At 39.0% G+C, this 117210-nt stretch overlaps 2 protein-coding genes, 2 long non-coding RNA genes and 1 pseudogene across 4 annotated transcripts; all 5 read right to left on the bottom strand.

Moving 5' to 3' along the window:
• Positions 1-8887: 8887 nt before the first annotated feature.
• On the bottom strand, positions 8888-14873 carry LOC122658112 (protein phosphatase 2C 51-like). The gene is given in 4 exon segments (XM_043853009.1): positions 8888-9078; positions 9081-9215; positions 10254-10359; positions 13985-14873. Coding segments are annotated over 4 exon segments (1209 nt in total). The 5' UTR covers position 14873; the 3' UTR covers positions 8888-8998.
• A 12505-nt stretch (positions 14874-27378) lies between these two features.
• LOC122649191 lies at positions 27379-28836 on the bottom strand. Its single transcript, XR_006331178.1, has 3 exons — positions 28747-28836; positions 27556-27684; positions 27379-27427 (listed from the first exon to the last, which is right to left on the bottom strand). It is a non-coding gene; the product is annotated as an uncharacterized LOC122649191 (long non-coding RNA).
• Positions 28837-52412: 23576 nt separating this feature from the next.
• On the bottom strand, positions 52413-53597 carry LOC122648675. Its single transcript, XR_006331117.1, has 3 exons — positions 53473-53597; positions 53002-53107; positions 52413-52524 (listed from the first exon to the last, which is right to left on the bottom strand). It is a non-coding gene; the product is annotated as an uncharacterized LOC122648675 (long non-coding RNA).
• Positions 53598-53766: 169 nt separating this feature from the next.
• On the bottom strand, positions 53767-100874 carry LOC122655825 (annotated as a pseudogene).
• An 810-nt stretch (positions 100875-101684) lies between these two features.
• On the bottom strand, positions 101685-113450 carry LOC122655818 (long chain acyl-CoA synthetase 4-like). The gene is made up of 15 exons (XM_043850173.1): positions 112471-113450; positions 107733-107762; positions 107580-107643; positions 106930-107019; positions 105296-105347; positions 104970-105023; positions 104696-104772; positions 104367-104406; positions 104190-104284; positions 103669-103836; positions 103438-103548; positions 103203-103290; positions 102912-102978; positions 101941-102016; positions 101685-101834 (listed from the first exon to the last, which is right to left on the bottom strand). Exons 1-15 carry the CDS (start codon positions 113448-113450, stop codon positions 101685-101687), a joined length of 2142 nt encoding a protein of 713 aa, XP_043706108.1.
• Positions 113451-117210: the final 3760 nt, after the last annotated feature.

Below are 117210 nucleotides of genomic sequence, written 5' to 3'. Positions count from 1 at the left end.
TTGGGAATCCCGTCCCAGAACCGTCCCGTCCCATTTATCATTCGGTACCAAAATCAGATACCAGTACCGTCCCATTTACTAATGGGACGGTACGGTACCGGGTTTTAGCGGGACGGTATTGGGACGGTTCCCGATTCCGGTCCCAAATTGACACCCTTACCCACGACCAAGTAATGTTCTTTTTTCATTTTTTAATTATTTTCTCTCATCTATTATGGAAATGTGAGCTCCATATGGACGATACATTTTTTCAAGACATCCATTGATATGACGTTTAGATTCCTTCCCACACTGGCAGCATGGGGTACCCTCTCCGCTAAAGTATAAATTAAAAGACAAAAACCAAAGAGGAAGATACTATCAACTATAAGGGGAAACTTCCCCACAATGTCAAATTGCAATTTTACTTTTATATGACTTTTTTTTTATCCCCTCTCTGATGCTGAATACGTGGATTGCATACGAATGATATTTTTTTGAGAATAACTATTGATGTAATGTACAGATTCCTTCCTATGCTAGCATTTTGGGAAACACGCTCCCAAACCCAAACTATACACTATAAACAAGTAAAAGGGAGAAGAAATCATATGGTCATTCAATGGCGCTTAGCCGCTTACCATCATAATCGACTATAAATTTGTTTGGAGTTTATTTATTCATTAAAGAATGTTAATCATGGGCAAGGATTCGCAAAGAGCTCAAGGATGCTTCAAACGACACCTTTGAAAATGATTTGGGTTATCTTACCAAAAAACAAAAAAGATTTGGGTTATCTGTATTCTTATTCTAATTCCTTTTCCATGGAAAAGATTGTTTGCGGGAAAGCTTTTGACAACTTACCTAATTTGCGCCACATGGAAACGATTTTACAATTAAATTGAGTTAAGAAATGGTTTAGACTATTCGATCATTCTTCCCATGTTTCTCCACACACCTCTATGTGTTTTGTTATTTGATAAACTTTATTTTAAATTGAAACTTGACATGCCAATAGTGATCAAAACCCTCCATAACCTAAATAGGAAATTTATTGAGAAGATGGAGTAGGAGGAGAAGAATGCCATTACTGAGACGGTTAGGTTAATAGGGGGAGGGATCACGAATATGAGTTAAAAATTGTTCTGCATCAGTAGGCTCAATCTGAACTGGTTGAACGCAAGATCGGTTCGATCAATTACTAAATATGTCAAGCTTGAGTACCAACCGATTAATAATCAGGCGTTCTCGATGCAAGGTAGTGGTCCGATGGTTGCCCGACAAAGATCGACAAGATATTGTGACTGACTGATAATTGACCGTTTTATAGTTTGTTTATGGCCTTATTAAGGACAATTTATAGCATGAAATTTTTTTTTGGTGATAAAAAACAGATTTACTATTGATTAAACATAATAGTTACATTGTCCTCCAAACAATCTGAAGTTACCGAATTAAGTCTAGAAAATATGGCAAGCCTATCTATAGGTTCAAGCTAATATCTAAGTTGTTTAAGAATTATTACAGACCCAAGTGTTGTAATGAGCTGAGAAATGTCATATAACCAAGTATAAAACTGATAAGGCCAAGGATGCTCCTCCGGACATGTGAGCCATTCCGCGATCTCCTGCGAATCCGTCCACACAGTCATTTGTTGTCTTGCCAATGGAAGTGCCTTTTGGAGCCCTTCTTGGATTCCTCGCAATTCTGCTTCTTGTACTAATCCTACATAGCCATAGTTCATAGAGGAAGCAACAAATTTTTGGTTATTCATAATGAGGCACCCCCATCCCCCATGATTAGTTAATGGGCAATAGCTTCCATCCGAAACTATAAGACATGCATGCCTCAGGTTTAGCCAAGCTCAGATAAGAAGATTGAGTAAGTGACAGGGAAGATATAACAGTTTGGTCATTAGAGATATGGGTAGGATCTGAAATCCCAAAATTACAAAGGTTTAGATCACGAATCCATCTCAAAATAATCTGTAGAACCAACAACGGATTGACTTGTTACCCTTGAAAAATCACTTGGTTCCGATGGGTCCAAATGAAGTACAAAGTGATGACCCCCATACTTAGGATAATAGTACTATGGGATTTTGAAGTACCCCCCACCTGTACAAGGTTTGTCAAAGCCTCAAAAAAATTATTGCCCATAAGATTTTCGGTCTTAATGCCAAGTGGAATGGCAGACCAAATTCTCTTGGAAAACACACAGGAGAAAAACAGATGCCAGGGGGTCTCCAGTGCAAATCGACAAAGTGGGCACAGCATACATGCATCATTTGTTAAAAACAATTTGGATTTGGTGGGTACCCCCTCATTGAGTACTCTCCATAAGAAGTGTGGGAACCTGGGTGGTGTTTTCAATTTCCAAATCTGATTCCACAGGCAGCAGGTGGGTGGAGACACATTAGATGAGAAAGTATACTTGAGAGCAGAGGCAATATGTTTAGTTGTGAGTTTCCCTGTTTTAGTAATGGGTGAAAAAATGTGATCAATGAAGGGGTTAACAGAGATTGGGATGGATGTGATATTTTGCACAATGGAGGATGGGAAAATCGAATTTAGCAAGGGTACATTCCATGATCTGTTGTACAAAAGCTCATTAACCGTACTAAAGAGAGGATTCCTTGGAACAACTTGGTTTAGGGTAGTAAAGGAAGGTGAAGGGATCCATGGGTCATCCCAGATATTGATTGAAGATCCAGTACCAATTTGCCAGTGGACCATGTTCCTAAGGGTTGGGAGAACATTACATATACTGTTCCAAGTCCAAGTTCCTGGTCGAGAAGGTGTCCTAGGGTTGAGAAGAGAATGATTGGGGAAATATTTACCTTTAAGAATTTGGGCCCAAAGAGAGTGAGGTTCATTCAGTAGCCGCCAAGATAACTTTAAAATAAGAACCCGATCATGGTCCCAATGAGATCGAAGCCCCAACCCACCTTTACTTTTCTGGTGGCAAATAGAGTCCCAAGATATAAGTGATAGACCTTTGCCTGGCAATGATTTACCCTTCCAAAAGGTAGAGCTTACAGAATCAAGCTTTGAGCAAAAAGTTTTTGGAAAAAGAAGGTAAGACATATGGAAGGTGGGTATTGAATGGAGAACTAATTTGATGAGAGTAAGGCGGCCAGCTTGGGACAGAAACTTGGTTTTCCAATCCGCCAATTTTGATTCTACCCAGTTTAAAATGGGTACCAAACATCGGGTTTTGGACCTTGTAGGGAATAAAGTAGTGCATAGGTATTTAGAGTCCTCCCCCATCACTTTCATGTCCAAGGCCTTGCAGATCTCCTTTCGGACCCGTGGGGATGTATTTTTGCTGAAAAAAATACTATTTTTTTTGCAAGTTAAGTTGTTGGCCTGACAGAGATTCAAAAAGGTTAATGATAGCTTTAAGAGTGTGGACATCCTCTAAGCTGGCCCGACAAAAAAGAAGGGAATCATTAGCAAAAAAGAGATGGGTAATTTCCGGTCCATGTCTTGAGATTTTGATACCCTTAAATAAGTCCAGTTGTCTGTAAGTATGCAACAACCGAGATAGGCATTCCATAGTAAGGAGGAATAGATAAGGACTAAGTGGGCATCCTTGTCTAAGACCCCTTGTCTGTTGGAAATAATCAAATGAACTGCCATTAAGTTTGATGGAAAATGAAAATTGTAGCAAGGTGGAAAGAAGACGGGTCCAATGGGTGTCAAAACCCAAGAAGTGAAACAGCTGAAGTAGAAAACTCCATTCAACTCTATCATAAGCCTTAGACATGTCAAGTTTGAGTGCAAGAAAGCCGGTATTACCCTTTTTCTTATTTCGCATAAAATGAAAAATCTCATGGGCAATAATAATATTGTCAGTGATCTGTCGGCCTTTAACGAAAGCAGATTGGTTGGGGGAAATAAAAAAGGGAAGGATAGGCCTTAGACTAATTGGTCTATAGTCTTCAACCTTCAAAGATGAGTTGGTCTTGGGAATCAAAGCAAGAAGGGTATGGTTAACCCCCATAGGCAGGTGGTAATGGGAAAAGAAATCCTGAACAAAACAATAAATGTCTAATGCAATAAAATCCCAGTAGTGATGGTAGAACCCAGCCGATAAACCATCAAACCCTGGAGCCTTAAAAGCACCAATATTTAACAATACAGACTTAATTTTCTCAATAGTCGGAACCATGCCCAAAGAGGTGAGTGAAGTGGTTAGAGGTAGGGGTGTGAAAAGACATTCCACAAAGGAGGGATCTAGTGGATTAGATATTATGACTCAATTTGCCCGATTATGGATCAGAAACTGACTGACCGATTAAAAATGTGCCCATGCCTTAGCCTAAGAGGCTCGATTAACTTAACAAGTAGAAATGGTGCAAACCTTAAATTGATGGGGTTCGATCGGGCCAAACCAATTGACAACCCTCAACGTGAATTTCACAGTCGAGATTGAAGCCCTAATGACCATCTATCTCTCTCTCTCTCTCACCCTTCTTTTGCTCCACCCTCTCTCTCTCTCCACACTCTCCCTTTCTCATATAGAACTCACCTTTAAAAAGCTAATCGCTAAATAGTAGGTACTCAAGTCCTTGTAAACCTTAACATTCAATCAAGTCCTTATGAGACTTTATATTCAAGGTACTCACGTATAATGTGGGATCATTGATTTCGCATTAAACCTCAACAATTTATTCATCTCCTTTAAAAAATAATAAAAAATGGATAAGAGATCTTTGTCAGGTTGTGTAGCGTCTGCACCGTTGCAGAGACCAATGAGAGCATATGTAGGGGCATCATCATAGATGCAATTTTTTATTTTATGGGTGCAGAACGGTACTTTCACGTATTGCTCTATTTAGACATAAGAGCTACGTGATCGAATAACATTCTTTTCCCCCAAAAAGGACAATTTATTAGATCTACTAGATAAAAACGGAAATTACAAGATAAGTAGGTTTCAAATTTGTTTTACATCCACTCATTTCCATTTTGAAAAGATTTACTCAATCCCCAAAGTTGGTTATTACTCATGCCATGTAAGAATAATACTCAACAAACCTCCAAAATTGCCCAAAAAATCTGTTCTAAAATCTAAACCACGATGGGGAAATAGGAGGGAAGGGGCGCATATCTTTCTCTACATGTTTTTTTTTATATATTGTTTCTTGTTAGAAATCTGAACAAAAAGGAGAGGACAGAAAGAAGGCCTAAGTCGAACGTGCAAAGTGCAAAGTGCAAAGTGCGCCATCAAAGCGCCACATTGCGCCTCACGCACGCGCACACGCACGCGTACGCGCTCGGACGGGTACCGTCCTCGCTCGCAAGTGCACCGTACAATCTCTTCTAGCATTACATGTGATAATAATAACTACTTACTACTAACACATATAAACCCAATGAGCTTTCCTTTCATAGCCGATGTGGGACTAAAAGTCCACATCAATATTTTGAAAAATTCCAACAATTTCTCCCAATTTTTAAAATAATTGAGCCTCAGTTAATAAACTCTCTGTACTTCTAAATCATACTTACATAAAGGTGTCTTTCGACTTGAACCTTTATGTTGTCAAAATACATTAGTACTTGTCAAAAACGAAGTAGCCGTAGCCTTGAACTTAGAATTTTATAGCGACAAATCTAATATACTAGACATATGACTTACTTGAACATAGTTTCAATAACACCCGCACATTTATGGCCTTGTGCTTTCATCTTAGGTTTTCATAAGTGCCTTAGAGATAAGCTTTGAATCTCGCAGAAGCGGCCCCACTTCCTGCACTTATATAGGTGAATCTAATAAAATGCAATTGTATGACTTGCATTTCCTATAAGGCATAGACTCATTGAAGGACTGATCCTACCCTCTGTCGGTTTCTCCATACAAACATGCACTACCTTGAGATGTCAAGAGATCTTATCTCTACTAGTTGAGTGTATAACCGGTTATTACTACAAGTGTTTTTTCATTGAACTAGTTGACTAGATGTTGGTCTAGTGTCTACTTGGTTTCCACTTGTAGGTTACCTCTCATTTAAAAACTTTAAACACATCTCCCTGGAAGTCTTCCATACCACATCCCTATCCAGGCCTTTTGTAAAGGGATCAGCCAAATTTTCCTTTGACTTTACATAACTAATAGTCACAACTCCTTTGATGAGTTGTTCTCTTACATAACTATGTCTTAAACTGATATGCCTTGACTTTCCATTGTAGACTTTATTATAAGCCCTTGATAATGTTGCTTCATTATCACAATATATTGATATAGCATGTATTTCTCTTACTCTTGTTTTTTGTTTTTTAATTTTATTTTTATTGAGTTTCCTTCCACCCACGGTGAATGGGATCAGGAGGGTATTTTGGAATATACAAAACTCTAGGAGGGGTTTGTGAGCCCTAGGATGGTTGGTGAACCTTCCTTTTTTTTTTTTAGTAAAATCTTCAATTGGTTTTTATTATGTGTATTTCCCTTTGCACTCGAGGCTATAGCTTTGTTTTCATATTCTCTTTAGATAAAGATCCTCTCCAATTCTTTAATTTGCCAATTCGTGGCAATACCCCCTTTCCTGCACGACAACTAGATTTTTATAAACCAATGGGTTGCAAGAAAATTGCCCTATATTTGAGATGAAAACCCATTTTTTGATCGGGTAGGACAAGAATCCTCCCTAGCCCCTCTTTTATATCTCCAGTGATAAGAGACTGAATCAACCAAGGCACCAAGCTCTCATGCGCCCTTCTGTGCTCTGCGATTTGTTCTTGGCTGAAGGCCAACTATCTTCTCCGGTGGTTCTTTTACTACTATTTCCACTTTTCCAAACAATTGGAACCAACCTCTCATATCTTTATTTTTCCTGAGAAAAGTTCTGGAGTCTTAAAGAGTCATCCTAAATTTCAGATTTTTCTGTGGAAACTCAGATCTTGAATGCTTCCTATAAAATCTGTTTTATTCAGACTTTTCCATGTAAATGGCAGCTTTGCATTCTGCTCCAGGAAGTTTGAGTCTCAGTGGCACTTCAATTATTTTTCTCATGTGAATTCTCTACAAAGAATTTGAGAAGCTAGTCCTCCTGGATTTAGATCGAAACTGCCTTCAGCTTCTTTCGTAATGGATTTTGTGAGCTAAATCCCAAACAATTTTCAGTTTACCATCTGTAGAAGTAGGGATGTAAATGAATAGCCGAAATCTATTTCCGTATCCGTGTGCGTATTTGTTTAGCACTATCCGAATCCGTCCGAAAGCTAAACAGATACAGATACAGATACGGATATGCTATAGCTATCTGAAAAGCTATATTTACATGTAAACGGTTAAAATATCGGATCCGTATCCATGTCTGTATCCGTTTAGCACTATCCGAATCCGTCAAAAAACTAATTGGATGCGGATGCAGATATAGCACTATCCGAGCTGAATCCGATCCGTTTACATCCCTATGTGGAAGACAATCAATCATTAGAATCTTTGGAATCAAATCTTATTTCATTTGGGCATAGCAAGAAAAAGCTGTACCTTCAATTGAGAGAAACTCAGCCCCATCATTTTCATGTCCAGTATCGATAAGTGGGCAAATGAGTTGGGTTTTGATTGAGAAATCCATGCGCCCCTCTTAACTTGATTCTTGCATCCTTCTCACATGAGAAACTCAGTCCCATCAACGCAACTATTGCACATGGAATGGTCTCAAAAAAGCTATTGAAGGAGACGACGATCATCTCTACTGGGTATTTCTGCCTATAGTAAAAATCCAAGATTGGGTATCATTACCCACCCATAAGATTAAGATGAAAGTTTGTATTCCTTAATAAATTTTCAGTATTAGAGTTGCAGCTGTGTTTTTTTATTTTCATTCTTACTTTCTGTGTTTTAGGTTTAGAAATAAGGGTTGGGGCGGGTTCTTGTCCTACTCAAATCAAAAAATGGATTTTCATCTCAAATGTGGAGCAACATTCTTACAACCGATGGATTATAAAAATTCACTTGTCGTGCAGGGCAAGATGGTATTGCCAGAAATTTCCAGATTGAAGAATTGGAGAGGATCTTTATCCACCCCTATTTGGACCCGAAAGAACCTCTCCCAAAATATATAACACTTCTGTAGGGATCGAGTTCCATCCCTCTGCAGCGGGCTGCGCTGGAAATATCAGGTGCACCCCACAGCTCGACATGTGGCCAAGGTGCTGTTGTTAGGATAAATCCACACATCTGAGCATGATGTACAACCATGCAATCGAGATCTTCTACGATACGCTGCCCAGAGCAATCTGCACAGCGCAGACTGTTCCGCACGTGCAATGGCCGCCTTACCCCCTGCCCAGTGCCTTACCCAAGTGGGGGTAAGGCGATCATTACACATGCGACACAATCTGTGCTGTGCAGGCCGCTCCAGGCAGCGTGCAGTAAAAGATCAGGGTCCACAACCATTGGAAGAATGGATTTCCAACTGGATGAAGCGCATTTATCCTCACCGTCCGAACATCACCTCGATCACGTGTCCAGCTGACAAAATTAGATAATCCACATTTTATTAACCCTAAAAAACCTTTAGATCAGCATAAATATACCTGCAATATGACGAGTCCAAGTTTAAAGCCCTCAAAGAGCTACTGGAGATTGTTAGATTCATCACTTATTCCCCAACAAACACAACCCCGGCAGTTTCTTGTAACCCCTCTTCTCTGTGGTGGAAGTATATATATATATATATATATATATATATTAAAAAGTCATCTTCGACTCATCCATCCCAAATCAGCCTTTTTGGGTGACCCAATCTCTCTCATCCTCGCCATGCAAAAGCTTGATTGATGGAATTGCAGTTCCAGCACCGTATCATCATCTCTCTATTTCAAATTTTCTAATGCAACTTCCCAAATTAAACAGGAGAAAGGAATTTAAAAAAAAAAAAAAATCTTAATAATAATTTCAAGAGAAGCCATTCTTCTTGCTTAATTTCCTCAGTTCTACTACTACGACACTAATGTTATCTCTGCTTCCCCTGGCCATTGCAAGCTCGGCGAGCACGGCTGCTGCCTCACCAGCACAACCTCCCTTCAATCCCTTTCCCATCTTTGAGAATCTCTTCATCATTTGGCCATCGAAGCATCTTCTTACAACCTTGCACGCAACTTCATTCGACATAACATCCCATAATCCATCACTGGCTAATATCAGGAATTCATCGGCCTCGGTTCGCTTGCGTACTGTAACCTCTGGCTCTGAAATCACGTATGGTTTGAGGTAGTGATCCCCTGAATTTCATAAAAGCACATAAAAGTATTTGTTAGATATTGACGTTCTCTTCTAGGCTGTGTTTGATATGCATTGTCAGAAACGAAAAAATAGAGAAGAATCGGAATTAAGAATGAAAATGCATAGCAAACAAATTGGATTTCAAGAGAAATTGGACACTAACATTTTTCTCAAATGTTGTCTATGTTATTGTCACAGAGGATCAAGTTCAAGTGTTTGAGCTCATCTCATCATGAGTTATGTTTTTGTCCAATCAAGACACTTTGAAAATGATTTGAAATGGTTATAGATAATTAGAGACAAATTGAGGAAGAAATCCAGAGGTAGATATGGTGAGCCTCATATTTGAGACATGACACCAAATTTGACATGTAAACTGCGGCCGAGCTTGCAATGGCCAGGGGAAGCAAAGATACCCGTATCATTCATTTCTTAGTTTAATCACTAATAATTAACCACCAATTGAGTTTTAATAATTCTGTTCACATGCTTAGATGGAACAACTACTGCAAAAATTACCATGGAAATTCTACTATTAGCACTAGAAAGAACGAATTCTGGCAGGTGGGTGATATTGATCATCTATTGGTTGGACGAGGCTCAGCAAAGTTTGTTCACGTTAATACGTGGTGGGGGTTGGAATCGAACTGAGCTTAAAACCAACAGTTCAATACTCGAGAAAACCATGCCCAGGTCAACAATTGAAAATGAAATTTTGAATTAACAATTTTTATAAAAGTTAAATCACGATATCGATATCAGCCGGATCCAGACTTGATACTGATACAGCACCGAAACGGTCAAAAAGTGATTGTTTGATGTGGAATCGGACGGACAAATAAGGACCAATTGAACCGATATGTATCAGTATTGATATCGTCAGCCAGCGACTGATACGGTTCCAATGCGATGTTTTATTTCCCTGGTCATCAGACCACCTTGTACTAGTAGCTAGTATCGTTGTTACTAATACTATTTTTTTTTTTTCGGATAAAATTGTTACTATTACTATTTACCTTATAGAAAAGTTCACATACCTATTGATCTAGAAGTAGCAAGTACTCCTAGGACACGGTAACCGTTCCAGTTTATTACTCTTCCACCCGCAGCTTCTACTCTCTCCATCTCGTCAGGTCTATCAGGCTGTGAAAAGGAAGGAGGCCTCAATCAATCAATAGAACAAAAAGCTAAAAACAAAAATGCAATCAATGTTTCACATATACTTGACTTCAAAGGCTACATAAACCATACATGTGTTCTGACGTACCAATGACTTGGCATGTTTTGGTTTTTTTGTATATCTGCAATCTTTCATGCGAGATCCATATATCTATTCAATTTGATCTGCCATTAATGGAAACATGCCAAGTTTTTATTTATTTATAAAAAGATCACATCTTTATCCATCTAAATCCAACCCAATATTATTATTATTGGGAAGAGATTTGCTGCCAGGGTGTGTGGCTTTGCATCATGGGATCACGCACAAGCATCAAAGGGGAGAGGAGGGGGTAGTCATTTCACCGCCTCATCAGGGCACAAGGTCGGTAACATTTTTTTTTTCCACTAGTAATAATAGTAATAATAATAAGCGAGAAAATTCTCTGTATAGGAATGCGGCCTATGCCAATACTCCCATGAGTCTATCTCTCTTCTCTCCATATGAAAAGACACCTATGGAGAAGAGAGAGATAGACTCATGGGAGTGCTGATGTAGCCCGCACTCCCGTATCTACTATTATTCCCTGATCTACAATGAAAGGCTGATGAAAGGCTACAAACCCTCAAATTAGGCTTGTCAACCGGTACGATTTCGGTAATATGGTACGGTACCAAAAATAGGTACCCAACACCGATACCGTACCATACCGTTTAGGAGTTCTATTTTCAATCCCACAACCGTACCGCTATGGTACGGTTTTGGTACGGTATGAAAACAATATATAAAATGGTATACATATGGTATGGTGTGAAAACGGTATGCATATGGTACAAAAACGGTATAAATTCAGTTTTAAAAAAAAAAAACGATATAAAAATAGTATAAATTCAGAAAAAGAAAAAAATTAAAATGGTAAGGGAATACTCCATTGTCGATCAACAACTAAATCCTTCATTGGTCTGTTTAAAAATAGTATAAATGCTGCACAAGCTTGACCTGCTTCACTACCCTTTTTTTCATTATTTTTTTTTTCTTACTCTGAAAAAGAAAAAAAAGGAAAAAGTATGAAACAGAACAGTGAAGAACACACAGGAGCAGAGGAGGGAGGAGGGTTCTTGTTAAGTAAATATGAAGAATCCAAGCAGATTTGATATGGGAAATTGGGAATTAATTGAATGCAGTATTTGGATTCTGTAAATTTGGAAAGTTTTGAAGTACCCAGAAAAGAAAAAAATTAAAATGATAAGGGAATACTCCATTGTCCATCAACAACTAAATCCTCCGTAGTCCATACCTTCCTCCCTCATGGAAGATCTTTTCTTTTGGGTAGAATTGCTTTGATTGATTCTCTTAGGGATTTTAGAATCTAGACTTTACAGATATAACCCTTGACCTCCCTAAACCAGTGATGAACTTCCCATGTTTGGAACATTTATAACGAAAGAGGGAAGGAAAGAGAATCAACTGGGAATGTGGTGGCAGTGATTGGGAGGTAACTGAGAAACTGTTGTGAACACGTCTTTTCATTCAAAGTTTCAAACCCTTAACTACAAAATCTTTAGAACTGATGAATGATAAGAAATGGGTTATTAGAGAATCAAGATTTACAGTAATACGAAGACAGAGAGAGCGAGAGATGAAGATTTAAACAAGAAAAAAAACCCAGATCCAGTAAGACGAAGCCAGAGAGAGCGAGAGAGAGAGACAGAGGAAGATAGAGAGAGCGAGACAGCGAGAGATCGAGACAGAGAGAGCGAGAGAGATTCATTGTGTACCTGATAAATCTCCGCCGTTAGGATTTTCGCTGAACTGAAGAAGACGACCTTTGTGAGAGGAGTTGTGTTTGAACTTTGAAGAGGTTAAGGTTACTCCATTACTCCATTATTGTGAGACTGAAACTATGAAAGTCGAAAGCGTGAATTCCTCCATTACTGTGAGACTCAAACTCTGAAAGTCGAAAGCGTGAGAGGTTAAGCCGTTAAGGAATTAGGGATTTAGGGGTTATGAATTGATTTTACAAATATACCCCCCAAAACGGTACGATTTCGGTAGGATTTCGGTATAACGATATAGTAACGGTACATATTGACAGTATTGTATCCAATACTGATACCGTACCATATCGTGATCAATGCCGTTTAACTGTATCGTACCGTACCATTTTTGCAACGGTGCGATTTGATACGGTTTTACACGGGCGGTTTCGATTTTGATACACGATTTCGATTCCAAATTGACACCCTTGCCTCAAATGAGGGTGGGAAAGAGTGTCATCTCTATTTGTGAATATAGTGAATGGTAAGAAGTCGAAACCCATGCAGCATGCACCGCTATTCCACCAAGCCAAAAAGAAAGACGGAAAGAAAAAGTGCAGCTCAAAGCAGGCCACACCAGACACCATGCATGGACAGTAGTACAAAGTAGGAACACCACAGCCATCAATGGTAGAACCCAATTGAAATGAGCCCCATCACAGTCATATGGATTTAAAATTAGAATCATCAGAGTCGTATAGATTTAAAAATAGAATCGAAATTGATGGAATCATCCAATTCCAAAAGAAATTGACCAACCCGATTCCGATTCCTCAAACCATGAATTAAATAGGCTGATCTGATCCGGATCAGCCCGATTCACCCATGCAACCTTAAGAAACTTGTAAAACTAACCCCCAGATCTCATTTTCTTTGTGATTTCTCACTCATCTGGCCATCACAAAGCTTAAACCTAGTAACCCATAGCCTCTAAATCGATCAAAAACACCAGATTAGGGAGATCTATTAAGGAATTTTTTGGGATTCGAGATACATGTAATCTAAGGTAAAACTTGATTTCCCTTATTAATATTATTTTTTTTGGTGTTAATTTAAGTATAAATTTGATGTATCTGATGGATAGATTTTAGATCTACGGTTGGCAGTTTCTAATTTTATGAAAATATAAAGATATTTTATTAATTTTTTGTTAAATCGATTTAAAGAATCGGTCAATCCTGACCGATTAAGAATTTTAAACTTTGAATTCACATCTTTATCCTTTCCCATCTCCCACCCTCTTGCATTGAGCTCCTCTCTAAGGAGGCATCCAACGTACATGGCTGGGCTGCTAGGAGTGCAGGGATGAGGAGATGCGCACAGCACCATTGGATGCCCCCTGGGAGGGTCCTGCCGTCCTGGGCTCCCTGAAGAGGCGTCGGATCCCTCACCCTTTCTTATTTTTTCCCGGGTCTTCCTCAGCACCGAAAGGCACATCCTAACAGTGAGTCAGATCGTACTTGGAAAGACACCTATGAAGCTAAGCTTAATTAGTACCAAATTAGTCACCCATCACGAGCACTTCACTTTAAAATCCTCATATTTAAATCTCCATTTTAGATTTCTTTTTGGCAAAATCCAAGGTCCAAAGCAAAAAGACCAAAAAAATAAACCCAAAAAAAACACCATTTTATGTTTCTTTTGGCTAATTCCATGTTTCTTTCCTCTTCCTCATTAGTTTGCAATATTGCATTCGAGCATCTCTTCTTAAAGATTAATTAGATCAAATTATAAAGTAATAGACAAGAAAACAATTTTCAACGTACTACAATATTCTACTACGAAAAATTACCTTGTGATCACGAGAGAGTGGAACTGCAACCCCTCCGCGAGAAAGAACTGCTCTGGAGTCGCCGCAATTAGCAACCACAAGATCTTCAGTTCCAACAATCGCCACCACCGCCGTTGATCCGATGGTTCTCTCCGATGCCGAATCATCTTCCACTCCACTTCCTTTGAATTCGTCGTCCATCTTAGCAAAACAACTCTCCATCACTTCCTTCCAATCAAACTCATCATTTCCCTGCCTCCAAGCCGTCCCATCTAACGCCTCCCGGCCTTCAATCTCCTTCACCAGCACTCGATGTAACCTGTCTCGACACGCATTCGCTACCAACGAACCACCATGCCCGTCGTACACCCCAAAGAAGTCGTACCGTATAAAGCCTCCGGACAGAAGCCCCGGAACCACCATTACCGCATCTTCCATCTCTCTTCTCCTGCCACATACAGAAGCGGAACCATGCGAGAGGCACGGAAATCTCCGTATCACCTCTTCACGTCCGAATACTTCGCTTCTCGCCACTAGTATCCCCACCGGTACACCTTCGGTCTCCGACGACTGATCTGACGACGATGATGATGAGGACGAAAACGATTGCGACGACGATGATTCTTCAGAACCTGACTTGTTAAAACTTTCTTCATTTTTCAGTTCCGGTGATCTATCCGACGCCGCCGGTGATAATTTCTTCCTTAAATGCTTCCTCTTCCTAGACTTTACACATTCATCTTCGTCCTTGTTATCGCAGAGAGATTTCACCATTCGACCTTCCAATCCTTTCCGTTGAACCTGAACCGATTTCTTCACTCCAAAAGGAGAAGAACCGTCGTCGTTACCGGTTTCCGGCGAAGTCATCGCTTTCTGTTGATTCTTAACAACGACAAGCATGAGAGACATGAAACAAACACTCGACCGCATTCAAATACTGGAAATTAAACACGGAAAAGGAGGGAATATCAGCCGTCGGATCATGAGATACATTGGATATCTGCCACATGTGGCTTGGTACGGTGGTCTGACACATAAAGACGTGGATCACTGCTGCAGAGACGTGGACGGTTGAAAATCGATAATAGAACACGTGGAATGGGGGATTGCGGTTGAGGACTTGAGGTGATTTGCTTCGGCGGGAGATATTCGTCGGGGGAGATGGGTCCCACTAGGGGAAATTTTAAAACATTTCTAAAATTGAGAACGTGGCAATTCGCTTTTTGTTGTAGCGTGGGGAAAGGATCCCCTGCTTTTCTCTGACAAAGAATGTTGATCCGTCAGATTCTTCGGAGACCTACCATACAACACACGTGTCTTCTGTGTCGGGTTCTCGCTTTTGGTCCGGGACTCCGGATCTCGTACAAAGTATCTTTCACGAGATTTTAAGTTTTACGTGTCGTGAATTTGCGATACGTTACGTAAACAAAGGCGCAAGAAGAAAGCAATCCCTCTATGATTCTAGCAAAGAAATATCAGAAACGAAGTCCATCTCTGAGATCTTATTTGTCTATCATCCAACATCTTATACCGTCAGATCATGGATCCTATGATAATTTACCATAGAGTGGTGAATTGGACGGTGAGATCTCCATTATAACACATCTGATGAATAAGGTCAATCCACGGAATTGACCAATTTTTCTCGGAATCGATGGCGGTGATTATCAATTGTTCCTGGATCCGACCTGCTTGAATCGGTAACCGACTCATCCATTATTAATTGAGAGCTGATTTTGGAACCGACTACCGAGTGGGATATGACAATTATGGGATGGGTTGTGTAACGTTGTGAACCGGGTCAGGACTCACATGACCGATTTAGATGCATATTTAATTCTAAGAGCAAGAGAACGCTACTTCGATGTTATAAAAAAAATGCTACCTTGTCGTGTAGTCCCTACAACATTACACTAGTGTGAGGCCAATGACAGCATGTAAGGGCATCAACATGAATGGATTTTTTTTTTCGTTCACTAGGATGGGGTGGGATAGTGATTTTCTGCACTCCTGCGTTTGGGCATAAAGGCCATACAACCAAGCATTGATCTTTTTCTTTACTTAATAATTATAACTTAGGGAGGGTTCTTCGCGAATCCAGATCAGCTACCCACATGGGGACGGGTGGGGATTGATCTGACCCCTCGATGGGGCATGGGTCCCACACCCTAGAGGCGGGTCCCCCACCCCCATGGTGGGTTCAGATCTGTCCCCACCCGTCCCCATGTGGGTAGCAGATCTAAACTCGTTCTTCTCTTGGGGCAAGGGGGCAATCACAGCAAGCACGACAACATCAACAGTGGAGGGACTTTTGTGCATTCATGAGGCATGAGCTTAGTTAGTAAGTTTGGGAATGGCAATTGAACGGGAACGGATACGTACGGCAATTAAACAGACTAGACGGCAATAATACTTTTCAAAAATCTGGCTTAATAAAACGCATATGACAATAATATGATACGTGTTTAATACAGCCTAGACGACAATAATACTTCAAAAAAAACATGCATATATTTATTATGTAACATACATTCACCACCTAATAAAACAAAATAATTTGATAGGAGTTAGTCACATCAAGTTTTCTAGTATGTCTCTCTTCCCCATCTGTCCTAATTTGCTGTCACTAATAAAGGACTTGACCACCACCCTTCCCCGGCTTCTTCCCATTAAACTTCCAATGGAGAAGATGCTCCATGATCTTTAGTGGGGTCTGTAATCAGAATCCTTTCATCATCTTACTCTGCAACAGTTTGGCAGAGTTTAATTTACCAAATGGGTTTTGCGATAATAGTTTCATGAACCCAACAGATTGGTTCTAGTACATACTTCATGCTACCCATCTGCTCATCATTTAAGTCATACAAAAGCTTTAATCAAAATTCATGAAATAACTGCAACAATGGTCACTATCAATTTCAGCATGAATCACATGCATACATTAACATAATTCAAATATGTGAATATCAAAGTAGGAAGAACAACAAACTGCAGATAAGACCGTGAATCTTCCCATCTTCTCCCTCTCTTTTTTTTAAGGTTAAATCGATTCACAAAGAAGAAAAAAAAATAAATGAAATTAAGAAGAACAATTTTCTTTGCAAGATAAATCGGAAGATCAAACAAAGGAAAAATACAAACTTCTTGTGTATCTCTCTTGTTTTTGAAGATTGAGAAGAGAAGAGAACCGTGAGGCCTTCAAGATTGAGAAGAGAAGCCATCACCGTTGCCGCTGCCGTCGAGGATTTGATGATTGCCGGTGGCTGTTGAACGGAGATGGTGAGGATGATTGGAGATTGGGGGGGGGGGGTAGCTATTAGGGTTTGAGAGGCAATTTGTAAATCGCAGAGAATGGAGAAAGGGAAAGTGAAACGATAAATATTTCTGTTTGGGTTTTTATTTATTTATTTATTTTTAACATTAGGTTTAAAAAGTATAAAAACCATATAATACGCTAATTATACACGTTTAATACTTGAACGTTTAAAAAACACATTTTTTTGTAAAAATACAGAAAAAATGCGGGGACGGAAGTTTTTTTGATCTAAACGTTCGGATACGCGTATTATATGTATACTTACTAACTAAGGGCATGAGAGTCATTTTCACCTCCCTTTGTGTTTGTGTATAGAAACCATGCAGCTAGAGAGAGATCTTTTTCCCTTATAACTTATAGAGCTTGGGCCATGGAAAGTTTGGGCCACTAATAATTGCTTGTGTTCTATGAAAATTGCTCCAATCCAAGGTTTAAGTAATCAATATTGATGTCCGTATGGGTCTAGGTCGATACCGATATGAATCAGAAGCTACTAATGGTGTTAATTTAGAAACAGAATCGAAACTAATCTATTAAAACTGAACATAACGAGTCGATTTAATTTTGGTTTTAAAAAAAAATGAAATTTTATTTGGAACAGTTTGGTTTCAATCTTAGACTAAAAACTGCTATTTTTAATCAAACCGAACTTAACCTAAACCATACTAAACCCTAATCATGTGTTTTTGTTGGGTTGCGTGAAATTGCCTACTGCCAGTTTCTTTATTTAGTTGTGTAAAAAAGGTGAAAATATACCAGATTTGACATTTTGGGACTCTTATCTTCATTAATTATATAATTTGTTGGACTCTCTTTATGAGGATGTAATTTACTTGATAGCTTTATTTGTTTCGGTAGATTACTTCGATTTAAATCGAATTGAATAAAACCGAGTACGAATCAAACCGATTCGACTCTGTTTCTGTTTCGAGGTTATGAAAATATTCAATTTCGATTTGTATATATTGTATCATTAATCGAACAGAAAAATTAGAATTGAACCGATTGATGGCCTTCGGTGGTTCTAGGCCGTATTAGGCCAATCCACTACCATTTCAGCTGCGCCAATCCACTTCTTGGCCGATGCACCTGTTCCATATCAGAATCGAGCTTTAGCGGCCGATACACGAGAACGAAACCTAGAACCATGCTCCAATCATCTGTTCTGGTTCATTCCATTGTTAATAATTCCGTATTTTATTTGTAACGTAAAGGTTTGGGAGGATTACTTGACAAGGAAGCGTAAAGTGTTGACAGAGAGATTATCAATCAAGACAACTAAACTTTATCACATACATAAGAATAGATTAAATACATGTAAGGAGTTCAAAATAGATACAGAAGAATAAAGTCTTGTAGGATAATATGCTCTCCTTTAAATCAACAAAGCTTCTTTTTTTAAAAAGTGATAGCTTTAAGGATTCTGATGGATTTTCTCGTACATTCTTAAAAATTAGGAAGGAGAGAATTCATATGAAGCAATATCTATAAACTATTGCTGCAAACATAACCATTCTTTGATCCAGTTGATGAATCAAGGATTAGCTTTCTCAAAATTGGGATGGAGTTGTGTCTCCAAGGATCTTTTTAGACGGAAATAACCGTCGCATAAGAGCTTATTTTGGGATCGGCCTCCTTTCCAGGACTTGGCTCTCACGTTGGGATGTGTGCCTGCACGCATCCAGCCAGCCCAATCGTTGGATGCTCACTGAAAAACACATCACCCCTGTGGTTTCTTTTTTTTTTTTTTTTTTTGGTAGAAATCATCCTTGTAGTTACATTGATGCAATATCTTTCTTAGAAAATAAAAACCAACTACACAAAAATTATAACGAATCATAGACGAGTTAATTAAGAAATGGGAAAAAAATAACCTATCTGGGAGCGTGGCTCTTATGCCCAAACATAGGCCACAGTGAAATGACCGCCCGATCCCATGAAAGGCAGAAATCCTGCCCTTGTTGATGCTCCTGTACACGTTCCCAACGGCCTTCATGTTGGCACAGGGGTCATGCTCCCGGACAAAAAACTTTCCTCCTTGAAAAATATAAGCAAATTTGTTAGTGGAAAAGGTCAAAGTTAAAGACAATGAGAAAAGCTGCAGGCATAATTCACTGGTCACGAGTAAGAGATCAATCAACACCAGAACTTTGATGAACAACGAGGTGACATACCATAGGCACAGCTCAACCACAAACAGTTCAAAGGAACAACACACCCAACTTGACTTCAACAGATCCTATTTATACAATGAGACATTGTCCCAATCAATAACACAATATTCCAAGCCATCACTCAGATTCTAAACCACCATTTTCACCAAATGGGCATACATGTCAAAGGAGTTGGAAGTCACACTAGATGAACATAATATCACTGTCCAAAACCACAAGCTTCATCCAACAAAAAAGCATAGAGAGAGAAGGGAACTAGTTTGAATCTATTCAAGATTGGAGGTAGCAATTGATACTATAACACATGGATTTCCTGAAATGTAAAACTTCAGCACCCAAAAAGAAAAGAATTAAGGGCTTGTGGGGCACCAAATAGAGAAAAAAAAAACAAAAAATTTTAATCGAAAGAAGGGTAAAACCTGTGCTTATTGTGACAGACTCAGACTGATCTAACAAGAAGAGAACAAATTTCAAAAAAAAATTCAAGAATTTAAAATGGAAACTAAAGCAGAAGAGGACACTTAACTTAAATAGCACAATCGTATTGACTCTATGCATTGCAGAAGATGTTCCCCCTCACACCAAGATAAGGCAAATCAACAGTGGAAGGTCCAAAATGAAGGGTTCTTCTATCTTCACTTGAGTAATCATTGCATGTGGAATTTTCCAGTATGGCAGATTCTTGTCCATGTCCAGCTTCCTCCTTAATCACTTTTATTCTCTCCTCATTTATTTTAAAAACACATTACTAAATTCATCATAGCCTTACAGTCAGTCTGTTAGGATCCAACAGATAATTAGACCATGAACAGCAAGCCAGAAACAACTCAGCCTCTAGATTGATTTTAGAACATTGGAATGAAGTCAAGATTGTACACATCGGAGAAGTTGTTGATAATATGCCTTGCATTAGAGAAAGTAGAGAAAGACTTCTTTTGCATGGCAAGGATGATGAGGTATATCCACTATAATACTGCAAGAGAATTTGAATGCATTAAAGAAAGTAGAGAAAGATTTTCATTCGCATGGCAAGGATGATGAGGTATATCCACTGTAACACTGCAAGAGAATTTGAATTTGTTTTCCTAAGCAAGGGAACAGCAGCTACAACTGTCACTCAGAGGCAAAATCCTTATATGAACCACAATTAATATGCACATGCTTTACATTCTTTCTCATACTTCACTTCTTCTTTTCTTACTCTCTCATAGCATTTACATTTCTTTCTTTTACATGCATAATAATCATGCCATCATTCTAACCATCACATTATACATTCCATATATCGTTCCACATTCATTAACTATATACTTCATCACATTTCATACATTCACTTCATATCACTTAACAATCATTATCCAAGTACTGATGTATTAAGCATTAAAATTAATAAAAACTTGATCATAATTAATCATTTTTACTACATCCATACACTGCCAACATATTGCATGCACACACACACACACTATATATCATAAAACCAATTCATGATTCCCTCACCAATTCTAAATAAAGTACGTGTCCGTATTTAACATCACGTGTTTAGAAGCTCTCCTATAATCATACAAATCTCATTAGATACAAAACAATAGGTATAATCCAAGGTAATATGGTTTTAAGTCCCAAAACCCCTAACTGTCAAATCTGTCTGTCTGAGGACATAGTTTTTCCTCTATTCACTAGGGTTTTCAATGGGAATTGATACCTGTTCCATCAACTCATTTAATTGGGTATTAAACCCCATTCCAGAATCCTCACTAATAGTTCATTTCAAGTCCCAATTGAACCCAACAATCCATATTTTGAATTAAATAACTCACCTTAAAAAGATTCCAGACCAAACTCTAAAATCCCCTCAATAGTCAACTGTTCTTTCAATTCCTCCTTCAAATCAGAATTCCAGCAATCAAATCCTTTAATCCCCTATGTAAAATAGGGAATAACTCAATCAAATATCCTATCAAAGGCTCATCTTACATCAAGGATCATAAACCAAAAAGGCTAAACTAGACTTACCTTTGTCAAACCATTTCTAGAAGTTGTAGTAGAGCTATGTATGTCTAATTTGCTGTTTTTCTTTTATGAAAGAAGAAGATAAGTTCTAGATAAGAGAATGCAAGTGAGGAGAAATTAAATTAACCATGACAAATCTTTGGTTAAATGTATGGATATAACAAGTCTCAAATTGTTTTTGGGGTCATTTTCTCTCATTCCACCGACACTAACTCTCTTTCCATTCTTTGTTTTGGATTGCTCATCAGTTTCTACTGATTAACTTTGAATCAAACTTTTTTAATTATAGCTTTATAAAGGAAGCTCGAGAAAGCAATCCTGTGCTTTCTTTTCTTCATGGACCCATCTCTTATTTATTGTTCTCCAGAGGACCCATGGCTTTAATATCTCTCTCTCTCTCTCTCTCTCTATGTGTGGCCATGGCCCAGCTGAGCTGGATAAAATTAATTCCTCAACATTTAGAGACTAAATAAGTTCTCTTACATACTTTATACGAAAGGAAGAAACAGTACTTACATACTCATGGACCCACCTCTTATTTATTGACCCACACGAGAGAGATCTAAGTGGGATCTGTTTTATTGGATGTGGCAAAAAAGTGTGATCCAGTAGTAGTCGACAGAAATGGTCTTTGAGTTGAATGGTTAGAATCAACTTGATCCAACCAACTCAACTCAACTCATGAGATGAGTACTTAAGAAGCACAATTCAACTCAACTCATGAGGCTTTTTATCAACTACTTATGACTGGCTCACAGAAAGTGGAAAAAACATCAACTTTGAGAAAACAGAAATGAAAAATAAAAGCAACCTGGACTCACAAAAAGGCAAAACTGGGTACAACAGAAAATTGAGAGAAGACAAGAATGTGTGATCTCATTTGTTACTTGTTAGCATCTTTGACTGTTGAACAATGTGTTAAATTGGGTGTGAGTTGATGTTTATGGGAATGAGTAGTTTTGTTGATTATCTTTTGAAATTTCAAAGTGAGGCTTCTAATAATTGTAGTTGCAAAAATGAATGAATAGGATTTGATTGTAATATTAGTTATTCTCTTCCCAACTTCATGAATGTCAAGGTTTTGTAATAATATCTCATGGTTATTTGTAAATTCCAAGCTCCACTTGATGGGTCTTTAGCTCAAATTGGTAGAGCACTTGGAACATGGGCATGCTCCAGGGATGGTGGTTCAAATCCACCAAGGCCCTTTTTATTCAACTGTTTATAGCATAGTCAGTTATGACACTAATCCACACAAGAACCCAAATTTAATGGCATCTTTGAAATTTGACAAAAATTTTATATGTATGTACTTAAATTAAATGGATATGGATTTTTTTACCATATGTAGAGATCTCTGTTGTTTGAAAATGCCCGTATTATGAGTTTTGCTTTGTTGAAGTAACATAATACCACTTAGTGCTAATTTTATAATTTTTATGGACACATGAAAAATTAGGAAAGACTTTCTTTTGAGAATTTTAATCCAATTTTTTGATTATCTTATTTTTTGTAAAGTCATATTAAATGTATATATATGTTGTATAACAAAACAAGGTTAAAATATTTTTTCAGACAAAATTCAAGTAGAATCCAACTGACAGACTCAAGGTAACCAAACAGTCTTACAAATGGATTCAGAAGGATTCCACCTGATAGACCCGGGGCAACCAAACAGTTTTTCAGCTGGATTCTACCTGACAGACCCAGGGTAACCAAACAGGATTTTTATCCGAATCCAAATCCACATGAACCAGATTCTTAAGAAGCTGATCCAATTTAAGAATCCGACTCGTCCGACACCTTCAACCAAACACGCCCTAAAGGCTCCAAGATCAGGTATGGAATCAAAGCCCTAAGATGAAATCTTCCAATTTCCTCTTCTTCTTCTCTTTTCTCCTTCTCTTCTATCTCTTTTCTATGCTCTCCTAAGGCTGAATCGATTTCTTCTCTTTGGTTTTCATGAATTGTGAATAGTATAAATGGGTTGTTATTATATATAGTGGATTAGTTAAATAGTGTTTGTTTTAATAATTAAAAATCTGTTTTTATAACTTAATTCTAAAATCTGTTTTTAAGTAGAATTAGTTACTATTTAGCTTATTCTAATTATATCATGATGTCATATGACATCAGGGGTAATCTGGGTACGGGTAATTACTGGAAACAGGATTCCCCACTAGGGATAAATTACTAAACTACCCCTATAAACTCTAATTGGTCACACAATACATTATAAAGTACAAATAAATCATACTTACAATGGGTTTAATTGATGGAGAGGTTCTGCATGCTATCCAGGCAGCAGATCAGACACAGATAGCTTAGGTGCGGGGTTCCATCGAGGTCCTTTGACTCCAGAAGGGCAAGTTGGGAAGAATCCCTAGAATCCTCCATAGGTGTGTCGAGTGATTGATCCACATCCTCGACCAATGCAACCCATAGCATCGAAGTAACCATGGACTCAGAACTGGAACCTGAAATTACACAAGTTCCAAAGTTTAAATTTATTGCGGTTTTCACAGTCAGGGTTTTTGAAAACCCTGACTCCAATCGATTTTAGGGTTTCCCTTTTCAGATGAAACTGATTTTTTGGGGGTGATTCCCTACTACTAGAAACCCTACTCGACCTAAGTTTGGACCATGGCTGGATTTGTTTCTACAGCAAAACTCTCTTAACCTGCTAATTTGATTATCTGCTAAAACCCTGACTCCAATCGAAATTAGGGTTACAAGTTTCAGCTTTTACTGATTTTTGGAGGGCTGATTACTCCCACTTCAAGGACCAATCGACCTCAATATTGCACCTATCCAAGCTATTTTGAAGGCCCTACCCCAATCGATCTTAGCTTTTCAGGGTTTTCCAAAACCCTGATAAAATTCGATTTGGGATAAGGTTGCTCGCTGCTGCTGAAGTTTTTTGGAGGTGTTTCTACCATCAAGAGGGACATTCTGCTTTAACTATTCATGGCTTGAAGAAGTTCTATTACACAAGATAGCTGTTGCCCTATTTTTTCTGCAATTTTTGGTGTTTCTCCCTCTTGAAGATTAAGTCTCAAACACAAATTGAGATTGGTTATTCGTATTAGAGATCCATTCAAGCCCTAGAGGATAGCATCTATTCAAATACATCATCAATCTTTGACAAGTCATCATCATTTTTTTTTAAACCCCCTTCCCTACAATCGATCTTAACTTTCAGGGTTTTTTACAAAACCCTAACTTTAATCGATCTTAGGGGAAGGGATGTCCTATCTTGCTATTTTTTTAGGGGACTTTTATCACCATCAGAGGAGTATTCGACCCAAGTTTCAGCATCAATCATGGATTTATTATTGAAAAAAATCCAGGTTCATCTTATGGCTCGATTTTTTCAATTATCAACCTATTTTACTGATTCCTATGTGACTGGCTGCTTCAACTACCTATTGGATCTGCTGAGTTATTATCTTATACTTGCTAGTTCTATTGAGCTTTACTACATGCCTTGTTGGTTCCATTGATTCGCTTCTGTAAGCATAACTGGTTAACCTGTTGATGCAACTCCAAGAAGGAAGAAGAAGAAGAAGAAACCCTGAAGGAAGAAGAAGAGCAGCCTTGACTAGGCTGAATTTCGTTGGAGCCTTTTAGAGTTTTTTTAGGAAGGGCAAAACAGTCTTTTTATTATGTTTTATTTCTCTTAGTTCCCCTCCACGGTTTTAGAGGGATAGGTATTTTAATTGTTTGTTGTTTTAACTTATACTCCCATTCAGAGTATAAGTCTATTTCTGTTTTATGCTTTATTATTAGGACTCAGATTAGGACTGCCCACTCCTAGTCTGCCTAGGACTTGCTTTAGATTGATTATTTGTAAGGCCTTTGGCCCCCCTTTATTATTATAAATAGTAGAATCGTGGGAGGCTCCCCCAGAACAGATTTGAATTAAAAAAAAGAGATTTTTGTGGCTGCTTGCTGCTCCTTGCTCTCCAAGAGTGTGTGCATCCTTGTGGGCTTATCAAGGTGGAAGGGTGGGTGGAATCCTGCGACTCCTTACGCCGTGACGGCTGGGAGGCTCTTTGTGAAGGTGGTTCTATCCTTCAATGCTAGATTTACTGCCGTGGATATCTGCTGTAAGTCTACCTATTAATTTCTGTTTTATCCTTCTTTCCCCTTCCCCATTCGATCCTCTTTTTATTTCTATTTGTATTCCATAAACCCTAGCCAGTCTTAACTCTGCCCAGACCTGTTCCCTCATTAGATTACCATCAAAATCAGGCTACAACCCCCTTCCTATGTCCCCTTCACTCGATCCAGCTTTGGATCCCATCCATCCATCACAAACCCTAAATTCTTCTTCCCCATTAAAACCCTAATTGGCCCAAATTCTGTCTAGACTGTCTCAGCCGACAGATTACCTTCATAATTGGATCGAACCTTCCCAGTTCCCCCAAGTCCCCCTAACACTCGACCTAAACCCCAGCCCCTGAATCCTACTGTTAACCCTAGTTCTAGTTGTTTTCTTGATTACAAAACCCGAAACCCTAACCCTAATTTCTGCAGGAAATTAAAACTGATCCAAATTCAGATATTTTTATACCATAATGACCCTCTAAACCTGCAGATTAAAACCCTATAAACCCCATTCCCAAATTCCCATCCTAAACCCTAATTTTGCCCTAAAACAGCCCCTAATCAGCCCTAAACAGCAGGCTTAATCAGAGCTAGATTCTACCTGGCTCCTAGTAGGATTATTTCCTATTCTAGGACTACATTACCTGTTATTGCTGCCTTTATGTGGAATACTGTTGCCCTATTCTTGAGACTGAGTATCCTACAATTGGAAATCGAATTTCTTTCACATTGTTGAAGAGTCGGATCTACTACCCTGGAGATTGGTTTCTATTTGGGATTACAACAGTGTGTTCCATGCTTATTGATTGCGATTATGAATCTATTCAGTTGTGTGAAGCTTTTCTACAAGTTTATATTCAGTTTACTTTGAGAGCTTGATCCTAGCATTGTTCACTAATTCAGATCTGATCCAAGTTTTTTTTAAAGATTATTACATCAATTCTGCCCAGATATCTTCGCCAGTTATATTTAGCATGTGGGAGTTTACAAATTGGAGTTTTGCACACTTGTTCTTCCTTGTGTGAAGATCGATCAAGTTTTGAAGAATGGTGCCTCCTCCTTATAACAAATCAGACCTGTTTTTTTATTTAATTCAGATCTGATCATTGGAGATTGGTGTTTCAGAGTAGTTTGATCGATTGAAGAAGGTTGAAGATTACTGTGTGTTGTTTTTGTCCATGGTTCTTTATCCCACTGCCTTTTTCCTTACCCATCTCCCATACCATACCTTTGGCATTTACCAATAACTCCTTTGGAAGATTATGGTATAAACTACTTTGCCATTACTTCCTCTTTTCCATTACCCATAGCACCTTTGGAAAACTCTTAAAGGTTATCCTTTTGCACTATCTCATTCATTATCTCTATTATGTCCACGTGTACTACCACACGTGAGGGGGAGATTATGTACAGTACACCTGCAGACATTGTAGAAGCAGAACTTGCAGGAACACTTGGGGCAAAACATAGAAGTTCAGAGTTTCCACCATTGCCATTGGGTATCTCCATTGTCAAAAATCTAACAAGAGTGTGAAGTCATGGAATGCCAGCCCTAGACACAAGATATGAGCTACACCTAAAGTTATTTCAGAAGAAACTACTCTCGTTGTGGAAAGTACCTACCACAGCCCCTAATCATTCCTCTATTAAAATATTTCCACATTGTTGCTTATAACTTTAACCTGTTTTCCTTGTGCAGCTACTAGCTCCAAAGCTTAATTTCTTCATATTATGCCAGGAAACAAGTCAGAAAACACTGGGTCCAATTGCCAACACATACTAAAGCGTTAGACAACCTCTCACCTCATCAAAACCATCAAGAACATGTGAAAAATCTGCCATAAACCACACCTGAAATGTGAAAAATCAATTTGACTCAATGAGGAATTAGATGGAGGTAAATTTCAAAAATGATTGTGCTCATGTTGCGCTAACAAGAAAACATTACAACCAAAAAAAAAAAAAAATCCACCAACTACCATGGCTGAAAGGCATTGCAAACTTGATGCCCTCAAACAGCACTTGCTATATTCCTCCCCAGGCTCACGTGCAAGCATGCATACTCTAGGAACCAATTTCTTAATATTTTGAGCATAACTTCCATCTACCTGTTCATGCACAAAGGTAAGAACAGAACCAGCATAAAACATATAGAGAAGTAACCGTAAAAGTAAAGATGAGAGTAAAATCATAAAAGAAGCCAGTTCATTGTTCATTTATTAGAAAAAAGTAAGCATGAAAGGAGGAATCAACACTCAAAAAATGAGACATAAAATACTAAAATAAAGTTCATTGTTGGGGAAAAAAAGAGGAAAGCAATGCCAAATACACATCAAATGAGAGATGTAAAACAAAATTCAGAAACTTTGTTAAGGACAAAAACCAAATCCATAACTTGATGGCATATTGTCCAAGTTAGTAAGCACTTCACAAACTGTTGGCACAAATCCATAATCCAAGCATCATCCCAAATCTAATCAGATTCTCAAATGAATGCTCCACTTTCAGATCAAGTGATTGAAGATAATCCCTTTAGTAAACCAATCCAACCCACCCCCCCCCCCCCCCAAAAAAAAAAAAAAACAAATATACAAATATAGGGATCAAGAGCCTCCTTTTCCATTCAGGTTACGTTGTCCATGACAAGGAAAAACCTATCGCTAGTTCCAATATTTTGGAGGATAAGCTCAATAACCTTTCAACCTTTACACTTTTGCCTTAAATTTTTGATTAAGTTTCCAGTTACAAAATTTCAAAGAATGGAAGAAAAAGAAAAACAAATATGTGCATCTATAAGTGCAGAATGCCTATCAAGCTGTTAAATGTTCAAAGTTTATATCTTTTTCTTCCAATTGCTTGATCTTTGCACTTCCCTTCAATAGGAGGAAACTCTATGTTTTCCACCACAACCAATAAGAACAAGAAAAAAGTCAACACAGTCTACCAACAATGGGGGAAAAATGTAATTTAAGATCAGTTTCTCCACTGAATGGATGTTTCACCAAGCAAAAAAATCTCCTGATTTCTCAACAACAGATTGTTAAGAACAAACACAACACTTACATTGAAGCCTTGAAGGGATTAACCAGTTTGTATAATGCAAAGAAAAAGTAGCAATATATATATAAGTAACTTATTAGAAAACGATGCCAATTACATCCCAAAATCACCTGACTATGAATGAATCTGGTCAAGATTTTGCATCCTAGAATACGAACAGTGTCTTGCTTTGTGGAGTACCAAAGTCAAAGAGTTCAATTACAACAATCAGTAGACTGAGAGCGAAGTATGCCCTATAGAACAAAATGCATACATGAGAAATATATTTGAGATATTGCAAAAGAACTACCACCTATGGTCTAGCAGCAAAAGAATGCAAACAGGCCCACCTTCCGGCTACTAAAATAGATACAGTACCAAGAATTTATGGACAAAATTCCCCAAATAAAGTAGTAAGAACAAAAAGGAAAAAAAATATTAGAAACAACTCCATAATTCCAAATGAGGGGAATATTTAAATGACAACAAATCCGGGTCAAGCAAATGAAACTGAATTCCCTTCTTGAGTTGTCTTGAGCCAGAAACGGAACTAACAGTAGTTGGAAGTTCTAAGCAAATAGGAAATGAGACTAGTTTCATTAGAACATTAAGTCCTAAATAAACTTATTTTCTTTTTCTTTTTTTAATTAAAAAAAAAACTGTATTCCACAACTAAAATTAAAGTAAAAAATCAAGAAAGATAAGAGGGGAAAAGAAAACCATTACACTTACATCTGCTCCTTGCATATGCAAAGCAGTTTATGGTATGCCTCTGTGATAATACTAATATATTTGATATGCTCAGACCTCAATTCTTTTAAGCACCTTTGTTCAAGATACTTGGCAATCTACAGCAAAGAAAAGGAGACCAAAATAACCTCCAAGTAGAAGCCATTGTTACGCAAATAACAAAAGGAGGTCAAATTATGTTGAAAGAAGGGACTACCATTGGAATTCGTAGGGGATTCTTGGCAGCATATTCACACAATTTAACAATTTTCCGTTCATTTGTGTTGTAATATAGGTTCAGGGGTAATATTATCCTTGTACTTATAGTGTCTAGGTTCATTATGCACATGTTAAATGTGTTAGGTGTGTTAGGAGTGGTAGGTGTGGTAGGTAAGGATTGAGTAAATCATTCCATATTTGTAATATTCTGAAGTTATAAATGAAGGCTTGGCCTCTGTCTCATAGACAAGCCAGATTCACGGATTTCTACAATTTGGATCACCCTTCAACAAAATTACACAGCAAGACATCATTATCCTAGATGTTAAAAAGATAAGTAGGACTACTCTGTTTTTATAACACCATGCAACAAGAAGATAGATGCGTCTACCTCAAACAAGGGTACAAGACATCCAACATGACAACCCTACAAATTAGATAGGAAAACACATCTGTATATGTACTTTCTCTCTCTCTCCCTCTCTCTCTCTCTTATCTGGGAAAGTCAGTGTTTCTATCACAAAATCATGTGGTACCTTTCAATTCAGAAGAACTAAGAAGGAACCTTCCTCAGCCACTTACCTGCAGATATTTCAACATTGCCTCAGCTACCTCATCAGTTGGATTAATCATCCTACATCAAAGGAAAAGGAAAGTAAAAATACAAGAGGAAACAGAGATTCTTTTGTCTTTTGTAAAAGAATGTCAGAATCACTTTTATGTCTTGTATTAGTTCAGATTCTTGGTCCATTTGGCCAAACAAACATGAAGTCCTACAGAAGGTTCAACTCAGTTACTTGATTCACAATATGATCTACCTGGCTTCAAGCTCTGAAATTTTTACAAGCGATAACTGCTCCTTTTCAGACGTAGCTGTTTCAATCTGTCAATTGAGAAAATATAGACCAATTTGCACTTAACTTGCCCTCAAATGAGACATACATAAAGAGAACTATAACACAAAATTAATATTAGAAAGAAAGAATTGATCAGTTCCATCATGCTTCCAAGCTTATAAAGAGCATTATAAAATTTCACATGGAGCTGCTATTGAGACCTAATATAATAGGCAAACATAATAATAATATGTTGAAATAGGCTACTTACCCGATTGGGGTAATTAGTCCTAGTCATATTATGTTTCTCTTTCTTTTGTTTTTCTCTTTTTTATTGTTTTTCCCTCAGCCGAGTTCTATTTTGGTATTCCTAGTTGTATTAGGAATTCCTAATAGGATTAGGGCAGAGGCAGCATTCCTATTTTTACTTTGATTAGTTGTAATTCAATTTAATATAAATAAAGGGCCTGGGTGATCGATTTTGATCATTCAAGCATTTAGTTCTGTTGAAATTATTTATCCACCCATGTCCCCCTTTGGATAGTCCGCCGTGTTAGAGCTCCTGTTTGATATACATATTGTTTCCTCCCTTTCTTACAAGGTCGGCCTTTTAGAGGAAGCGGTTCCAACATGGTATCAAAGCAGGTTCGATCTAGGTTAGAAAAAGAGAAAAAACCCTACTCCATCTCTTCAATCGCGATCTCTCCCTTCTTCTCTCTTTCTCGGCTTCTCCTTCTTCTGTTTTTTTTTCTTCTCATCATTATAAGGGGGCAGCACTAAAGAGGTAAATACAATATCCAATGATTTAGTTGCTACCGTCCTGCATTATATCTATTTTTTTTCTATTAAAAACTGCTGGAACCATCTCTGCAATTTGGAGTTTCCCAGAATTCTTTGGAGATCAGAACCTTATCATCATAGAAGGCTGACCTTCCACCATTGGAGCTCCCCTTGCTATCTTTTCTAGCATCTTACTACCCCATTCCAATGTCCTACTTCCCTTTTTTCTTTTTCTCCATCTCTCATTAACCATTCTAGCCCCTACCCTAATCGATCTCAACTTGTCAGGGTTTTAAAAAACCCTAACTCCAATCGATTTTAAGGTTTCCCTTTTCCGATGCAGCTGAATTTTTGGGGGTGATTCCCTACTACTACAAGCCCTACTCGACCTAAGTTTGGACCCTTTCTGATGGGTGGATTTGTTTCTACAACAAAACTTCCTTAACCTGCTAATTTGGTTACCTACTAAAAACCATGACTTTCAGATTTCAGTTTTTGCTAATTTTTGGAGGGCTGATTACTCCAACTACAAGGACCACTCGACCTCAGTATTAGCCTCTTCCAAAGTGTTTGAAGACCCCTAACCCCAATCGATCCTCCTTTTCAGGGTTTTACAAAATCCTGACACATTGATTTTAGGGTTAGGGTTGCTTGCTGCTGCTGGAGTTTTTTGGACGTGTTTCTACCATTAAGAGGGACATTCTATTCCAACTATACATGGCTTGAAGAAGTTCTATTACACAAGATAGCTGCTGCCCTATTTTTTCTGCAATTTTTGATGTTTCTCCCTTTTGAAGATCAAGTCTCAAACACAAATAGAGATTGGTTATTCGTATTAGAGATCCATTCAAGCCGCAGAGGACAGCATCTATTCAAATACATCATCAATTTTTTTTGAAGCCCCCTTTCCTACAATCGATCTCAACTTTCAAGGTTTTTTACAAAACCCTGACTTTAATCGATTTTAGGGGAAGGGATGTCCTATCTTTTTAGGGGACTTTTATCACCATCGGAGGAGTATTCAACCCAAGTTTCAGCATCAATCATGGATTTATTACTGATAAAAATTCAGGTTCATCTTATGGCACGATTTTTCCAATTATCAACCTATTTTACTGATTCCTATGTGGCTGGCTGCTTCAACTACCTATTGGATCTGCTGAGTTATTATCTTATATTTGTTGGTTCTATTGATTGGCTTCCGTAAGCATGACTGGTTGACATGATATTGCTACCTTTATGTGGACTACTGCTGCCCTATTATTGAGACTGAGTATCCTTCTATTAGAGATCGAATTTCTTTCATTCTCGAAGACTCGAATCTACTGCCCTAGAGATCAGCTTATTTGGGATTACAACAGTGTGTTCCAAGGTTATTGGTTGCAACTAGCCAACTACGAACCTATTCAGTTCTGTGAAGCTCTTCTATTGGTTCATATCCAACTTACTTTTGGAGCTTGATCCTAGCATTATTCACTAATTCAGATCTGATCCAAGTTTTTGTTGAAGCTTATTACATCAATTCTATCCAGATATCTTCGTCAGTTCCATTTAGCATGTGAGAGTTTATAAATTGGAGTTTTGCACACTTGTTCTTCCTTGTTTGAAGATTGATCAAGCCTTGAAGATTGGAGCCTTTCCTTACTCCAAATCAGATCTGTATACTTATCAGATTTGACTATTGGAGTTAGGTGTTTCTCCCCTGCAGGAGTTTCCATCAAAAGTGTTTGTTTGATCGTTTGAAGATGGTAGACAATTTCTATGTTGCATTATTTTTCTCCATAATTCATTATCCCACTGCTTCTTTTCACTTCACCACCTCCCATATCATACCTTTGGCATATTCCCATAACCACCTTAGAAGTTTATGGTATTCTCTAAATTGCCATTTCTTCTCTTTCCATTACCCTTAGCACCTTTTGGAAAATTCTGGATTATTATACTTTTGCATTGTTTCTTACATCATCTCCATTTTCTGTCCATGTGTACTATTACACGTGAGTTGGGGGGGATTATGTATAGTATACCTGCAACCATTGCAGAACTTGTAGGAATACTTGGTACAAAACATAGAAGATCGGTGTTTGCACCATTGCTATTTGGTGCAAAACATAGAAGATCAGTATTTCCACCATTGCTATTGGGTATCCTTCATTATTGGGTTGAGTTTGCCGTAAGGGGGAGATTGGTATTAAAGTATTGAAGATGTTTGGTTATTGCCTGCCTATATGAGGTTCTACAGCTGGGTTGATTTTTTCCGTTGCTTGATCTTTTCTGCTGCTTGATTCATCTGCTCGCTACCCTAGTTACTTATCTTCAAATTATCATTCAGAGATTCATCACTGGACAACAATAGAAGATTGGTGAAAGCTGCCTTTTTTGGAAGACCTTCCAGTCTTGGTCTGCTGATCAAGTCTACCCAAGTTTTGAAGATCCATTCTTCAAGTTCTTGAAGGTTTATTTGGGAGCTGCATTCATCTGCCAAGCTGGATTCTATTGCAACTTAGTTTTTTCCCATTTTGTTTAAGTTGGGCATTAGTACCTTGTATGCGCCAACTTGAGGGGGAGTGTTAGCATTATTAGGAATTCTTTTTTCTATAGTTCAAGCTGGATCTTCTTTCTTTACTTATTTGTATAATCCAGCTTGAGGGGGAGTGTTGGAATATGTAATCCAGAATACCGTGGGGGTATTCTGGTCCTTTTGGGGTAATTTTATTCTTATGTTATTAAGTTTAAGTCGCCTATACGGGTTTTAGTCCCACATCGCCTATTTCAGTCCCTTTGTATATCCCCCTCTATTATAAATAGAGGGGCTTACCTATCAATGAAGACAAGTAGTAATTTTCTCTCATTCTCTCCTTTCTAATCCATGATGGTGTTGAAATTATTTATCCACCCGTGTCCCCCTTTGGATAGTCCGCCGTGTTAGAGCTCCTGTTTGATGTACATATTATTTCCTCCCTTTCCTACAAGGTCGGCCTTTTAGAGGAAGCGGTTCCAACAAGTTCATAGGGCTGTTAACATGGTATTAGAGCCAACTCTGATCTAAGAGCAGCCTTTTCTGGTTTTCTGGTTCTTTCCCCTCTCTCTTTTCTCAGGTTTTCTGATTTTCTGGTTCTTCCCCCTCTCGGTTTCAGTTTTTTTTCTTCTCCATCACTCTCGGCCTCTTTCTCTCCATCAGGGCAGCAACTATAAGGTGATCTAATGCAAGTTTAGCTGCTGCCCTCAATGTCACCTCATTGAAGATCGAAGAACAATGGTGTGACCTAAATCTGCCGGCAGGTTTCCTCCATCCTTGGAGATCGAGCTATCCTTTCAACTGAAGTTTGATTTCTGCTTTTGTGCAGATTGGTTCCTGCTCTTATTGGAACACCATTCCCTGTTTGAAGACTGCAGATCTTGATCAAAACCAAATTCTGTTCAACCCTGCGATTTTTCTGCAATCAGTTTTTTTTTCCTAAATTTTGACAAATTTAGGGCTTTTTATTGGCTCATCAGAAAGAGCTAATTTTTGGAGGATATCTTCCCTACTATTAGAGGGAAACTCGACCTAAGTTTCAGCCCATTCTGACGGTTGAAAATTCTGCAATCTCAAAACCCATCTTTCACACTCGATCAAGTTTTTTGAAGAACTGATTTTTTTTCTGCCTGGCTGAATTCTGGGTGACTCAGAGATGACTACTGCTACTTTTGGAGGAGATGGTCATACTAGGAATGACTTTCTTCCCTATGCTGCTGCCATTAAACTTGATGGTACGAATTACTTAATTTGGGCCAGATCATTATCCTTGACCGTGGCTGGTAGGGGACTTACTGGCCATCTTACTGGCACCACCAAACAACCTACTGAAGATGGTGCAGCCCGTACTAAATGGGCTGCCAATGATGCTATGGTGATGTCGTTTGTTTTGAATTCTATAACCACTGACCTTTCCAGTCAATATCTCCTCCTTGACACTGCTACTCAGATATAGACTGTTGTCAAGGGAACTTATGGTCGATCAGGAAGTGGTGCTCAGGTTTATGAAATCAGGAAGACACTCCAAAATACTACTCAGAAGGAGATGTCCGTCACTAAATACTATGCTGCTCTCAAGTGTTTATGGCAGCAATTGGATCATTATGCTCAGTTTCAACCTACTACTACTACTGACATTATTGCTTATCATTCTTATGTTGATCAGTTTCGGGTCTATGATTTCCTGGCTGGCCTCAATGATGATTATGACCCTATTCGGGTACAAGTCCTTGGTAGGGTTCCTTTTCCCATTATAGAGGAGACTTTTTCTTATGTTCACAGTGAAGAGACACGAAGGGCTGCCATGATGATTACTCCCAAAGTTGAGAGATCAGCCTTACAGACTGCTGGCTCCACTCCAATTACTTCTTCTGATAGTGTTGCTCCTACTACTACTACCAAAGAGCCTGTGAAGTATGAGCATTGTCACAAACCATATCACACTAAGGCTCACTGTTGGAAATTACATGGGAAGCCTGCTGATTTTGAGGCCAAACGTGGTCGTGCTAAGTCTAAAAACAAAGTCAATCACACTGAAAGTGTAGCTCCAACTCCCACTGTGGACATCGGTTTCTCCCAGGAAGAACTCCAAGCTATACGTCGTATGTTGAACACATCCGCTGCCTTTACTACGTCTGCTGCCAATTCAAGTTCCTTCTTTGCCCGTATAGGTATTTCCTTTGCTGGTCATTGTGCATCAGTAGTTTCCACTCTATGGATCATAGACTCCGAGGCTACTGATCGCATGACAGGTTCTTCCAGCCTTTTTAATACATATTCTCCTGCTTCTGGTAAGGATAAAGTCAAAGTTGTTGACGGGTCCCTCTCCTCTATCTCAGGGAAAGGATCCATTGGTTGTTCTCCTTCCCTTACACTGTCGTCTGTGTTGCATATTCTGAAATTTACAACTAACCTCCTTTCCATTAGCAGTATCACCAAATCCCTGAATTGTAAAGTGACTTTTTTTTCCACTCACTGTGTTTTTTAGGAACTGGACTCAGGAAAGACGATTGGATCGGGTAAAATGCATGGCGGACTGTACCTGCTTGATGGAGATCCTACACCTACCCAGGCTTTACCTTCTACATCTTTCTCTTCTGAATTACACAAATGGCACTCTAGGCTAAGCCATCCCCCTTTAGGTACTTTATCAACTTTATTTCCAACATTAGTCAAAGATTGTACTAAGGAAGACTTTTTTTGTGAGCCTTGTGTCTTGGCTAAATAGACACGCTCAAATTACCCTATTTCTAATAAAAGATCCTCTTCCTTATTTCATGTTGTTCATACTGATGTATGGGGTCCTAGGAGGAAAACTTCCCTTTCTGGACATCGATGGTATGTCACTTTTATTGACTGCTATTCTAGGTTCACTTGGGTCTACCTTATGCACACAAAAAATGAAGTTTTTTCATGTTTTCAACACTTTCATCAATTGGTTAAGACCCAATTTAATGCCACTCTTCAAATTTTGAGGAGTGACAATGGGACAGAGTATATGGAAGGTCAGTTCCAAAATACCTTGCTACCCATGGAATCCTCCATCAGACCAGCTGTGTCGACACTCCAGCCCAAAATGGTGTGGCTGAGAGAAAAAACCGCCACCTCTTGGAGGTGGCTAGAGGTGGCTAGAGCTCTTCTATTTACTCGCAATGTCCCTTCCCTGTATTGGGGGGATGCTATCCTTACTGCAGCCTATTTAATTAATAGGCTGCCCAGTCGGGCTTTTAATTCTAAAGCCCCTATTGAGCTATTACTTGGCTCTTCTTCCTTTATAGTCCCACCTAAGGTATTTGGCTGCGTTTATTATGCCAGGGATACAAGGTCCGCTGGTAAACTTGAACCCCGTAGTCTCCGCTGCATTTTCTTGGGTTACTCTGCTACACAGAAAGGGTACAAATGTTATTACCCTCCATCCCGCCGGACATTTGTCAGCATGGATGTTGTCTTTCATGAAAGTGTTCCATATTATGTGTCCCCACCTCTTCAGGGGGAGAGTGTTAGTGAAGATGTGCTAACTATTGATTCTCCACCTCCACTACAGTCTGCTTACCACGAGTCTGAACCAATTCAACCTGCCCCTAGTACTCCCCCTGAGTCAGGGGGAGACTATCTCTATTCAGGGGGAGCAATCTACCCCGGTTCAGACTCCTATCTAGAGGATTATTAGTGAATTTCAGCGGAGGATTGATGACAATACTGTGAAGACCTATGCAAGGAAACATAAGCAAGTTCAATCAACTGTTGCTCCAGTACCCATCCAATTGCCAAACCCGGATCCAGAACCTGCCTCTCCATCTGGTAATGTTCCTTCTCCTGAATTACCTATTGCTCTTCGCAAAGGTGTCAGGACTTGCAATCAGCATCCTACATCTCATGTTGTTTCTTATGACTCCCTTTCCCCATCCTTTCATGTGTTTGTTTCCTCTTTTTCTTCTATTCGTATTCCTAACAATTGGCAGGAAGCTCTATTAGATGGAAAATGGAAAGCAGTTATGATGGAAGAAATGGAAGCCTTGAAGAAAAATAACACATGGGAGCTTGTGGTTCTTCCTCCTGGGAAGAAAACCCTTGGATGTAAATGGGTGTTTGTGGTAAAGTAGAAGGTGGATGGCACTGTGGATAGGTATAAGGCAAGACTCGTGGCCAAGGGGTTCACTCAGACATACGGCATTGATTACCAAGAAACTTTTGCACCTGTTGCAAAGTTAAATACTATTCGTGTGTTATTATCTTGTGTAGTCAACCTTGGATGGGATTTGCAGCAGCTAGATGTAAAAAATGCCTTCCTAAATGGAGCACTGGATGAGGAGGTGTATATGGACATTCCACCAGGGTTCTCTTGCGACAAAAACCAAGGATAATTGTATAGGCTGAGGCGTGCACTATATGGGCTGAAGCAGTCACCGCGAGCATGGTTTGGCCGGTTCCACAAGGCCATGATTTATGTGGGCTATAAGCAGAGTAATGCAGATCACACACTCTTTATAAAGAGGACTGGTGAAAAACTCACTGTTCTTATAGTCTACGTTGATGACATAGTGGTTACTGGCAATGATGGTGATGAGATCAGAAGGTTGAAGACCTTCCTTGGACAAAAATTTGAGATTAAAGATCTAGGGAAACTACGGTACTTTCTTGGGATTGAAGTGGCCAGATCTGCTAAAGGCATTTTTCTCTCCCAAAGGAAGTATGTCCTAGACTTATTAGCTGAAACAGGGTTGTTAGGCTGCCATCCTTCAGATACTCTTATGGACCCTACTATTCGACTCAAGGAAAAAGAGGGTGAGCCTGTCGATAAAGGCCGGTACCAAAGACTTGTGGGGAAGCTGATTTATCTCTCACGCACTCGTCCTGACATTGCTGTCGCCGTGAGTACTGTGAGCCAGTTTATGCATGATCCCTACTCTTCTCATATGGAGGCTGTCCTTCGTATCTTGCACTATTTGAAGTCCGCTCCTGGAAAAGGAATTCTTCTGTCCGCACATGGTCACCTACGGATAGAAGCATACACTGATGCTGATTGGGCTGGTTTTGCGGATCGCAAGTCTATTTCTGGGTATTGCTTCTTTGTAGGTGGAAATATTGTTACATGGCGTAGCAAGAAGCAAAATGTGGTTGCTCGTTCTAGTGCTGAGGCTGAGTTTCAGGCTATGGCATAAGGTATTTGTGAGTTACTCTGGCTTAAAGGTTTGCTACAAGATCTTGGTGTTCCTATTCATCTTCTTATGATGTTGTACTGCGACAATAAGGCTGCGATCAGCATAGCACACTACCCAGTACAGCATGATCGTACCAAGCATGTTGAGGTGGATAGGCATTTCATCAAAGAAAAGTTAGAAGATGGGCTGATTTGTATTCCCTTTGTGACATCTGCTGATCAACTTGCTGATATCTTCACAAAGGGATTGTCTGGGAAATTGTTTCATCTCAATCTAGTCAAGTTGGGCATGATCGACATCTTTGCTCCAACTTGAGGGGGAGTGTTGAAATAGGCTACTTACCCGATTGGGGTAATTAGTCCTAGTCATATTATGTTTCTCTTTCTTTTGTTTTTCTCTTTTTTATTGTTTTTCCCTCAGCCGAGTTCTATTTTGGTATTCCTAGTTGTATTAGGAATTCCTAATAGGATTAGGGCTGAGGCAGCATTCCTATTTTTACTTTGATTAGTTGTAATTCAATTTAATATAAATAAAGGGCCTGGGTGATCGATTTTGATCATTCAAGCATTCAGTTCATAGGGTTGTTAACATAATAAAACCCATCCTTGCCTAGGGAGCCTTCCGAATCATTAGTGGAAGTTGGGAAACCCAAGAATGATGCACTTGATGCAGCCGTCTACCCCCCTGGTTTCTCTAAAATGTCACATATTGTCAAGGAATATCTTACCCATGACCTCCAGCCTAAAACATTGTTAGAATCACCCTAGCTTACCACATGAATAGAATTAAGCTTCTTCATTATTCTAGCTAAATAGATGTTAATCATTGTTATACGGAAACAGCTCCAGCCTTATTTTGGTCACATTTGCCTTGGAAAAGAGTAATGGAAATAAAGAACTCTCATCTTTTTTCAGCCCTTTCTACACCTTCAAAAATTCTATTTCAAAAATCTGATCCTTCCTATATTGCTTCTGATGAACAAAGAAAAAGAGGGAGAAGAGAAAATAGAGTTGATTTGAAAGAGAGCAAACAAAAAAGGGTCAATGGAAAATATTTATATAGAGGAGGTGACATCAGAGATACAAGCCAACTGTAGTTAAGTACGACTCGTGTACGTAAGCTGCTTAATCACCACGCACAATTTTACATACATCTTGCCATGCCAACTAAGGATTTTAAACTTGAATTGGTTCTAAACACCCTATCAAGTTTCACACATATAACGAAATGCGTATAGATTAGATTACGATGTTCACTTCAAAATAGCGCAAACTAGAATGTGCATTGCGAGGGAATGACAAAAAAATAAAGAAGAGAAAAGAGGAAGAAGGAAGAAGGAAGAAATTCAATTGTGGAGGCAAAAAAAAAACCTGATTGTCCCACCCACCAAAGGGGGGGGGGGGAACAAAACTGCAAACCCAATTGGAAGTGGATACCTGTCAATCCAAAGCAAAAGTTCTCAATTAGAACGTTTTCCACGTGGGTTAACAAGAGAATTGAGAATGATTTCTATATCGCTTCTAATAATACTCTGTTTTCCAAGTAAAACAGGTGAACTTACAGGGACATGGGAGTCTCTGGCACTTCTCTTGGGATCAATTGCAGAGAAAACAGTGTAGACAAGGACGAAGGTGCCAATAATTTGAGCTGCCAAACCCACACCTTTTCTGTAGCCATCGGCGATCTTGTTCGCCCCACCACCATACTGCACAAAGTAAGACTTTTGGAAGGCCTTTACTAGCTCTACATCATACATTGCACCCAAGCATTCTGCCACGATTTACATCACAACACGGATTAGTGACACTTTACGGGCTAAGAAAAGCCCAACGTCACTGCTGGGTTAATATGCCCTCCTGTAAACACAAACACACACAATTGTTTATAATCAAATTGTAAACAGTAGAAAACAGAGAAAGAAGGAAAAAAATGGATAACCCACCAGAGATGGCGGTGCAGTAAACAAGGATGAAGATCATGAAACAAAACCAGATATCATAGTTATGTCCTATATGAAAAGAGAAAATTTGAGCAGCGGTTATGAGGTGTCAAGTGTCAAAAAGGAAAGAATACCAAAAAATTAAAAACAAATAAGAAAATAGTGATGAGTTCGAGTTACAGTAAAGCAGTCTTGAATGAAATGAAAATGGCGGTGGCTACTGATGCAGGTCCGAGTGAAGTAGAGAACCTCAACAAGAGATCCTCAGTGTTTCGATGACGACGATGATGGCTTCTTCATCTCAAAAAAATTTTGCAGTGCAGGGCTGCAGGTTTGAGCTTTGATTGGTTGGATAAGGTGAAGTGCACTAGCTGGAGCCAGACGTTTAGGGTTGGGCATAGGCCTGTTAAAAATTTAACAAAAAAAATCAGAAAACAACCTCAACATGTAAGCAACGAAGAGAAAAGAGGAAGAAGGAAGAAATTCAACTGAGACGGTGATAAAAAAACCCAGTTGTCGCAAGAAGTAGTGACGAAGCAATTTCCCTCGGGACTGAAACAAGAACTTTGAACTCTGCGCCATAGGAAAGAACAAAGATTATTAAATTGCAAGCAGTTAAACAAAGAAGAAACCACTGTGATTGCTGCTATAGTAAAAGAGGGAGTGGGGGTAGAAGAAGATGCGCAGGACAGGCCTGCTTTCCGGAATCAATTTCTTCTACCTTCGGTTATGATGTTCTCGAAATTGAGCGGAACTTCTTTCTTCTTCTCTGGTTGGGTTAACTTGGTCTCGGAAACAGGAGGGCTTTCGTTGGTGGATGAGAAGAACCACCTTCTCAGCTTCGAAGGAGGAGTTGAAGTGATATTGAGGATGGAAGCAGAAAAAGGGTTTAGTCTTCTGCAATTCGGAGGGGAGAGCAGGTTGCGGCGTTCAGAATTTGTACAGGCGTGGAGTGCTTACCTGCGACTGAGAGAGGGATAAATAGAAATCATTTAGAATTGATTTTAAAGAGAGGGAACGAAATAATGGTAGAGACTGGTGCGTATCTTTGGCGCCACACCTTCTCTATTTAATAATAAATATCTCCCATAAATTTCTTCCTTGGAATATCCATTTCTCCACTATTTTGTGTCATCCATTCAACAAAACGAAGGTTAGGCCGATGCAATGAACAAAAGCATGCCAAATTAACATACTAAAAAAGATACTTGCTATGCCCTTCTAACAAGTACAAGACAATCGAGAAAGGGAAAAGGGATGATGCAAGCATGCCCCCCCCCCCCCCAACACACGCAGAAATTCTCTCTTATAGCATATATTTAAGAAGAAAATCCCCAAAATTTGATGAGTTATAGAATACAATAATTTATTGGTTGCAAAAGATGCAACCAACTTGGTTCCTCAAAATATCATTAGATCAAAGTGATAATTTGCTTATAGAATATTGCTCATAAGGACTCTTGTATGTAGCAAAATTCTATCCCTTCTACAAAATTACACAACAAGACATCATTATCCTAGATGTTAAATAGATAAGTAGGACTACTCTGATTTTATAACATTATATAACAAGAAGATAGATGCGTCTATCTCAAAGAAGGATACAAGACACCCAGATTGACAACCCTACAAAATATATAGGAAAACGCATATACTCTCTCTCTCTCTCTCTCTCTATTATCTGGTAAAATCAGTGTTTCTATCACAAAATCATGTGGTACCTTTCAATTCAGAAGAGCTCAGAAGGAACCTTACTCAGGCACTTACCTGCAGATATTTCAACCTTGCCTCGGCTACCTCATCAATTGGATTAATCATCCTACATCAAAGGAAAAAGAAAGTAAAAATATAATTCAGATTCTTGGTCCATTTGGCCAAGCAAACACGAAGTCCTACAGAAGGTTCAATCCAGTAACTTAATTCACAATATGATCTACCTGGCTTCAAGCTCTGAAATTTTCACAAGCAATAACTGCTCCCTTTAGAACACAGCTGTTTCAACCTGTCAATTGCGAAAATATACAACAATTTGAACTTAACTTGCTCTCAAATCATACACAAAGAGAACGACAACACAAAATTAATATTACAAAGAAAGAATTGAACAGTTCCATCACGCTTCAGAGCATATAGAGAGCATTGGAAAATAAAATTCACATAAAGCTGCTACTGAGACCTAATATAATAGGCACACGTATGGCATAAAATTCTTTTAATAAGAAAAAGAATACTGAGTGAACCAGTGATCGGCTGTTACTTTAAAGTACAAGTAAGTTTATTAAAGAAGAGGAAACAGACTGATAACAACAATTTTTCTGATAGGAATAACAATGAAAACTCGGACCAAAATAATAATAATAACAATTATAAAATCCATAGATCGCTCTATTTCTAGGTCAAGGGAAGTCAGGTTGTGGTGCAAAGAATGCCGACCATGCATAAAACACAACACAAGTTGAACGTGCTAATTAAATAGAAATTAAAACGTAATAACTCAATTAAAAAAAAAAAAGTAAAAATCAGAACTAAAAAGTAAACAATTAACTAATTTCAAACCAACAAAAATACTTACCTGGTGTTGGCGGTTGCGCAATTCCACGTGCAGCCCCCAATGAACGGTTACAGATGATCTTAAGGGGCTGGGGGAATTAAAATTAAACCTAAACACCCAATCTAATGCTGGAATAAAAAAAACATTACATAAAATAACCCTAATTACATAAAGTCTAGGAATTAGAAGTAAACCAAACGGACAGCTTGTCTTGCTCGATCTACTCGGCTTCCTGCATAAACAAAGAGAACGTTAGGTATACTCAAATTAACCTAATAAAGTACTTAAAAATAAAAATTCTGCAATTACGAAATTAAAGCTAAAACAAAGTAACACAAAACAACTCAATCAATCTTAGCAACCGTGCTTCGGTTCCCCGGAACAGCACCAAAATTTAAGAGAGGGATTTTTAAAAGAGATGAGATTTAGGAAGGATTAGAAACCGTAGTGGGATGAGAGAGGAAGAGAGGAAGAGAGAAAGAAAGAGAATTTAATCTAAATACCAAATTTGATCCAAATTCTCGTTTTAAACATATCTCTCCATCCTGGACCCGGATGGACCCAATCTGAGAATTAAAGTTGCTCCAATTAATATTCCGGATAATATGAGCCCAATATCAGATATCTTTCAAAAATTTACCAATTTTCTGAAATTACAGTTATGCCCTAGGATCTTCAGTGAAACTTCTTCCCATATGCCAAAAATACCCCTGTACCCTGAAAAATACAGAAAATTACCCGAATAGCTCAATTCTAAGCAGATAAAAATGCATAATTAAATGGGATAATTTCACATATAAATGTGCTCATCAAATACCCCCACACTTAGATTTTGCTATTCTTGAGCAAAAAGAAAATAAAGAAAACAAAAATCCTAACTCACTTTCGTAGGAATCATGATTGCAGACTTGCAGTTAGCATGTGCAACAAGCTTTTAAACCCTTAGGTTACCCCTAGTGGACGAGTTTTGTCTCGTGAGTGTTTGCAGGGAATATACACACAAAATTCATGATTATAAGTTTAAATTTTGACAATGGGTAAGAAGCACACACCAAACCCGAAACTAAGATGTTCTACTTAAGATCAAGAAGACAAAGGTACCCCCACACTTAAGCTCTTAGTACCCAACATTGATTCTAGCAATAGGTATACATCCTAATTAGGGAATCTCCCCATATCTTCCAAACACCACCTTACTTAAGGTAAGACCACTCATGACGTCGAGGGCACCACTTACTTTCGGCTTCGGAGCATTTTTTACCATACAATTGTACTAAGGCAATGACATTTCTTCCTCTCTTTTTTTTTTTTTTTTTTCAAAACAATGAACTCCATTTGTTACTCCACTACTGTTCCTCAAATGCCATGCAGGGTAACTTCACAAGACACCCGAGCTACTTGGTAGCTTTGTTTCTTACATATATCCACATGGATAGTGATGCTAGAGCTCTTTTTCAGAGGTTTCACCCCAAGGAGTGTCGATCAAGTCACCTCGCTTCCTGAGGCGGAGTGCCCTGTCTAGCCCCAAGGAATTCAACTCTTTACTTTTTTTTTTTTTTTTCCAGAAGTTTCACAACAAGGAGTGTCGATCAAGTCACCTCGCTTCCTGGGGCGGAGTGCCCTGTCGAGCTCCAAGGAATTCAACTCTTACTTTTATTTTTCAAAACAATGAACTCCATTTGTTACTCCACTACTGTTCCTCAAATGCCATGCAGGGTCATTACATAAGACACCTGAGCTACTTGGTAGCTTTGTTTCTTACATATATCCACATGGATAGTGATGCTAGAGCTCTTTTTCAGAGGTTTCACCCCAAGGAGTATCGATCAAGTCACCTCGCTTCCTGAGGCGGAGTGCCCTGTCTAGCTCCAAGGAATTCAACTCTTATTTATTTATTTTTTTATGTCACGCCAAAACTAAACTTGGTCTCAGCACCTAACCAAAAGCTCAAAGAAACACAAGACAGCCAAGTGGTCTGTCCCTTTGACAAGATGGGGCTCTTATTGTCTGAGTCAAAACCCACCTTAGGATGCATACTAGCTACTGTCCTCACAACAGGGTTTTCATTACTTCAGATTAAGGTTCCTAAGTCTCTTTCTCCCGTGTTTCGCATCAAAGTAACAGACAAACACGTAACACTTACTAAAAGCCAAAAAATAAAAATCTGTCAATCAGTCTTACACCCCCCCCCCCCACAGATACACTTAACGTATGCAGTGTCCTTAATGCATGCAAAAGAATAAAAACAGGGATAAGGGAAGGAGTGTACCAGAAATCAGCAATATACGGCAAAACAGTGCATCCAGCAATCAGTAGCAACTACCTAAAGACGCAAAAACAAACAAACACAAAAACAAAAGAAATAATTTCATGAAGCAAGGAAGGGGGCGGTTACAATCATCTTCTATGGTTAGAGTCGTGCCGTCGTTCTTCGTTGAAAGTTCTGCTCAGAATTATAAAGAGAACTATAACAGTTAGATTGGGTATCATCCTTGAGCAGCAAACTTTCACCAATCTTTATTTATGGACATACATAAAGAGAACTATAACACAGAATTAATATTAGAAAGAAAGAATTGAAAAGTTCCATCATGCTTCAGAGCTTATAGAGAGCATTGGAAAATAAAATTTCACATACAGCTGCTATTGAGACCTAATATAATAGGCAAACATATGGCATATAATTCTTTTAAAAAGAAAAAGAATACTGAGTAAACCAGTGATCGGCAGTTGCTTTAAAGTACTAGTGAGTTTATTAAAGAAGAGGAAACAGACTGATAACAACAGTTTTTCTGATAGGAATAACGATGAAAACACGAACCATAATAACAATAGTAATTAAAAAAAAAAACATCCATCCTTGCCTAATGAGTCCACCGAATCATTAGTGGAAGTTGGGAATCCCAAGAATGATACACTTGATGCAGCCGTCTACCCCATGGTTTCTCAAAAATGTTACACATTGTCAAGGAATCTCTTACCCATGACCTCCAGCCTAAAACATTGTTAGAAGCACCCTAAGCTTACCACATTAATAGAATTAAGCTTCTTCATTATTGTAGCTTAATAGATGTTACATATTGGCAGCATATTCACACAATTTAACAATTTTCGGTTCATTTGGAGCACCCTTCTACATAATTACACAGCAAGACATCATTATCCTGGATGTTAAATAGATAAGTAGGACTACTCTGATTTTATAACATCATGTAACAAGAAGATAGATGCGTCTATCCCAAAGAAGGATACAGGACACTTAAATTGACAACCCTACAAAATAGATACGAAAACGCATATACTCTCTCTCTCTCTCTCTCTATTATCTGGTAAAGTCAGTGTTTCTATCACAAAAGCATGTGGTACCTTTCAATTGAGAAAAGCTCAGAAGGAACCTTACTCAGGCACTTACCTGCAGATATTTTTAACTTTGCCTCGGCTACCTCATCAGTTGGATTAATCATCCTACATCAAAGGAAAAGGAAAGTAAAAATATAATTTAGATTCTTGGTCCATTTGGCCAAGCAAACACGAAGTCCTACAAAAGGTTCAACCCAGTTACTTAATTCACAATATGATCTACCTGGGTTCAAGCTCTGAAATTTTCACAAGCAATAACTGCTCCCTTTAGAACACAGCTGTTTCAACCTGTCAATTACGAAAATATACAATAATTTGCACTTAACTTGCTCTCAAATCTTACACAAAGAGAACTACAACACAAAATTAATATTACAAAGAAAGAATTGAACAGTTCCATCATGCTTCAGAGCTTATAGAGAGCATTGGAAAATAAGATTTCACATAAAGCTGCTATTGAGACCTAATATAATTGGCAAACGTATGGCATAAAATTCTTTTAATAAGAAAAAGAATACTAAGTAAACCAGTAATCGGCTGTTACTTTAAAGTACTAGTAAGTTTATTAAACAAGAGGAAACAGACTGATAACAACAGTTTTTCTGATAGGAATAACAATGAAAACTCATATCATAATAATAATAATAACAATTATAAAATCCACAGATCGCTCTATTTCTAGGCCAAGGGAAGTCAGGTTGGGGTGCAAAGAACGCCGACCATGCATAAAACACAACACAAGTTGAACGTGCTAATTAAACAGAAATTAAAACGTAACAACTCAATAAAAACAAAGTAAAAATCAAAACTAAAAAGTAAACAATTAACTAATTTCAAACTAACGAAAATACTTACCTGGTGTTGGCGGTTGCGCAATTCCACGTGCTGCCCCCGATGAACGGTTAAACATATGATCTTAAGGGGCTGGGGGAATTAAAATTAAACCTAAACACCCAATCTAATACTGGAATAAAAAAAATTACATAAAATAACCCTAATTACATAAAGTCTAGGAATTAGAAGTAAACCAAACAGACAGCTTGTCCTGCTTGATCTACTCGACTTCCTGCACAGACAAAGAGAACGTTAGGTATACTCAAATTTACCTAATAAAATACTTAAAAATAAAAATTCTGCAATTATGAAATTAACGCTAAAACAAAGTAACACAAAACAACTCAATCAATCTTAGCAGCCGTGCTTCGGTTCCCCGGAACGGACCAAAATTTAAGAGAGGGATAGTTAAAAGAGATGGGATTTAGGAAGGATTAGAAACCGTAGTGGGATGAGAGAGGAAGAGAGAAAGAAAGAGAATTTAATCTAAATACCAAATTTGATCCAAATTCTTGTTTTAAACATATCTCTCCATCCTGGCCCCGGATGGACCCAATCTTTGAATTAAAGTTGCTCCAATTAATATTCCGGATAATATGAGCCCAATATCGGATATCTTTCGAAAATTTATCACTTTTCAGAAATTACAGTTATGCCCTTGGGTCTTCAATGAAACTTCTTCCCATATGCCGAAAATACCCTTGTATCCTGAAAATACAGAAAAGTGCTCGAATAGCTCCATTCTAAGCAAATAAAAATGCAGAATTAAATGGGATAATTTCACATATAAATGTACTCATCAAATACCCCCCCACTTAGATTTTGCTAGTCCTCGAGTAAAAAGAAAACAAAGAAAACAAAAATCCTAACTCACTTTCGTAGGAATCACGGTTGCACTTAGCATGTGGAACAAGCTTTTAAACCCTTAGGTTACCCCTAGTGGACGAGTTTTGTCTCCTGAGCGTTTGCAAGGAATATACACAGCAAATTCATGATTGCAAGTTTAAACTTTGACAATGGGTAAGAAGCACACACCAAACCCGAAACTAAGATGTTCTACTTAGGATCAAGAAGACAAAGGTACCCCCACACTTAAGCTCTTAGTACCCAACATTGATTCTAGCAACAGGTATACATCCTAATTAGGGAATCTCCCCATATCTTCCAAATACCACCTTACTTAAGGTAAGACCACTCATGACGTCGAGGGCACCAAGGACTTTCTGCTTAGGAGCATTTTTTACCATACAATTGTACCAAGGCAATGACATTTCTTCCTCTTTTTTTTTTTTTTTTTCAAAACAATGAACTCCATTTGTTACTCCATTACTGTTCCTCAAATGCCATGCAGGGTCACTACACAAGACACCCGAGCTACTTGGTAGCTTTGTTTCTTACATATATCCACATGGATAGTGATGCTAGAGCTCTTTTTCGGAGGTTTCACACCAAGCAGTGTCGATCAAGTCACCTTGCTTCCTGAGGCGGAGTGCCCTGTCTAGCTCCAAGGAATTCAACTCTTACTTTTATTTTTCAAAACAATTAACTCCATTTGTTACTCCACTACTGTTCCTCAAATGCCATGCAGGGTCACTACACAAGACACCCGAGCTACTTGGTAGCTTTGTTTCTTACATATATCCACATGGATAGGATCTAGAGTCTTTTGCACCCAGGCGTAGAGCTCTCTTTTTAATTTTTTCGAGGTTTCACCCCAAGGAGTGTCGATCAAGTCACCTCGCTTCCGAGGCGGAGTGCCTGTCTCGGTCCTCTACTTTAATTTTTGAGTTTCAGTGCGCAGTCCTGCTCAGCGGAGTGCCTGCCTAGCTCCAAGGAATTCAACTCTTACTTTTATTTTTTTTTCGGAGGTTTCACCCCAAAGAGTGTCGATCAAGTCACCTCGCTTCCTGAGGCGGAGTGCCCTGTCTAGCTCTAAGGAATTCAACTCTTACTTTTATTTTATTTTTATTATTATTATTTTTTTTTTATGTCACGCCAAAACTAAAACTTGGTTTCAGCTCCTAACCAAAAGCTCAAAGAAACACAAGATAGCCAAGTGGTCTATCCCTTCGACAAGATGGGGCTCTTATTGTCTGAGTTAAAACCCACCTTAGGATAAATACTAGCTACTGTCCTCTCAATAGGGTTTTCATTACTTCAGATTAGGGTTCCTAAGTCTCTTTTTCCCGCATTTCGCATCAAAGTAACAGAGAGATATGTAACACTTACCAAAAGCCAAAAAATAAAAATCTGTCAATCGGTCTCACCCCCCCCCCCACACTTAAAGTATGCAATGTCCTCAATGCATGCAAAAGAATAAAAACAGGGATAAGGGAAGGAGTGTACCAGAAATCAGCAATATACGGCAGAACAATGCATCCAACAATCTGTAGCAGCTACCTAAAAAGATAAAAACAAACAAACACAAAAACCAAAGAAATAATTTCATGAAGCAAGGAAGGGGGCGGTCACGATCATCTTCTATAGTTGGAGTCGTGCCGTCGTTCTTCGTTGAGAGTTCTGCTCAGAATTTTAAAGAGAACTATAAAGAGAACTATAACAGTTAGATTGGGTATCATCCTTGAGCAGCAAACTTTCACCAATCTTTATTTATGGACATACATAAAGAGAACTATAACACAGAATTAATATTAGAAAAAAAGAATTGAAAAGTTCCATCATGCTTTAGAGCTTATAGAGAGCATTGGTAAATAAAATTTCACATAGAGCTGCTATTGAGACCTAATATAATAGGCAAACATATGGCATATAATTCTTTTAATAAGAAAAACCAGTGATCGGCTGTTGATTTAAAGCACTAGTGAGTTTATTAAAGAAGAGGAAACAGACTGATAACAACAGTTTTTCTGATAGGAATAACGATGAAAACTTGGATCATAATAACAATAATAATAAATAAATAAATAAATCCATCCTTGCCTAGGGAGTCCACCGAATCATTAGTGGAAGTTGGGAATCCCAAGAATGATACACTTGATGGAGCCGTCTACCCCCCTGGTTTCTCTAAAATGTTACATATTGTCAAGGAATCTCTTACCCATGACCTCCAGCCTAAAACATTGTTAGAAGCACCCTAGCTTACCACATTAATAGAATTAAGCTTCTTCATTATTCTAGCTAAATAGATGTTAATCATTGTTATACGGACACAGCTCCAGCCTTATTTTGGTCACAACATGCAATGAATATGCATAGCACTTATTCCTTTAGCAATTTCCAATAGGCGGTCTTCAATGAAGGTCGGGAGTGAAATGTTCGAGTTTGACTCTTGCTGTCCTACCAATTCAACTATTACACGAATAGGAATTTTTATCACCTCAATTCCTGCCCCCTCAATTCCCTCAATCCCTCACATAGGAGCAGAAATGACCACCCTACCCCACCTTGGGCAGTGTGTTCGGGCAGTGGGTAAGGTGGTCATTATTGCTCCTATGTGAGGGATTGGAGGGAATTGGAGCGGGCAGGAATTGGAGGTGATAACGATTCCCTGAATAGACTTCCTCAAATGCCTGCATAGATCACTGATAGTCCCAATTTCAGAGACTACGGCTCATGTTCTGAGTTGTCGAGCCAAAGCGTTAGCAATCTGAACAATATCAGATTTAATTTGGGGATCATGTGCAACTTTTTTGTGATCCAGATGTCGAATGACAGCAGCTAGAATCAACCAAAATTGGAGTAAAAATAAACAAATATTATAAGATTCAAATAAGGAAGAAATATTTGGAGGGGGAATAAATCGGTTACAGAGATCTATAAACATGAAATGTGAGAATTGCAAATGAGAATAAAGATGTGGTTAAACCTAAAATTCAACTTCGAAGGCTTCGAAGTATTAACAGTGGTTGGGTTAACCTGGTCTCGGGAACAGGATGAGGGCTTTTGTTGATGGATGAGAAGAACCACCTCCTCAGCTTTGAAGAAGGAGTTGAAGTGACATTGATGATGGAAGCAGAAAAAGGGTTTGGTCTTCTGCAATTCGGAGGGGAGAGCAGATTGCGCGAGTATAGAGGGGAGCGAATCTTAAGGATTTTTTCCAGTCAGGGTTTTAGCAGTACAGAATTTGAAGACGATGCTTCTTCCTCCTCCTCCTCAACGGCTTCTTCTTCTTCCACGCCCGCTTCCTCCCTTATGTTTTTTTTTCATCTCATAACGTTGAGCTCCGAAAAGCAGTGCTGGTCTTAAATCCATAAAAGTTCACCTTCAGCTTGAACGGAATACAGCCATCAAATAATACTCCCAAAGTTCCTCCTCTGCACCTGCCCAGTTCAAATTCCAATTGAGAACACCATCACCCATCTCTGTCTCTCTCTCTCATGTTGTTTATTGACTGATGAACCAATACAGAAAAAGGGTATTAAGTCCAGCAATACACTTTATATGGGGAAGTCAGCGTTTCTCCCTCCCTCCCTCTCAAGTTATAAGTTATGACTGAATCAGAATAGCAAAATGGGTATTCAATCAAATTATTTCCTCACTGTTTCAATAATTATTAGTTCCTCACTGTTTTCATGATGGGGAAGATTTTGGATGTCAACACCGAAGAACTTACAAGGAATAAATATTGTAATGAAAAGGAAAAATATCACCACCTACCAAGGGGTTAATCTTGCTAGAATCACTGCCAAGCTTGTTCATAGCGTCCCTCATGCAAGCAAGGTCAACCACAGCTGGTAAACCAGTAAAATCCTAACCAACAAATGTAGGTCATAAAATTTGGCAGAAATGTAACAAATTAAAACTACTATGCAATTACATCTTCAAAAACCAAAACTACTACGTAATTAGCATAACGATAAACACCTACAGGAGAACACGGGCAGGCTTGAAAGGAATCTCGACTTGTTTGGGAGAAGTATTCTCCCAATAATCTTCTCAACATCTTCCTTGGTGACTTGGAAGTTGTCACAGTTACGGATTGCCGATTCAAGAAGGATCCAGATGGAGTATGGCAACTTATCTGTGACGCACACAATGTAAAGATGAGTGGATTTCTAAGAGATTGTGATTTTGGAAACCTGATAACAATATAAAAATTCAGAGTATTTCAAACTTCAAATCCGAGATAGCCTCATAACATCTTCCTTGGTGACTTGGAAGTTGTCACAGTTACGGATTGCCGATTCAAGAAGGATCCAGATGGAGTACGACAACTTATCTGTGACGCACACAATGTAAAGATGAGTGGATTTCTAAGAGATTGTGATTTTGGGAACCTGATAACAATATAAAAATTCAGAGTATTTCAAACTTCAAATCCGAGATAGCCTCATAACATAGAAGGTATCCTTCAATGCTGAAGAGAAACGGGAACTCATGAGGGGAAAGAAGAAAAAAGGAACATCAAGAAGTCCAAGACCAACCTAAAGGATGACAAAATATATAATTTGCACAAAAGAGCAGAAGTACAAAGGGGAGCAGCAATAATGCCACTTACCGATCCTTGGATCATTCAGAGCAGGTAGGCTATAGTACTTTCTAAACTCGCCACCCCCAGGCTTGGGAAGACTGATTAAGATTTCCCTTGAAAGCATTCTCAGAAGCTAATCCAACACATATTCACAAACAGAACTCAATCAATTATGTCGATCCCTGGAACAGTATTAACTCGAGAATCTAATCATCTATACAAATCGTCTTTCTCTAGATATACGCTGAGTTGGATTAATTAATCCAATAATTTAAGTTGTTCGCTCAATACATAAAAAGCATAAATCAGTGATGAATATTCATAAGGACTCTCATCAACCAAGGCACATTTTTAATCCATCTGGTCCGATTTCAACATACTATTCAGAAATTAAAGCAAATATCCTCCAGCAAGAACGAAACAGCGTAGCCAAAAGATAAAATTCATCAAATGAATGAAATTATAAGTTGCAAAACCGGTCTGCGTCAAAATTCGTACCCATAGTAGCGATCTTGCGCTGAAAGCGTTCAATCACAGGAGCAGCAGTCCTGGTCTGAGCCCTAAGACTAGCTGGAGATCTCCAATCGACACCATGGCTCCAGCGAGGAACCGAGTATCGGATGAAATGGATAGCAGTGGAGAAGCAAAGTGATCAGGCTTTGATGAGAGCAGGAGAGGAGGAGCGAGGAAGAGGAGAAGTTAGGGTTCTAGAGATGGAAGGCAAGGATAAGGATGATAAGAAACGAACCCCAGAAACTCGGAGCAGCGCCGCTGATGAAGAAGACCGTGACATTAGAGGTAATTCAGGTAATACCTCAACATTTGAGTTACAGTTAAAACTAAGTCAGTGGCTGTGACTCCATCTAGGAACTTTCCAGTCAACTTGATCCCAACAACACCAGGTAATACCATGCTCATGGGCTGACATATTGGGGAAGTGAAGCATTAGAGGTAATATTGAAACAGAACTTAGATGCACATAGATGCCCAAGAATCATGCACCTATGTATATCCAATTCATGGGTGTATTAGAAAAAGATTAGTCCTAAAATAGCAGTGTAATGTAAAAGCCCGGTGGTCCAAAAATACACTTGAATATGTAAGACTAAAAGAGGTTTAGATTTCATGTGCTTGAATGATTACAGAGGTTAAATTCATAAGTAAATCCACGACAATAAAATGCATATGTGAAAACAACCATATCCATAACCCTGAAATATATGTAGTTCAAAAAAAAAATAAGGGTAAAGGCTGGGCACGCCGGCACTTTGCCCAGCATGAGTCTGTGTCACTCCCACCCCCTAAGGAAATGACCCCCCTACCATCCCATCCCACCCTCTCCATTGGGCACAGCCGCTAGCTCCAGGAAAGCCAGCGGCGTGCCCAACCCTCTCCCTAAAAATAAAATATGATTATAAGGCAAATATTAGGTAGAAAAGAGAATGCACAGGAAGTACGATAAGATATAAAAGAATCTAGATGGCTCTCTGAGTTTCCATATTGACTGAAAATTTCAAGCTCATTATTGTATGTTCTTTTTACATGCAACAAGTGTACATTTCACTTGGACAGGAAAGCGTCAAGCTCTCAGCAGATAACATTACTAACTTTTTTTGCCCTCTCTTTTTTTGACGAGTCAGATACCATTACTAGTTAGTAGGAACTGCCATGGTAATTGAAACCGATGCAATCGAATAGCACATAAAAAATAGGGGAGAATGGGTTTCAACAACATAAGTTCTCAAAATACCACGTACCATATCCTTGCAAGACATGGGTACATGACACCACACGTAGATAAGCTTCAACATGATTTGCAAGAGGAGCAGCCCCAAATAAAATGAGACATACATTCCCTCCTAAACCTTGCTATACCTGCCGAAGTCATGAAAATCATCAAGAGTTCTAAGTAAATTTTGGAAAGCTCTCTAGCAAAAGTAAGCAGGAAATTAGAAAAAATACAATTTTCCACTTCCAATACCTTGCTAAAAACAATTTTGTCACTAAGTAGGGAGGCCTCTTCATGTGCAAGCCCCTTCTTCATGTTATTTAGTTTGCTGCAACATTAGTATGTTGTAGGTTAAAAACTAGACATGAAAAGTTAATGCACTAACATTCACTTCCCAGGAGAAATCAAAAGAAACACAATAAAATTTAACATTAGTTTCATATTAGCACAGAAACATTATGGAGTAAATAAAAATGAACTGCAAACAACTGGTTATAAACAGAACCATGAGTGACATTGGTGGTATTATTTTTGTAGGAACATCTTCAAGACTTGAACTGCTCCTACAATATATTTCTACGAAGTTCAAAGGCATTCAACAAAGACCACCCAACCCAAAACTGAACTGAACTAAGCCTTATCACAACTACTTCAGGACGGCTATAGAAATCCTGCTCCAATAGAATTGCGCGGGCTTCAATTTGAGAAGTTAAGACAGAACAAATGCAGATAAAAGGTAGGATGCATAAACATTGGTCCCTAACCAGAAAATCTGGACATGTGTCAAATATGTTGTTGATAAGGAAATATTAATGAATGGGCAACAATAATCAGCTATCTTTGACCATCTAATCTGCCGACTTTTCTGGAACACATATGTGGGTGTTTTCTACTGTAAATGGAAGACTAAAATTGGATGATGGAGACCATCTGATTGATTGCTTCTAGGCCAAGTAGATCTCCTCGGCAGGACCAATTAAATGTTGGTCCGGAATTGCTTGCCTATCATGTGTCCACTTATTTGCAAGTGTTTGTGCTCAGGAGCAGTCTCAGTGCTGAAGACACTGGTTATCCTCTTTGAAAAAGCTTTCTTATGCAGTGGTAAAATTACCGTTTACACACACAGGCAAAAAACTTGGGAGTCAATGGGCAGCCAACTATGTCGCGACATAACAGAGAGTTACAGTATTGAACATTTGAAACAATGAGTAGAAACTTACAATGAGTATGCAAAGTTAAACAATTTGCCCTTTAAGAAACCCCCAGAAGATACCTTCTCTCTCAGACCTGTCAAAATTATAGAAAAAGAGCTAAGAATGTGAATATGTATTTATCTCATCTTCTGTAACCAATGGACCATCAGCAAAGAGAAACAGGACCAAGGAATTTGAATTACAATGCCAGCACATAAGAGTTTCTAGCATTCCTCCAGCAAATAATCGGCAGATACTTTCTGTGCATATCTACTAGAAAAGCAGAGAAGGCATAATTTTTCTTCCAAATTTCACCTGAATAGATCCTATCCAGTACACGTGGAACAGAGCAGAATAGAGTTGGTTTTAGCTCCCCAAGGTCTTCAATCATTAATTTGACATCCTGAAGATGAAAAACAATCAATTATAAGTAGGAATCTTTCTAGGTAAATGATAAATCTATTTTCTTTTTCCTCAAAAAAAAAAGTTAATCTTTATAGGAAATTGAATTCTGACTAGGTAATATAGTATACTGTAATCAACTTACCCCACGCCAAAATCCTATTGAACCACCCTTATGAATAAACAGCTCCTCAACTACCCGATCAAAGATATGAGCCAGAGGAAGGTAAGACATAAAAACATCATCTGGAGTCAACTGCAACACTTTCAAAAATGAAAGTTCATGAGAAACTGATAAAGTTGCAAAAGTGTTTCCATTTCTGTTCTCCCACATGACACAAAGGAAAGGAAAAGAATAAATTGATTATGACTTCACCTTTTCATTCACACTCTGTAACATTTGTCCTATACCCGCTAAAAGAGTAGCAATTGCATTCTTGGAGATCAGTACTCCCTTGGGGTCACCAGTTGTTCCACTCGTATACATAATTGTACAAATGTCAGACAGCTTTTTCGTTGGAAGATCAAATTCCTTACCATCTCCCTGTTGATAAAACATAGTAAAAATTGAAATCAAAATCAGTTCTATGCATAAGAAATCCGAAAGAAGAAGTGGCAACATAGAACTTTTGTATTAAGTCAAGAAACATCACCCAAGCTTAACTCGAAACTACCCATTTAACTAGCAATTTTAAAACTGACTCTTCCTTGATCCTCTGGATTAAATAAGTTGAAAATTAACAAGAAATTAATGGAGATGAAATAGCTATTACAAAATACTGCTACAAAGAAAGCATTCAAAAAGCATACAAAGAAAGATCTCCTGTGAGGAAATTCACTATGATTACATAAAATGATTGCAAATCATAAGATTTATAATTTGAACCAATCAGCAAACCAGTTGCAAAAATTCATCCCATGAATATATTGCTAAACCAAACTTCTCAACCTCCTCTTTGTTCAGGTGTAACCTTGCCAAAACTCACAATTGCTACAAAAGAGAAACAAAAATACCAATAGCTTTAACACAAAAAGCATCAAATATGGGATAGAAATGAACGAATTTGACTTACTCTTCAACTTTTCTGTTGTCATCGGAAATGTTTTCAATACCTGAAAAGAGGGAAATATGAATTTACAATTGCAAAGTGCATTGATATCATGTGTTATCACTTCTCAAATCTAAAAAAAGTAAATATTTATTACACAAAAAAACCATGGTAAGAATGATACTCCTGTAAATGGTCAATGGATCGTTTTGAATTTAAATAGAACCAAATTCCTATAGCCACATAAGCTCTCAATTTGGCTAAAATTTTCAGCTTTTGTAATACATACGAACAAATAGCTACACAAGCAAAAACATTCCCCACAAACCTTTTCAAACCAACTTATTCCAGAACTGAAATGCTAAAATAGAATATCATCTACCTCTGGGATTTTCTTTTCTTCTGCGAACACAATTGAAACCTCGGCATGGCATATAATATATTCCACAGCACCAGCACCTAAATCACAAAATAAAATAATCAAATTTTAATCAACTACAGTTTTTAGCAGACCCAAACTTCACAATTTGTACCACAACATAAGCAACTTTATGGGTAAATGGACATGTATAAACAAATCTATAGAAAACGTGCAAAATGAATACCGACGGTATCATATAAGTTGAGCCAGTTCCAAAATTTCAATCCCATCTGACCTGCCATGTGGAAGAACTACGTGCCCATTAAGGAGATTCCATCCTAAACAGCCGTTTAGGAAATCTCGGTCCATAAGAAAAGTAACAGATATATTTTATTGGAGAAGTGAAGAATATGTGAGGAGGGCAGGAGCAGCAGTCAATAATCCACAATAAAGATATACCTTCCCATCCACTATCTCTCGACAACCAAGCATTTGATTTCCTGGATATTTTTCAACGGATAACCTGTCACAGGATTACAAATACATTAACGATTACCAGGATGACAATAGAACGAGAACATGTTCCTAGATATTCGAAGCATTCAATTTAACCTTTTTGGTTGTAGTGACTCTTTGCGGAGCCTTCAGAAAACAGTATCCAACAGAATCACATATTAACAGGTTTATGCACCAGCACTCTTGAATTTGAATGTCAAAAAAACACCATGTCATAACAAGATTGGACTCAGGTAACTGGAATTATTGTAGCTAGGAGCCACATTTTTTATAATTAAAAGGCACAAAAATATGCATACCATGCCTTTAAGTCGTACCCATAGTAGCGATCTTGCGCTGAAAGCGCTCAATCACAGGAGCAGCAATCCTGGTCTGAGCCCTAAGACTAGCTGGAGATCTCCAATCGGCACCGTGGCTCCAGCGAGGAACCGAGGATCGGATGGAACTGATAGCAGTGGAGAAGCAAAGTGATCGGGCTTTGATGAGAGAAGGAGATGAGGAGCGAGGAAGAGGAGAAGTTCGGATTCTAGAGATGGAAGGCAAGAATAAGGATGGTAAGAAACGAACCCTAGAAGCTCTGAGCAGCGCCGCTGACGAAGAAGCGGTTATATACAGGCGCTGAATGCTTACCTGTGAGTGATCGTGTGAGAGAAAGCGAAAGAAAGAGGAGGGAAAAGAGAAAAAGGAAAGTTGATTTGAAACAGAGAAGAAAAGACCGTTGAGGAGGGAAAAGAGAAAAAGGAAAGTTAATTTGGAACAGAGAAGAAAAAACCGTTGAGATAAAATATCTAGAGGTGGTTTTATTATTTTTTTGGGTAGAAATATCTAGAGATTGTTGCGTCAAAGACACGCAATCTGTAGTTCCGGACTCGTGCGAATTCGTGTCAATTAAGGTAAGGAGGTATTTACCAACAAAAACAGTAAGGCGGTGTGTGTGTTTTTGCTTGTTTTCGGGTAATAGGAATCTGGGTAATCACCACGCGGTATTTTACAGAATTCTTGTCGAACCAAAAGGATTTTAAATTGGAAATCGATATCATGGAATGAGTCCTAGAATTTATATTTTTTCTACCTAAAAAAAAAATTCCTAAAAATTCTTAGAATCGATATTCAATAAGCCAATAATTTATAGGGAAATTTTCATTGACACCACCCCCTCCGATAGCCCGTTAAATTAATGTCACCTTATTAAAGGTCAAAATATCAATTTTTGCCAAAAAATACTAACAGGGTTAACTGAGTTAAATAAAAATGACTAAACTACCCTTTACACTAAAAACATAAAAAACCCAACCCCATTCTATTTTTCACCAAAAATAAAACCCTTCAAATAAAGCTGTAAAACGAATTATTTGGAGCAGAGGCTGAACCCCTTAGATCGACGCCGCTGTAAGTCTGATAATAGTCCGCTATAAAACGAATTGTTCGTAGCTTTCGGAAACTGATTCTGGTGTTGGCCTTGGATGTAATGGATTAGGGTTTCAAACCCAGATGAACAATGGCTTCCAGTGTGAAATTGGATCTGAAGAAGATGATTGAAGAGCTGGATTTGTCCGATGTGGGGCGGGGGAGACTGGAGAGGGTGGTGGCGGGTAGGGGTGTCAACCGATCGGGCTCGATCGGTCTCAGTCGGGCCTAGCCGGGCGTCACCAATTTTATAGGTTGCATCGTGTCCGACCGTTTAGGCATTCGGGCTTGCCTTGGGCGGGCATAGTACGGTTTCATTTCGGTCGATCGGTGTTCGGTCTTTAACCGGGGCAACCTTATTCGGGATAAACGTGCCTAAACCGGGTCCAAAACTGGCTAATGAGCCGTTTAACTCTAAACGGTCTCTAAACGATGTGGGCTTACTAATTGACATGCAATCAGAATTTTAAGTTCAAGCCATCACACTGTTGGGCACTCACTGTACACCTCAACTCAAAATCAAATAAAACTTATCCCAACTAAAATAGTAGCAGAACACTGAATAGAAGCACATCTAACAAAGTAAGTAGAGGAAAAAATAATAGCAGCACAATACCGAATAGAAACACTTCTAACAAACTAAGTAGAGGGTAATAAAAAAATAGGAACTCAACACCAAATAGAAACACATCTAACAAAGTAAGATCTAAAAACTAAAACTAAGTCTCATCTCACCTACGTTAAGTGTATCTAATCTAACCAACAAATGTCAAAGACCAACAAAAAACAAATAAAAAAAAGGAAATTTGGAGGGAAGGGGAGGGGAAGTTTATAAGTTAAAGGGTCGGGCTGGGTCGGGCTGCAACAAGGCGGTCTAGGTCGGGCCTGGAATCGGTCGGTCCGGTCTGGCACCCGATGGGCTAGGACCCCAGACCGGGACCCCCCGATTACTAAACATGTCGGGCTTAAGCCCGATACGTTTAGTAATTGGGCCGGGCTTTAACCGGGCGGGCTCAATCGGGCCTAGAATTGACACCCCTAGTGGCGGGGTTGCAGCGGAGCGAGAGAAGTAACCGGCATTCTTTTGTTGCTTCACTGCTCTCATCTCACCTCTTCTCGGTGTAGGCAGTATCAGGGGCTTCTCTGGCGAGGCCATCGGGCCCGATTTCAGGAAGAAGAGAAAGATTCATGGCCTTTGAATGGAACTAGGGAAGCAAATCAGACGTCTGATCTGGTCGATCTCTACTCCATTGCGTCAAATTGCCGGCAGACGTCTGAGATCTTCATCTTTTCCTCCTTTGTCTTTTTATTTCTTTTTTCAAATTTAGGGCTTGGATCGCACAAAGGTGTGACACCCTTGTCCCAACTTTGAAAGAGAATGGATAAGAGATTGGGGTTTTTCAAACCTACTCTGTTGCAGGTCTACCCAGTGCCATAACAGCCAAAAAGATAAGAATGAGATGTTAATTAAACTTAAAATTGGAAACCCAGTTTGGATTTTGGTTTATGATGGTGGGTTTTGGTTGGATCTTCGGGATTCAGTTATTTGCTTTCAAAAATTATGAAAAAATTATACTTCTCGGTTCAATGTCTTAAAAATAAACCCACCTTTTTATGGGAGAGGTTTCAAGGTATGCGAAAGGGAGAAGAAGAAGAAGAAGCAAGGAGAAAATAGAGAAAAGGGAAAGGGAAAGTGCACCTGTGTATGGGGTTGAATTGTGAGAGCATGGTGGGGCGGGGGAGACTAGAGAGGGTGGTGGGGGGTTGCAGGGGAGGGAGAGTAAGAGAGAGAGATGGAGGCCTGAGATGGTGGTGGTGCTGGTGGTGGCGGCGGCGACGACAAAAAACAGCAGAAGGAGAAGAAGAAGGAAAGAAAAAGAAATAAAAACAATGGCTAGAAAAATCATTTACTATGTACACTTAAGTGAACTACTTTAATGGTTTACATTGTATTAAATAGAGGATGATATGAAAATATACCTTTACTCAAAAAGTGGAAAATGCAAAATTACAGTTGCCTCCCGGCTCAGGTGGAGACGGACGATCGATTTGCCTCTCTCTTGTCAGACAGAGTAATGGCTAGAAAAAAGGAATTTCGCTAGACTTCGAGCAGAGTAACGACTGTATATAGGATCTTCGTTACTTGGACTCAGACAGAGTAACAACTATGAATGAGACCTTTATTATCTATAGGCGGACAGAATAACAGCTGTAATGAAGGCTTCTTCGTTATCTGTGTGCGGACAGAATAATAATTGTAATGAAGGCTTCTTCATTATCTGTATGCGGACAGAGTAACAACTAAAAGGGGGTTGATAGAGACCACTCTTTAGGCGGGGGAATCGACGGATCTACCCACCGCTATCGTCAGGGTGGCTCCCACACTAGAAAAGGGACAAAATGGGAGAAGGGCTGTCAAAAGGCTCAGAAATCGGGGCGGAGGGGGTCTCTCCTCCCTCTTTTCTTCCTTATTTGAGGGTGGGGGACCTCCTATTTATAGGGATACCCCATAACGGTGGCATTGTGGAGCAGAATCACACGGTGCCGTCGATGACATCATCTGCATGATGTGAGTCTACAGATTCGTCCTTTTCCACGGCGCTACCGTGGTCGGGGAAAGTGAGCAGTACCTCCTTCAGCATTTAGTAAAAGGGTCTTACAAATCATTTCTAGGGTTGTGAGGCTGATATGGCTTGGGTGTAGGGGTAAGAGTCCTTCTTGAGAGAGATACCGATATATGTTCGTGTCCTGTTGTCATCATCACTGGGGGGTGACAAAATTCAGTGTCTACAACATGATAGACAGGGCCTTTCAAGCCAGGGCATCTACTACAACATTCAGAGCCTGTGGAATACACTAAAACAAAATCAAAACAAAAGAAGTAGAGAGGCACTTCACATCATCAATAATAGCTACTACATTTAGCAGTGGGATCCGGTGCGGTTCAAGAATGTAGGAGACGATCTCCTTGCTATCCGATTCAACTTAAAGTTGGTTGTACCCAGACTCGAGGGCCTAAAATAACGCAAGTGAATAGCTAAGGCTTCTCCTTGAGCAACCGAGGTAAGGCAATAGGGAACTGAAATGGCCTTCTGTTTCCACCCTCTATAATCCCAAAAGATATATCCAATACCACCTTTTGAACCTCCATGCAACATGGCTGCATCACAATTAACCTTTGTGTAACCCAAAGGAGGTGGACTCCACTTCTTGATACCCAAATCCTGATCAGATATGGCGAAAGAATTGGTCCTCGGAGGGGCAGACATTGGCAAAAGATACTCAGAATATGCTTTCTCAACCATAGATATAACTTCATCGGGAGTCCATGACTTGGTATTGAATACAAGGTCATTCCTTAGCCGCCAAATATACAAGCATATGAAAGTAGCACAAGAAAGAGAATCCCACGTTAACCTCTTATCACGATGAAATAAAGAGGTCTAGCTATCCAACCAAACTGATATTTTTTGGGTTCAGATCAGATGGTGGAGAGTACAATAATGCACTTCCAAACCAAACGGCCCTGGCAAAAGGGCAATCATGCTAATTCACTCTTTATTTTTTGTTTGTAAAAAACAAAATCTGGAGAAGTGATGGTTTGTTGGTATGTCACAGGATCATTGCCAATTAAATATGTGAACATGCCACCACCCGTATTGGGTTTTGTTCTTGCTTCTTACCCCTCTCTGGTTCAATTTCACCATTAGATGCTCCATGTTTTGATCTCGTATTTTTATCATTCACTTTTTCAACTGAGATAGATTCATTTGGCTTTTTCAACTGAGATAGATTCATTTGGCATAGATGTATAATTACTAGGTAGATCTTTTTCGCAATGAAAATAAATTTTCAAAGAAAATAGCATTTCTAGATTCAATTATAGTATTAGCATAAGTAATACCATCCAAAGTTTTAATTACAACAAAAACTTAAATGCTACACTATAATGTGCATATCCAATGAAAACACAATCATGAGTCTTTGGTCCAAGTTCCTTTTTCTTAGGTTTTGGAATTTCCACATTAGCCAAACAGTCTCACACCTTTAAATGTTTAAAGTTAGGCTTCCTACCATGTCATTGTTCAAATGGTATAAAACCAGTCTTTCTATGTGGTATTCTGTTTAGGACAAAGCATGCAGGCAGAATTACTTCACCCCACAAGTTCATGGGTAAACCTAAACTAATGAACATGGAGTTCATTGTCTCTTTTGGAGAACGATTCTTCCTTTCAGCAACTCCATTAGATTAAGGTTGATAAGGGGCAGTAGTTTCATATATTGTTCCATTTTCTTCACAATATTGAGATATATCGTATTCTGTCCTTCCATCAGTTCTTAGTCTTTTGATTTTCTTTCCCAACTAATTTCCAACCTCAGTCTTATAAGATATAAATGCATTATTAGCTTCATCTTTAGTCCAAAGAAGATATGCCTTATTATATCTAGAAAAGTCATCAATAAAGGTAACAAAGTACATTTTTACTTCCTCTTGATTCACGTGACTTAAGTCACCCAAGTCATTATGGACTAATTCCAAGAGTTCATTTTTCTTTTCTACGGACATGTGAGGTTTTTTAGTAAATTTAACCTCCGCACAAGTAAAACATTTAGCCAGTGAAGAATCTATATCATCTTCAATCAAACCATGCTTACAAAGAATATTTTTAATGTAAGAAGCATTACAATGTCGTAACCATACCATATATCATAAGACTCAACCAAATAAGAATAACTACTAGGAATTTCATTAATTACAGAATCCACATTTAGTACAAAGAGACCATTTGAAGTATATCACTTCCGAACAAATACATTGTTCTTGGTGATGATTGCCTTGTATGTTCAAATGACACCCCAAATCCTGCCTTATTTAGGAGATCATTAGAATGAGATTTCACCTTATGTCCGGCACATCCAGTCCATCTTTGAGGATTAGGTCCTTTTTCTGAAGTTAACTTCGATCAACTGGACTTGTCCCTTTCTTCGGACTTGAGATGTTTGGACATTACTAATAAAAACCTATTCTCTTGTATCAACTGTTGAATAGTTGATAAAAGCATTTCAATCCCAACTGATGTGCTTGGTAGCACCACTATCGATGATCCATTATTTTGTTTTTTCAACCAAAAGTACCTTAGTCACCACAACTTCAAGAGAAGTCTGCTTCCGTTAAGTTGACGTTAGCTTTGTTGAAATCTTTCTTCTTTCTATTTCTGCAATTTCTCTTGAAGTGCTTCATATTAATTTTGAACTTACCCCATGATGATGATGGCACTTCTCTATTAATGAGTCAACGATAAAATCATCTAGTAAAACCAATCTTACCTTGGCTAGTTTCACCACTAGGATTTGGTATTCATCTATTTAACAGATATACTCTTGTCATCCTTTATTGCAAATTCAAGAAAATTTGCCACAATGTACTTCTTCTTGCTTGCATCCTCTAATGGATATTTTTTGTCTAATGCATTCCAAATAGTTGAGGCATAATCATAGAAAGCGTAGACTCCATAGAGTTCATTAGAGAGGGAATTGAGAATCCGGTTCTTACATTGATAATCTGTAAATTACACGTCATCCCCGGGTTTTCAAACGAAACTCAAATCATCCCCTGGTTTTTGAAAATACTCAAATCACCCCCTGTATTAGACCCCAATATGATAAATTAGTCCCTACCGTTAGTTGTATGTTGTTAAGTGATGATGTCAGCCAGTAAAATAAATTTAAATCCCTAAACTATCCTTAACATCCAAATATAGATTTTGAAGGGTAGTATTGTAAATTTAATTCTAATGTTTTAGTACAAAGGTAAAATACTCCTTTCACTCCAATAACTAACATCAGACTAACAACGTTACTGTAGAGGGGGACGGATGAGTATTTTAAAAAACCAAGGGGTGATTTGAGTTTCATTTGAAAACCAGGGGTGACGTGTAATTTACTCTTCTTTGTCATCCACTTCTAATGTGGGACTAAACATTTTACGATAGAAGTGCATTCCCAAAAAACAAAACACAAGAAAATAAAAAGTTCAAATTATGTGGGAAGGAAAGAACAATTTCAAAAGAAAGATATGGTTGAAACTTATTAAATAAAACCATTTAAAACAACATGTTCTTTTGACTTATTTATTTTAAGGGATAATGTTTCTTGTCTGGCTACGTAGCATACGCTAGCGCCTCCCTATGTCTATCTATTCCTCCCTCATATGAAATGACATATCTAGCCCCTATTGTGTGAGGACTGAGGAGAGATATCGACATAGGGATACGCTAGCATACGATACGCAGTCGGACAATGAACTCAATCCCTTTTTAGTGCAACTAATTGTAATCAAAATAGTGAACTCATAAGTTCCATCTGGTCATTTCACATGTATATATTCAAAATTCTCTAATAAGGATAAGAAGTTACGTCAAGTCATTTCACATGTATATTCTCAAAAGTTCTTTAAAATCAGGGATAGAAAAAGAGTTGGAAAATAATTCGAAAGCGACGTATATGTCATTCTGAAGAGTCATTATTGTGTAGCACGTTTGTAAGTATTTTTTTTAGGATAAATTACACTGCCACCCCCTGAGGTTTGTATTAAATATTGAATAACCCCCTACGTTTTTAAATTATACAGCCACACCCCCTAAGGTTTGGTTAGTTGTTACAGACAGCCCCATTCCATTATATCATTCCCGTTAAGTGTACGGTGTTGGTAATTCATGGCTTAAAATGACTAAAATACCCCTAATTGTTCAATTTTGTTCTTTTTCCTAATTTTACCTTTGAAATAGACTTAATGGGGCCCACCCCATCACCATCCTTCTCCTTCTCCTTCTTTTCTGCAACCCCACTGGCCCCACCACCTGTTGCAACCCAACCCACCCGCCCCTACCCCCTGCAACCTAACACCAACACCACCACCACCACCACCACCACCACACCCCACCCTCCCCTCCCCGATCCAAGGGCATCGAAACCTTCCCCAAGAGTCTCCTAGAGTTAACACCGCAGGTAGTACCTCTACGACCAGTGTAGATAGAAATCTTAAGACAAGGCTTCGCAACAAAAATGGACTTGGCAGTAAGCTTCTCCAGATCTGCTTTGCTCAAGTCGAAATTGGCAGCAAGGGTTTGAGTTTGACAATCAGGAAACCGGGATCTTCAGAGCAAGATTTCCGATGAGAAGTTGCACAAAAGGACAGGGATCCATGTGTCCTTCCGACGAGTGTTTGCTAAATAGACTTAAAAAAAAAGAGCGATCTTCTCTTCTTCACTGTGGTGAGTCTTCTTGTTTAGCCGGTGAGAACAGAGGAGTGAAGAAGACAGGAGTAGTCGTAATGGCAAATTCCCACTTACAAATGTACACCAAATCTCACAATGTGGCAGTTGAATATGTTTGAAAAAGTAAGTTTTTTCTTCAAACCATAGTTGTGAAGGCAACCCAAGGTGGAGGGACACCTAGGCAACAAGGCGCTCTACAGAGGGGAAAGATCTCATTCACTTTTATTAAATGCGGATTCTTAGCAAGCTCTGGACACGAATCCATGTGCTTCTTCAAATCCAGATCTAGATATTCAAAAATAAGATACAATCGTTTCTCACTGTTTTCTACATCCTATAACCTATTATCCAGAATCATTTAACAACTTGCAATGAAAAAAGTCAATTGACAGGAGTAGTCGTTTTTATGGGAAAGGAGAAGAGGGTTCCGTGCAGTAGGGTCGCTAAGATGTCTGTGCTGCAACAGCCTGGAATAGCTGGGAACTCGAATCCATATTCCACCTTTAGAGAATTCCTCCCTTGCAGATTGCCAGAGAGGACAGTGGAGTTTCTGGAGAAGATAGAGGGTTTTGTGCACAAACCTCAGGGGGTGGCAGTGTAATTTTCCTTTTTTTTTTTTATTATATCTCAATTATAAGAAATTTATTATATCAAAGGGATAACAAATCTTCTCGTTGAAATAAATTCCAACAAGTTTTTTTTAAAAATGATCGGAATTTATTAAATCCAGCTGACGATAAGAGTGGTTAGACATGAAACCTGAAAGGAAATAGATTCATCAACATCAGTGTTGCACACTCATACAACCACCTTTCTATGGAATACAAGTATTACTACCATTTTTACCACGATTTTAGGATTTGGTATCAGATTGGTCGTATCAGCCAATTCTTTTCTTATTACTACCATCTTCGTATCAGCCAATTCTTTTCTTGATACTACCATCCGGCCTCCCCATTGATATTTTCCCTACATTACTTGACTTAGGAAGAGAGTTAGAGCTTCTTAATTTTCAAATTTAATACAAAAATAGATACAAATTTTGTTAAATTGGAAATGATTTTTCATTTTCCCATATTCTAGTATTTTAAAATAGATATTGGTTTCCAATTTTTGTCTTGTAGTTCAGTAAAATAGTTTTTTTTTTCTTACTCATTTTTAAATTTAGTATTTATTTTCAACAAATCTCATAAAAATCAGAAATAAATGCAGTCTTAAAATTAAAAAGGAAAAAAAATGGAAGAACTAGGTAGGTTTTGTTTTGCACGTTAAATAAATGGGGGGAATTTCCTAGATCTACTAGATTAAAAAAAGATTTACAAAATCAGTAGCAGTAAATTATATTTTACATTCATAAGTTACTTGAGTTTAAAAGATTTACCAAACCCCCATGTAAGTAAAAAAGGTTAAATGAATAACCCAAAATGCCCCAACATCCTTCTCTCTCCTTCTTCTTCTCCCGACGGAACCAACCACTCCCTTGATCCGCCTCCCCTGCAATCCCGCCTCACCCTTCTCAGTCTGTTTCTTTCGAAGAGAATTAAGATCTCCATCGGGACAGTAATCCATGGCCAAACCAATAATCTTATCTGTTTCCACATATCCTTTCAGTCTCGGAAGCAATGGATGCTGAAACGACTTCAACACATCTTGTTCGAACCAGATTCGTTTGTAAACAGAAGAAGATCCATCTTCTTTATCTCCATTTTCTTTATTCTTCTTCTCGATCAAAGCCTTCAAGATTACCTTCAAAGCTAGATTTTCCCCTGTATCTTCATTTCTAACAAGAAAAGCTACACCTTTCGCTCCTCTATCGATAACAGAAATCACTTTCAGGGTTTTCAGATCTAACAACCTTGGTTCTTGTTCTTGTTCTTTTCGATTATCTTTTGTGCCCATATCGAGATTGTCGCTTGCATACGATGAGGATTAGTAGCTTTCTAGACAATTTATAGAGTGGGGCGGGATTGCAGGGGAGGGGGATCAAGAGAGTGGTTGCAGGAGAGAGTGGTTGGTTCCGTCGGGAAGAAGAAGGAGAGAGAAGGATGTTGGGGCATTTTGGGTTATTCATATAACTTTTTTTACTCACATGGGGGTTTGGTAAATTTTTTTAACACAAGTAACTTATGAATGTAAAACATAATTTACTCCTATTGGTTTTGTAAATGTTTTTTTAATCTAGTAGATCTAGGAAATTCCCCCTAAATAAATCTAAGGTAGCAATGGATAGTGTCATGTTAAAAGACACGTGTAATACAAAAAAATGACAAGTTAAAACATGACCCATTTTCTTACCAAAAAAACAAAACAATTAATAATAAAATCAAACAACTAAACACATCCATAACATCAAATGACATAATGCAAAATCGATCAATCTTGCTTTAGGAAATTCAAGACGTTTTTCTAAACCCAAATGATCCAAGAATACGAAATCGACCCAGAATGCATTTCAAGAATACACACCAAACACAACCTTAATCTGTTTTTTGTTTTTTTTTTCTCAAATATAATATTACACTAAAGAAGAAACTAGTACACCCCAAACTAGACCAACTTACAAAATGATTTTTTTTCCTGTCCTGTTCCCTGCCTAGTACAGTGATCCAGTTCCACTCATAGGGAGATGGAAATGACGTTTTAACCTCCCTCGGGCAGGGGGTTAGATTGTCATTTCCGGCCCATATGAGTGGAACTGGACCACTATACCGGGCAGGGAGCAGGAGACGATAATAAAATAGTCACATGCACCATTGTACCATATGTGTACAGTGTATATCCTCTACCTTGGTTGTATATATGTAAGATTCCAGTCGGGCTTGTGGTGTATTTGCCCTTTCTAAGATGATATCTTGCTTGGATCTTCATCCTCTCAAGTGTGGTGCACTACCAGTATACCTTTAAAGACAAGAAAAGAACAGAGACAGCTTGAGAATACTTCACCCTAATATTCTCCAAGAGGTATCATCAATCATAAACAAGTTCAAAAACTTCACAAAGGCTGTATACTCAACAATAAGTCCAAGAAAAACAGAGCTCAGACATTCTCGGCTGTACCTGGGTAGAAAACAGAGCTCCACAAAAAAAGAGTTGTGCTCACATAGAGCCTTCAAACAGCAAGAAGGGACACATGGACCTTGACAAGCACCCTTGGGCAATTCTAGTGCTCCATTCCAAGCCTCAAACCCATGCCGAGAGAGACAGAGCTACAAAAACTTCAAGCTAGAGCTGGCGGTAACTCTAGCAGTCGATAGACAGGCTTCAAATCATCAAGAGAGCTTCATCTGAGCTCAAACAGCAATTGCAAACACAAGGATAGGTTATATTAAACCTATTTCATGCTCCTTTCAACAGATTTCTTACATAGGGAGCTTCTCCTTGAAACCCTTTGTTCCTAGGGTTTCAAAGAGAAGGAAAGAATGGAAGCAAGAAGATAGATTCGACTCTCAAACCTTAAGGCTTTGATACCAAGTTAGATTTTAGGTTAAGAAGGTAAGTAAGAGAGAAAGAAGAAGTTGGAGGAAGAAGATGGCAAGAGAAGAGAGAAGAGAGAAGAGAATGTTTTGGGTTGTAATTGGTTGTGTTTTTTTTGGGTGAATAAGAATATTATTACCAAAAGGAAGAAAACACAAGGGGCCCCGAGGGGAAGAAGAAAAAAATAAAAGCACAACCCAAGCTTAGCTAAGGCCAGCTGTAGCAACTAAAGAAACATTAGATAAACCCTAGGAATCAACGATGAGCTTGTTCTTTGGGGTGTCCGAACAACAAGAGGGAGGAGCTAGCATTAACACTTTGCTTTGATTTCGAAGGAAATGGAATCCCAAATCTTCTGGTAGGAGCGAGAGTTGGAGGTCCATTTCCTGATATTGCGCTCCATCCAAATGTGGTTGAGAGTTGCACAAAAAGCTAATCTGCCTATTGTGTCACAAATAGAATGGCCCGCAAAGGTCATGTCAATCTAGATCCATTCCCTTGAGAAAGGGAGAATTCTTCTGCGAGAAGGCAACCACTTGGACAAGATACCTTTCCAGATGACAGAAGCAGTAGGCAGTCAAAGAAGAGGTGATCCAAGTCTTCAGTATTGTTCCAGCAAAAGCAGCAAGCAGGAGAGACTGAGATCTGCCTAGAGCGAAGAAAAGCTTGAGTTGGGAGGCATTTGGTGAAGATTCTCCAAGCAGTGAAGCAATGACGGGGAATGTGAAACTTAAACCAGAGCAGCTTGCGCCAAGGCACCAAAGGGCCGTTCAAACGGATGAGGTTTTAGGCAGCCTTGGAAGAAAAAGAGCAAGAGTTGCTGGTCTTCCAAGTGACATAGTCATCCCTAGAAGGAGGTCTTCTAGAGATGGTGTGGAGCTCATTCCAGATGAGATCAAGGGCAGGAGAAGGAGGAGGACACCACCCAACTTGATCAATGATATCAGCCACTAAGGAAAGCCTATTGAAGCCGGAAGCATAAATGGTTCTTGGAGAGATCAAATGGAGGAGGATTCCTTTGGGATGCCAGTTGTCCAACCATAGGAAAGAGGAGAGCCCATCGCCAATAGTAGAGTGAATAGCTTGGAGGATCAGGGACCTGCTAGCAAGGATCTTAAGCCAGACCCAAGAGGCATCGGAGGAGTCTGAAGCAGTCCAGATTGAGTCTTGGCGAAGAAGGCCTGAATATAACCAATCTACCCAGATACTTTTCTGCTTTGAGGCAATCCTCCAAATAAGCTTGATGGTACCCGCCGAGTTCACCTCTTTTATTCTACAAATGCCTAGACCGCCTTCTTTTTTGGGGAGGCACACTACTGCCCAGCTGATAGGATGTAGAAATCTAGCTGATTCATTACCCTTCCAAAGAAAAGAGGCCATGAGGGACTCCATGGATTTAATAACAGCTTGAGGAAGCCCAAAGATGCCTGACCAATAAATGTAAGAAGATTTCAAAACTGATTTGATAAGAACCAATCTGTCGACGAAGGAGAGGAGCTTGCCCTTCCAAAGCTGCAGCCTCTTCTTAATAAGGTCTAGCATAGGGGTGCAATGATGGGCGGATAGTCTAGCCGGGATCAAAGGGAGACCCAAGTATTTGACAGGCAAATGGCCTTCAAGAAAACCTGATTTCTCCAAGTAGGCTGATTTGTTCAGATCCGAAACCCCCGCAAAGAATAACAAGGACTTGGCCGGATTGATGCGAAGGCCAGATAGCTCATGGAAGTGCTGAAGACATAGCAAGATAGACTCAAGAGAGGCAATCGATGCCTTAGAGAAGAACATCAAGTCATCGGCAAAAGCCAAATGGGTAAGCTTGAGAGCTTTGTACTTGGCCATCGGAGAGATATGTAACTGATCAGTACTAATTTGGATTCTCTGGAGAGGACTTCCAAAGCCAGAGTAAATAAGTAGGGGGAGGAGGGGTCAGCCTTGACAAATACCCACTGAAGCACCAAAATAGTCTACCGGGCTGCCATTCACCAAGACCGAGAACATTGGAGTCGAGATGCAAGAGGTGATCCAATTGACAAAGACCATAGGAAATCCCATCTTGTACATAACTTGAGCAATGTAATCCCACCTGAGAGAGTCAAAGGCCTTGTGGATATCAATCTTCATAAGGATGGAAGGAGTATGGTTTTTCCTGTCAAAGCCTCTGACAATGTCATTGCATAGAAGAATGTTGTCCGCAATATTTCTACCAGGGATAAAAGCAGATTGGTTGTCACTGACTAGCGGGTCCACAATCCCTTTTAGTCTTCTGGCAAGGATCTTGGCTATAAACTTGTAGAGTAGGTTGCAAAGTGCAATGGGCCTGAAGTCATTCATGACAGTAGCACCTTCCTTTTTTGGGATGAGACAAAGGAAAGTATGGTTGATGCTCTTGATCTGACTGGGATTGAAGAAGAAACTCTCAATGGCGGCAATGAGGTCCGCTTTGATGATATCCCAACAAGCAATAAAGAAACCCATGCTAAAACCATCAGGGCCTGGGGCACCATTCACCTTGAGGGAGTGGATAGCAGCAACAATATCCTCTTCTTTAGGAATAGCGCACAAGGAAGCATGCAGGTCAGGGGCAACAAACTTGTTGAGTAAGTTATCAGGGATGGGAGGATAATCCACCTGATGACTAGAGAACAAGTCTTTAAAATGCTGGACAGCCAGGTCTTTAATGCCATTTACTGTTGTGACAAGAGAGCCATCCAGGTGATAGAGCTGAGAGATAGAGTTTGCATTGGCTCTAGCTTTCACAAAGTAATGAAAGTAAGCAGTTTTCGAGTCACCCAGATCCAGCCACTTGATTCTAGACTTTTGCTTCATTAAACTCTCTTCCCTAGCAAACAAAGAAGCAAGCCCAGAGGTGATCTCTTTCTCTTCTACTGCTAGGGAACCATTGTGCAAATCAAATTGTAACCGAAGTTGAATGGAGGCCAACCTGTCTTTGCAATCTGCCACTTGCAAATTAATGTTCCCAAAGGTGTTGAGGTTCCAAGTCTTGAGAGCAGCCTTGACATTCTTAAGTCTTTTTTAGAAAGCAAGCAAGGGATTGGAGAAGGAAAAAACAAGAATGTTCCAAGCTTCAAGAACCAGCGGCATAAAGGTAGAGTGAGAGGAGCACATGTCGAAGTACTTGAAAGGTTTAGGGCCGAAAGAAGAGAAGGGTTTGATGGTTAGGGAGATAGGAGAATGATCAGAGATACCCGGATTGTCAAAGTAAGCATGGGAAGAAGGAAAAGAGGTCAGCCACTCTTCATTGACTAAGACTCTATCCAATTTACAAGCAATACGATTGGAACCTGCCTTTTTGTTGGACCAAGTAAGAGGAAAACCAGTCCAGCTGAGATTATTTGCCCCTATATCCTCAATACACTCATTGAAGGAGTCCATAGCATCTGAATCTACATCATCTCCACCTTGCTTTTCTATGCTGTAGCGTTAGACATTGAAGTCACCTCCCAAACCCCAAGGATGGTTCACAGTAAGGTGGGCAATAGAACGGAGATCAGTCCAAAGAGAGACTTCTCCACACATCTATATTACTTCAATGATATTAATGAGAGAATTACAACCACCTCCCTAGGGAGGTAAAAGATAAAAAATATGAAAATACAGAATTACATAATAAGGTAACTAGTAATAAGACTATTACCCAAACTACCCTTAATACACGACTTCTAACAAGAAGTTATTTTTTTGCCTTGATTCTTATTGTGCTGCCTATTTTTAACATTTTGAACCTAATCCATGCATTAGTTTCACATAGAAAACACTCAAAATAATATTTTTGGTTTTGACTCAAAATAGGACTCTTGTATGTAGCAAAATTCTATCCCTTCTTAATTGACCAGGACTGCAAACCACCAGAACAAAATGGTCCAGCACCCAGTTTAGTTTTAAAAAAATATTGTTATCAAAGAGAAATTCATTTTGAGTCGGCCGAAATAAAGCACACCAAATTAAGACGAAAATTAAAAAAGGTGATCAAATTCATACCTGTTGTGAATAAAACGTCACAGATGCTAAAGAAATTACATGCGCCAGAATCTACAATGACCCAACAGTTGCCTTCGCAACAGAACCCATGGATGGAAGCTTCCCCAGTGTCATTGCCATCAAATCAAGCAGTGGTCGAGCATTACCAATTTAGAAGAAGCCAACTCTTTTGAGCACCTTTGTTCAAGATACTTGGCAATCTACAACAAAGAAAAGGAAACCAAAATAACCTCCAACTAGAAGCCATTGATACGCAAAAAACGAAAGAAGGTTAAATTATGTTGAAAGAAGGGAGTACCTTTGGAATTCGGAGGGGTTCTTGGCAGCATATTTACACAATTTAACAATTTTCTGTTCATTTGGAGCACCCTTCTACAAAATTACACAGCAAGACATCATTATCCTGGATGTTAAATAGATAAGTAGGACTGCTCTGATTTTATAACATCATGTAACAAGAAGATAGATGTGTCTATCTCAAAGAAGGATACAAGGCATCCAAATTGACAACCCTACAAACTAGATAGGAAAACGCATATACTCTCTCTCTCTCTCTCTCTACTATCTAGTAAAGTCAGTGTTTCTATCAGAAAATCATGTGGTACCTTTCAATTCAGAAGAGCTCAGAAGGAACCTCACTCAAGCACTTACCTGCAGATATTTCAACCTTGCCTCAGCTACCTCATCAGTTGGATTAACCATCCTACATCAAAGGAAAAGGAAAGTAAAAATACAATTCAGATTCTTGGTCCATTTGGCCAAGCAAACACGAAGTCCTACGGAAGGTTCAACCCAGTTACTTAATTCACAATGTGATCTACCTGGCTCCAAGCTCTGAAATTTTCACAAGCAATAACTGCTCCCTTTAGAACACAGCTGTTTCAACCTGTCAATTGAGAAAATATAGAACAACTTGCACTTAACTTGCTCTCAAATGAGTCATACATAAAGAGAACTACAACACAGAATTAATATTAGAAAGAAAGAATTGAACAGTTCCATCATGCTTCAGAGCTTATAGAGAGCATTCGAAAATAAAATTTCACATAAAGTTGCTATTGAGACCTAATATAATAGACAAACGTATGGCACAAAATTCTTTTAATAAGAAAAAGAATACTGAGTAAACCAGTGATCATTCTTTGCTTTAAAGTACTAGTTAGTTTATTTAAGAAGAGGAAACAGACTGATAACAGCAGTTTTTCTGATAGGAATAACGATGAAAACTCGGACCATAATAACAATAATAATTAAAAAAAAAAATCCATCCTTGCCTAATGAGTCCACCGAATCATTAGTGGAAGTTAGGAATCCCAAGAATGATACACTTGATGCAGCCGTCTACCCCCAAGGTTTCTCTAAAATGTTACATATTGTCTGTCAAGGAATCTCTTACCCATGACCTCCAGCCTAAAACATCGTTAGAAGCACCCTACCTTACCACATTAATAGAACTAAGCTTCTTCATTATTCTAGCTAAATAGATGTTACATATTGGCAGCATAATCACACAATTTAACAATTTTCTGTTCATTTGGAGCACTCTTCTACATAATTACACAGCAAGACATCATTATCCTGGATGTTAAATAGATAAGTAGGACTACTCTGATTTTATAACATCATGTAACCAGAAGATAGATGTGCCTATCTCAAAGAAGGATACAAGACATCCAAAATTGACAACCCTACAAAATAGATAGGAAAACGCATATACTCACTCTCTCTCTCTCTCTCTCTATTATCTGGTAAAGTCAATGTTTCTATCGCAAAATCATGTGGTACCTTTCAATTCAGAAAAGCTAAGAAGGAACCTTACTCAGGCACTTACCTGTAGATATTTCAACCTTGCCTCGGCTACCTCATCAGTTGGATTAATCATCCTACATCAAAGGAAAAGGAAAGTAAAAATCTAATTCAGATTCTTGGTCCATTTGGCCAAGCAAAACGAAGTCCTACGAAGGTTCAACCCGCTTACTTAATTCACAATAAGATCTACCTGGCTTCAAGCAATGAAATTTTCACAAGCAATAACGACTCCCTTTAGAACACAATTGTTTCAACTCACAATTGCGAAAATATACAATAATTTTTGCACTTAACTTGCTCTTAAATCATACACAAAGAGAACTACAACACAAAATTAATATTAGAAAGAAAGAATTGAACAGTTCCATCATGCTTGAGCTTATAGAAAGCATTGGAAAATAAAATTTCCCATAAAGCGCTATTGAGACCTAATATAATAGGCAAACGTATGGCATAAAATTCTTTTAATAAGAAAAAGAATACTTGAGTAAACCAGGTGATCGGTATTACTTTAAAGTACTAGTAAGTTTATTAAAGAAGAGGAAACAGATGGTAACAACAGTTTTTCTGATAGGAATAACAATGAAAACTCGGATCACAATAATAATAATAACAATTATAAAATCCACCGATCGCTCTATTTCTAGGTCAAGGGAAGTCAGGTTGGGGTGCAAAGAACGCCGACCATGCATAAAACACAACACAAGTTGAACGTGCTAATTAAACAGAAATTAAAATGTAATAACTCAATAAAAAAAAAGAAGTAAAAATCAGAACTAAAAAGTAAACAATTAACTAATTTCAAACTAACGAAAATACTTACTTGGTGTTGGCGGTTGTGCAATTCCATGTGCTGTCCCCGATGAACGGTTAAACATATGATCTTAAGGGGCTAGTGGAATTAAAATTAAACCTAAACACCCAATCTAATGCTGGAATAAAAAAAATTACATAAAATAACCCTAATTACATAAAGTCTAGGAATTAGAAGTAAACCAAACGGACAGCTTGTCCTGCTCGATCTACTCGACTTCTTGCACAAACAAAGAGAACGTTAGGTATACTCAAATTTACCTAATAAAGTACTTAAAAATAAAAATTCTGCAATTCTGCAATTAAAGCTAAAACAAAGTAACACAAAACAACTCAATCAATCTTAGCAGCCGTGCTTCGGTTCCCCGGAACGGCACCAAAATTTAAGAGAGGGATTGTTAAAAGAGATGGGATTTAGGAAGAATTAGAAACCGTAGTGGGATGAGAGAGGAAGAGAGAAAGAAAGAGAATTTAATCTAAATACCAAATTTGATCCAAATTCTCGTTTTAAACATATATCTCCATCCTGGCCCCGGATGGACCCAATCTGAGAATTAAAGTTGCTCCAATTAATATTCCGGATAATATGAGCCCAATATCGGATATCTTTCGAAAATTTACCAATTTTCTGAAATTACAGTTATGCCCTTGGGTCTTCATGAAACTTCTTCCCATATGCCGAAAATACCCTGCACCCGAAAATACGAGAAAAGTGCCCGAATAGCTCCATTCTAAGCGATAAAAATGCGAGATTAAATGGGATAATTTCACATATAAATGTGCTCATCAAATACCCCCACACTTAGATTTTGCTAGTCCTCGAGTAAAAAGAAAATAAAGAAAACAAAAATCCTAACTCACTTTCGTAGGAATCACGGTTGCAATAAGCATGTGCAACAAGCTTTTAAACCCTTAGGTTACCCCTAGTGGACGAGTTTTGTCTCCTGAGTGTTTGCAGGGAATATACACAACAAATTCATGATTGCAAGTTTAAATTTTGACAATGGGTAAGAAGCACACACCAAACCCGAAACTAAGATGTTCTACTTAGGATCAAGAAGACAAAGATACCCCCACACTTAAGCTCTTAGTACCCAACATTGATTCTAGCAACAAGTATACATCCTAATTAGGGAATCTCCCCATATCTTCCAAACACCACCTTACTTAAGGTAAGACCACTCATGACGTCGAGGGCATCAAGGACTTTCGGCTTCGGAGCATTTTTTACCATACAATTGTACCAAGGCAATGACATTTCTTCCTCTTTTTTTTTCTTTTTTTTCAAAACAATGAACTCCATTTGTTACTCCACTACTGTTCCTCAAATGCCATGCAGGGTCACTACACAAGACACCCGAGCTACTTGGTAGCTTTGTTTTTTACATATATCCACATGGATAGTGATGCTAGAGCTCTTTTTCAGAGGTTTCACCCCAAGGAGTGTCGATCAAGTCACCTCGCTTCCTGAGGCGGAGTGCCCTGTCTAGCCCCAAAGAATTCAACTCTTACTTTTAATTTTTTTTCCAGAGGTTTCACCCCAAGGAGTGTCGATCAAGTCACCTCGCTTCTTGAGGCGGAGTGCCCTGTCTAGCTCCAAGGAATTCAACTCTTACTTTTATTTTTCAAAACAATGAACTCCATTTGTTACTCCACTACTGTTCCTCAAATGCCATGCAGGGTCACTACACAAGACACCCGAGCTACTTGGTAGCTTTGTTTCTTACATATATCCACATGGATAGTGATGCTAGAGCTCTTTTTCAGAGGTTTCACCCCAAGGAGTGTCGATCAAGTCACCTCGCTTCCTGAGGCGGAGTGCCCTGTCTAGCTCCAAGGAATTCAACTCTTACTTTTATTTTTATTTTTATTTTTATTTTTGTCACGCCAAAACTAAACTTGGTCTCAGCTCCTAACCAAAAGCTCAAAGAAACACAAAACAGCTAAGTGGTCTGTCCCTTCGACAAGATGGGGCTCTTATTGTCTGAGTCAAAACCCACCTTAGGATACATACTAGCTACTGTCCTCTTAACAGGGTTTTCATTACTTCAGATTACGGTTCCTAAGTCACTTTCTCCCGCGTTTCGCATCAAAGTAACAGAGAGACATGTAACACTTACTAAAAGCTGAAAAACAAAAATCTGCCAATCGGTCTTACACCCCCCCCCCAGTTAAAGTATGCAGTGTCCTCAATGCATGCAAAAGAATAAAAACAGGGATAAGGGAAGGAGTGTACCAGAAATCAGCAATATAGGGCAGAACAGTGCATCCAGCAATCAGTAGCAACTACCTAAAAAGACAAAAATAAACAAACACAAAAACCAAAGAAATAATATCATGAAGCAAGGAAGGGGGCGGTCACAATCATCTTCTATGGTTGGAGTTGTGCCGTCGTTCTTCATTGAGAGTTCTGCTTAGAATTATAAAGAGAACTATAACAGTTAGATTGGGTATCATCCTTGAGCAGCAAACTTTCACCAATCTTTATTTATGGACATGCATAAAGAGAACTATAACACAGAATTAATATTGGAAAGAAAGAATTGAAAAGTTCCATCAGGCTTCAGAGCTTATAGAGAGTATTGGAAAATAAAATTTCACATAGAGCTGCAATTGAGACTTAATATAAGAGGCAAACATATGGCATATAATTCTTTTAATAAGAAAAAGAATACTCAGTAAACCAGTGATCGGCTGTTGCTTTAAAGTACTAGTGAGTTTATTAAAGAAGAGGAAACAGATTGATAACAGCAGTTTTTCTGATAGGAATAACGATGAAAACTCGGACTATAATAACAATAATAATTAAAAAAAAAAATCCATCCTTGCCGAGGGAGTCCACCGAATCATTAACAGAAGTTGGGAATCCCAAGAACAATACAATTGATGCAGCCGTCTACCCCCATGGTTTCTCTAAAATGTTACATATTGTCAAGGAATTTCTTACCCATGACCTCCATCCTAAAACATTGTTAGAAGCACCCTAGCTTACCACATTAATAGAATTAAGCTTCTTCATTATTCTAGCTAAATAGATGTTACATATTGGCAGCATATTCACACAATTTAACAATTTTCTGTTCATTTGGAGCACCCTTCTACAAAATTACACAGCAAGACATCATTATCCTGGATGTCAAATAGATAAGTAGGACTACTCTGATTTTATAACATCATGTAACAAGAAGATAGATGCGGCGTCTATCTCAAAGAAGGATACAAGAAATCCAAATCGACAACCCTACAAACTAAATAGGAAAACGCATATACTCTCTCTCTCTCTATTATCTGGTAAAGTAAGTGTTTCTATCACAAAATCATGTGGTACCTTTCAATTCAGAAGAGCTCAGAAGGAACCTTAGTCAGGCACTTACCTGCAGATATTTCAACCTTGCCTCGGCTACCTCATCAGTTGGATTAATCATCCTACATCAAAGGAAAAGGAAAGTAAAAATATAATTCAGATTCTTGGTCCATTTGGCCAAGCAAACACGAAGTCCAACAGAAGGTTCAACCCAGTTACTTAATTCACAATATGATCTACCTGGCTTCAAGCTCTGAAATTTTCACAAGCAATAACTGCTCCCTTTAGAACACAGCTGTTTCAACCTATCAATTGAGAAAATATTGAACAATTTGCACTTAACGTGCTCTCAAATGAGTCATACATAAAGCGAACTACAACACAAAATTAATATTAGAAAGAAAGAATTGAACAGTTCCATCATGCTTCAGAGCTTATAGAGAGCATTGGAAAATAAAATTTCACATAAAGCTGCTATTGAGACCTAATATAACAGGCAGACGTATGGCATAAAATTTTTTTAATAAGAAAAAGAATACTGAGTAAACCAGTGATCAGCTGTTACTTTAAAGTACTAGTAAGTTTAGTAAAGAAGAGCAAACAGACTGATAACAACAGTTTTTCTGATAGGAATAACAATGAAAACTCGGATCATAATAATAATAATAACAATTATAAAATCCACCGATCGCTCTATTTCTAGGTCAAGGGAAGTCAGGTTGGGGTGCAAAGAACGCCGACCATGCATAAAACACAACACAAGTTGAACGTGCTAATTAAACAGAAATTAAAATGTAATAACTCAATAAAAAAAAAAAAGTAAAAATCAGAACTAAAAAGTAAACAATTAACTAATTTCAAACTAACGAAAATACTTACTTGGTGTTGGCGGTTGCGCAATTCCATGTGCTGTCCCCGATGAACGGTTAAACATATGATCTTAAGGGGCTAGCGGAATTAAAATTAAACCTAAACACCCAATCTAATGCTGGAATAAAAAAAATTACATAAAATAACCCTAATTACATAAAGTCTAGGAATTAGAAGTAAACCAAACGGACAGCTTGTCCTGCTCGATCTACTCGACTTCCTGCACAAACAAAGAGAACGTTAGGTATACTCAAATTTACCTAATAAAGTACTTAAAAATAAAAATTCTGCAATTATGAAATTAAAGCTAAAACAAAGTAACACAAAACAACTCAATCAATCTTAGCAGCCGTGCTTCGGTTCCCCGGAACGACACCAAAATTTAAGAGAGGGATTGTTAAAAGAGATGGGATTTAGGAAGGATTAGAAACCGTAGTGGGATGAGAGAGGAAGAGAGAAAGAAAGAGAATTTAATCTAAATACCAAATTTGATCCAAATTCTCGTTTTAAACATATCTCTCCATCCCGGCCTGATGGACCCAATCTGAGAATTAAAGTTGCTCCAATTAATATTCCGGATAATATGAGCCCAATATCGGATATCTTTCGAAAATTTACCAATTTTCTGAAATTACAGTTATGCCCTTGGGTCTTGAAGTGAAACTTCTTCCCATATGCCGAAAATACCCGCACCCTGAAAATACGAGAAAAGTGCCCGAATAGCTCCATTCTAAGCGGATAAAAATGCAGAATTAAATGGGATAATTTCACATATAAATGTGCTCATCAAATACCCCCACACTTAGATTTTGCTAGTCCTCGAGTAAAAAGAAAATAAAGAAAACAAAAATCCTAACTCACTTTCGTAGGAATCACGGTTGCAATAAGCATGTGCAACAAGCTTTTAAACCCTTAGGTTACCCCTAGTGGACGAGTTTTGTCTCCTGAGTTTTTGCAGGGAATATACACAACAAATTCATGATTGCAAGTTTAAATTTTGACAATGGGTAAGAAGCACACACCAAACCCGAAACTAAGATGTTCTACTTAGGATCAAGAAGACAAAGGTACCCCCACACTTAAGCTCTTAGTACCCAACATTGATTCTAGCAACAAGTAGACATCCTAATTAGGGAATCTCCCCATATCTTCCAAACACCACCTTACTTAAGGTAAGACCACTCATGACGTCGAGGGCACCAAGGACTTTCGGCTTCGGAGCATTTTTTACCATACAATTGTACCAAGGCAATGACATTTCTTCCTCTTTTTTTTTTTCTTTTTTTTCAAAACAATGAACTCCATTTGTTACTCCACTACTGTTCCTCAAATGCCATGCAGGGTCACTACACAAGACACCCGAGCTACTTGGTAGCTTTGTTTCTTACACATATCCACATGGATAGTGATGCTAGAGCTCTTTTTCAGAGGTTTCACCCCAAGGAGTGTCGATCAAGTCACCTCGCTTCCTGAGGCGGAGTGCCCTGTCTAGCCCCAAGGAATTCAACTCTTACATTTTTTTTTTTCCAGAGGTTTAACCCCAAGGAGTGTCGATCAAGTTACCTCGCTTCCTGAGGCGGAGTACCCTGTCTAGCTCCAAGGAATTCAACTCTTACTTTTATTTTTCAAAACAATGAACTCCATTTGTTACTCCACTACTGTTCCTCAAATGCCATGCAGGGTCACTACACAAGACACCCGAGCTACTTGGTAGCTTTGTTTCTTACGTATATCCACATGGATAGTGATGCTAGAGCTCTTTTTCAGAGGTTTCACCCCAAGGAGTGTCGATCAAGTCACCTCGCTTCCTCGCTTCCTGAGGCGGAGTGCCCTGTCTAGCTCTAAGGAATTCAACTCTTACTTTTATTTTATTTTTATTATTATTATTTTTTTTTTATGTCACGCCAAAACTAAACTTGGTTTCAGCTCCTAACCAAAAGCTCAAAGAAACACAAGATAGCCAAGTGGTCTATCCCTTCGACAAGATGGGGCTCTTATTGTCCGAGTTAAAACCCACCTTAGGATAAATACTAGCTACTGTCCTCTCAATAGGGTTTTCATTACTTCAGATTAGGGTTCCTAAGTCTCTTTTTCCCGCATTTCGCATCAAAGTAACAGAGAGATATGTAACACTTACCAAAAGCCAAAAAATAAAAATCTGTCAATCGGTCTCACCCCCCCCCCCCCACACTTAAATTATGCAATGTCCTCAATGCATGCAAAAGAATAAAAACAGGGATAAGGGAAGGAGTGTACCAGAAATCAGCAATATACGGCAGAACAATGCATCCAACAATCTGTAGCAGCTACCTAAAAAGATAAAAACAAACAAACACAAAAACCAAAGAAATAATTTCATGAAGCAAGGAAGGGGGCGGTCACGATCATCTTCTATGGTTGGAGTCGTGCCGTCGTTCTTCGTTGAGAGTTCTGCTCAGAATTTTAAAGAGAACTATAACAATTAGATTGGGTATCATCCTTGAGCAGCAAACTTTCACCAATCTTTATTTATGGACATACATAAAGAGAACTATAACACAGAATTAATATTAGAAAAAAAGAATTGAAAAGTTCCATCATGCTTTAGAGCTTATAGAGAGCATTGGTAAATAAAATTTCACATAGAGCTGCTATTGAGACCTAATATAATAGGCAAACATATGGCATATAATTCTTTTAATAAGAAAAACCAGTGATCGGCTGTTGCTTTAAAGCACTAGTGAGTTTATTAAAGAAGAGGAAACAGATCGATAATGACGCTTTTCGATAGGAATAACGATGAAAACTTGGATCATAATAACAATAATAATAAATAAATAAATAAATCCATCCTTGCCTAGGGAGTCCACCGAATCATTAGTGGAAGTTGGGAATCCCAAGAATGATACACTTGATGGAGCCGTCTACCCCCCTGGTTTCTCTAAAATGTTACATATTGTCAAGGAATCTCTTACCCATGACCTCCAGCCTAAAACATTGTTAGAAGCACCCTAGCTTACCACATTAATAGAATTAAGCTTCTTCATTATTCTAGCTAAATAGATGTTAATCATTGTTATACGAGACAGCTCCACCTTATTTTGGTCACAACATGCAATGAATATGCATAGCACTTATTCCTTTAGCAATTTCCAATAGGCGGTCTTCAATGAAGGTCGGGAGTGAAATGTTCGAGTTTGACTCTTGCTGTCCTACCAATTCAACTGTTACCTGAATAGGAATTTTTATCACCTCTAATTCCTGCCCCTCCAATTCCCTCCAATCCCTCACATAGGAGCGAAATGACCACCCTACCCCACCTTGGGCGGTGTGTTCGGGCGGTGGGTAAGGTGGTCATTATTGCTCCTATGTGAGGGATTGGAGGGAATTGGAGCGGGCAGAATTGGAGGTGATAACGATTCCCTGAATAGACTTCCTCAAATGCCTGCATAGATCACCGATAGTCCCAATTTCGAGACTACGGCTCATGTTCCGAGTTGTCGAGCCAAGCGTTAGCAATCAAACAATATCGATTTAATTTGGGGATCATGTGCAACTTTTTTGTGATCCGGATGTCGAATGACAGAGCTAGAATCAACCAAAATTGGAGTAAAAATAAACAAATATTATAAGATTCAAATAAGGAAGAAATATTTGGAGGGGGAATAAATCGGTTCTGAGAGATCTATAAACATGAAATGTGAGAATTGCAAACGAGAATAAAGATGTGGTTAAACCTAAAATTCAACCCAAGGCTTCAAGTATTAATGGTTGGGTTAACTGGTCTCGGGAACAGGATGAGGGCTTTCGTTGATGGATGAGAAGAACCACCTCCTCGGCTTTGAAGAAGGAGTTGAAGTGACATTGATGATGGAAGCAGAAAAAGGGTTTGGTCTTCTCGCACTTCGGGGGAGAGCAGATTACGCGAGTATAGAGGGGAGCGAATCTTAAGGATTTTTTCCATCGGGGTTTTAGCAAGATGAATTTGAAGACGATGCTTCTTCCTCCTCCTCCTCAACGGCTTCTTCTTCTTCCACGCCCGCTTCCTCCCTTATGTTTTTTTCATCTCATAACGTTGAGCTCCAAAGCAATCTGGTCTTAAATCCATAAAAGTTCACCTTCACTTGAACGGAATACGACCATCAAATAATACTCCCAAAGTTCCTCCTCTGCACCTGCCAGTTCAAATTCCAATTGAGAACACCATCACCCATCTCTGTCTCTCTCTCTCATGTTGTTTATTGACTGATGAACCAATACAGAAAAAGGGTATTAAGTCCAAGAATACACTTTATATGGGGAAGTCGAGATTTCTCCCTTCCTCCCTCTCAAGTTATAAGTTATGACTGAATCGAGAATAGCAAAATGGGTATTCAATCAAATTATTTCCTCACTGTTTTAATAATTATTAGTTCCTCACTGTTTTCATGATGGGGAAGATTTTGGATGTCAACACAAGAACTTACAAGGAATAAATATTGTAATGAAAAGGAAAAATATCACCACCTACCAAGGGGTTAATCTTGCTAGAATCATTGCCAAGCAATTAAAGAGAAGATTCAAAGTTACTTTATGTCTACACACTTGTCTCTCTTCTAATAAAAAATTTTTATTTATAAAAAAATGGGAATGCATGAGAGAGAGAAATAAAACATGAAATTGAAGGTTAATATTGTCAATAAGCGACTTCCTGCAGATCGTGAAGAGTTTCATATCGGAAGCCTAATTACAAATCATCTGTAAAACTCCTACATCATCTAACTGGCAAATAAACATCAATATCACACATCAAGTATAATGTTAACCATTCACCCAAAAAAATTGTTTTAGCGAGAGAGAGAATAGAAAAGGCACCAAAATACTGCAGCGTCCACAAAGTAGCACATATCGGACAGAATAACCATAGCTAACCCCTGCGAGGAACTCAATGCTTCCCATTATCAAAGAAAGCGAACATTGGATCTAAAACCTGGTGCATTGTTGTACTCTCCTTGGCCAATTCTACTAGTTTCGGACACAAATTTGAGCCCATATTTTTGGATTTTCAATCTCTTCTCTCACAAAGTAAACCAATGTATTAACCACGATCCACTATGTTTTTTTTTAATCTTTAGAGGAATGGAAAGAAAAAAGTTCCATTAGAAAAATGCATAATGAATCAAGAATATGATAGGTTAGGCTTTGGTGGCGCAGGTTACGAGTTGGGTTCTCGTGGGGTTCTGGCATGGTGTCGTCTCCCTCTCGGGAGGTTCGCCCCCCTGATCCTGGCCTTGGGGGCCCCCTGCTGCATCGCAACTCGTCCCTTCGCAATGTGGTCTCATGTTCGTTGGCTGTTCTGTGGTGGACATCAAGGTGAAGAAGGTTTCTTCCCACTTTGGGGATCCAATGGCGGTTTTCTTCTCGCAGCGGAGGTGGATCGATCGGAGAGGGCTTTCTCGGCTGACCTTGGTCGCAAAGTGCAGCTACGGGAGGCCATCGTTGTTCTCAATTAAGGATTTTCTGCAGAAATCTCTGTTCCTCCAGGGGGATCTTATCGTCTCCCTCCTTGACGCGAGGCATGTACTGTTGAGATTCGTGACACAGGCAGATTTCGTAAAGGTTTGGATGAAGGGCCAAGTTCATGTTCAGGGTTTTCTCTTGCGGTTTATGAAGTGGACTTCTGGCTTTCGGGGGTAACTCGATTTATGATAGAATTGGATTGCTAGCTTTCGAAGCATTTGTTTCGCATATTTGGATGGAGCGCAACATCAGAAGATGGACGGCCAACTCTAGGTCTTTCAAACAGATTCGGGATTCCATCTATTTGGATGTCAATTCCAAATCTTGTTTCCCTTCCCCCTACCCACCATTTGTAAACACTCCAAGGCACAGACACATTGCTGCTTCCTGGGGTCTACCCTTATCTCTTCTCACCACTTCCCCCTAGGGGGAAGGTTAGCCCTATGTACTGTAGGATGTTCTCTTCTTCTCCTTTCTCTCCCTGAATTCAGAGGGATTCTTGTTTACTCTATTTGGTAATGAATTACTGTTCACTCAAAAAAAAAGAGGCAAATTTCACGAACACCCCCTATAACTATTCGAAATGACAAGTACACCCTAAATTTTGTCAAAATGGCACAAACTACCCTTATTTTATATTTTTATTTCAACTTAGTCCACTCCGTTAGGTCTGTGCAGTTAAGTGGCTGTTCACTCTTTTATAATGGCAAAATTACCCTTACCATAGGGTGAACTTCCTATTATACCCTTAAGGTTAAATCCCCAATATCCCAAATACAAACCAGATTTTCTTCATCGTTTTCGCGAGTACATTCTTAATCGAGAATGAGAACATTGTCTATATACATGTTTGGTTAAATGCATTCACCGATGATATCGGTGGCGCGCAATGAAAATCTTCACCTAGCCCTTGCCCTTCAAAATGCGAAACCAAAGAGCACCGTGGTTGGAAGTTGGAACCCTAACGGCCTAGTCCCCTTCTTCTCCGGCTCCGGTCGTTTGTTCCCGGATGATTTCAGTGGCGGTGGCGATTGAAGTTCTTGAATATTGATTCAAATACCTCGAGTTGATCCTCTTGCCACCGGTGCTCCTTTTTTCTTCTTCTCCATCTCTCGCAAATTAACGAGAATTGCTCCTGTAAGTTTTTTTTTCTGTAAATCTAAACTTATTTCTCTCTATATATATAAAAATTAAAGAGAAAAGTAATGAAGATGTGCCATTAGTAGTCTGTTTCAGATGATCGCTTTGTTCTTTTTCATTTCGTTAGTGTTTTTAGCTTCTTGTCCTCTACAAGTCCTAATAAATTCTACAATGGTCCTTTCAAATCTGGTTTTCATTTTTATGGAGACTGAAAGACGGATCAAAATTGCAAACTTTTTAGTTGATGGTGTTCCTATTTGACGTATTTGATGGAGATAAACTTTGAGGTTGGCCGTGAGATCGGTTATTGTTAATCCTGCAACTGAAATTTTCTAAATCTGAGTTTCAGAACGATGTGCGCAAGCTCGTTGATTTGCTATGGCGGTTGAGAAGAGGGGAAGAAACGAAATGACAGTTTTTTGTGACCGGAATTTATTCTCTCCGGTCGCAGAGAGCGTCGCCGATGGTACTACTGCTCACCGTGTCGTACTTTCCTGTTTATGGGCTTCTGGGTGAAATCAGTGGTGGTCGGAAAGACAGTGGTGGTGATGAGGAAGTTCAATTTGGGAAGATGATGGAATCTTAGTAATTTTTATTTAAATTATTAAGAGGGTAAAATCGACATTTTAATTTTTTTAGGGTAACCTTGCTTAATGTCAGGGGGAAGGTTGCCATTTTGACAAAATTTAGGGTGTACTTGTCATTTTGAATAGTTATAGGGGTGTCCGTGAAATTTGCCCAAAAAAATGATATGTTTTCGGAAAAGGAGATAGAGATTTGTAGCTAAACTGATTTAGAGGAAATATCGGCCGATCTTGGATTCTTTGGATGACGAATGAGACCCAATCTAGCATAAAGTACTAAAATTCCTTTAGCCAACTTCCAGGCGGAATTAATTTGCCCTTACTTGTCCGATTCGCCTTTATAATGATATGTTTTCGGAAAAAGGAGAAAGAGATATGTAGCTGAAACTGATTTAGAGGAAATATCAGTCCAATTCTTGGATCCTCTAAACCGACAGAATGAGACCCAATCTAGCTGAATGTACTTAAATTCCTTGAACCAACTTCAAGGCGGAATAAATTTTCCCATACTCATCCGGTTCGCAATTATAATGATACGTGTTTGAAAATGGGAGATAGAGATCTTTAGGTGAAACTAATTTAGAGGAAATATCGGCCCAGTTCTCGGATTTTCTGGACCAACAGAATGAAACCCAATCTAGCTGAAAGTAATAAAACTCCTTAAGCCAACTTCTGGGCGGAATTAATTTGCCCATACTTGTTGGGTTCGCTATTATAAGAATATGGTTACGAAAATGGGAGATAGAGATCTGTAGGTGAAACAAATTTAAGAGGAAATATCGACCAAGTTCTTGGATTCTCTGGACAGACAGAATGAGACCTAATCCAACATAAACTACTAAAATTCTTAGGGCCATTTTCCGGGGGGAATAACTTTTCCCATACTCATCCGGTTAGCCATTAAATATGTGTTTTGAAAATGGGAGATAGAGATCTGTACATGAAACTAATTTGGAGGAATTATCAACCCAGTTCTTTGACTCTCTGGACTGACAGAATGAGACCCAATCCAAAAGAAAGTAAAAAAAATCCTTTAGCCAACTTCCGGGCTGAACAATATTGCCTATACTTGTCTGGTTCGCAATTATAATGATATGTATTCGGAAAAGGGAGATACAGACCTGTAGGTGAAACTGATTTAGAGGAAATATCAGCACAGATCTTGGATTCTCTGGACCGATAGAATGAGACCCAATATAGCTGAAATAACTAATAATTATTGACACAACTTCCGAGCGGAATAACTTTTCCCATACTAGTCCAGTACACAATTATAACAGTATGTTTTCGAAAATGGGAGATAGAGATCTGTAGGTGAAACTTATTTAGAGGTAATATCACCCCAGTTCTTGGATACTCCGAACCGACAGAATGAGACCCAATCCAACAGAAAGTACAAAAATTCTTAGGGCCAACATCTGGGAGGAATAACTCTGCCCATACTCATCGAGTTAGCCATTTTAACGATATGTTTTCGGAAAAGGGAGATAGAGATCTGTAGCTGAAACTGATTTAGAGGAAATATCGGCTCAGTTCTTCAATTCTCTGGACCAATAGAATGAGGCCCAATCTAGCTGAAAGTACCTTCCATGAGCCAACTTCCGGGGGAAATAAATTTGCCCATACTCATCCAGTTCACCATTATAATGATATGTTCTCGAGAAAGGGAGATAGAGATCTATAGCTGAAACCGATTTAGAGGAAATATCAAGACAGTTCCTAGATTCTTTGGATCGAAAGAATGAGACCCAATCTAGCGAGGTACTAAAAATCCTTGAACCAACTTCCAGGCGGATTAACTTTGCCCATACTTGTCCAATTCGCTATTATAATATTATGTTTACGAAATGGGAGATAGAGATTTGTAGGTGAAACCAATTTAGAGAAAAAATCGGCCCAGTTCTTGGATTCTCTGGACCGACAGAATGAGACCCAATCTAATAAAAGAACTAAAATTCTTAGGGCCAACTGCCGGGTGGAATAACTTTGCCCATACTCATCCGAATATCCATTATAATATGTGTTTCGAAAATGGGAGATAAGTGAAACTAATTTAGAGGAAATATCAGCCAAGTTCTTACATCCTCTGGACCGACAGAATGAGACCCAATCTAGCTGAAAGTACTAAAATTCCTTGAGCCAACTTCCGAGCGGAATAAATTTTCCCATATTAATCTGGTTCGCAATTATAATGACACGTGTTCGAAAATGGGAGATAGAGATCTTTCGGTGAAAGCGATTTAGAGGAAATACCGCCCAGTTCTTGATTCTCCGGACCGGAGAATGAGACCCAATCTAGTCAAAGTAATAAAATTCCTTGAGCCAACTTCCGGATGGAATTAATTTGCCCATCTTGTTCCGGTTCGCAATTATAATGATAAGTATTAGAAAATTCGAGATAAAGATCTTTAGGTGAAACTGATATAGAGGTAATATCGGCCCAGTTCTTGGATTCTCAAGACCGACAAAATGAGACCAAAACTAGCTGAAAGTACTAAAATTCTTAGGGGCAACTTACAGGTGGAATAACTTTTCCCATACACGCCCGGATCGCAATTACAATTATATGTTTTTAAAAATTGAAGATAGAGATCAATAGGTGATATTGATTTAGAGGTAATATCGGCCCAGTTCTTGAATTCTCTTGACCGACAAAATGAGACCCAATCTAGCCTGAAGGTAATAAAATTCCTTAAGCCAACTCCCGGGCTGATTAACTTCGCCCATACTTGTCGGTTTCGCTATTATAGTAATATGTTTACGGAAATGGGAGATAGAGATCTGTAGGTGAAACTAATTTAGAGGAAATATCAGCCCAATTCTTGGATTCTCTGGACCGACAGAATTAGACCCAATCCAGCAGAAAGTACTAAAATTCCTTGGGCCAACTTCCGGATGGAAAACTTTGCCCATACTCGTCCGGTTAGCCATTATAATGATATGTTTTTGGAAAAGGGAGATAGAGATTTATAGCTGAAACTGATTTAAAAGAAATATCGGCCCAGTTCTTGGATTCTTTGAACCGATAGAATGAGACCCAATCTAGCTGAAAATACAAAAATTCCTTGAGCCAACTTCGGCGGAATTAATTTGCCCATACTCATCGATTCGCCATTATAATGATATGTTTCCTAAAAAGGAGATAAGATCCGTAGTTGAAACCGATTTAGAAGAAATATCAGCCTAGTTCTTGGATTCTCTAGACCGATAGAATGAAACCCAATCTATTTGGAAATACTAAAATTCTATGAGCCAACTTAGGCGGAACAAATTTTCCATACTCATCCGGCTCGCAATTATAATGATACGTTTTCGAAAATGGGAGATGATAACAGATCAGAATTAGGCCGAATGCTTGGATGCTTAATTCATCCCAAGCACCTTCTTATTTATAAGAATAATAGAATAGTAAAATATGCACATGAGCAATGTGGGACTAAACCACATATACAAAAACAATAAAATAACAAAGGGAAAAAGTCCAGAATACCCCCCACGGTATTCTGGCCCATATATCTAACACTCCCCCTCAAGTTGGAGCATATATATCATGCATGCCCAACTTGACTAAGATAGCATGAAACAGCTTGCTACTCAATCCCTTAGTGAACACATCAGCCAATTGATCAGTAGACTTCATAAAGGGAACACAAATGAGGCCGGCTTCAAGCTTCTCCTTGATAAAATGTCGGTCAACCTCCACGTGTTTAGTGCGATCATGCTGGACAGGGTTGTGAGCAATGCTAATGGCAGCTTTATTGTCACAATAAAGCATCATGGGAAGATGGACAGCAATACCGATATCCTGCAATAACCCTCTAAGCCATAGAAGTTCACAAATGCCTTGTGCCATTGCACGAAACTCGGCTTCAGCACTGGACCTTGCCACAACATTCTGCTTTTTACTACGCCATGTGACAAGGTTCCCACCCACAAAGGAACAATAGCCAGAGATAGATTTCCTGTCTGCAGAACCAGCCCAATCGGCATCAGTGTAAGCCTCAATCTTAAGATGACCATTGGGAGATAGAAGAATTCCCTTTCCTGGAGCAGACTTCAAGTACCTCAAAATACGATGGACTGCATCCATATGAGAGGAATAGGGATCATGCATGAACTGGCTTACCAAACTTACAGCAACTGCTATGTCAGGTTGTGTGTGGGAAAGATAGATTAGTTTGCCTACTAACCGTTGATAACCACCCTTGTCAACAAGCTCACCCTCTTTCTCCCTAAGTTTTGTAGTAGCTTCCATAGGAGTATCTGAAGGATGACAACCTAGTAACCCTGTCTCAGTCAATAGATCAAGGACATATTTTCGTTGAGAAAGAAAGATGCCCTTTGAAGATCGAGCAACTTCCATCCCTAGAAAATATTTTAGAGGGTCAAGATCTTTGACCTCAAACTCACGGCCAAGGAGAAGCTTCAAATCTCTGATTGCAGCATCATCATTACCAGTGACCACAATGTCATCCACATAGACTATGAGTAACCTTGTCACCAACTCGTCTGATAAACAGGGTGTGATCAGCATTGCTCTGCTTGTAACCTGTTGAATTCATAGCCTTATGAAATCTGTCAAACCAGGCTCTAGGTGACTGCTTCAACCCATAAAGAGCATGCTTTAATTTACAGTCCTTGCCCCTAGTCCTGTCATTAGAGAAGCCTAGTGGAATGTCCATATATACCTCCTCCTCAAGCTCCCCATGAAGGATGGCATTCTTCACATCTAATCATTAAGATCAATCAACCATCCGCCTTTTGTTTGACCACAAAGACCCATTTACATCCCACTGATTTTTTCCCTAGAGGAAGAGCCACAAGATCCCATGTATTATTTTTATGTAGTGCTCTCATTTCTTCCAACATTGCTGTCTTCCACTTTCCATCTATAGATGCTTCCTGCCAATTGTTAGGAATCGAGATAAAGGAAAGAGAAGATACAAACGCACAAAAAGAGGGAGAAAGAGAGCTATAAGAAATAAAACGAGATATGGGATGTATAGTGCTAGTCTTAGTACCTTTGCGATGTGACATAGGTAGGTCGGAAGAAGAGGAATTACCAGGAGATGTAGGATCCGGATCTGGAGCCGGCAATTGGATGGGGACGGTGCTACGGTGGGTTCGCGTGCCCTCTGTTGGATCTCGCCCCTTGTATAGGTGAGTATATTGGAGTTGTCAATTCTCTTCTGAAATTCACCAATAGTTCTCTGGACTGGAGTCAGCTCCCCCTGGATAGGAACATTAACAACACTATTTTCAATGGTCTCCCCCAGCAAAGGATTCCCATCAGGTGAGGGAGGAACAGCCAGAGGGTGTCGGGTATCAACCAAAATAGGATGGGCAGCATCTAAATGAGTCTGGGCAGCAGCCGTGGGTGGTGGTAAAGAAGGCTGGATAGCAGCCTGAGGAACCTCTGGTAGAGGAATCTCAAAAGACACATCTTCACTAGAACTCTCCCCCTGAAGAGGTGGCGAAGAATAGTAAGAAAGGGACTCATGGAAAATAACATCCATACTAACCATGGTACGACGGGAAGGGGGATGGTAACACTTATATCCTTTCTGGGTCGGAGAATAACCCAAGAAAATACAACGGAGACCCCGAGGTTCAAGCTTGCCTGGAGATCTAGTATCTCGAGCATAGCACACACAACCAAACACCTTGGGAGGTACAATAAATGAGGAATTCCCCCTTAAAACATCAAAGGGGCTACGGGAGTCAAGCACCCTGGTAGGTAGCCTATTGATTAGATAGGCCGCAGTGAGAACCGCATCCCCCCAATAATGAGAAGGTACATTTCTCGCAAACATCAAAGCCCTGGCTATCTCTAATAAATGGCGATTTTTCCTTTCTGCCACACCATTCTGGGCAGGGTATCAACACAACTAGTTTGATGAAGGATGCCATGATCAGTTAAATATTTTTGAAATTGGGATTTAGTGTACTCTATTCCATTATCACTTCTCAATACTTTGAGAATAGCCTGGAACTAAGTTTGTACCATTTTATGAAAATGCTGAAAACATGAGAAAACCTGATTCTTTGTGTGCCAAAGATACACCCAAGTGTGCCTAGAATGACAATCAATGAAAGAGACAAACCAACGATGACCAGAAATAGATGCTTTAGGACTGGGGGCCCCAAACATCAGAATGCACTAATTGAAAACAAAAAGAACTCCTTTTATTTGAAATTGGATAAGTTAAACCTGTCTGTTTGGCCAGAACACAAGCCTCACAAAAAAAAAGTCATCCTTAGTACAAAGGGTGACCAAACTAGGAAATAAATGAGCTAAAATTCCTAAAGGGGAATGACCTAACCTAGAGTGCCACTGGTAGAGTTCAGAAGAGACCATGGAGTTCTGGTGTAGCGGAGAAGGCAATGGTAGTGGAGAGAAGCGATTGTCGTCAAGCAGGTACAGCCCACCATGCACTTTACCCAATCCAACAGTCTTCCTAGATTCCAGATCCTGAAACACACAATGAGATGGAAAGAAAGTGACTTTGCAGTTAAGATCACGAGTAATACTACTAATGGAAAGAAGGTTAGTAGTAAAGTTAGGAATGTGCAAAACAGAAGACAAGGGAAGAGAAGAAGTGCAGTTGATGAGTCATTTTCCGAAAATGGAAGAAAGGGAACCATCACCACCTTGACCTTGTCTTTCCCGAAGTGGGAGAATATCGTGAAACAAGCTAGAAGAACCGGTCATATGATCGTAGCTCCGAATCTATGATCCAAGGATGGGAAGCTAGAGAAGCACAATGACCTCCAAATGCAATACCTGATCGGGCAAAGTGTGAACCTGAGGGAGCAGAAGAACTGGCAGGAGCTAATGTAGTAGAGGCAGCAGCAGCAGAAGACCTGAGCATAAGGAGGAATGCCTGTAGATCATCCTGGGATAGACCAGTGTCAGTAGCAGGGGCTGCAGTAACAGTTTCAGACTAATGGGCCTTGGTCTTTGTCTTTGTCTTTGTCTTGGCAGCCCTTTTAGCTTCAAAGTCAACAGGTTTCCTATGAAGTTTCTAGCACTTCTCCTTGGTGTGATAGGGTTTGTGACAGTGCTCACAAACGATAGTCCCTGTGGTAGAATCACCAAGAGAAGCAGTGCTACTAGGTGCAGGAGTGGCAGGGGCAGCAGCCTTGAGAGCTGATCTGTCAATAATAGGGGGGTACAACATGGCAGCTTGACGGTTCTCCTCAGAGGACACCAAAGCATAAGATTGTTCAAGTGTGGGAAAAGGCTTATGGCCCAACACTTGAACACGAATCTGATCGTACTCCACATTTAAGCCAACCAAAAAATCGTAGACCCTAATCTTGTCCACATGGTTCTTATAGGAGGCAATATCAACAGCGGAACTTGGGTGAAAGTCATAAAAGTGATCCAACTACTGCCAAAGGCTACGTAAAGTAGCATAATATTTAGAGACTGTCAATTCTCCTTGAGTAGTGTGAAGGACCTTCTTCCTGAGTTCATAGACCTGGGCATCGTTGCCAAGCTGCCCGTAGGTCTCCTTGCAAGCAACCTAAATCTCCGAGGCTTGTCAAGAAGAAGAAAATTATGCTGCAGTTCTGTAGTCATAGAGCCAATGAGGTAGGACATGAGAACTCCATTGTTGGCCAGCCACCTGTCTTGAGCAGCTCCGATCTCAGTTGGCATAACACTGGTGCCAGTAATATGACCAGTAAGGCCATGGCCAGCAATGGTAAAGGAAGCCGACCTAGACCAAAGCAAGTAATTAGTGCCATCCAACTTGATTGGATTAGGAGTAAAGTTATGATAATCTGATTTGCTGTGTCCATTACCAACAGAAGTAGCAGTCGAATCCACTGAGTCACCCATGAGAGCAATAGAGAAAGCCTAAATAATAGAGAGGGGCTGTTATGAAGAGAACCCCACGAAAGCCTGCAAGTTAAGGGCCGAAAACTGGAGGAGAGCCCTCTGGTAATGATAGAATATTAATCTCCAAATATTAGCAACAAAGAAAAGTGAATCCCTTAGATCGATTCTTACAGAGTTTGAAAAACCCTGAAAGTACAAAAATCAATGTAGGGGAGAAGGAGAGCAAAAACACTGCTGATGGAGCTGAAAATAGGATAGAATGGTCCTCTAGTAATGCTGAATCACCCTGCCAAAAATCAGCCGCAACAGAAATCTGCAAACCCTAGATCGATATTGGTCAGGGTTTTGGAAAAAACCCTGAAATGCTGAAATCGATAAAGGATGTATGATGCCAAAAAACTGAGGTGTTGCAGCCCCAACCAAGGTCGAGTGTGTTTGTATAAGTAGAGAACCAGCCTTCAAAAAATCAGAATCAATAGAAGTCACCAGCCCCTAGATCGATAGTTGTTACCTGTTTTTTGTGAAAAATCGATCTTAGGGGTCTTGAAGATCCGTGATAAGAACAGATAAAAGAGAAGGCCTCTGCGGCTTCTTGGTCTTCAAATAGGAGTGGTCCCTTGTAGCGAGAGATGGAAGCAGTCCCCAAAAACTGAAGAAGCCAAATATCGCAGACAGTAATAGTGTCCCTATCGAGCAGAAAATCACACCATAGAAAGAGGTAATGGAGGGCAGCAACTAGATCTTGTAGATCACCTTATTAGTGCTGCCCTAGTGGGAGAATGAAGAGCAAGAGAAGAGAAGGAAGAAACCGAGAATGAAAAAAAGGAAAGAAGGAACTGAAATCGAGAATGGAAAAGAAGGGGGGGTCCCTAATTCGAGATCTGCTCTGATACCATGTTAACATATCAGAATTAGGCTGAATGCTTGGATGCTTAATTCATCCCAAGCACCTTCTTATTTATAAGAATAATAGAATAGTAAAATACATACATGAGCAATGTGGGACTAAACCACATATACAAAAACAATAAAATAACAAAGGGAAAAAGTCCAGAATACCCCCCACGGTATTCTGGCCCATATATCTAACAGGAGATAGAGATCTGCAGCTAAAACTGATTTAGAGGTAATATCGGCCCAGTTCTTGGATCCTCTAGACCGACAGAATGACATCCAATCTAGGAAAGTACTAAAATTCCTTGAACCAACTTCCTAGGGATTAACTTTGCCCATACTTGTCAGTGCGATATTATAGTAATATGTTTCCAACAATTAGAGATAGGGATGATTTAGAGGTAATTCGTAACACCTCAACATTTGAGTTACATTTAAAACTAAGTCGGTGGTGTGACCCCATCTAGGAACTTTCTGGTCAACTTGAACCCAACAACACCAGGTAATACCATGCTCATGGGTGACAATATTGAGAAGTGAAGCATTAGAGGTAATATTGAAACAGAACTTAGATGCACATAGATGCCCAAGAATCATGCACCTATGTATACCCAAGACATGGGTGTATTAGCAAAAGATTAGTCCTAAAATAGCAAAGTAGTAGTAAAAACCCGGTGGTCCAAAAATACAATTGAATATGTAAGACTAAAAGAGGTTTAGATTTCATCTGCTGAATGATTACGAGGTTAAATTCATAAGTAAATCCACGACAATAAAATTCATATGTGAAAACATCAATATCCAATTATCCATAACCCCGAAATATATGGAGTTCAAAATAAAAATAAGGGTAAAGGCTGGGCATGCCTGCACTGTGCCCGACTTGAGTCTCGTCTCTCCCACCCCCTAAGGAAATGACTCCCCCCCCTCCCCATCCCACTCTCTCCATTGGGCACAGCCGCTAGCTCCAGGAAAGCCAGCGCCGTGCCCAACCCTCTCCCTAAAAATAAACTATGATTATAAGGCAAATATTCGGTAGAAAAGAGAATGCACAGGAAGTACGATAAGATATAAAAGAATCTAGAGCAAGTATCAGTGGCGGAACAATGTGGTATCCCATGAGAGTTCCTCTATCACAGTATGCACATGCATCCAAGTTTCCAAATGCAATGATTTGCATTCTTTTCTTTGGATGAATACGCCAAGCTTGGATTTCTCCATGATTATTGTAATAAGTACAAGCATTTCCCTAGACAATACAAATTACCAGGTTTAGTTGACAATTTTCTTATTATACCTGGCCAAGAATTGCTGCCTCTGCTTCAATTCCTCCAACTCCCCATCCAGCAACTCCTAACCCATCAATCATAGTTGTATACTTGTATGGGTATCAGTTCCAACCACACTATCATGGTACAGCTGGCCATCAGTGTTGAATACAACCCGATCAAGGTATTCCAGGTTAACCTGAGTTTCAATAGTAATTTACTCCGTACATAAATATAAAAAATGATAACATTAGTGTGAGTAACACAAGACCATTTGAAGATTTCATATATTCTACTTATCAATTGGGAGGAGGAGTATTTAGAGACAGAAGAAAGGAAGGAATTATGTAGATCTGAAATCTAAAGGTAGAACCCATGTGATGTAACATTGCTATTTCTGATGACAGTAACTCCCTAACCTGATGCACGATACCAGAGCCGGGAGGAACAACAAGCATGTTGTGAAAAGCAGTAGATCCCCATATAAGAAAAGCAAATCTCTCCTTGTTCCTCTCAAATTCAAGATCCATATTTGCCTTCACTGCATTTTCAGATCTTGCTACATCCACCTGAACAGAATGATGAACAACAAGATCCACTGGGACCTGCATAAAATATCAATTTTTAGAAGAAAGTTAGGAAACCTTCCCCAAAAGGAAAGAAAATATAGATTAGAAATACAGGAATAACAAGAATACATCTTACACTCAAAATATTAAATGCAGCAAAAAGTCATCTAGAAAAAGAAAAAAAAGCACGTTAAAAGAATGTGGAATGAGTGACATTATTACAGAATCAAATATATGTTCTATGATGTTACCGAGAAAGAAGAACAGAAGTAGTTCATCGAAGGCCACTTCAGTAATTATTAGTTCCTCACTGTTTTCATGATGGGGAAGATTTTGGATGTTCAACACCGAAGAACTTACAAGGAATAAATATTGTAATGAAAAGGAAAAATATCACCACCTACCAAAGGGGTAATCTTGTTAGAATCACTGCCAAGCTTGTTCATAGCATCCCTCATGCAAGCAGGGTCAACCACAGCTGGTACACCAGTAACATCCTAACCAACAAATGTAGGTCATAAAATTTGGCAGAAATGTAACAAATTAAAACTACTGTGCAATTACATCTTCAAAAAACAAAACTACTACGTAATTAGCAATTTAGCATAACGATAAACACCTGCGGGAGAACACAGGCAGGCTTGAAAGGAATCTCGACTTGTTTGGGAGAAGTATTCTCCCAATCAATAATCTTCTCAACATCTTCCTTGGTGACTTGGAAGTTGTCACAGCTACGGATTGCCGATTCAAGAAGGATCCTGATGGAGTACGGCAACTTATCTGTGATGCACACAATGTAAAGATGAGTGGATTTCTAAGAGATTGTGATTTTGGGAACCTGATAACAATACAAAAATTCAGAGTATTTCAAACTTCAAATCCGAGATAGCCTCATAGCATAGAAGGTATTCTTCCATGCTGAAGAGAAACGGGAACTCATGAGGGGAAAGAAGAAAAAAGGAACGTCAAGAAGTCCAAGAAGGATGACAAAATATATAATTTGCACATAAGAGCAGAAGTACAAAGGGGAGCAGCGATAATGCCACTTACCGATCCTTGGATCATTCAGAGCAGGTAGGCTATCGTACTTTCCAAACTCGCCACCACCAGGCTTGGGAAGACTGGTTAAGATTTCCCTTGAAAGCATTCTCAGAAGCTGATCCAACACATATTCACAAACAGAACTCGATCAATTATGTCGATCTCTGGAACAGTATTAACTCGAGAATCTAATCATCTATACAAATCGTCTTTCTCTAGTAATACGCTGAGTTGGATTAGTTAATCCAATAATTTAAGTTGTTCGCTCAATACATAAAAAACATAAATCAGTGATGAATATTCATAAAGGACTCTCATCAACCAAGGCACATTTTTAATCCATTTGGTCCGATTTCAAAACACTATTCAGAAATTAAAGCAAATATCCTCCAGCAAGAACGAAACAGCGTAGCCAAAAGATAAAATTCATCAAATGAATGAAATTATAAGTTGAAAAACCGGTCTGCGTCGAAAGTCGTACCCATAGTAGAGATCTTGCGCTGAAAGCGTTCAATCACAGGAGCAGCAGCCCTGGTCTGAGCCCTAAGACTAGCTGGAGATCTCCAATCGACACCGTGGCTCCAGCGAGGAACCGAGGATTGGATGAAATGGATAGCAGTGGAGAAGCAAAGTGATCGGGCTTTGATGAGAGAAGGAGAGAAGTTAGGGTTTTAGAGATGGAAGGCAAGGATAAGGATGATAAGAAATGAACCCTAGAAGCTCTGAGCAGCGCCGCTGACGAAGAAGACCGTGACATTAGAGGTAATTCAGGTAATACCTCAACATTTAAGTTACAGTTAAAAACTAAGTCGGTGGCTGTGACCCCATCTAGGAACTTTCCAGTCAACTTGATCCCAACAACACCAGGTAATACCATGCTCATGGGCTGACAATATTGGGGAAGTGAAGCATTAGAGGTAATATTGAAACAGAACTTAGATGCACATAGATGCCCAAGAATCATGCACCTATGTATATTCAATTCATGGGTGTATTAGAAAAAGATTAGTCCTAAAATAGCAGTGTAATGTAAAAGCCCGGTGGTCCAAAAATACACTTGAATATGTAAGCCTAAAAGAGGTTTAGATTTCATCTGCCTGAATGATTACAGAGGTTAAATTCATAAGTAAATCCACGACAATAAAATGCATATGTGAAAACATCCATATCCATAACCCCGAAGTATATGGAGTTCAAAATAAAAATAAGGGTAAAGGCTGGGCACGCCGGCACTGTGCCCAGCATGAGACTGTGTCTCTCCCACCCCCTAAGGAAATGACCCCCCTACCCTCAACATCCCACCCTCTCCATTGGGCACAGCTGCTAGCTCCAGGAAAGCCAGCAGCGTGCCCAACCCTCTCCCTAAAAATAAACTATGATTATAAGGCAATTATTAGGTAGAAAAGAGAATGCACAGGAAGTACGATAAGATATAAAAGAATCTAGATGGCTCTCTCAGAGTTTCCATATTGACTGCAAAATTCAAGTTCATCATTAGATGTTCTTTTTACATGCAACAAGTGTACATTTCACTTGGGCAGGCAAGCTTTCAGCAGATAAAATTACTAACTTTTTTTGCCCTCTCTTTTTTTGACGAGTCAGATACAATTACTAGTTAGTAGGAACTGCCATGGTAATTGAAACCGATGCAATCGAATAGCACATAAAAAATAAGGGAGAAGGGGTTTCAACAACATAAGTTCTCAAAATACTGCGTACCATATCCTTGCAAGACATGGGCACATGTCACCACACGTAGATAAGCTTCAACATGATTTGCAAGAGGAGCAGCTGCAGATAAAATGAGATGTACATTCCCTCCTAAACCTTGCTTTACATGCCGAAGTCATGAAAATCATCAAGAGTTCTAAGTAAATTTTGGAAATCTCTCTAGCAAAAGTAAGCAGGAAATTAGAAAAAATACAATTTTCCACTTCCAATACCTTGCTAAAAACAATTTTGTCACTCAGTGGGGAGGCCTCTTCATGTGCAAGCCCCTTCTTCATGTTATTTAGTTTGCTGCAACATTTGTATGTTGTAGGTTAAAAACTAGAAATGAAAAGGTAATGCACTAACATTCACTGCAGGAGAAATCAAAAGAAACACAATAAAATCTAAACATTAGTTTATGAATTAGCACAGAAACATCATGGAGTAAATAAAAATGAATTGCAAACAACTTGTTATAAACAGAACCATGAGTGACATTGGTGGTATTATTTTTGTAGGAACATCTTCAAGACTTGAACTGCTCCTACAATATATTTCTATGAAGTTCCAAGGCATTCAACAAAGACCACCCAACCCAACACTGAACTGAACTAAACCTTATCACAAGTTCACAACTACTTCAGGACGGCTATAGAAATCCTGCTCCAATAGAATTGTGCGGGCTTCAATTTGAGAAGTTAAGACCGAACAAAGGTAGGATGCATAAACATTGGTCCCTAACCAGAAAATCTGGACATGTGTCAAATATGTTGTTGATAAGGAAATATTAATGAATGGGCAACAATAAGCAGCTATCTTTGACCATCCAATCTGCAGACTTTTCTGGAACATATGTGGGTGTTTTCTACTGTAAATGGAAGATTAAAATTGGATGATGGAGACCATCTGATTGATTGCTTCTAGGCCAAGTAGATCTCCTCGGCAGGACCAATTAAATGTTGGTCCGGAATTGCTTGCCTATCATGTGTCCACTTATTTGCAAGTGTTTGTGCTCAGGAGCAGTCTCAGTACTGAAGACACTGGTTATCCTCTTTGAAATAGCTTTCTTATGCAGTGGTAAAATTACTGTTTACACACACAGGCACAAAACTTGGGCGTCAATGGGCAGCCAACTATGTCGCAACATAACAGAGAGTTACAGTATTGAACATTTAAAACAATGATTCAATGAGTAGAAACTTACAATGAGTACGCTAAGTTAAACAATTTTCCCTTTAAGAAACCCCCAGAAGATAGCTTCTCTGTCAGACCTGTCAAAATTATAGAATAAGAGCTAAGAATGTGAATATGTATTTATCTCATCTTCTGTAACCAACGGACCATCAGCAAAGAGAAACAGGACCAAGGAATTTGAATTATAATGCCACTGCACATAAGAGTTTCTAGCATTCCTCCAGCAAATAATCGGGCAGATATTTTCTGTGCATATCTACTAGAAAAGCAGAGAAGGCATAATTTTTCTTCCAAATTTCACCTGAATAGATCCTATCCAGTACACGTGGAACAGCGCAGAACAGAGTTGGTTTTAGCTCCCCAAGGTCTTCAATCATTAATTTGACATCCTGAAGATGAAAAGCAATCAATTATAAGTAGGAATCTTTCTAGGTAAATGATAAATCTATTTTCTTCTTCCTCAAAAAAAAAAAAGGTTAATCTTTATAGGAAATTGAATTCTGACTAGGTAATATAGTACGCTGTAATCAACTTACCCCACGCCAAAATCCTATTGAACCACCCTTATGAATAAACAGCTCCTCAATTACCCAATCAAAGATATGAGCCAGAGGAAGGTAAGACATAAAAACATCATCTGGAGTCAACTGCAACACTTTCAAAAATGAAAGTTCATGAGAAACTGATAAAGTTGCAAAAGTGTTTCCATTTCTGTTCTCCCACTTGACACAAAGGAAAGTAAAAGAATAAATTGATTATGACTTCCCCTTTTCATTCACACTCTCTAACATTTGTCCTATACCAGCTAAAAGAGTAGCAATTGCATTGTTGGAGATCAGTACTCCCTTGGGGTCACCAGTTGTTCCACTCGTATACATAATTGTACAAATGTCAGACAGCTTTTTCGTTGGAAGATCAAATTCCTTACCATCTCCCTGTTGATAAAACATAGTAAAAATTGAAATCAAAATCAGTTCTATGCATAAGAAATCCGAAAGAGGAAGTGACAACATAGAACTTTTGTATTAAGTCAAGAAATACCACCCAAGCTTAACTCGAAACTACCCATTTAACTAGGTATTTTAAAACTGACTCTTCCTTGATCCTTTGGATTAAATAAGTTGAAAATTAAAAAGAAATTAATGGAGATGAAATAGCTATTACAAAATACTGCTACAAAGAAAGCATTCAAAAAGCATACAAAGAAAGATCTCCTGTGAGAAATTCACTATGATTACATAAAATGATTGCAAATCATAAGATTTATAATTTGAACCAATCAGCATACCAGTTGCAAAAATTCATCACATGAATATATTGCTAAACCAAACTTCTCAACCTCTTCTCTTTGTTCAGGTGTAACCTTGCCAAAACTCACAATTGCTACAAAAGAGAAACAAAAATATCAATAGCATTAACACAAAAAGCATCAAATATGGGATAGAAATGAACGAATTTGACTTACTCTTCAAATTTTCTGTTGTCATCGGAAATGTTTTCAATACCTGAAAAGAGGGAAATATGAATTTAGAATTGCAAAGTGCATTGCTATCATGTGTTTTCACTTCTCAAATCTAAAAACCATGGTAAGAATGATACTCCTGTAAATGGTCAATGGATCGTTTTGACTTATAGAACCAAATTCCTATAGCCACATAAGCTGTCAATTTGGCTCAAATTTCCAGCTTTTGTAATACATATGAACAAATAGCTGTACAAGCAAAAACATTCCCCACAAACCTTTTCAAACCAACTTATTCCAGAACTGAAATGCTAAAATAGAATATCATCTACCTCTGGGATTTTCTTTTCTTCTGCGAAAACAATTGAAACCTCGGCATGGCATATAATATATTCCACAGCACCAGCACCTAAATCATAAAATAAAATAATCAAATTTTCATCAACTACAGTTTTTAGCAGACCCAAACTTCACAATTTGTGAAGCTTAAGGTAGTAGGTATTTACATCCTATATTTAATGAAAGAATTTCAACCACACCATAAGCAACTTTATGGGTAAATGGACATCTATAAACAACTCTATAGAAAACGTGCAAAATGAATACCAAGGGTATCATATAAAGGAACGCAATAAAGCCCATGAGCATTGCAAGCCAGCAAAAATTTTATACCATTAGAATAAATCTCAACAAAATTCATATAGTATCAATATGGTAAGAAAACAAGAAACTCAACAACAGTGAGATAGAAAAGCTCACTCCATGCAGAAAATCACAGGAAAAACAAGATGAAACCATAATATGATCAAGGAGGAGAAAGAAATGCATTAAGACCAGGACTGCTTAAACTTACAGGCAAACTATAACTGAGATATCATGTCATTGTCACTAGAAAAAAATATCAGAAGTACAGAGAGCAAACTAATCCTGCCTACTGATCACCCACTCTGGACAATCGACACCATATATACCGCATCTACCTCCCTGGTAAAAAGAAAATTAAGTTACAGATTAAGTTGGACATATTTTTATGCAAAAGGATTACAAATATATACAAGCAACGTATGCTATGAGAATAACTACATCCATTCAAACCAAAGAAAAATTGAAAACAAGAGAGGTGCAATTGTTAAATTTTCTAATTTACATGAAACCCTCAGAAAGAATCCTGGTTACAGAACCCTCAATGAAGAAAAAGGTGAATGTGAATGTTTATTCATCATTGGAGAACCTAAAGTAGGGCAGAGTTTATTTTTCCTCTAACAAACATTATGAGAAACCAAAAGGATAGAAACTAAGTAATTCACAAATAGCAGAATAAAACGATAAGATTTCCAAGGTAAGGCACAATGATTGACATAAAGGCAGCTAAAACCTAAAATACCTTTTTAGTAGAAAGTATAGTTGATGCTTGATTATTTTCCCATGTATTTATACAATTACAGGGTTGATTATCATAAGATCTATAAAAGGTCTTATTGTTGTCACACTTCCCCAAAACAACTAATGAGGTAGAAGAACAAATCTTTCATTTTTATGTTTCATGCAGGTGTCCTCTTCAAGTTCAGATGAAATTTAACAAAGGACAAGAATTTCAGTACGAACAAGTTGTGAAAGGATAGACAATAACAAAACCTCTTACGCAGAATCATACTATCCCAACCCTACATCTCAGTAGAAGGCCTTCTTAGAGCATTAAAATTAAATCCAGTAATCCATGATCAACTTCTAAAACCATATGTTCAAAATGATTTAAAGATTCCTTCTAATTTAAGGTTTGTTCTTAGATCTGATTTAAGTATCCATTTCTTGAACTGCAGCATTAGATTTTAGGTATCAGTTGTTGCACAGAATTTAACAGAATTTGGGCAGACTGATTAATCCTAACTTCCATTTATCATCTGATCTCTTATCCTAAATATTTTTGCATCAATTGATAGATTTGTTAACCCTCTTTACTTGAAATCAGGGAATACAGTACCTTATTCTGTGACTCGCTACAGTTATTTTCGATCTTGTTATTCTGTCCTATCTTGGTCTGAGTGATCATGATTTATCAGTATGGTTCTAGATTCAGCTCTAGAAATCTGAACCACGTCAATTTCGCCTGGTCTTCTTTTTTTTTTTTTCCCTTTTTCCAAGCTTGTGAATTGCAACATGTGTATGGTTGGTCCAAACTGATAGCACGAGTGAAGATGTGATCAATTCTGCAAAGTGAGTCATCTGCAGGGGCCTTTCCTAGTGATTGGCATCGGAGTTGGACATTCATTTAATCGGCAGCCATACCTAAACAGAAATCTAAAAGTTGGGGGTGGGGGGGGGGGGGGGGGGGGGAGGAGGAGGGGCATAACCCAGTGCAGTCTCGCTTTTACAGCGTCCTGAGAAGGGTGGCTTGGGGTTGGTCCTAATCTTTGTCATTTTTTGCACAAAGTAGCTGCCCTCAAACGCGAACTTGTGTCTTCACCCAGGAAGCCCCGAGTTTAAACCAAACAAAAAATCTTTTAATGGACTTGTATGTTCAAGTCCTTGTGTGCAACAAAACATTTATATGGGAGTAGCTACTTACTGGCTCAACACCACAGCTGCGAATGGAACGCCCCACTTTCATTACAATATCATATACTTCCTTGTAAGTTAGCCACACATATTGACCTGCCTGTAAACAAACAAAAGCGATACTTGTAAAACAGTTATAAAGACTGAAAGGAAATAACAGAAGGCAAAAAGTTTCTGACACGGCCATTTAACACAGAATTTCCTTAACAAGCACTCCTAGTTTTGCTACATGAAAGAGTGATGTAGCCAATCCGACCATGGATATCAAGGGAATGGTTTTAATAGGTCACCTGTCAAAATTCAAGATCAAGTTTAGTCATATACCCTTCCATGTAATGGCATACCCTTCCATATATGTCCATGCACCCTCTTGGTAGTCCCAGAATTTTCAATTATTTGTTTTTCCACATGGCCGACTCCAATTAGGCTTGAACTTGACATGCGAGCAAAGAGACCTTGAGGTCTACCTGTCTCCAAAATTTCAATCCCATCTGACCTGCCATGTGGAAGAACTACGTGCCCATTAAGGAGATTCCATCCTAAACAGCCGTTTAGGAAATCCCGGTCCATAAGAAAAGTAACAGATATATTTTATTGGAGAAGTGAAGAATATGTGAGGAGGGCAGGAGCAGTAGTCAATAATCCACAATAAAGATATACCTTCCCATCCACTATCTCTCGACAACCAAGCATTTGATTTCCTGGATATTTTTCAACGGATAACCTGTCACAGGATTACAAATACATTAACGATTACCAGGATGACAATAGAACGAGAACATGTTCCTAGATATTCGAAGCATTCAATTTAACCTTTTTGGTTGTAGTGACTCTTTGCGGAGCCTTCAGAAAACAGTATCCAACAGAATCACATATTAACAGGTTTATGCACCAGCACTCTTGAATTTGAATGTCAAAAAAACACTATGTCATAACAAGATTGGACTCAGGTAACTGGAATTATTGTAGCTAGGAGCCACGTTTTATTTAATTAAAAGGCACAAAAATATGCATACCATGCCTTTAAGTCGTACCCATAGTAGCGATCTTGCGCTGAAAGCGTTCAATCACAGGAGCAGCAATCCTGGTCTGAGCCCTAAGACTAGCTGGAGATCTCCAATCGATACCGTGGCTTCAACGAGGAACCGAGGATCGGATGGAACTGATAGCAGTGGAGAAGCAAAGTGATCGGGCTTTGATGAGAGAAGGAGATGAGGAGCGATGAAGAGGAGAAGTTAGGATTCTAGAGATGGAAGGAAAGAATAAGGATGGTAAGAAACGAACCCTAGAAGCTCTGAGCAGCGCCGCTGACGAAGAAGCGGTTATATACAGGCGCTGAATGCTTACCTGTGAGTAATCGTGTGAGAGAAAGCGAAAGAAAGAGGAGGGAAAAGAGAAAAAGGAAAGTTGATTTGAAACAGAGAAGAAAAGACCGTTGAGGAGGGAAAAGAGAAAAAGGAAGGTTAATTTGAAACAGAGAAGAAAAAACCGTTGAGATAAAATATCTGGAGGTAGTTGTAATTTCTTTTTGGGTAGAAATATCTAGAGATTGTTGCGTCAAAGACACGCAATCTGTAGTACCGGACTCATGCCGAGTTCGTGTGAATTAAGGTAAGGAGGTATTTGCCAACAAAACAAGTACGGCGGTGTGTGTGTTTTTTTGGGTTTTCGGGTAATAGCAATCTGGGTAATCACCACGCGGTATTTTACAGAATTCTTGCCGAACCAAAAGGATTTTAAATTGGAAATCGATATCATTGAACGAGTCCTAGAATTTATATTTTTTCTACCCCAAAAAAAATTTCCTAGAAATTCCCAGAATCAATATGCAATAGAATTTTTTTCCTATGCGGTTCCCTGGCCGGTGAGGTTCCCCAGTGCCTCTCACAAGAAGAGGGTGGACCCCACCCAAGCAAAGTATTCGGGCTGGTGCCCCGGGTGGGTCCCACCCCCCTCTTGTGAGAGGAACTAGGGAATCGCACCGGTCAGGGAACCATAGATGATAACGATTCTATGCAATAAGCCAATAATTTATAGGAAAATTTTCATTGACACCCCCTCCGATAGCCCGTTAAATTAATGCCACCCTACTAAGGGTCAAAATATCAATTTTTGCTCAAAAACTAACAGGGTTAACTGAATTGAATGAAAATGACTAAACTACCCTTTACACTAAAAGCATAAAAAACCCAACCTCACTCTATTTTTTACTAAAAAAAACCCTTCAAACAAAGCTGTAAAACGAATTGTTTGGAGCAGAGGCCGAACCCCTTAGATCGACGTCGTTGCAAGTCTGATAATAGTCTGTTGTAAAACGAATTGTTTGTAGCTTTCGGAAATTGATTCTGGTATTGGCCTTGGAGGTAATGGATTAGGGTTTCAAACCCAGATGAACAATGGCTTCCAGTGTGAAATTAGATCTAAAGAAGATGATTGAAAAGCTGGATTAGTTCGATGTGGGGCGGGGGAGACTGGAGAGGGTGGTGGCGGGGTTGCAGCGGAGCGAGAGAAGTAACCGACATTCTTTTGTTGCTTCACTGCTCTCATCTCACCTCTTCTCGATGTAGGCGGTATCAGGGGCTTCTCTAGCAAGGCCATCGGGCTCGATTCCGGGAAGAAGAGAAAGACTCATGGCCTTTGAATGGGACTAGGGAAGCAAATCAAATGTCTTGTACCTTCCAGTCAATTTCTTGTACCTTCGGTTTTGATGTGTTCGAAATTGAGCGGAACTTCTTTCTTCTTCTGTGGTTGGGTTAACCTGGTCTCAAAAACAGGAGGAGGGCTTTCGTTGGTGGATGAGAAGAACCACCTCCTCAGCTTCGAAGAAGGAGTTGAAGTGACATTGATGATGGAAGCCAAAAAAGGGTTTGGTATTCTGCAATTCGGAGGGGAGAGCACGTTGCGACAAGTATAGAGGGAAGCGAATCTTAACAGAGTTTGTCACATGACTCTAGGATTTTTTCCGATCAAGGTTTTAGCAGTTCAGAATTTGTACAGTAGCGAGTGCTTACTCGCGATCGAGAGAGGGAAAATTTAAAGCATTTAGAATTGATTTGAAAGAGAGGGAACGAAATAACGGTAGAGACTGGTGCGTATCTTTGGCGCCACACCTTCTCTATTTAATAATAAATATCTCCCATAAATTTCTTCTTTGGAATATCCATTTTCTCCACTATTTTGTGCCACCCATTCAAGAAAAAGAAGGTTAGGCCGATGCAATGAACAAAAGCATGCCAAATTAACATACTAAAAAAGATACTTGCTCTGCCCTCCTAACCAGTACAAGACAATCGAGAAAGGGATAAGGGATGATGCAAGCATGCCCCCCCCCCCCCCAACACACGCAGAAATTCTCTCTTATAGCATATATTTCAGAAGAAAATCCTCAAAATTTGATGAGTTATAGAATATAATAATTTATTGGTTGCAAAAGATGCAACCAACTTGGCTCCTCAAAATATCATTAGATCTAAGAGATAATTTGCTTAATAAATATTGTTCATAAGGACTCTTGTGTGTAGCAAAATTCTATCCCTTCTTAATTGACCAGGTCGCAAACTAGCGAACAAAATGGTCCAGCCTTGATTCGATTTAAAAAATATTGTTATCAAAGAGAAATTCATTTTGAGTCACAGAAATGAAGCACATCAAATTAAGAGGAAAATAAAAAAGGTGATCAAATTCATACCTATTATGAATGCAAGGTCACAGATGCTAAAGAAATTACATGAGCCAGAATCAACAATGACCCAACAGTTGCCTTCGCAACAGAACCCATAGATGGAAGCTTCTCCAGTGTCATTGCCATCAAATCAAACAGTGGTCGAGCATCACTAATTACCCGATTGGGGTAATTAGTCCTAGTCATATTATGTTTCTCTTTCTTTTGTTTTTCTCTTTTTTATTGTTTTTCCCTCAGCCGAGTTCTATTTGGTATTCCTAGTTGTATTAGGAATTCCTAATAGGATTAGGGCTGAGGTAGCATTCCTATTTTTACTTTGATTAGTTGTAATTCAATTTAATATAAATAAAGGGCCTGGGTGATCGATTTTGATCATTCAAGCATTCAGTTCATAGGGCTGATAACATAATAAAATCCAACCTTGCCTAGGGAGCCTTCCGAATCATTAGTGGAAGTTGGGAAACCCAAGAATGATGCACTTGATGCAGCCGTCTACCCCCCTGGTATCATCAATCATAAACAAGTTCAAAAACTTCACAAAGGCTGTATACTCAACAATAAGTCCAAGAAAAACAGAGCTCAGACATTCTTGGCTGTACCTGGGTAGAAAACAGAGCTCCACGAAAAAAGAGTTGTGCTCACATAGAGCCTTCAAGCAACAAGAAGGGACACATGGACCTTGACAAGCACCCTTGGGCGATTCTAGTGCTCCATTCCAAGCCTCAAACCCATGCCGAGAGAGACAGAGCTACAAAAACTTCAAGCTAGAGCTGGTGGTAACTCTAGCAGTGGATAGACAGGCTTCAAATCATCAAGAGAGCTTCGTCTGAGCTCAAACAGCAGTTGGAAACACAAGGATAGGTTATATTAAACCTATTTCATGCTCCTTTCAATAGATTTCTTACATAGGGAGCTTCTCCTTGAAACCCTTTGTTCCTAGGGTTTCTAAGAGAAGGAAAGAATGGAAGCAAAAAGATAGATTCGACTCTCAAACCTTAAGGCTTTGATACCAAGTTAGATTTTAGGTTAAGAAGGTAAGTAAGAGAGAAAGAAGAAGTTGGAGGAAGAAGATGGCAAGAGAAGAGAGAAGAGAGAAGAGAATGTTTTGGGTTGTAATCGGTTGTGTTTTTTTTGGGTGAATAAGAATATCATTACCAAAAGGAAGAAAACACAAGGGGCCCCGAGGGGAAGAAGAAAAATAAAAGCACAACCCAAGCTTAGCTAAGGCCAGCTGTAGCAACTAAAGAAACATTAGATAAACCCCAGGAATCAACAATGAGCCTGTTCCTTGGGGTGTCCGAACAAGAAGAGGGAGGAGCTAGCATTAACACTTTGCTTTGATTTCGAAGGAAATGGAATCCCAAATCTTCTGGTAGGAGCGAGAGTTGGAGGTCCATTTCCTGATATTGCGCTCCATCCAAATGTGGTTGAGAGTTGCACAAAAAACTAATCTGCCTACTGTGTCACAAATAGAATGACTCGCAAAGGTCATGTCAATCTAGATCCATTCCCTTGAGAAAGGGAGAATTCTTCTGCGAGAAGGCAAGCACTTGGACAAGATACCTTTCCAGATGGCAGAAGCAGTAGGCAGTCAAAGAAGAGGTGATCCAAGCCTTCAGTATTGTTCCAAAAAGGCAAGAGCGTAAGAGACGAGATCTGCCTAGAGCGAAGAAAAGCTTGAGTTGGGAGGCATTTGGTGAAGATTCTCCAAGTAGTGAAGCAATGACGAGGAATGTGAAACTTAAACCAGAGCAGCTTGCGCCAAGGCACCAAAGGGCCGTTCACACGGACGAGGTTCTAGGCAGCCTTGGAAGAAAAAGAGGAAGAGTTCTTGGTCTTCCAAGTGACGATCGCCCCCTAGAAGCGAGCCTTACGGAGATGGTGTGGAGCTCATTCCGGATGAGATCAAGGGCGGGAGAAGGAGGAGGACACCACCCAGCTTGATCAATGATATCAGCCACTAAGGAAAGCCTGTTGAAGCCGGAAGCATAGATGGTTCTTGGAGAGACCAAATGGAGGAGGATTCCTTTGGGATGCCAGTTGTCCAACCATAGGAAAGAGGAGAGCCCATTGCCAATAGTAGAGTGAATAGCTTGGAGGACCAGGGACCTGCTAGCAAGGATCTTAAGCCAGACCAAAGAGGCATCGAAGGAGTCTGAAGCAGTCCAGATTGAGTCCTGGCGAAGAAGGCCTGAATATAACCAATCTACCCAGATACTTTTCTGCTTTGAGGCAATCCTCCAAATAAGCTTGATGGTACCCGCCGAGTTCACCTCTTTTATTCTACAAATGCCTAGACCGCCTTCTTTTTTGGGGAGGCACACTACTGCCCAGCTGATAGGATGTAGAAATCTAGCTGATTCATTGCCCTTCCAAAGAAAAGAGGCCATGAGGGACTCCTTGGATTTAATAACAGCTTGAGGAAGCCCAAAGATGCCTGACCAATAAATGTAAGAAGATTCCAGAACTGATTTGATAAGAACCAATCTGCCGGCAAAGGAGAGGAGCTTGCCCTTCCAAAGCTGCAGCCTCTTCTTAATAAGGTCTAGCATAGGGGTGCAATGATGGGCGGATAGTCTAGCCGGGATCAAAGGGAGACCCAAGTATTTGACAGGCAAATGGCCTTCAAGAAAACCTGATTTCTCCAAGTAGGCTGATTTGCCCAGATCAGAAACCCCCGCAAAGAATAACAAGGACTTGGCCGGATTGATGCGAAGGCCAGATAGCTCATGGAAGTATTGAAGACATAGCAAGATAGACTCAAGAGGGGCAATCGATGCCTTAGAGAAGAACATCAAGTCATCGGCAAAAGCCAAATGGGTAAGCTTGAGAGCTTTGCACTTGGCCATCGGAGAGATATGCAACTGATCAATACTAATTTGGATTCTCTGGAGAGGACTTCCAAAGCCAGAGTAAATAAATAGGGGGAGAGGGGTCAGCCTTGACGAATACCCACCGAAGCACCAAAATAGCCTACCGGGCTGCCATTCGCCAAGACCGAGAACATTGGAGTCGAGATGCAAGAGGTGATCCAATTGACAAAGACCATAGGAAATCCCCTCTTGTACATAACTAGAGCAATGTAATCCCACCTGAGAGAGTCAAAGGCCTTGTGATATCAATCTTCATAAGGATGGAAGGAGCATGGTTTTTCCTGTCAAACCCTCTGACAATGTCATTGCACAGAAGAATGTTATCCGCAATATTTCTACCAGGGATAAAAGCAGATTGGTTGTCACTGACTAGCGGGTCCACAATCCCTTTTAGTCTTCTGGCAAGGATCTTGGCTATAAACTTGTAGAGCAGGTTGCAAAGAGCAATGGGCCTGAAGTCATTCATGACAGTAGCACCTTCCTTTTTTTGGATGAGACAAAGGAAAGTATGGTTGATGCTCTTGATCTGACTGGGATTGAAGAAGAAACTCTCAATGGCAGCAATGAGGTCCGCTTTGATGATATCCCAGCAAGCAATAAAGAAACCCATGCTAAAACCATCAGGGCCCGGGGCACCATTCACCTTGAGGGAGTGGATAGCAGCAACAATATCCTCTTCTTTAGGAATAGCGCACAAGGAAGCATGCAGGTTAGGGGCAACAAACTTGTTGAGTAAGTTATCAGGGATGGGAGGATGATCCACCTGATGACTAGAGAACAAGTCTTAAAAATGCTGGACAGCCAGGTCTTTGATGCCATTTACTGTTGTGACAAGAGAGCCATCCAGGTGATAGAGCTGAGAGATAGAGTTTGCATTGGCTCTAGCTTTCACAAAGTAATGAAAGTAAGCAGTGTTCGAGTCACCCAGATCCAGCCACTTGATTCTAGACTTTTGCTTCATTAAACTCTCTTCCCTACAAGCAAAGAAGCAAGCCCAGAGGTGATCTCTTTCTCTTCGACTGCTAGGGAACCATTGTGCAAATCAAATTGTAACCGAAGCTGAATGGAGGCCAACTTGTCTTTGCAATCTGCCACTTGCAAATTAATGTTCCCAAAGGTGTTGAGGTTCCAAGTCTTGAGAGCAGCCTTGACATTCTTAAGTCTTTTTGAGAAAGCAAGCAAGGGGTTGGAGAAGGAAAAAACAAGAATGTTCCAAGCTTCAAGAACCAGCGGCATAAAGGTAGAGTGAGAGGAGCACATGTCAAAGTACTTGAAAGGTTTAGGGCCGAAAGAAGAGAAGGGTTTGATGGTTAGGGAGATAGGAGAATGATCAGAGATACCCGGATTGTCAAAGTAAGCATGGGAAGAAGGAAAAGAGGTCAGCCACTCTTCATTGACTAAGACTCTATCCAATTTACAAGCAATACGATTGGAACCTGCCCTTTCGTTGGTGGATGAGAAGAACGACCTCCTCAGCTTCGAACAAGGAGTTGAAGTGACATTGATGATGGAAGCAGAAAAAGGGTTTGGTCTTTTGCAATTCGGAGGGGAGAGCAGGTTGCGGCGAGTATAGAGGGAAGCGAACCTTAACAGAGTTTGTCTCAAGACTCTAGGATTATTTCCGATCAAGGTTTTAGCCGTTCAGAATTTGTACAGGCGAGGAGTGTTTACTTGCGAGTGAGAGAGGGATAAATAGAAATCATTTAGAATTGATTTGAAAGAGAGGGAACGAAATAATGGTAGAGACTGGTGCGTATCTTTGGCGCCACACCTTCTCTATTTAATAATAAATATCTCCCATAAATTTCTTCCTTGGAATATTCATTTTCTCCACTATTTTATGTCACCCATTCAAGAAAAAGAAGGTTAGGCCGATGCAATGAACAAAAGCATGCCAAATTAACATACTAAAAAAGATACTTGCTATGCCCTTCTAACCACTACAAGACAATCGAGAAAGGGAAAAGGGATGATGCAAGCATGCCCCCCCCCCCCCCAACACACGCAGAAATTCTCTCTTATAGCATATATTTAAGAAGAAAATCCCCAAAATTTGATGAGTTATAGAATATAATAATTTATTGGTTGCAAAAGATGCAGCCAACTTGGTTCCTCAAAATATCATTAGATCTAAGAGATAATTTGCTTATAGAATATTGCTCATAAGGATTCTTGTATGTAGCAAAATTCTATCCCTTCTTAAATGGCCAGGATTGCAAACTACCAAAGCACCCAGTTCAGTTTAAAAAAATATTGTTATCAAAGAGAAATTCATTTTGAATCAAAAGAAATGAAGCTCACCAAATTAAGATGAAAATAAAAAAGGATATCAAATTCATACTTGCTGTGAATGCAAGGTCACAGATGCTAAAGAAATTACATGAGCCAGAATCAACAATGACCCAACAGTTGCCTTTGCAACAGAACCCAAGGATGGAATCTTCTCCAGTGTCATTGCCATCAAATCAAACAGTGGTCGAGCATCACCAATCTAGAAAATGCCAACTCAAAAATAGATTATTTGGCACAACAAAAACCCCAGAGAGAAAAATTAGGAGTACCCACAAAAACAACATGCAATGAATATGCATAGCACTTACTCCTTTAGCAATTTCCAATAAGCAATCTTCAATGAAGGTTGGGACTGAAATGTTTAAGTTTGACTCTTGCTGTCCTACCAATTCAACTGTTGCCTGAAGAGACTTCCTCAAATGCCTGCATAGAGCACTGATAATCCCAATTTCAGAGACTACGACTCGTGTTCTGAGTTGTCGAGCTAAAGCGTTGGTAATCTGAACATTATAAGATTTAATTTGTGGATCATGTGTAACATTTTTGTGATCCAGATGTCGAATGACAGCAGCTACAATCAACTGTTCAATTGCTGTATGTAAGCAATGGAGAGACAACCAAAATTGTTTGGAGTAAAAATAAACAAATATTATAAGATTCAGATAAGAAAGAAATATTTGGAGGGGAATAAGTCGGATACAAAGATGTATAAACATGAAATGTGAGAATTTCAAATGAGAATAAAGATGTGGTTAAACCTAAAAATCAATGCTTAGAAATTAAAATATAAGACTCACAAGGAACCAGACCAAATAGAACCAGGAGGCCTAATGCTCAACCCTACTGTATGATCACTGGGCAGCAATAAAGATAAAAATAAATAAATAAATGACCTAAAAAATACATAAGAAATGAACAGTAGGTAGATAATTATATATTTAAGCCACATTATTTGTAAGTAATTATAACTAATGAATAAAAGAGAAGGTACAGAAGTTTGGATAGGATTATTAAAACTGTCTCACATGAGCTTCTGAAACGGTAACTCAAATAAATGGAATTCCTCTGTGTGGCCAAAAGAAAAAGTTGTGGCAGTGATGAGGTCCAAAAAATATCTACATAGTGGTTAATGACTTAAGAAAAATTTTCCATAGCAATTAAAGAGAAGATTCAAAGTTACTTTATGTCTGCATAGCTTGTCTCTCTTCTAATAAATATTTTTTTATTTATAAAAAAAGGGGTAAAGTACACGTACCCCCCTATAATGTTGTTAGAAGTCATGTAATAGGGGTAGTTTAGGAACTAGTTCTATCACTAGTTGCCTTACTATGTAATTCTTCTTTATTTCTTTATTTCCCTTTTACCTCCCTAGGGAGGTGGATGTAATTCCATATTAGTTGTGATTAATGAATATATGGTGAATGGAGAAGTCTCTCCATTCACA

This window comes from Telopea speciosissima, chromosome 1 (assembly GCF_018873765.1).
Source record: "Telopea speciosissima isolate NSW1024214 ecotype Mountain lineage chromosome 1, Tspe_v1, whole genome shotgun sequence".
In the NCBI taxonomy this organism is placed as follows: domain Eukaryota; kingdom Viridiplantae; phylum Streptophyta; class Magnoliopsida; order Proteales; family Proteaceae; genus Telopea; species Telopea speciosissima.
This window is presented reverse-complemented; position numbering and strand designations above follow the sequence as displayed.

Coding starts and splice junctions, on each gene's coding strand:
- LOC122655818 (XM_043850173.1), bottom strand. CDS start 113,450: ATGGCCAAGTGCAAAGCTCTCAAGCTTACCCATTTGGCTTTTGCCGAT. Junction 104,407..104,695: donor AAGAAAAGAAAATCCCAGAG/GTAGATGATATT, acceptor CCCTCTTTTCAG/GTATTGAAAACATTTCCGAT. Junction 102,017..102,911: donor TTTAACTTAGCGTACTCATT/GTAAGTTTCTAC, acceptor CAAATGTTGCAG/CAAACTAAATAACATGAAGA.